The 144,179-nt window shown below is 39.1% G+C and overlaps 3 protein-coding genes across 13 annotated transcripts in view; 2 read left to right on the top strand and 1 right to left on the bottom strand.

The window, feature by feature from the left end:
- Positions 1-59,455, top strand: part of PPP6R3 (protein phosphatase 6 regulatory subunit 3) — a 64,203-nt gene extending 4,748 nt beyond the window's left edge. Inside the window, exons 2-27 of one of the 11 annotated variants that reach the window (XM_027810486.2) lie at positions 11,100-11,269; positions 11,640-11,752; positions 16,661-16,787; positions 18,915-19,147; positions 20,591-20,777; positions 21,660-21,797; positions 22,290-22,355; positions 22,795-22,907; positions 23,584-23,697; positions 24,368-24,497; positions 26,263-26,415; positions 28,377-28,526; positions 29,017-29,081; positions 31,614-31,729; positions 33,443-33,528; positions 38,751-38,837; positions 42,522-42,568; positions 44,640-44,694; positions 45,429-45,559; positions 46,729-46,847; positions 48,284-48,437; positions 49,611-49,717; positions 50,630-50,780; positions 53,839-53,856; positions 54,177-54,299; positions 57,979-59,455. In XM_027810486.2, coding sequence (XP_027666287.1) covers positions 16,776-16,787; positions 18,915-19,147; positions 20,591-20,777; positions 21,660-21,797; positions 22,290-22,355; positions 22,795-22,907; positions 23,584-23,697; positions 24,368-24,497; positions 26,263-26,415; positions 28,377-28,526; positions 29,017-29,081; positions 31,614-31,729; positions 33,443-33,528; positions 38,751-38,837; positions 42,522-42,568; positions 44,640-44,694; positions 45,429-45,559; positions 46,729-46,847; positions 48,284-48,437; positions 49,611-49,717; positions 50,630-50,780; positions 53,839-53,856; positions 54,177-54,299; positions 57,979-58,030 — 2,607 coding nt within the window. In that variant the 5' untranslated portion in view covers positions 11,100-11,269; positions 11,640-11,752; positions 16,661-16,775 and the 3' untranslated portion in view covers positions 58,031-59,455. Of the gene's footprint in view, positions 1-11,099; positions 11,270-11,639; positions 11,753-16,660; positions 16,788-18,914; positions 19,148-20,590; positions 20,778-21,659; positions 21,798-22,289; positions 22,356-22,794; positions 22,908-23,583; positions 23,698-24,367; positions 24,498-26,262; positions 26,416-28,376; positions 28,527-29,016; positions 29,082-31,613; positions 31,730-33,442; positions 33,529-38,750; positions 38,838-42,470; positions 42,569-44,639; positions 44,695-45,428; positions 45,560-46,728; positions 46,848-47,516; positions 47,641-48,283; positions 48,438-49,610; positions 49,718-50,629; positions 50,781-53,838; positions 53,857-54,176; positions 54,300-57,978 lie in introns of those variants that run through there. The other 10 variants (XM_027810478.2, XM_027810479.2, XM_027810481.2 and 7 more) reach the window with 10 other exon arrangements.
- A 29,594-nt stretch (positions 59,456-89,049) lies between these two features.
- Positions 89,050-96,975, top strand: GAL (galanin and GMAP prepropeptide). Its single transcript, XM_055722180.1, has 6 exons — positions 89,050-89,283; positions 89,363-89,443; positions 90,055-90,109; positions 91,529-91,615; positions 94,516-94,593; positions 96,838-96,975. Exons 2-6 carry the CDS (start codon positions 89,363-89,365, stop codon positions 96,888-96,890), a joined length of 354 nt encoding a protein of 117 aa, XP_055578155.1. The 5' UTR covers positions 89,050-89,283; the 3' UTR covers positions 96,891-96,975.
- On the bottom strand, positions 96,832-143,377 carry TESMIN (testis expressed metallothionein like protein). Its single transcript, XM_055722572.1, is given in 21 exon segments — positions 96,832-96,937; positions 99,778-99,847; positions 104,234-104,351; positions 110,816-110,932; positions 112,220-112,438; positions 112,748-115,422; positions 116,696-116,778; positions 125,068-125,185; positions 126,087-126,239; positions 127,958-129,470; positions 130,883-131,058; positions 131,578-131,715; positions 133,203-133,284; positions 133,890-133,961; positions 134,227-134,268; positions 134,615-134,706; positions 136,122-136,198; positions 137,961-138,069; positions 140,029-140,087; positions 140,907-140,937; positions 142,901-143,377. Coding segments are annotated over 12 exon segments (1,548 nt in total). The 3' UTR covers positions 96,832-96,937; positions 99,778-99,847; positions 104,234-104,351; positions 110,816-110,932; positions 112,220-112,438; positions 112,748-115,422; positions 116,696-116,778; positions 125,068-125,185; positions 126,087-126,239; positions 127,958-129,277.
- Positions 143,378-144,179: the final 802 nt, after the last annotated feature.

The raw sequence follows: 144,179 nt of genomic DNA, 5'->3' as shown, positions 1-144,179 counted from the left end.
GTGAAGAGTGAGACCCTAGTCCCCAGTTAGGTGATTGATGCACATTCCTCACTTGTAGTGCCCTAATTCATGGATAAATCAAAGCAAGTTAATAAAAATTTCAAGCAGTGCTTTATACAGTGGGTGTAGGAATGCTAGTACAGATGTGATTACATTTTTTTTCTTCATTTTACTGTAACTGGTTTGAGTTGGCTGAGTTGGAGCATAAAGCAAAGAGGTAATAGCCATTGCTAAAGGCTTGGTTTGTGACAAAGTGGTATTACTTCAATGTTACTTGCATTGTGAAAGGAGTATCAGCTGCTGTCTCCACAGGGCAGACTTTTTTCATCTTTAGGAGTGGTTATATAGTTAGTGTTTCCCATAGCATTGCATTTTTACTGTTTCTATTTGCTGTTATTTTGTGTAAGTGTAGTGGAAAAAGTCTTGTGGTTTTGTGTAGGGTTTTTTCAGTAGGGCAGAAATTATAGGTAAGGTCTTAAATGAAAAAAACTTTCTGTGAAACACACTGTAGCTTTACCTTTAAAGCAGACATAGGGCTCTCTTCATATTCTGTTCTTACTTACCATGTACAGTCTCCAATCTAAAGAGTTCAACTAGAAACTTTAGAACTGCTTTGAACTACACTAATTTGCATTACTACTTCTGTTACTGGTCTGACAGACTTGCTAGGTATCCACCTATACCTATGGAAGCTAACTCTATTAGAAAACAATTAGTAGATTACATCGTTTCAGAAGTTTAGCTGCTGTCACCAAACATCTTGGAAAAAGGATGGGAAGTCTAGGGACAGCTAAAACAAAGCTGTAGTGGTGGCAGGAACAGACCCACATCTGAGTGGGTGGGTTGCGTCTACAGGAAACCACCTTCCATGTCATGTTGATACTGGTCAGCATGCATTCCAGATGGAAGGTCAGTGTGAAAAATGCAACAGCATAGGGGTTTTGTTCCCATCTTCCATGTTAGCATTTGTGCTCTTTCTGGCTCTTACAAGGTTTGTTACTGCTCATGGCAATTCTGAGGGCTAACAGCATTTTGGTGAATGTTTGGGGTCCCGTCCCCCCCACCTGTGAGTGACAGCTGTAGAAGTTAGACTGAACTGGCTGTGAAGTCAGTTCTTCCTTTTGGCTGTGACAAGCAAGCATTCATCAAAGGACCCTTCTATGTGTGTACTTGATGCAGATAATGGGCTCTTTGTTACATTAAATGTAAGCATGTCACTGTAAAAAGGTATTGTACACTGAAACTGTATTTAGATGAAATTTGTCTGATGGAGGAGATGGTCAAGATAACATTTGTGAGGTCTGCATTTCTTAATGGTCAACATAAAAAACTTAGATGTGTCTCTTCATGCTGCTTGCCTTTCTTGTAGTGATTAGTGTGCTGGTTTTGTTTAAACAAGTGGTGCTTCAAAAAGGGGAATGGAGGAAGATTTAAAGGCAATGCAGGTAGAAATCCAGTAGTTGATGAAAGGTGGTGTAAGATCACTGCACAGCTTGTTGAGATCTGCAGGTTATAATTGCTGTCGTGGCTGTGAGTTGATAATAGCATTTGGTGCTTAATTTTAATTAACTGTTAGATACTTGCAAAACTTTACAATTCCTTCTGACATGACTGAGTCCTTCCTGTTGCTTTACTAGTGGTGTTACTGGATGCCCTTTCCTCATTTAAAAGGGATCTACTTTGCCATCAGGTTATGAAGCTGTGTCTGCAATTCTGTAGCTTTATTGGGTTTTTTTTGGGGGGGGAGGGGGGGGGCTAAGACTCTCTTCTAGAGTCACTTATAATCCAAAAGCTTAAAAAAATTTGCTGTGAAGACCAGTAATGTGTGATTGGGGACTGAACTTGCAACTTTGTCTCAACCCATTATAAGTGTTTGATTGCTTTTATTTCTCAGTGGCTGTGCCAGGTACGGTTGTCTTAATGATTTCAGTCGTAGATAGGCACACTGATGTGTTTTGTTTGTTTTTTTTTTTGTGGCTGGCTGTTCTAGTATCCTCTCCTGCTGTATTTCAGTATTCTTTAATTTGTTTTGAGAGCCAGAAAAACCCTAAATGAACCTTGCCATGGCTGCAGTGTACCAGCCACACTTGGATTGGATAGTCTGCTTCAAAAATGCAATTTATAAATACAAATTAGTCCCTAACTCTCCAGTTGCTGAATAGTTGCCTGGATTTGAGTTGAAAAGATAGGTGGGCTTTTTTTGTCTGCCTTCAATATCCTGAATCTCTTACATATATGTGTGTCTGTGAAAAAAGATTCAAAGTCTGAAAAAACGCACAGGTTGTTTGGTACCTTTTGTAATATAGGAAACACCTGTTGGATGTTTTGTCTTTTTTCATTATAGGAAACTGGCTTCCTTTTAGGGCATAACAGAAAGCAATGATGTTAATGCTTATAGAGTAGCTTTTTTAAATTTGCTGGTCCAATCCTTCTCTTATTTGGACATGGGAGTTCTGAAGTTTTGCTTGCATTCCTCAGAAGGATATGCTAGCCATAAAGCTGAAGACAAGAATGCAGTGGGGTTGCTTTTTTCCCTCCCATGTTGAAATCGTAGCCCCATGCAGTAAAGAACAACATTATTAATTAATAAAATAGAAACTTTTTAGCTATGATACTGGTCTCACCCGTATCAGAGGGAGGGATTAAAGATCATCTCAATGTCTATAATTTTTTTAAATTTATTGGAGACTGTAAAGATTATATGTGAACGTTAAGGTCTTCTCTGGAAATGTGAGTTGGTAACTCTGATATTACATAGTGGAAATACTAAGCAGAGGAATGAAAGTAGAAATGATAAATGTGTTTGACTGCTAAATGGATTCTTTTTTTAGAGAGAGAAAATGATCTCAAATTTTTTATTATAGAAAAAACTGCAAGCAGCAGACAGTGAATGCATCCCCCTCCAAACTAAAAGCAAACTGGCAGTTGAAGATAAAGAAGGGAAAGCTGGAGAAGGAAAGAGATCAAGCTATTTTTTTAATGGCAATTAAACCACCTGTGAAGTTTTGTTTCCAGACTTTCAAGCATTTCAAACTAATTTAATTTCTATGCCACTTGCCACAGCAGTGGCTTGACTCTATGGGCTGATAATAAGACTTGACAAAATTTGTGTGGAACCCTTAATATTACTTAAAAGGATAGAAGACTTTTAGTAAGCTGATCTCTACATGTCTGCTCTGCAGGGTATTGCTGTTTAGGGCTATATCATGTAAATGCTGTTAGAAATACTTCATAATTTTAAGTTCTGAGCTAGCATTTTAAATTACTTGCTTTCTTTGAAACTTTATTCTTCAGTTCCCTTGAGTAGACATACAGCACAGAAGTATCAATGTAGTTTTTAGTAACTAAGTATCAGTGCAGTTTTGGTAACTATTTGTCTTGCATTTGGAATAATTATAACATTATTACTTTAGCAGTTCCTAGTTAGTAAAGTAAAACTTCTTGGTGGGAGTTCAGACCCCTTGCAGTGGGAGAATACTGTTGGCAGATGTATTGATAGCTAGAGAAGAGACTTGTAGGAAGGAATGGATGCTAGAAGTATTTTGGTGTATTACTGTGATGTAGCCCTGTCTTGAAAGGGCGTGAAGAAATTGAGAGAGGAAGCATAGCCAGTTGAAATAATGGCTATTCCAAAATGACATTGGCATGTTGTTTGGCTTTTTAAAACTCTGTTTACATGTGTATATTGGTGCACTTACAATATTGCACAGCTGATGATCACTTCAGTGTAAAGACTTAGAATATGAAAGTAATCTCCCTTTGAAAACAGCATTTCTTAAGAAAACTACTGAATCTTTGAGGTAGATTTGCCCAGTAGTTTGTCACTTGCAACTATGATAGCTTTGGAAGAGGCTGTATAACAAATGTACTCCTTTTCTGATACTCCAGAGAGAAGCATTGAAGTAAACTTGAAAAAGATTATTTTGAAGATTACAGAGAAAACAGAGTAGGTTTGACGTTTCCATATAAAACTTTGGCTTTTCCTTCATAAGTAGGGCACATGTTGCATTTGGAAGAAGGCGGCTTACTCTGTAGGCAGTCTTGATTTTTCTAGTGTTGTCCATCAAAATAGAAGAGTTCTGTGGTGTAGGCATATTTCTGTTCAGTGGAGGCACCACAGGCAGCTCTGCCTTAAAAACACAGTATAACTGCAATATGCATGGCTTGTAAAAGTACGACATAGCAAAACTGATTACAGGCATGACTTGCTCCGTAACATACATTGCCTGGGGCATGGGGGAAGGAGGAAGAAAGATAATATTAACTTAATAGTCACTTCAGACTTTACCTGCAAAATGCCTTCTCAGTAATCTTTCATTATTTTGCTGGGTTTCTAATTTCTCTTCCAGAACTTTTTTGCACATAACAAAATTAAGATTTATAGTCATTTATTAAACTTATGTAGGTGAGACTTGGGTGAAATCTTCTCATTTAAAGCAATTTTTTCTTAGTTTTATAAGCAGAGTCTCTCAGAAAAGCTGGTCATTCCTCTATCTGTATTTTCACTATGTAATGCTAAGGTGCTCAGTGTTTAAATAATATGGGGCAGGGGGCTTTCTAGCACTTGATTACCAAAAATGGTGGGGAAATGCTTGTGGAGGATACTGAATCTCTATTCAGTTGTCTTAGCCCTTGATAAGGTAACCCAACTGTTTGGCATTCAGTTCTTAATTGACATTCCGTATGTATTAAAATATTGTTCTCTTTTAATTACTTAACTTCATCCTCAGGATATCTGCAGAGTTGGGGAAAAGTTGTATAGGTTATTGTCCCAAATATATGGGTTATGTTCTGTGAAGGAAAGGAGGGCTCAACTACAGCCGTAACATCACCACTAAACTAGGGAAGATTCCAGATGGCACTAAAGCGTTTGTCTAAATGCAGATACCAACATTTATGGTATAATAAGTATGGTAAAGTGGCATAATTTCCCTTGTGTCCAGGTGCTGCTGCTGTGTTTTATTTCTCTTGCTTGACATTGGAATAACTTTCCTACTTTTGTGCTAGGGCTTGCACTGATAAATGTGAAAATTAAGGGAATGTAGAAGTAAGTAGAGATGGGGTTTATGCTTTGTAGCAACTGAAGTCAGATTAATTATTTTTCCCCAAGAGTAAATCAAAATAAAAGATGAATTTTAACCTGCTTAAAGATTAAAATAAGAAATACCTTCATTTTTTCTTTTTGTGCTGGCAAGCCTGCACACTCTTTGAAGAGTGTTAGGGATTCCAACTTCTAGTTTGAAACACAAAATGTGTTTGTGATACTGTCATGTTAGGGGAGTATTCGTCTGTGTATGCATGCAGGGTGGGTTGATCAGTTCTGTCGGTTTTTTCAGGATACGGTAGCAGAGAAATCATGGGTAGTATACTTAGTGTCTCAGTTCTTGATATCCTAATTAAAAGGGCAGTCTCGCCTGACATATTGAAAGTGTGCAGCTGTCAAAACTTATTTTAATTGTTCTGTAAACCTGAGTTTGAAGAAAAGCAGGAAGATAACCTTGTCCACAGCCTTGAACCAGTGAAGTTCAGGCAACCCTCAATGAAGATGCAGGTTACCTGAATAAAAGGACCAGGGAACCTCTAATGAAAGTGAAGAGTCAAGCAAGAAGTGACCAACAGCTTTGAATTTAATTTTGGAGTTGCTATCTTAACACAAGTGGCCACTCTAATTCTGGCAGCAGCTATAGCTGAGTGGAGCTTCAGGAGGCAAAACATTGGCAGGCTCCTAGGGGCTGCTGGCTTCTGTTTCTGAACTGCTAATGTTCTTAAGTACTTCTTTTAACAAGAGTAAGGTTTTTGCATACAAAAGAAAGCTCATGACAGACATGAATGTACTGTCTATACAGAAAGAACACTCTGGTGTCCTGGTTAGAGGTTGCCAAAGTAAGCAGCTTTCTCCTACCTCCATATATTTTCATGCACACCAAAATTTGATATACAACCAACTTCCAAGGTCTAACCAGCTAGGTAAAAAGGAGGATGAACTTGTTCAGCTGAACAGTTAAAGGTTGATCAGAGAAAATGGATATGGTTACATGATAACTACAGTGCCTTTCTAGAAATGTCCAAGCCAGTTATGCCTATATGGTTTTGTTTAGTGTGCCATGCCAAGTAGAGATTTGCGTTCAAAATCCGTGTGGCCGGTTGGCTTGCTGTTGTACTCAGGTTAATTAAGGGAAGTGAGAGATGGGGCAGAGTAGCTGTGAACAGCAAAGTGTCCGATACAGCTGTGTTGCCTTCTAGTAGCACTGCTTCTGGTATGACCTTAGGGGACTCTATCATGCTATTACCAAATACTGGTAGGCGTGTTAAAAACGGTAGTCTTCTCACCTCTTGCCTGCTATTTTTCACTAGTGTCCAGTCTAGGTGGGCAGAGTGGGGCAGGTTGAGCGAAATGCTAAAAATTGAAGCTGTGGTTCAAGTCATGCAAAGCACCAGTGCAGCCATGGTAACTATATCTCTGATCTGATGGTAGTGTCTTGAAAAAAAATATTCAAACCCACACACTTTTTGAGAGTACTAACTGGAACAGAATAGAATATAAATGCTTAAGAAAAAGAAACCCCTGCTAAAATTCATACATCTAACCTTAAAGCTGTCATGTTAAGTTCAACTAGTTTTTCCTTAAATGTTCGGACACAAAAAGAAAACTGTACTGCTGAAGCAGTCAGCATTGCTGATTTATACATTTCCAGAGCAGTAGTACAGGAATTCAGGACTCATTTACACTTGCAGATTATCAGGTGGTTGAGCCAATTGTGGATTTGTCCAAATTCATCTTGTCTTGTTATTTATCATCGGATTCAGTAGAACTTTTACTCTGCATTTAGGCTTAAGGTGATGTGATTTGGGGCAAAGATGGAAGAGACAGATTCTGGTTGCCCTGTCCCTCTTGGTGTATTCCCTCGTCCTTGGCCACGCTGGCTGTGGTGATTGGCAGACCCTTTGAGCTGCTTCAGCATGGGGACTTGGCAGAAACTCCTTCCCCTCATCCACCAACTGCATGTCACTTCAAGTACATTTGTCACTAGGAAATGACTTGGCAGAAGTTTGACCAGTGTCAGGGAGCCAACAGGGGGAGACTGCACAGCAAGGGGTAGTGCAGAGCTGCTTTGCGTATAGCCTCCTATAGCACTCCTGTCAGACTGGATGGCATTTCAATCCTGGTTCTCATTCTGAGTGCAGATGGTGCTGTTTCAGGATACAAATGTGCCCTCTAAGCAAGGTGCTTGGAACAGATAGCCAGAGCATTCAGAGTTCAAGTCTTAGCGTAAGTGAGCCACTTCTACAGTGTGTAAAAGTTGACTTGGTTGTCACACGGATTTTATAATAAAATTCACTAGTTCACAAATTAGAATCCTGGACTGGATCTAGATCAGATGCATGGTTTTCTCTGCCCTTCAGCTGTCTCCACCCTACCAAATTAGTGGTGGTAGACAACATTTTAAGGCCAAGTTTCTTTTCTTTGAAGACCATCTCTTCAAGGGGTTGCTTAAATAAAAGTTTTTGGGAAGAGATGTTCCTCATTAACTTCTGTAGTTAAGCCCAGAGTGTTCTAAGAACATGTTATTATTTCTGTCTTTCCTACTAGACGTTTGGAGAGGTGCAGTAAGGACCAGTGATGAATCTTAAATCATTCCAGTGCTCTGCCTTGAGCCTTAACATTAAATGGTTATGTATTGCTAGACTGTAACTTCACTGGGGACTCTTTCTGGGCCATTAAGCCAGTAGAAAAAAAAAGTGTGTGTGTGTTTTTTTTGTTTTTTGTTTTTTTTTTTTTTACTTAAGCACAGTGTTGTATAAAAACACTTGTGCTTGTTTTGAGTACAGTATGGCCCAAAGAGGGAATAGAAGTAAACAATGTAGTGGCTTATATTTTCCATTATTAATTGCAGTCCAGGCACCTTTATTGTCCCTGAAGAGATGCTAGTGTTTTGCTAGTGGCTTTGTCAAACTGATTGCCCCCATGGTGGGGGTGTGTGGGCTACAAAGTGAAACTGGAATTTTTTCATGGAGGTTTTTTACATTGAAAAACCCCCTCATCTTGTGTAGCAGCTTTATTTCAGTTACATTAGTTCATATAACTTACTGTTTTGAATGCATTGAATGAATTACTGTATGAGCAGCGCTATTCAGTAGCTTGTAGCCCTTGTACTTTTTTTACCAGGATGCACAAATGTTGCATTGGTTTCTAAAAGGAGAGACACCTGTTTAGTTTCAGTGCTTAGGCCGGCCGATAGTGATGCATGGGAATGGTTTTAAAGCAGATGTGTCCCTGTCCATGCAGCATTAATAAAATTTGTTTAGTCCTGTTTATGGCAGCTGATCACATAGTGGTTAACTTTTCTATTAAAAAGAAGCGTGAATGAAGTTCATCAGGTAATACTTTAGAACCCGGTTTACCATGCTGTTGCACATCATGTGAAGATGGGTGCTGTGCTGTATAGTTGTGCCTTGCTTTATTTTTCTGGTATATTGGATAAACATGTGAACATGGATATGTTCTAGTGATGATGAGCTGTCACAGTTTTATATTTGAATGTAATGTGTGTACATGACAATACTTCCATCCTGCCTGGTCCCACTTTTCCTTGACAGGAGTACCATGTTGGTGTGGCTGATCTGTTGCTGGATATAAGCCATCCCTGGATGTAGGAAAGCCAGATTTAAATAGACTTGAATGTCATCCAGTCAGTTAATTCTTTTTTTTTATTATTTTAAGGAAAGAACTCCTGTTGGTGTGGTTCCCCCCCCCCCGCCTCCATTATCCATACTGCAGTCCCTTTCAGTACCTCATCTGTGCTGCAGAGAGGAACAGTCTGACCCAATATACCATCTGTACCACTGAGTGGAAGTCATTCTTCTTCTAGATTCTGAGGTAGACTGAAAAAGTCCTGATTGACCAGAGCAGGCTTCTGGTGGAACAGCCTTCCCAGGGTATGCTGTAATACTTGCTCTGTTAGTGTCTTGTTAATTTTGATTACACTGTAGTGTGTTTATTATCCTACTGTATTTAATTCAGAAGCTGGCTGTTCTGGTGCTAAACAATGGGATTTAGACACTGAAGTTTTCTTTTCAAAAAGAAAGAGGAATAGAAATGTCAGAAAGACATCCTTGTAAGGGGATGAATAATAGTGGCTTTCATTTGGGCAGTTTAACTGGCAATCAAAATATCTATGAACAGTATCTTTAAGAATTTGTAAACTCTTCTGAAAGTGCATTAAGCTAAGCAGGCTTCCTGTTTTGCTTCCGCATGACATCATTGAGGAAGTAATGTTCTCTCCCTTCTTGGAGCAATATTTCTGAACGTAGGTGTGCATTTGAAATGCAGAAATGATAACCGATGAAACTTCAGTAAACTAAACTAAGTCCAGGTCGAGTACACTTGTTTACTTTTTCAGCTCTAGTTAGTCACTTGACTCACAAAGGGTTGACACATCTACCAGACATGCAGACCTGAAGGTCTATGGATGAAAACACATGTGACCTTTGAAAGTACTACGGCCAATCAATGTATTACATTGACCTTCAGTTCACGTATATGTTGGTTATTAAAATAGCCTTAGAGAAAGTTGTATTTAGTGTTTGTGTGCATTAAGGCTTGAAGCCTTTGTGCCGTTGTGAGTAAAACGCAGATGTGGTGGCTTTTGGTTCCAGAACTGTTGGAGATAACATGATATTTCAAGCCACAAAAGTTACTAGCCCTAAGAAAGCTAAGAAAAAACACTTTCATTGAGTGATTGCTTAACTAGAATGCCAGAGTTGCTTTTCATCTGAGAGGTATTTATTTGTAGTATATATCTTTTGGTTGACAGAGGCATTAGGTTATCTGCAAAGATCAAGAAACAGCATTGAAGACACAGCTTATCTTTAACATGGGAGGTGTAAAGTTAAATTGTTCTTCTCTTTAGCAGAATACCTGAAATGCATTTGAGGTGCATGATTTGGCGGGTTTTTTTAGCTGACAATATGTTTGTGACATACTGATAGCAGAGCTTTTCAGCCAAATACTAGGTAGTCACTGTCATGAGTTAACATACTACTGTATTTGCAACCCTTCTTAGTTGCTAGTACTTCTACTTTTTTTTTCCATGAACAATATTACCCATGTTTCCAAATGAAACAAAAGTCTGGTCTTGCTTGAAATCTGTGTTACAAAGCAAACTAAAAAAGCCCTTTAACTGATGGAAAGGGAAGGTGAATTTTTTGTATTGGAAATTCATCTTAGAACTACTAGAAACAGCTACATCAGAAAGAAGCATCAATTGATAGGATGCTTTTTTCTTGCCTATTTGGTGTTGACCAAAGCACAGGCAGGTAAGTGTCACTTGGAAGTCAGTTATGGATACCTCATTAAACTCTTTAATGTTTCTTTGGTTTATACTGAAAGAATTACACTGTTGAAAGCAGAGGTTGTCTTAGCCATGAAATTTAGGTGACAGAATACAGTCTTAAAACAGCTGGTTGCTTTGTAAGTCTGTATGTGGACTGTGTCATTTTTTTCAAGTTAAACTGATTTCAGGTTGAAACTGGCTGAATTATTCATACAGACTTATGCCAAAATAACTGGCATTCTTAATGCTGTACATTTATTTCTGTGCAGGTTTGTGGATAAATCAGGTGTTAATACAATGAGAATAATTATGAGGATAGAAAAAGACTGCTGCAGAAAACTAGTAATGGATGTTTCAGGTCTTCTGGATCTGAAGGTGTTACTTCATATGACATTGCTAATAGTTTGTAAAAAAGAAGTCTGCATTTGTATTAAGTTCCACAGTCAAGTGCAGATTCTAAAGTCAGTTTTATTTCAGCGAGGCAAAGAAATTTCTTCCTTTATCTCCCAAAAGTAAAGGGGGGTGTTTGTTTAAAGTTGGTTTAAAAGTCTTTCAGATGACAAGCTGCTTTTGAATTTATTCTCAAGAGTATGCTGCACCCAGCAGACACTTTTCTTCCTAGCATGTTGTTTCCTTCTTCAGTTCGTATGTCTTATTCCTTGCAAAGCAATGCTTAGTATTTGTGCAGTTATTATAAATAGTTTAGCTATTTAGTAGAACGTGTTACCAGTATTAAATTATAAAATGTTTTTTTTGTCGTTGTAGGAAGAAATCTGCTTCATCTAATTCAATCCTAATTCAGTCCTGCTAATCTGCTAATACTGTAGATTGAAAGATTTTTTTGCTGTTGCCAGGATACCCTGTAATGGGCAAGAAGCCTGAGAAAATAGAAATCGTTCTGTTTTTTTAACTTTTAAAAAATTTTTGTTTAACAGGTAAGAAACTATTAAACTTCACCTACAGCAGTAGTTTTAGCTTCTGCATCTATAAAGCCTTATCTTAAGTGGTTCCTGAATGTGTTAAGTTTTTCATGTCCCTGATGTCCACTAAAGACTTATTTACCTGATTTCTGTAGGTTCAGATTTACCACCTTCTAAGCTGCTTTTCCTTCTGCAGTTCAGACTTTGTGTGGCCGTTTCTTCCCTTCTCTTGCAGCTTTTTTCTGACTGCTTTCTAGCTGGTTGTTTCTGTCTTTTAACCCACCCTGCTGTTGCACTATCTTCTTTCTCTGCCCCACTTTGTTCTTACAATGAGAATCAAGGGTCATCTAGACACACTGTTGTGGTTATTCTATTTGTTTTACAGGGAGCATGTTTTAAAGTGTTTTGGTTTTGTGCCAGGAGGTGTATCTGCTGCCCAGCCTCCAATTCTTTGGAAGAGTTTCAAAGCAAATGTGTTCATGAACTGACATATATTAGGTATGAATGATGTTTAGCATTATAGGTTATTACATTGAAATATGGTAATACTGCCTTCTGCAACTGAACCTTTGATACTAAACTGCATGCTTCCGTTTAAAATTCTCTTCTGGGTAGCTATGCATTGTTTACCTAAATTTTTTGTATTATTATGGAACAGTCTGCTTTTCTCAGTACATGGGATATCTTCTTTTCAGTTTTGAAGATAACTGAGAGAACTTAAAATATGAAGAATCTGTAGGAATTCTGTGACCAATTAATATTTTAAATGTGTAAATGTAAATCCACTTTAACAGCCAAAATAGAAAAGGATTTGTCTTTCCTACTTGAGCGGGGGAGATGAATGTCTAACTCCTAATTATTGTAGGTACTAGAGTTGTGTATTTATTAATACTTATTAACCTGTGGGTTGAGATAGAGTTTAGGAGTTTACAAGGATACACCTGTTGCTTGGTATAAAATTGCTCTTGTAACTTCATTGCAAACTAGATTTCAGCTGGTTTTTGTATGTTTGCTGGATGGTTATGACCTTGAATTTTGAGGGATTGGTGTCTTTCAGTAAACATTAATTAGTTTTGACTTGCGTACTTCAGTGTGTCAAAGCAATTGATCATTGGGGCATTCACTCATAATGAAGGGGGATTATATGTGCACATGATGGATATAATCTATATAATGTAAAAAAATGATGTATTTATAGTTCTGATGTAGGTAAAAGTGCAGCTAGTGTGTATAAATAAGGGAAGCTAGTGTGATAAGTAAAGGTCAAAGTGGTTTCACTTCTGTCTCAGTTGTCAGCTGTTCTGCAACCTGCTTCTTCCCTTGCCAGATAGGGGAGTGGAAGTCCCTATTTATTAGATAATTTCCTGCATTAGGAGGAGGTGGCAGTAGCTGTTAGAGGATGTTATGGAAACTCCTGTGTCCTCATACAGTTTTCTGACACCTTTCTCTCCCAGTCAAGAAAGGACTGCTACCTGGGGTCTTTTGCCTGCATTTCACTGGGGTATGTAGTTGCCCTCTGAAAGTATAGGAGTTAGCTGAGGTGAGTAGCGTATGTGCCGTAAATGAGTGTAACGGCTGGAAGGAATTGTATCTGTAGTACAAGCTTAAATTGTACAATAGGCCGTGAACATGCTGAATTGTTTGTCTTGTATTCAAAACATGTGGTTACCCAGGAATTCTTGGCATTTGGGAGAAGGTGCAGTGTTTTGGTTTTTTGGTATGTAAGTGAAATTTTACCTGCAAATAGTTCAAAACACTGAAATGTTGCTTAGGTTAATTATGAGGAGTGCTCCCCCACAGTTCTTGAATCTTACAAATTAATGATAATAAGCATCCAGATGCCCTGCTGGCGGAGAAGGAAGGTGAGGCTAGCCTGTGCAAGGTTTCCCAGCACTCTGTGAAAGAGTTGGTTGGTTTTGTTTCCCTTCCAGTATCTTTTCCAGTTTGCTGTGTCCTCTTGTAAATGGAATAGGACTGTGCGCAGTATTTGAAATATGGGTGCAATATGTATTGAATTGTTGAGGTAAAGGTGTTTGTAGTTTGTGTTCTGTTTTGTTCTTTCTAGTTTCAAAAGGTCTGTTGGCTCCCTCCTCCACAAAGTTTCTTGGAAACTTCACTAACTTATGAAAGTTTAAATGTTAGTCTAAGTAGTGGAGTATTTCTCAAAAAATGATTTCCACTAGGGTTCACATCTGAGGCCTAAGCAGTCTGTTCTGATACTGAAGAGACCACTACATTTTACTTGGTGTTCACATGAGATTTTTACCCTATATAAAGTGAACCTTGCATTTTGTTTAAGAAATGGAAACTGTGCCATGAAAACTCTCCTGTATTACTGTTTTTTTTAATTTGTGGTTACTGGCTTTAATGTAATGTATTTAAAGCTAGGGACTTGGAACAATAGCTTGTATCTTTCAAGCTAATAACAGAACAAACCTCACTGCTTTAGTTGAAAATATAGGTTATTGGGTAAGTATGGTCTTTATTGTACTCAAAGTATTTAGAAATAAAACTGAAGAATAGTTAAGAGCAGAGTTTTGAACGCTATTTAAAACCCATACTATTCTAATGGGATAGAAGACAAAGAATTCTGTAATGTTTTTTCTCCCTGAACTTTCAGTGTAGAAGCAGCAGTGTAAGTGCATTGCCATATAGGAGGGATTACTTCTTGCATTCTTAAAGTGGAGAATTCAGTTACGGCATAACTGTGTATTGCTATAAATTAACATTATTTTACAGCAAAGGACTGTTTTGGTCCAGATAAACAAGCTACAGGTTCAGTTGCTGTACTGTTTTTCTTCAAATTGCCCTTGATTCCAGACTAAATGCATAAATGCTCAATTTTCCCACTTAATAGGTTCTGGGATATCTAACGCCTTGAGGAATTGTGCCCCAGCCTGCAAAGGACAGGCAGTTGTAGACACCAGGTTTACAAGGAGTGATGCTCTGGCAGTGAAATAGGCTGTTTAAAAAGTAGCCACTGGAATATCTTTTCTGTCAGCTTGAGTGACTGGTAATTCTGTTTAGCACTAAAATTTTTTCAGATATGCACTCAGGCTTAGCTTTGTTTTCCATTATCAGTGTCAGAATAAGCACTTTTAAATGCTAGCATGGTGTCTAATTACTGTCCGTTGTTTGGAGAAAGGAGAGAAAAAAAACCCACCCCCAACCCCCAAACTGGAAACTAACTAAATGTGGCTAGGGACTAACTGCGGTTATGGGAAAGTGGTGGAGGGCATGCTTAGTGTTTTGAAGAAATCACTGAATGCATTTAAAGGTGTTAATGTTGGTAGATTCTCTTTTAATGATAAAAGCATAAGAATTTATCTTCATTACTTTGTCTTCTCCAAACCTACCTACCTACTTAGTTTTCAGAAGGCAATGGATTATTTGCTTTGGAAATGCTTTTATCGTTAAGAAATATGACCTTGAAAGCCTGTGGTGGCACCGTAGACTCCTTTGGTGGCTGCTCTCCTTGCATCCAATGACTAAGCTGTCTTTTGCTAGTTGCTATACAGGAATTGTAAAAACCTGTTTTGCTGAAGCAGTCTACATAATTTAGGATGTATTTCAATCATGGAAAAGTTGTTGGTGTACAAGTAACTTGTTTTTTTTTTTCATCTGTGCATTTGACCCCTATAGCGAGAAAACATGATGGTACATAACTTCCAATTTTCTTTTAGTTTATAATGCAGTTCTTGTTATAACTCTCTATGTAGCGTTTCTCACTTTCATATATTACAGAATCTTCAGCTTGACACTGTTAAACTTTTTAAAAAATTTCTCTTGCTTGAAAAATGAAACTGGGTATTGCTGTACAATCTGTGAAGTTCCTACTGGAAGCTCTGTGTGTATGTGCTTTGACCATCCAGTTGTCAGGTAACAGCCTTCAGCTGGTTCGCTGAGGCCCTTCCAGTTTGCTTTCTGCACTGGTCTGGATCCCTGTATCTGCTTGTAGCTACCAATACTCAACTGTTAGGAAGAAGTGTGAGGTACCAGGTTGAAAGTACCTCCTTGCAAAGTATGTTTCTCATGTTTTGCTGAAGCGTGATGCTTAGAAATTAAACTTAAATGAGCAGCTTATTTGTAATAGTTTTCATATTTATTAAAGGGACTTCTCGATGCTTGAATGTAACAACTGTTTTTTAAAAGGTTCAGTATAGGAGGCGTTGTCTGAAATGAAGCTTGTTTGACTGGAATTCACGTTTTTGTCCTGTAGCTTGAAAACATGAATGTCTCTTATCTGCTAAAGGTGTTTGACAGCTACATGTCCACTCAAAGCTACAGAGAAACTTACTGATACACTTGTTACCAATTTTTTTTTTGATGGAGATGGCAGTTAAGCATTTGGTCTTTAGAAAGAACCACATAGTAGTTACTGTTAAACAAAATACACAGTGTAGTTTTCTTCAGCTGCAGTAGGCAAATAGACTTCAGATGTTTTTCTGGTCTGAAAGGATAGCTTCACAGCTTTATTTCTTCCCTTTAGCAAACAATTTAAGTGAGGATTTCATTACCTGTATCTCAGAGCAGTTGATAGGCTTCTTTGTTTTGATGGACTGCTTGCTTTCCGTTCACATTTGCGTTAACATTCCATACAGTAAACTTTTATTTCAGCTTTCATTCAGAGAAGAATCTGTTAACAATATTAACCAAGAAGACAAAGCAATGTGTTTCTGAAAGCTAGGTGTTCCTTAGGATCTTGAATTGTCCTAACTTGTACATGAGCAAGCTGATGTAAACTTTCAGAAGTACTAAATTTACATGAATTGGTAGTCTTAGTCTTGCTTTCTGGGAACTTTCAGAGATTATGGAAAGCTAACTCAAGTTACAAAAGACAGTCAAATATCTGCAGCAGCTTTACCAACTTTAACACATTTTTTTCTTTCCATAGCTGAGTGTGTTCAGTATTATCTTGGATCATTCTGCTTCTTCTGGTATCTAATCTTGAGTGTGTCGTGTATTTGGCAGTCTTTTGCATTCAATCCAAATGTTGTGATTTTTCTGCCTATATTGGCAATGGAGTTGAACATTGGGACTAACACAACCCAGTTGACCTGCGGAATTTATCATAAATTTGCAGATAGTGAAATATTGGGAGGAGTACTCCTGATTTGTGGACGTAAAGTGTAATTCTGACAGTGTTAGTGGGACTGAAATGTGAAAAAAAAAAAAAGAAAATAATCCAAAATTTCAGAATGGGTAGGTTTTGGGAGGGAGGATAGAACAGTAGGCTGTGGGAAAAATAACAGTAACTTCTTGTTTTTAAACCTTCAATTCAGGACTATGGTAGGCTGATTCTAGATTATCACCAGTGATAAAGCCTAAGAAAATTCTCTTCTCTTCAGGGTTCCTGGACTTCCTCTTTGGCACGTTTTATGTTGTTTATTTTTCCTTACTTCAAAGGACCTGGGCTCCTGTTGAAAAGTGATGGAATAATCTCTGGCCGCCACCTGACATGTTGAGGGAGCACCCCTAAAAGAGCTTGCCTGGGCGACAGTTTGTGAAATAACACAGTAACATGTTTGCAGTAGTATGCCTTTTTTTTTTTTGATGCTATTTTCCGTTGTTGAATTTCTCTTGAAATAAGTAACTGAGAAATATGTTGAAGCTACTGAAATGAGCTTTAATCGCTGCAGAGGGATTTACATCTGGAATTAGCATTGATTGTGGTTACTTGCAACGATGCTCCTTTCACTAACTGGGGCAAGGGGAGGGATTTGATCTACTTTGTAGAGGCTTAAAAAAAAATAAATCCTTTGACTTTAACAATGCACTAGTTTCACTTGCTTACAGTAAGTCTGTTTGTAGCCTGAATACCCACAAGCTGGTATTTTCAATAACTTTGTATAAGCTAATTTGTGAGATCAAGTCTTTTGAACCCTGCTTGTAAGTTTACTAATACTTTTAGTATAAAAGATTGTTTTTCTGTTTAACCACTTAATCCTTGTATAGGATCTCAGATGATTATAAGTACTGATACCGCAATTAAAATTTTCTGTACCTTTTCTGATATGGGAGTCAAACAGAATCAGAAAGCTGTGTAATCTGGGGGCAGTTACGTATGCTTACAACTTCTGACAACTCCATAATGAGTATACCAGGCTTTTCGATATTTAGGCCAAATACTGGAAGTCTTGCTAATGGAGAGTCATAAGGGTTCTGCTGGATCCTTGGACTTGTATCTGTTTTCTAAAAACTGCTAAAGTACTAAATTTGACACTTCACCATTCTAAGTAGCTGTAGTTGCATGCTGAATCCATTTTAACTTGGAAATAAATGTTTAAAGCTGTCTACCACCTCAGTTTGCATAAGAATTAGATGTTTTGGTGATTTTAGGTCTTTATAAGAGTGTATGTCAAAAGCATAGTTTGATTATTGTCTTTAAGCTTGCTCCTGCATACAGCCTGCAGCTTACAGATATTTTCTTGCTAAAACGGTAAAATTCACCTACATTCTCTGCAGTAACTACATGTCCTCACAGCTGATGTTGCTAATGTACAGCAGTAATGTATTGAATTAATCCTTCACACTTGGAAGGCAGTTACTAAAGGAGCAAAAGGAGTGTTTCTTTCCTTATTTGAATGAGTACTGCTCAAACCGTGCTGCTTCCAATTGTAAGGAAGGAAAAGTTTCTTAATGTTCTCCACTATCTGTAGTATCTCTTTCAATCCACTTGAATTCTACATTGCTATAAGACCAGCTGATACTATGCCAGAGGTTAAATGTCATGTAAAAGCCCTGTTCTGGAGAGGGGGGAGTGGAGCAAATACCCGTATTGAGCTTAATGAGAGGTGAAAGCAGGAGTTTATTGGATCTATTGTAGGCTGAATCTTTTCTGCTGGCACAGTTGTCTCAGTAGCAGCTGCTTGCAAAGGTGTCTTGAGGCAACAGCGTTAACATGGAGGTGCTGTAGCATTTTGTAAGGGGAGATGAAGTTGCTCATCCTTACGCATTTGTTACGGCCTGTTACAGTATTTCAGTGGTTGGGGCCACTGCCCTTTCACATCTTAGTGTAAGATATTTTATTGTCCCTTGTTCTTCCTCCTGTGTTGAGTTTATGGAGGGAGGTACAGTGAGAGAGTAGGTCCAGTGTTGAAATTGGCTCCAGCACTTTGTTGCCTGCAAGTTAAAATTACTAAAATTCCTCTACCTTCATAGGCATTTTCTTCAATGGTAGAGGTGGTACTCTAGTGCATTAATGCAGTGCCCGTTTTATCTTCCCTAGCTCTTAATTGCTGAGCAAGTTGTTCTGAATCCAAGACACAGTGGATAGATTAAAAATAGAAGTTGGGAAGAGTGAATTCAGTAAATTGGAAATCAAAGTTACCCTTTTTCTTTAGTGGAGAGTAGCATGTTCCTTTCATGTAAGTAAAACCCTGGAGCTGCCTAACTTAATCTTTGGAAGATAGAATATTGGCTATTGCTAAAGGTACAAAAATTACTACATAGTATTCAGTCATCTTTAATCAAGCCTGATTTTGTAACTCTTTTGATCATCAGCATCTACTGTTGTCTCGTGAGTTCTAGAAAATGTCTGTGTGCAGATACTTCTGGGCTTAAAAGCTATGAAGTACTACTATGAAGTGATACTACAAATAATACTACTGCTTAAATAGATTTGTAAACTTAATGCTTTATGTGTATTCTTCTTATCCAGACCAGCATGTTTTGGAAATTTGATCTCCATTCGTCATCCCACATAGATACACTTCTAGAGAGAGAAGATGTAACACTGAAGGAATTGATGGATGAAGAAGATGTTCTGCAAGAGTGCAAGGCTCAGAATCGCAAACTTATAGAGTTTCTGCTGAAGTCAGAATGTTTGGAAGACTTAGTTTCATTTATAATTGAAGAGCCACCTCAAGACATGGATGAAAAAATTCGATATAAGTAGGAAAACTCTTGGGGGTGGGGGAAATTTGGGAAGGTGGAAAGAAGGGTAACTTCAGTTAATTTGATAGTGTGTTTTGAATCCCTGCATGCTGGTGTGTAGTACAATACTGGTATCTTTATAGAGTAAGTTTGTCGTCAGTGGGCTTTGTAGAACTTTTAAATAAATCGTTCTATGTATTTGCGTTTTTTCTAAACGAAAGCCTCTTACCTACAAATGCTTCCAAACCCCAGTTGCTGTTTAAAGGACGCTTAAAAAAAATAATCAGAACTCATATGAAGAATCTTGTAGTTGTGTTTCGTAAGAAAATAGTTGAATGAAAAACCTTATTTGGGTAGTAGAGTTAGTTAAGTGCTTAGCTTTTATTGATGACCGGTACGATGTTTTGAAGATGCTTATTCAAAAGCATATGTAGCACTCCTTGAAAGAATGTACTTAATGTCTTAATTGCTGGTGTTTTCCTTTGTAGACCTAGAACTGAAATAATTTGGTATGGCCATGAGTTCAGCTACCTTGCTGGGAAGGTTCAAACTCAAAAGTCAACCTAGCAATTCATATAAAAGCACTTCTGCCATTTTTGGCCTACTTCAGAGTTGCCCATGCAGAAGGCTGCTTTTTTTCTTAAAACAGTATGTTAAAAAAAAGTGAAATAAGCTATACTCTTAGTTGCAGCACTTAATTTCTGGTAAACCAAACCTCCTCCTGTAAGTGTTACTAGTAGAGTTTGTAATTGAAGCATCTTTCACTTGGAGTAAGCTGCTGATGCTGTCAGTTAACTTTAGTGTGAGTGTGTGAGAGTGCTGTCAAGTGCAGGAAATTACTGGTCTTGATGACACCTTGGTTTAATTACTCAGTGTTCTGAACTGTAGTACTGCTTCATGACACTGAGTCAGAAATAGCTAGTTTTGCAGGCTTTGTCAGACTTAGCTTACTGAGTTTCTGCATAATTGAGATATATATATAAAAATAATCCTAAAGCTATTCCTTTGACCTTTTTAATATAATCAGTGTTATGTTAGAAAGGGGCAAACACACTGCTCCTTCCCCAGTATTGGTGCAGTACTATCAGTCAGCTTAATTTCTTGGTAATTAACTTTTTTTCCCTTCAGAAAATGAAGTGGCTTCTGAAATGAGATCAGTATTTGAACAGATGGATTTAACAATAGATCTTAAAATAAAAGCATGCCCTTTCTTTTCCTCACTTCCCTAGTGTTGTCCCGTTGCTACTGAAGATCAGAGTAGGCCATTTCTTAAGTGAAGAAACAGAGCTTGTAGGCTAAATGTGCAATTATGTTACCTTGCAATAGTTTGCCACTTTAATTAGTGCAGACCAACCCTGCTTGAAAACTTGGTCAAAAGCCTTACCAGGTTTTGAATTCAGAGCTGGAAATATGACAGCTTTGAAGTATAAGTGGTGGATAATTTTATTTTCTTTTCCCCAGGTATCCAAACATATCCTGTGAGCTGCTTACATCGGATGTCTCACAGATCAACGATAGGCTGGGAGAAGAAGAATCCTTACTTATGAAACTGTACAGCTTCCTCTTAAATGAATCTCCTCTAAACCCTTTACTGGCCAGTTTCTTCAGCAAGGTGCTAAGTATTCTTATAAGCAGAAAACCAGAACAGGTAAATATTTACAAGCTTTCCAGTGTAACAAGTGTTCTAATAAAGTTGTACTACTTAGTAGTGCTGCTTTAAGACTGTGTGTTTGAGGGGTAGCAGCAGGGTCAAAAGTGTTCCAACTTCCATACTAGCTGAAGATGCTAACTTCTTTTACGGTATGCACATGATTAAGAAATAATCTGGATGAGTAACATGTATTTGGTTCAGATTTGCCTCTGAGCTATTTGTGCGATCAGTGTGTGTGTTTACTTTTTGGCTTAGCTTAGTTCAGTATGTTATGTGGCGATATTTGCATTAATTGCTGTTAGAGGTGAAGGTTGCTGAATTGAATCAGTGGGAGTGGGTCCGATTTGGTGTGAAGAATTCTTACTAAATAAGACCAGACATATTGAGTCCTTGTTCAGAAACATTGTTGTAGTCTCTTCATGTGGCCCAGTCCTGCCATCAGCTGCAATGACTGGTGCTCATACCTGGATGAATTAAGTTTTGACTGTTTTGTATCTTTAATAGAAACAAATACAGAGCTTGCTTGATTATGTTAAAAGTTTTGCTGTGTTGAGCTTTGCTCACTAAGCAGGAATGAGAGTAATTCATACCAAAAGGAAAACTGACTGTGCATTGGGGTATAAGTAGTTCATGGTCAGCAAGCTGGGTGTGGAAGGAGGACCAAGACATACCGCATATAGTATGAAAAGTGCCACTTTTGCTACTCTACACGTGTGTATTATTTTATCTCACCTTGTACTGCAGCTTTAAGTGGCAAAAGCATTTAAGATGTTCTCGTTTACTTTCTCAGTTTGGTAGGAGAGAGAATCAAAACTGGTTGGTGTGATTTACCATGTAAAATCCAGATAAGCAAATGTAAACTGGCTTCTTAATTTCTAGATTGTGGATTTTTTAAAGAGGAAGCATGATTTTGTAGACCTCATTATTAAGCACATAGGGACCTCTGCAATCATGGACTTGTTGCTCAGACTACTGACTTGCATAGAACCTCCACAGCCCCGGCAAGAAGTGTTAAATGTAAGTAAAATGTCTTGAAAGACTTTTGTTTGACGTGTGAACTGTAAAGTGGCTTATCTTCTGCTGGTTTTACAAAGCTTATTTCTTAGACGTGTGGGGTTCTTTCTGCTTCAAGCTGCCAATACTTTTGTAGTGGAGCCAGAGCATTTGTGGGGACAGTTTAGAACCCGAGTGGCTAGTCTCTTCCTCTCGTCTTCAGTATCTAATTTAACACTGCTAGATGCAGTTTTAAAAATGTTTTGGACCTTACTGAACACTTTTTGGCATCAGAAAGTTTATTTTAAAATTATACATAAGGCTTTCTTTCTTACAGTTGCTCAGAAACAGTGATTTTACTTTTTTCCTGTCTTCTGAAGTATTGTTAGTCCTTTTTTAGAAATATCAACAGTATGACTTGTGATAATTGTCAAACAACTAGTTTTGGTTAGTTTCTATCCATTTAGTTTGTTCACTTGGATGACATTGTTACTAACGCCCACAAAAACTTTTCAGTGGCTAAATGAGGAGAGAATTATCCAGCGGCTTGTGGAAATAGTACATCCATCTCAAGATGAAGATGTAAGTATTGGTCTGACACTGTTCTGGGTCTGTCTATTCAGCAAGTTGTACAACGTAATGTGAAAACTTCTTAGTTTCACTGTTTTCTGCTTGCTCATTTCAGCAGTTTAGGTGTGGATCATTTGAGGGAGGATGTATAGGGTTTTTTCACCCACTGCCCCCCGCCCCCATCAGATCCTGGTCAAAGCTTTATGCATGTGCAGTGCTGTTTGAAGATTAAACTCTAGTGTTTTGCTATCTTAATACTGGAAATAGATTCTTGCCCCATGCATCAAGGGTTTTTTGTCTTGTTGAGTCTTAATTATGGCATGAAGCTATTGCTTGAATATTTTGGGGTAGGAGAGACTCTTTCGGAGTTGAATCTTTCACAGTTTTTCATTGAAGAATTAGTCCAGTATGTTATTACTTTACAGTGAAAAGCTATGTTTTTCTGTTCCAGAGGCATTCAAATGCATCACAGTCACTCTGTGAAATTATTCGTCTAAGCAGAGATCAGATGTTACAAGTACAGAACAGTTCAGAACCAGATCCACTGCTTGCCAGTCTAGAGAAGTAAGTTGGTTTGAATTTCTGATTTTATTTTCAGTTCATAAAAATTATGGGGTTTAACTTTTGACCTTGAAAACCTTTAGAAATGGAGAGCCCCGCTTTTCAGGTGAATTTTCTTGGCTACCTGTCATCTGTGTGATTTAAAATAAATACTTTAAAAAAATATTAATAAAAATACTCTGCAAGTAAGGAGAGTCCACATGGAGGACTTCATGGGGGGGAGGGTGGGGATTGTCTCATTAAAATATTTCCTGCGCTGCCAAGTGGGATCAGATGTGTAGAGGTCAGTTTGATACTGTGCAGTGTACGCATGGGAGACTTTGGCTTTGATCACTTACTTGTTTTCAGTTAATCTAGGTGTGTGTTTCTGCCAGAGGAGGTGCTTCTGTATTCTCTTTTGGTTATAGGCTTTAGGCTTGTGTGGCTGTTCCGGCAAGCTGAATTGGGTTTTTGATCTGGCTTTTCCAACCTAAATGATTCTGTGATCTTAATAGGAGAATATCATTGTGGCAGTGAGGATGGGAGTGATTGTCCTAGCGGTACCTGCTAGCTTGAAATAGCTACTGGCTTTCCTTTTATTATCCCTTTATTAATTTTACATAGGTAAATGGTAGCTACTTCTGTTAACAGCTCTGTCTTGAAGTAGTGTTGTATCTGATACCAATGCTTTTCTTTTCAGACAAGAAATCATAGAGCAGCTGCTGTCTAATATTTTTCATAAAGAAAAAAATGAATCTGCAATAGTCAGTGCAATCCAAATACTCTTGACCTTACTTGAGACACGACGACAGACGTAAGTCTTTTATTTGGCTTAAATTATGCCTGTGTAATTTAATTAAACTACTGCTCAACATTACCAAGTGTCTTCCGTACGCTTATGACTGAACTACTTCTGTGGTCTGTCGTGTAAGTAGAAGGAAACTAAGTGATTGCAGTTGGCATTGCTACAATTTCACCAAGTGACTGGTCTTTTCTGCAGGCCAGTTAACTGTCATGTGACAGATCAGACTAACTGCACTTCATCAATTTGTTTCTGCATACAAGGAATAGAGTAAATATGTACAGTGCAACGAATGGGTTCTAGCTTTTTAAATTCAGAGTTTTATTACAACTTCATTTTGAGAAACCGCTGAACAGATCTCTGGTACATTCAACTTGTTTGTTCAGGATAGATGAATGAAGCTCTTGATCTGCTTCAAAAGAGGAAAAAACAGCTGTAGTGTTTAATCTCAAAACTATATCAGTGATTTCAAGCACAATAAACCAAAAAATACTAGAGATGGTGTTTAGAAAAGTCTTGTTCAACCATTAATTCACACTTAATTTGTATTTGTAACGTGATCTTTTTGCTGGCCTCCTCTTTTCACGTGCCTTCAGAACTGTGACACTCTCAAAATCATACCTTAAAGATGCTTTACAACTAGTTTTGATATTAATTATCAGATTTTGCTTGTGTGTGTTAGATTTGAAGGCCATATAGAGATCTGTCCTCCAGGCATGAGCAATTCAACATATTCGGTCAACAAAAGTGTTTTAGAAGCCATAAAAGCACGACTTTCATCCTTCCATGAACTCTTACTTGAGCCTCCAAAAGTAAGTGAAACCTAACTTTACCAAATTAATTGAAACAAGACTGTTGCTATATGGCTGTATTTTAGGCAGGTTATAACAACAGACAAAATGCAGTTTGACAACGTCTGGGCAAGTACCCAGCCTCCTTCCCAGCCTCTTGTGAGCTTTGCTGCTCATTAGTGTCCCTGAACCAGTGTGTTGTGCTACTTGATAGGGTTTTCCAGCTTAAACTTTGTTTAATTGGCAGAATAGCCTTGAAGCAATTCATACTTTTTGAAAGCAATGAAAAGGGATTTGCTAAATATTCTTAGGGTGGGTCCTCTCTCCCCCCACCCCCACCCCGCTTGGAAATCCTGGCAGAATAGGAAACACAGACTATGGATGCTTCAGTTGTGTGGAACTTCAGCATGGCCCACGTTTCTCTAGACTTGCCCAGGACACAAGTAGACCAGCTCCACAGCATGCACCTGGCACTCCAGGCATGTTAAATTCTTTGGGCTTTTCAACTGATTTAAGCAACTTACCTGTGTCAGGCTGTTGCAAAAAGATAAATAGAAGATGTATAAATAGGGGGGTTACCTATGATCCTTTCATATTTTTCCACTCAAATTTTCACTGGCAGAATTTCAGCTGGGGCGCTGCACCCTGAACAGAGTGCCATGGTCCATAAGAAAGAAGGACCTGTGGGCCAAAGTGGAAATAAAGACCTGAGGTGTATGAAATACCAGATGTGTAGGGAGTTAAGGTGGTGTTACACTGTATTTTATCTGGGAGAAGATGAGACCTCAGGATTTCCAAATGCAGAAAGATAATGCAAAGAAACTCTTTTGCTTATTGCAACAATGTGGCAAGGTACAGGTCTATATTACATTAAAAGCAGGGTCACAGAGGGTACTTGAGTATTTTCTGATGATTAGACATTTGAGTAAGTCATCTAGTGGAGTTAGAGTTACTGAATCTGATCGTTTTAAGCACTAGTTAAATGACCATCCTTAGATCATTGCTTTATGTAAGGAATGGAGAAATGAGCTAGCAGGTTGTCACTTATCTTTTCTGATGCAAGGGTGGTGCTGGTCAGGCAAAAGTGACATTCAGTGTTACAGAAGGCAGTAGTGGTCTCTTCATGAAAACCTGTTTGTGCCTTAAGGTTGGAAGACATTTTCATTATGAATTCTCCTGCTCCTAGCATATTTGCTACTAGATTTTTAGCTTTTACAGTAGCTAACACAAGATTTCTCTTATTGGCTGGCACTTAGTTACGTGACATCAGTTCCAATTTGTTAACCAGCTAAAATTAGAATAAGATACTAGAGAAGCCTGTTGCTTAATGAAGTTGTTTTCAGGTACGTGAAGGTCGGGTGGTTGAGGCATTAAATATTTAGAAACTGTCTACCTAGCTGTTTTGTGTATATTGGAACAATGTAGACTATGGCTGGCTTCACCAGGGAGAAGCACTTCCCAAGTAGTATCTCCTAATTAATTTCAAGATTGGGTAGAATGCGCATCTACTTTGAGGTCCTGTCTGTAGTTAACCATCGGTTTTTACAATGTCACTGGTTTCGTGTGGCTGTTTTTATTATTTCCTGTCTATGGAGTTAAAATAAGCTATAGTGTTCAGAACTGAAAATTGCTTTTTTGCACAGTGAAGGTAAGACTGCTGCTCAAGGATTGATTGTATTGTATTTTTAAGCACTGCTCTTACCATTGTGCATAGTAATGAGCTGGTTTTTAAAAGCTTATTTTATGTATTTTAATGGGGTCTGTTATATCCTTGTTTCATTTTCAGAAAGGTGTCATGAAGACAACTTGGGGTGTATTGGATCCACCTGTGGGAAACACGCGTTTAAACGTGATTAGATTAATATCTAGCCTTTTACAGACGAATACAAGCAGTGTGAATCAGGAGCTTATAGAGCTTAACAGCATAGGAGTAATACTGGTAAGAAGTTTATGCTGCTGCCTTTATTTTTAGGGATTGTTATTAAGATCTTGTCAGTTTTTTTCTGTCACTGCAGAAAATTTGTCGTGTATTTCCTACCTTAACTTTTTTGCCTATCTGTGGTGTGGCTTCTGTTGCACTGTTTAAGAACTTTTAGTATTGGGCTTTACTGTTAAATTGATAGTCTGAAGTCAACATTTTCTTCTGCTCGCTGGTTTCTTATTTACACCTCTAGAAATACATGAAGTGGTTTTCTGAACAAGCTTATTTTTTCATCTGTATGTTCTCAAGTATTCAGCTGTGTTCAAGGCTTTCCTGCTGTTTTCATTCTTTTCCCAAGTTGTTCCTTTAAAACCCCTTTGTCTCTCATGTGGTACACCAAATGGTATCTCGGTACTGGCCTATAAAGGGGCAGTTATTCTTGGTAGCTCGTGTGCCTTCAAACACCTGAAAGCAAAATGTTGCACAACAAACTTTCAGTTGACTCTCTGCTTTTTGCTAATGTGGAATGTATACTTCGAGTGTTTCCTACCTCGTATTTCAACTATAGTAGGACATATTCTTTGTGTTTAGCTTGACCAAAAAAAATTCAAGTATCGGTTAAAAAATAACTATCAAAACATGAGGGAACTTACACTGCAGTTTCCGAGTACAACACAAAGCTTCTGCTTCTAAGAAGGCGGTTGCAAACTTGAAGTATAAATATTTTCTCTGCCCTAAATTCTGTTAGTCTAAAAGCCCTTTTTCCTTGGACTAATCAATGCAGCTGCATTTGTAATATCTTCATCTCAGTTTCTCTGTACAACTTGGGTTTGCAGATAGCTGTTTTCATACAAGTTAGCACCTAACCTCACTGTAACTGACGTTTTTTCTAGATGTGTTGTCCAAGGGAACGTACATGCTATGAACACTGGCATATTCTTAAGTATATTGTTTTGTAAACTAAATCCCATGAATTTTGAACATGCTTTTCTGTTGCCGGTTTTACATACGGAAGAAAAGTTATTACAGCCGTATAAACTTACCGGTGCTTTGTGCTGTTTGCTGAAACAGCACATGCTTTACTGTGCGTACTTAACTTAGGAAAAGCAGCTGTCTAGTTCTGGTAGAGTATCTTTACGGGAGGATGTCATTAGAAGGAAAACTGAAGATCTTTAGCTGGTTTTTGAATGAGACTTAAATTATTTAATACTGTTCCAATCACTGCACTCATTTCCATAACTAATTTCATTTTACCAGTGACAGCAATCATTTGAATTTTGCAGTAAGTAGTCTAAAAACTCAACATAAAGCTTAAAAAAAAGTCTTTACTGTGTTTAAAAGGAAAAACGTGGAGAATTGGGAACATGACTAAATGACTAAACATATCCAAACTCATTATTTTTCTCTACTGTGTAAGGCATTTAATCTTAAACTGCAGCTAGATTATCTGGGGTAGCATGCTGTAATAGAATAAAATTAGTAGATGACTGGTTCAAAACAGGTCAATACGACTTTGTAAGGAATCTCACTGAAATGAGGAGCACAGTATAATGGTATTGTAGATGCTAGAAGGTAAAGTGGAAAAAGAAACATGTCAAGGGCTACTGAGGTCATAAATAACCCTTCTGACTCTGGGACCCTCTGGGCTGTAGCTGGCGGAAAGAGTGGAAGTGGGGAGTGTCGTTCCTCCCTTTGTCCTTTGAAAGTGTGTTATTGTTTACCCCCAGGATAAATCCAGTTACAGCTGAGTTCTTGTTCTGATCCAGTATGATAGTGTGGTGCTTGTGTTCAGGTAACAGCCAGCACAAGAATTAACTTTTTTGTAGGTCACAAATTTTGCTTGCACAGTAATACTTATTGTAAAACTCAAAGAATTTATTCTAGCGTGGTCATTAAGATAACTTGTTGGGGTGAGTCTACTGGTTATGTTTAATGAAACATCCTTGGTTTCTGTAAACCTTGTTGAATTTGTTTTTCAGGACATGTTCTTTAAGTATACGTGGAACAACTTCTTGCATACTCAAGTAGAAATCTGTATTGCATTGATTCTTGCAAGTCCTCTTGAAAGCACAGAAAATGGCACAATTACAGATCAGGATTCCACTGGGGACAATCTCTTACTGAAGCATGTAAGTTGTGGGGTTTTTGGGAATCTCCTGAGTTCTCCTGTGTTCAGGCTATCGTAGCAGTTACTCTTACATAAAGTATACCCCAATTTTACTTGAGTTATGTGTATGATGAACAAGAATATTTTTTTTTTAAGTTTTGTTGTCCCAAAGTGAGCACGCGTGCAGAGCTGCAAGTATTTAGTTTCCTTGAAGTTGTTCCTCTTAAGTATTAAAATTGCATAGTTAAGAATTAAAATTGCTATTTCAATAGCGTCATGCTACTACAACTCAGCAGCTATAAGGAGAAGTAGAATTAATACAGGTTTAGCTTTTAGGTTTCTGGTTGGGATCTGACTGCTGCTTCTGAACTTTAAACCCTTTAATAATGAAAGGACTTATCCTGAACCTGGAACTGGTTGTCTTGTAAGACTTTAGTATTTGTTAGAATCAATTGTAAAATGAGTAAGTGTTCCACTTTACTGCTGCTAAGCATGTTTTGCTTCTTTGACAGCTCTTCCTTAAGTGCCAATTAATAGAACGAATACTTGAAGCATGGGAGATGAATGAGAAGAAACAGTGAGTAACTAGTTTTCTCATTCCCTGCAATTACCTGCATAAGACTTGAATTGTGAAATGAATGTATGGCCAATTCGTAACTCATCTGACCAGTCCTAAAAACACATCTATGTTAATATTTGGATTAAAGTGCTCTCTTGTACTGCTTTTGGTAGCATTCTAATGCTTTTTCTCATGACTATTTGAGAATACAGTAGTTTGTCACTCTTGCCATGTATAAGATATTACTGTGATCTTTGAAGTCTACCCATCATCAAGTACAGAAACATACCCTAAGTTTTGAGAGGACAGGCAGTACTTCTCTCCAGTAAGCAACGGAAAACTTAGGAACACATCAAGGCACGTTACGTACTGGGGAGCAACAGACTCCTAAGTAGTAAAAGCCAAGTCCGCAGCACGGACTAACTTTTTAAAGTGTGTGTGTTTGTGAAAGGATGGAAATTTCAGAAGCTAACATTATCTGTATTCACAACAAGAGCAAAAAAAAGTCAGTCTTCACCTGGGGTGGTAAAACAGCTTTCAGAAAGCTCCTTTGGCTCAGGAGATACTGAACAGTAAATGTTAGCTCTGACCTGTCAAAATACTGAGTTAGGTGACTTGAGATAGTGTTGCTGGTTTGCTAGTGTGTTATTTGAGACAGTTCTACTCCCCAGAATACTCCTCTTCCTATTTGTTGTGAATCAGGTAGTAAATATGTGGCTAATGTAACTGACCTGAAAATAAGGGTGTTGAAGTAGGTGAAGAGGATGGTATGAAGCAAGGGAATGTGGCTTAATTTATTAACTATAGAAAACATGTGTTCCCAAATGTGTTCTATCATATTCTCCTGAGGTTAGAGAACTGCCAAGTTTAACAGGATCTAGACTCTCATAGGAGAGACGTATGGAAGGCTATTTCCGTAGATCCAACCTAAAACTATTCTTTGGTTGGATAAGAATGTTTTTGATCAAGTGCTTATTATATGGGTGAATTAGACATGTAGTGTCACATTTGCAAATACTAATATGGAAAATATTGTAGTAAACCTCAGATGGTGCTTTTATCTGGAAAGAATTGATTGGCGAGAAACAATCAGGCTAAGTAATTCACCCCTTAATCCAATTTTTTGTGGGTATGACTCCAAATATAAAAGATAAGTCTTTAAGATAAAAATACTTTTACCTTCGCTGCTTCAGGAAATGGAGTTTTCTAAAATGCTTTCTGCTGGTAAAAACCTGACATAGTAAAAAGCTGTTTGATGCAGTGGGATTAATAAGTGTTTGCTAACAGAGGATACAATCATATTCTAGACTTTCTGGCTAGGCAGTGACTATTCAATCCACTTTGTCAAATACAAATGTTCTTTATGGTATATCCTGTATTAGAAATAACCTTTGCCATCATCATGTGTTGCTTGTTTTGAATGGACTTGTTGCTTAAGCAGTCAAGGAAACAAGACTGGAATCTCTTTGTCAGTTTGCTCCTGTGAGCAATGTGATACTGTTTCATTCGTGACATCTAGCACTGATATAATTTTAGTTACCTCTGTGTGAGATGGTGATGATGGTGGTGGAAGATCAAGTAATGTGATTTTGTGTTTGCATAGCATAAGCTACTTGCTGAACTGCTGCCAATTTACAAAAAATTCAGTCATGGGGTTTTTGTCTAGCCAATTGAGTGGGTCTTACTTGATTTTTATCTTATTTTATATTAAAAGCACATAACCTTGAAAAGCTGACACGCAAATATCTGGTTAACTTGCAGCTAAATGCTAGAAATTCAGTCCAGGTTGGAGCTCTCACTTTAGCTCTTTGGTCAGATCTAGAACAGTTCCAGTTGATCATAGCAACTCCTAAGTACTCTAAAAACTGGTAGCTCCTGTTTCTACAAAGCAGTTCTGTTATATCTTTGTATGCAAGGGAAAAAAAAAAAAATCTTTGAATTGCCTTGTAATTGTATCTTTGGTGTTCACTTAAATGTCACTCCTAAACGTCAGGAAAGCAATGATCCTAACTTAAATTTCAGTTGTTCATGCCATTTCAGCTCTGTATGCTAAATGTAATGTTAAGAAACTCTGCAATAGTAGAGTGTGCTTAGGATTTAAGAATTTAACTTTTGATCATATGCTCAAAGCTCTGAGAGACCATTCAGTGTAATTTGAGTTTTGAGAAATGCTCTCAGCAACAGAAATTTCCTAAAAATTGTGGATCTGTTAATTTTGTCATTATCTTGGTAATGCTGTATGCTTTTCTTTCTACCCACACACACAAATGTGAAAGCAGAAATAACCTGTTCAGAAACTCTGCACTTCCTTCTTGGTAGTTTACATGCTTGTTAAGTCTTTGAAGCTGGCTCAATGTAGCCAAACCAGTTGGATTCTTAAATTCTTGAGTATTTTTGTGAACCTCTTGGTTTTAGGATGCAAGTGTTCTGCTTAAGAACACCTACTCTATTTGTCTTCTCTAACTTCTTGACTCTGGCAGGTTTTATAACGAAATATGATAGCACAGTTGCTCTGAGTGCAGGCAGTTAAATTCCTTTTGTTTCTTGCAGGGCTGAAGGAGGAAGACGGCATGGCTATATGGGTCATCTGACAAGGATAGCAAACTGTATTGTGCATAGTACAGATAAGGGGCCAAACAGTACACTAGTACAACAGCTCATTAAAGGTAATGTTAATGGTCTTAAGTTTGCCTAATGGCTTTCTTTACCAAATTCTGAGGAAATGAATTTGCAGAAAGTTCAGTAAAGGCCAGTGTGAGGTCTTGCACCTAGGGAGGAACAACCTTATGCAGTAAGACTAGGGCTGGTGACCTGCAGGAAGGCAGCTCTGCAGAGAAAGGCTGGGAGTTCTGGTGGGCAGCAAGTTGCCCATGGGCCAGCAGGGCATGTCCATGTGGCCAAGGTGGCCAGTGGGATCCTGAGGGGCAGCAGGAGCGTGGCCAGCAGGTCGAGGGGGGTGATCCTTCCCCTCTGCTCTCCCCTGGTGAGGCCACATCTGGGGTGCCACGTCCAGTGCTGGGCTCCCCAGTTCCAGAGGGACAGGGAACTGCTGGAGAGGGGCTGGCAGAGGATGCAGAGATGAGGGGATGGAGCATCTCCCTTATGGTGAAGGGCTGAGGGAGTGTCATGGTTTAACCCCGGCTGGCAACCAAGCACCACGCAGCCACTTGCTCACACCACCCCCGCCCCCACCCAGAGGGATGGGAAGGAGGATTGGAAAGCAATGTAAAACTCAGGGGTTGAGATAAGAACAATTTAATAGGTAGAGCAAAACCCGCACACACAAGCAAAGCAAGGAATTCGTTCCCTACCTCCCACGGGCAGGCAGGTGTTCAGCCATCCCCAGGGCAGCAGGGCTCCATGCGTAACGGTTACTCGGGAAGACAAAGGCCATAATGCCAGATGTCTCCCCCTTCCTCCTTCTTCCCCCAGTTTATATACTCAGCATGATGTCATATGGTGTGGAATATCCCTTTGGCTAGTCTGGGTCAGCTGTCCTGGCTGGGTCCCCTCCTGATTTCTTGTGCCCCCCAGCCCTCTGGCTGGCAGGGCCCAAGAAACTGGAAAGTCCTTCACTTAGTATAAACACCACCCAGCAACAACCAAAAACATCAGTGTGCTATCAGCGTTGTTCTCGCATCAAAGCCAAAACACGGCACTGCACCAGCTACTAAGAATAAAATAATCTCTGTCCCAGCTGAAAGCAGGACAGAGCGCCCAGAGCCTGGGGAAGGGAAGGCTGAGAGGGGGTCTCATCGATGCACACACATCTCTCCAGGGTGAGTGCTGAGAGGACAGGGCCAGGCTCTTTGCAGCGGTGCCCAGCAATAGGATGAGGGGCAGTGGGCACAGACTGAAACACGAGAAGTTCCTTCTGAATCAGAGGAAAGAATTCTTTACCTTGTGGGTGATGGAGCACTGAAACAGGCTGCCTGGAGAGGCTGTGGAGTCTCCTTCCCTGGAGACATTCAAAACCTGCCTAGATGTGACTCTGTAGCCTGCTCTAGGTGAACCTGCCTTAGCAGGGGGCTTGGGCTAGGCTATCTCCAGAGGTCCCTTCCAACCCTGACTATTTGTGGTTCTGTAAATCAAACTTAAATTAAAAGGTAGCTGTTGGATAAAAGAAGAAAATATTATTGATGTATTCAATTTAAAACCTACCATCCTTAAACCTTTGCTGAAGTCTCTCTGAAATAAATGTGAAAAGATACATACCTGCTTAATTTGGACTTGTTTGGTAGATGGAGTAATCATGGATTTAGGAGGGATGTGTATGCTCTTTGCAGTACTTCTGGTAGAGCAGAAGATTACAATTAAAAACTAAGTGATGCTCTGTTGTCAATAGTATCAAATTGGGATTTTTTTGTTTCCTGTGCTAGAGCTTCCTGAGGAGGTCAGAGAGCGATGGGAGACATTCTGCACAAGCTCGTTAGGAGAGACTAACAAGAGGAATACAGTGGACCTGGTAAGTAGCAATGGGTAAGGTAGCAAAATTGTTGCAGTTTACTTGGGCCCTTGTTTCTTGTCAGCAGCACAACCAGTCTTCCCAACTACGATGTTCTTGTGTTAGTAGGTGCGTCTAGCTGCTGAGCTGTGGAACTAGAAATTCTTTAGTTTACACTTCAGCTAAAGCCATATCATTAATATCTTGTACGGGAATCTTGCAGTAGTTCAGTTTGTATAGCTCATCCCAGATGATCATCAAGAAGGAAGATTTCTTTACAACCCCAAGTTGGTGTCTTTGAAAGCTCCTGTCTGCTTGAAAACTGCAAACTAAAACTGCAGGAGGTGGTGTTAGTTGCTCTATCTACTGCATGTAAATAAGCATATACGTTTAATGGGAGAATGCTACCTGCATCCCACTGCACGTGTTACTGACGTTGCCTAAGTAACTTTGTGGGCTTTGTAGTGCACATGTGCTATTTCTCCTGCACACAGCAGTAGTGGTAATAGTTATGGAAAAGAAGCTTTAAACTTAAGTAGAAGTATGAAGAGGTTTTGTGCAATCGTGAGCAACATGCAGTTTAAGAGTAATCACTGGGAGACTTTAATAAGCAGAGACTGTTTCCAATGTCAAGGACGGTTAATGAATTTGAATATACCTGTCTTCTCCAGGAATGCTTTGCACGTGGCTTCATTAGCTTCATTCCTATATTAATTGGGTTGTAAGGCTGATAGATGGTTAAATTTACTATTTCAACATAATATAGCAACTGGAACATAGTGCTAACATGATGTGTGTGGCAACAGAAGCGATAGGAGATTAATCTGGAACTGTGCAACTTGTGGGCAAGACCAAATCATGTACAAATAGTAGTTTTTCCAGGAGGCTCTGAATGCAAATTTGTTCATAGTGCTTGCACAATAGTGTGTTCCTCTTGTTAGAAACTACTTCTTGGTCAAGACCAAGAGAAGGGTCATCTAAAGAGGTGGAATTTTAAGGTGATTTTTAACTTTGTAAGATAATTAGCTCTCTAGATACACGGTCATTTACTTGGATGTACTTGATGTAACAACAGTAAAAACTTCATTTAAAACATCTCCAAACTCAACAATACTCAGATGAATAGAAATAAGGATTATTAAAACAAATTCTTATATCTAAAATGCCATCTGGAAAATACTGTGTCTTTGAATATCTAAACCTATAGACTTTGTTCCTGCTTGCATGATCAAGTCTCATGAGCCTTGGATTAGTAGAATGATAAACAGTAGTGGGTAGTACGGTGTGGCGTAGGAGATACTAAAAGACAGATCTCTTGGAAAACTCAGCTTGTTGTTTTACTGAGTCAAGTTTAAGTTATGGTTATTGTATGGATATGTCCTGAAAGCATAACCCCACAGTACTTGCAGTTATACTGTCCCGTATTTTCTTGCTTTTGATCTGTGCTTTGGTCTCCACAGACCCGTTCTCTCTATCTGAAAACCTGGACAGTTTGGTATGTTGGAGAGTTTGAGCTCTTCTGTAAGCTGATGAAAGCATCCTGGGTTAAAACAGCTTACCAGAACTAATGTTTATACCTGAAAAATTATATACCTTTTTTAAAGTGTGGGTGTTCGATATCCTAAGCACACCTTTCTTAATATATGGCTAATCTATAGAAAATTTATTGCTGGGTAGATGAGCAGACTTATTTACGTGGTTCATGGTTTTTCTGTCCTAAGCAAGCTGCTGTTGAGCAGGATCTAGTCATGGGTGACAAAATAGTTGAGCGCCCGGTTCCTGACCTGAATGACAGAACTGTGGTTTACTGTTACACTTTATCATCTTCAGTCAACTTACTGGATTTGCTAAGCTGAGATGATCTGGTCTTTATGTGTATGCATACTCTTAGGATGTGAAGGTCATTAAAAAAGATGTAAATAAGTTAGCTGTGTGAAGGCTGTGGAAATAACTGATCTTGTGAGTACTTCCAATGCTTCAGTCATTTGGTGCTCAGCAAAGCTCTTTTACTGTAACAGAGCAAGGTGTGGGTCCTGGGCTCTCATGTGTTATTGAACTGCTGCTGCTGCCATGAGACTATTCTTTATCAGTTTTACATCAGGGATGTTGATTGTAAATGTGTCAACACTCTATTCCTTTCATTCTTTTTCTCCTTTTCTGTCTTTCAAAAACGTTCTTGGTATGTTTTTGTAAAACAACATTCACGGCAGACTTGGAGGTAAGCATGTAGCAGAACTATCTCAGTTTCCCCAAAACACTTTAGAGACTTCACAGGAAGCTTATTTTTGTTTTTATACTGCTAATTGTCCTTTTGGTAGAAGGCAGGCAGTACTTGGCTAAGCTTTACCCGCTTACATTTACCTAGCTGAAGATTAAACAAGTGTGGAGTAATTGTTCATTTTCTCTTTAGACAGGGCGCATTAATGCTAGTACTGTGAAGAATGCTATACAATTTATGTTAGATTTGTACAGGAGACTTTATGACTTCAAATGTATCTTTGTGGCATCCTTCCAATACTAGTAATGATATTAAATGTTCATGAGGTATACTTAAAGACCAGGTGAGGATAATAAGCCACCACTAAGCCTAAAAGTAAGTCTAGAGGACTAATCATTCACGGTTGCCTTAAAAATCACCATGTAATTCCTTTCTCTTCAGAAGATTCTTCTCAGTGTTACCAGGAAATGAGGCAAAAAAGCCACGTATTAGATAGAATGAATTATTTGTGACAAGTGCCTGTGCCACGTGTGGGTGTTCGAAAGCAACTGTTCTCAATAGGGAGAGCTTTAAGTAAAGAACTAATTGCTGCAATTTTCAGTGGTCACTCCCACTCCCTTCCCTGGCACAACTCTGCTATTTATTAGGGAGGAGTAGTGCTAGTTCCTCCTTCCAGGTTTATGCTTTAACTACAGCGGCTGTCAGAAAACAAGAGCAGTTACTTGGGCCTTGTGTCCTGTTGGCTCCGAAACAGAGAGTTTGGGGCGGAAGATGCTATGTCTAGTTAAGAGTCCTGGGCTTGTTTCTGGTACAGCAGTAAGGGCAGGATTTCTACTGAGGATTAACCTGTTCATTAGTAGTAACCAAAGCTAAATAATTTTGGGTTTGGGTGTCCTTTTCACAACAAGTTGTAGTTGTAAATGATTAAGTATACTAACTTCTGTTGTTTCAAACTATGCCCACATGAAAGGGGGTGGTGTGTAGGGCTGCACGGGCTGTGATGCGGAGTGCGGAGTGCCTTGTAACTACGGCATGCCTTGTAGCTACGTCGAAGCATTGTTGTGGCTTAACCCCAGCCGGCGACCAAGCACCATGCAGCCACTTGCTCACACCACCCCCGCCCCCACCCAGAGGGATGGGAAGGAGGATTGGAAAGCAATGTAAAACTCAGGGGTTGAGATAAGAACAATTTAATAGGTAGAGCAAAACCCGCACACACAAGCAAAGCAAGGAATTCGTTCCCTACCTCCCACGGGCAGGCAGGTGTTCAGCCATCCCCAGGGCAGCAGGGCTCCATGCGTAACGGTTACTCGGGAAGACAAAGGCCATAATGCCAGATGTCTCCCCCTTCCTCCTTCTTCCCCCAGTTTATATACTCAGCATGATGTCATATGGTGTGGAATATCCCTTTGGCTAGTCTGGGTCAGCTGTCCTGGCTGGGTCCCCTCCTGATTTCTTGTGCCCCCCAGCCCTCTGGCTGGCAGGGCCCAAGAAACTGGAAAGTCCTTCACTTAGTATAAACACCACCCAGCAACAACCAAAAACATCAGTGTGCTATCAGCGTTGTTCTCGCATCAAAGCCAAAACACGGCACTGCACCAGCTACTAAGAATAAAATAATCTCTGTCCCAGCTGAAAGCAGGACAAGCATGCAGGCTTTGCGAGAATGTTTTCATAAATATACAGTGAGTTACAGTGAGCACACTAACCTTCAGTGGAGTTGGTCTGTCATTTGATATACATTATCTGATGTCTTCCATCAGTATGTCATTGGACTTCTCCAGACACAACAAGCCCAGAGAGAGAATTTGGTTTATTACTATTTTTCCCACTTGCTGACAGCTTTAGTGTTAATGGGTCAGGTTTCCTTCAGAAAGTCAATAACTTTAAGTCGGGGCACTTCTGGTATGCAAAGTGCAGTGCAGGACTGAATGGTAGATGTACAAGAATAAAGCAGTTCCAGTTTTTTTTTTTTAACTCTTACACCAACAGAAGAAAAAGCATAAAAGCACAACATACCTGAGGTAACGGCTTTAATTTCTCTTGCATATGCGTCCCGACTGTAGCACAGAAATGTGGCAGTCTTGTATGAAGCCTTATATGCGTTTCTGTACTCCTTTTGTATAGACTTTTTTTTTTAAGAAAACACAAGGAATTCACGAACTGCTTGACTTCACTTGAGAATATGTAACATGGAATTGTAGGAGTGTGTAGAATAATGCAATATATTATCGTACAGTAAAAATTGTCATTTGTAGGTTTGCTTTATACTAGTGATCCTTCATAGAATAGGTCTTAAGGGTCAGCTGTTGCTACTGTTATTTAGCTAATTGCTGTCTCAGCTAAAATTACTTTGGAGTGCTGTACCGATTGAAGATGAGTACTTCCAAGAGCACGTTGCTTAGATGGTAGTCACTGAACAAACTAGTGCCACTAGTTCTATGTCAGATAATAAAATAATAAAAAAAAAAAATCTTCTTTCAAGCTAATGTTTTAAACAGCAGTTGCTGTGGCAACAACTCCATGTTTGTTTCCGCAAGTACACGTTGGTTATGGATTTCTGAAGTTTAATTCTTTTGTCTTTTTGTAAATCCTGTAGATTTACTTAGACAGTTTTCCTTGAATTTTTTAATATATTTTATATATGGGAAAGGAGGAGGATCTCTGTAAATAACATAGTGTTTTGGTGACAACTGATTCGCTTGCTATTTGATATATTCCATGCAGTACAAAGACATGACATGAGTTTAGTCTCATGTTTGAGACAACTGTCAGCTGTAAGACTGGCTTTTCTGTGTTAAATAGTCATTCTGCAGTGGCCAAAAGCCTTGGCTTTTTTGGGGTATCTAATGCTCGTGCATATGTTAATGCTATTGAAATACTCCAGGGAATTTTATGTGGTATAGCAGTCGGGGAAATCTAAAAATAAATCAGTTTCTTGTTTTGATATGAAACTGAAGATCCAGGCAGATAATGCCAGTACACTCATCATATACTATGCAAATGACTGAATTCCTTTGTATAGGTTACTACCTGCCACATTCATTCTTCCAGTGATGATGAAATTGACTTTAAAGAAACTGGCTTCTCACAGGATTCTTCTTTGCAGCAGGTGAGTTGAATTCTTTAAACAGCATAATTTACTTTTTCTGTACATATAAATACAATTTTTTTAAAAAAAAGCAGCAGAGCTTGTATTTCTGTGACAAGCAAATACAAACCTAGAAATTTTAGAATAAAACTTAGGCGTGTGCATGCACACAACTGCCTTATCAAACCCACAGGTATGGCTTTTTAACGAGTCATGATATCTTGGTGTGCCTTCCAGTTTTTGGTCTTTGATCATTCTGTGTATGTCACTATACCCAAGAGCATGTTTTATGTGCCAGATGTCTGACTAAGTTGAACGCAGTTTCTGTGTTAACTTTAGTTCTTACTAGATACTGCGTTTGAAATGGTGGCTTCTAATTGTGTTCTCTGGCAAGTGTGAATTGCTATGAAAGCAAATAAGAGTTTGTTTGGTTTTGCTAATAGACTTTTTTTTTAATGTTGACCCTTATTTTGATGAGGAAACAAGGATGATTCGTTACTTATAGTTTTTGGCAAAATATCAAATTCTACGGCTGTCACAACAATACATAGAGCTAAGTATGGCCCTGTGACAGGTTGTACCCAGCAGTTCAAATGTTTTTAACTTTATAGACCCTTAATACCTGACAAGTGTGCATAGCCAGATCTTCCTGAAATAAATTTCCAATGAACTTGGTCACTTATTTTTAAATTCAGTGTATGCTTTTGACAACTCATTTGTGAGTGTTTCGAAGATAGTTATCAATTGGTTTAATGAGAGAAAAAAAAGGTGAATGTCTAGAGAATTTTCAGATCAACCAGACTGAAACCTTCAGTCAAAGCTGTGTCCACCTTGACATTTCAATGCTTTCATAGCTGACTAATTGATAACGATACAGTGTTTAAATCGCTATGGCATTAGAATATTTTTGCAGTGACTGATTATGGCGAACGTTGGTGCCATTTTAAAGAACAGTGACAGCATCTCTGTAATAGTACTGTCCTACCTGCAATATGTGTATCTTCTAGTTCTTTCACTGGTGGTGGAAGTGGGAGCCATGCAGCGCAAGACTGCCAGTAGATCCCTTATACAGAACACATTATTTACCTGGGTTATTAAAACCCTGATAAATCTTCCAGCTCACACACTAGATAATCTTAAGACTGGCTTTGTTACTTTATGCATCTTCTATAGCTCTTACTTATGGTAATTGTTTGTTGAAGTTGAAAATGTGGGTGGTGGCTTAAGTTCTAAGAATATGATGCATTTCTATCTGATTCAGTGATTTTGTGCATGTAAAGTACACCTGAATACAAACTCTAAGTAAGCTGGGTGCTATCTAGTAGCAGCTCTAGTGAGAAAGTAAGATCTTTAAATATCTCTGCTCTTCTAATGCATCCCCCCCTTAGTGACCTGCTGTGCTTAGGCGATCCCTGGGTACTTGATCTGTAGAAATGTGGTTTAGTGCTGTTTCTTTCAAGTTTGTCACAATTTTCTTAATCTTTTTGTTATTTCACTAGCTTAGCTTGGGGAGAAAATACCTTTTAAAGTAATCTTGTGAGGAAAGCATACTAGACAAGATAAATCACTTGGAGGGAATGCTTTGAAGTTACTCAAAGCATTCTCCAGCTGCACACTTTTAATTCATAAAGGTGTCTCTGGCTTCAGCTAGAATACCCTGTTCTAGATCAATAGTTAAAGAAGGGAACAAAGTTATTTTCCAAAAGTAGAGGGTGGACCCATTAGGAATTCGGAGGAGGGAGGAAAATACTAAGGAACCTATTCCTCTTTGATTTATTTTTGCCAAATTTAATTCTGCTTGCGCTATGACTTCTTTCTTCTGGCACCCAAATACAGTTCAATACTATGTTCTTCTAATGAAGACCCTTTGTTCCAGAAGGGAAAATTTCTTTTCCCCCACCAGCCTTTTTCACAGAAATGCTTTTTTATGAAAGTTTGAGTAACACTTCAAAACTGAAACGTTTTGAAAAAGTGTTCTGTCACCTGGGCCTGGGTTGTAAGGTTTCTTGTGCCAGCAGTACTTAATCTGCTCTCTTGCTGTGGCTCTGGAAACTTTCCCTTCGGGAAGGCATTGTTTCATTCTCTGCCAGCTTAGTACCACTTTTTGTCTCTTTAAGCATACTGGAAGTACTAGAGACTGGCATAAAACTGTCTAGGGTCTGAGAGATGCTAGCAATTTAACTGCATTTTATATACTTTTTGCAGAAAATTTTGAGGTAGAGATAAGATTTCACACTAGTTTCATAACTAGCTGATGTCACAAACCTCCTGTCTTTTCTGTTTATTTTGGCAAGTGGTGTTCTTAATGGTTGCACCTTTTGTAAAACAGGAGGAGTCTGTTTACTTCAGTTTTTTTTCTTTTCATGAAGTTAATTCACTAATGTCTTTCAGTCACATCTGCATTTTAATATCTGTAATAGTGGAAATACTTTACAGGAAAGGAGAGCTCGGTAGCCGTTGTAAAGCAGAGTTAATTGTTTCATAGGGAGGACAGTCAGTACTTGATTGTCTACCTGTGTAATGTTGATATACTAATTGTGTTGGTATCAAATCCTAAAGTTTCTCAGAACTATCTATCAGATTTTAGAACTTAGGATCAAAATGCAAAACAGTTTTTGCTTTGGCCTGGCTTAGCGTAGTGACCGTATCAGTCAGAGGGTTTTTTAGACCCATTTCCAGCCCTGATAATGTCTTGTCATATACCTCATCCTTCTGCATCTCCTTTTTTCTCCAGTTTTCATAATGCCTTAATCCAGACTTGCTGCTTTGACCATTCTCTTGTTTGCTTTCCATATTCACTTGTTCAGCTTTATCACCTTCCTCAAAGGTTTTGTCTGTATAGTGTTTCCCTTTAGCTACTTGGGCAAGAAACCAAGGGAGTTGACATGACAGCTGTTTCCTGGAGTATCTTGGCTTTTTTTTGATTTTACACAGGGAAATGACACTATCAAAAGTCCCTAGAGAATGTGTGGTAGTTTAATTATAGTCCCAGGAAATAAGAGACAAAACCTGTTTTTATGGATGGAAGAATGTGTATATATTAATATGTATGTATTAGTGTGTATATACCCATCTGCTGGCAGTTGACACTGGCATGTTCATTTAAAAATCAAAAAAAAAAAAAGCACAGTTGAGTCAGTGACACTGCATTGAGATGGAATATGTTGAATAGTTCCTTCTTCTAGATGTTGAATACATGCTGCTGGTATGTGTGCCTGAGACTAGTATTTCTAGTGATAACTACATGATAAATATGCAACTGTGCTTCAGTATCTATATATAACGTACTTTTCTGGTTCTTATAACTTATAATTTCCTGTTAGTTTGTATAAAGACAGCTTTTTCTTTTAATTAGTATACTGTGGTGTTTCACCGTTTCTGTGGGGTGCATTTGGAAGGGTGCTGATTAACACGTGCTTAAACTAGAGGTTTAACTTTCTTATTGAGAGCTGCTATTAAACTGGCTTTCAGGTCAGTACATGTAAACAGGTGTGCAGTCAGTGTTACCATTTAAAAGTCAGAGGCTAAGACAAATCCTTTCGCTGTCCTTTATGTTTAAATTAGTCTTTTGTTTCTTTGGAGCAAAATGGGCAAATAGGATTTAGAGTATTATTAGAATCATTATATCACTGTCGTTGGTCCTGGGGTTGCCAGGCCTTTTCTGATTATCAGATGCAACAAATGACGTCCAATTTTATTGACCAGTTTGGCTTCAACGATGAGAAGTTTGCTGATCAAGATGACATCGGCAAGTGAGTATAACATTATACTGGCTTTGAATATAATCTCAGGCATTTCCTTATTGTGCATTTCACTGTGGTTTTGCTGATGCCTTTACTGATGTGAGGCAGTTGCCAGTCACGTGTCTTTTTGTACCATCTATGTGCATTGATAGAAACCTCCCTTTACAGTTCCTAGGGGAAAGCAACAGCTTATCTTCCATTTCTAACGTCCTGGTTGTGCCAACATGAGAACGCAGTGCTTGGAATAAATAACTAAATTGTAACTCTGCTTTTGAAAGCTGTGTCTGTCCAATGACATGGCATTGCTGGGAGTGCTTTCACTTTCCCTGTGCCTCAAAGTGATTTCCTCCCCCGCCCCTCACTGAATCTATGTACCAGACCAGATGAATAGCCCTATTTTTAAGTTTTCCTGGAAAAGATGACAGGAACAACATGTCTGTGACTGTACTTTTCTGTAGGGCACAGTAAAAGGAAGGGCATCGTAAATCTACCTTTGTTTTCAAGGTTAAGGTAGTTAAGATGCATTTCAACAAATAGGGTAAGTGATGAGGAAATGAGAACAGTCTCGGTCAGATTTTAAAAAAAAAAAAAAAAACACAAAAAAAAACCCACACCACTGAAAAAAACCCACCCCAAACACAACAAAAACACTCCATGCACCATACCCAAACTGATCGCTTCAGTTTGAAGTAAACTGATGCCATAATGGAAAAGGGAACAATGGGAGTTCTTGCTAAGAATCAATTTGATCTTGATTTTTGTAAGAATTCATGGCTTGGGATGTGGAACCATGCAGATAAAGTAATGAGTGTTACTTGAAGATGGTTTCTAGAAGGGCAAAAGACAGTAAAACGTGTTGGTGCTCTTCTGTAAGATGTTAAGTGATAGTTGATCGAAGCTTGACTGAAGCTGCCTTTTTACCCCACGTAATCTGCTGAGATTATAGATTAAGGTAGGAGAGAGGAAGCAACTGAGGTTACTCGCTAACTTTGTTAGAAGCAAGTGGATTTTGGCAAGGATAGATGTTGAAATTCCTTTAAAAATCATGCCTTTGGTAGTGTACAGTCTTGGTGGAAAGATGACTACTTGTGTAAGCAGATCTCTTGAGATTTGTGATAGATATACTGATAAATTGAATTAAGATGTAGACAAAATTACTTTGAAGCTATGGCTTTTGTGTAAGAATCAGTTGCAGTTTAAATTACCTGCTTACTGTTGTGCAGTAATACGGTCACACTTAGAACTAATGTTCCGGTAGACCACTTACCTTGCTCCCTGCTTCGAAATGCAGTGAGGGTTAGAGGAAAAGTAGTACATGCTCTGCTGAATGCACTGCTATATGTGGCTAGAGAAAGAATGTATTAACTCTTCTGAAAGTCTGGTAGAATTTCCCATCTTTTCCTCCCCTCTCTTTTTGCTTCCCCTGGAGATTTAGTTTGCCTAATGCTATTTTTAGTCTTAAGACATGTTTGTAATTACTTCAATGAAACTGCTTGATAGCTTAATATGTGAAGATGTGTAAAGCCTAATTAGCGTATAGTTTGGGAAAAAACCTTCAGTGACTGGTTTAAAAAAAAAGATTACTTTTTTCTTTAGGAAGCAGAAGTTGATATTATGCTTTTTGCTTTCTCTTTTCCTGTTGAGAAGGTCTTTGTGTAGAGTGGTGAAATCAGAAGGTGTAAGAATTGCTAACACAGATCTCTGCAGGATTTTGAGCTGCATCATGGTACACCAGTCAGATTAGGCGTTGTTTAGGCCTAGGTTTTTTTCCTACAGTATTTGAGGTTTGCGTATATCTGCTCAGTTATGCTTCCTTAGGCTTGATGCATCTTCACAGTTAACTATGGAGTAGAGACAATATTGTTCTGTATTTTCATTGAAAATATTTCACAGTAAGAAAAATCACGTGAATGCCAGGCCTCCTTAATGTGGAATTTGACTGTTTTATGCTGGAAACTACTTTGTTTTTTAATCTTACGTTTTTGAATTACTGGAAAATGAGAAACATAAGAGAAATGAAATGTCTTCATGACACAATACAACATCTTGTTTTATTGCATACATCTGTATTTTGTTGTAGTGTTTCTTTTGATCGGGTCTCAGACATCAACTTTACCCTCAATACGAATGAAAGTGTAAGTATGTGTTCTTGTACCATCGGAAAAATTGCTGTCTTTGAAACTTCGGCATGATCTCAGAGTTTTGGTGGTGGTTGTTACATCTACTCCTCTGATGTGTAATCTTTAGAGAAGAACTACTCTACCTTGTTCCTGTATCATGAGATTTTTTTTCTAATTGGAAGACACCGTTGTTCTTTGACCAGTATTAAACAGAATTGCTTCTAATTTATATGGCCAGGTTCAAGAACAGGTTTGGATCTGACCTGTGTGTATTGCACACTTGTGTTTTATGGGTAGAAACTATTTCAGTCTTGCAACGAGATTGTGGTGACAGGGAAGTAAGGACAGTCTTTAACCCTAGATGTTACTTGTCAGTTGAGCTGAAACGAACCTCACTAAGGAAAATAAAGCTGGAGCACTTGGTGGTCTGAAAAGCTCTTCAGTGTCATTCCTGCATGCCATCCTTAAACGTGATGGAAACTCCTAGCCGTTCTTTGTCAGCCCACTTGGCTTGTTAGCAGCTGAGGAAAACAAGCACTGAGTAAAACAAGAACTGAGTATTTCCTTGATAAGCTTTAAGTTGTTAAGATATTATGGTTTTCTGCTGCTTTTAGAGAATTATTTCCCCACACACACACACATGCTGGTTTAAGATTCTATTCAGAATAGTCATGTATTTCCAAAATGTTTACTGATGTAACTAGGACGATTAATCATAAATACAGATTTTATACTTTTGCTGTGTTTAGGGCAATATAGCCTTGTTTGAGGCATGCTGTAAGGAGCGGATACAGCAGTTTGATGATGGTGGCTCTGATGAAGAAGACATTTGGGAAGAAAAACATATTGCCTTTACACCAGAGTCCCAGAGGCGTTCCAGGTAGGAAATGCGGTTTTCATCCAAGTAGCGGTATAGTGAGCCCGCAGTACTGAGCCCATGTCTTCTGCTTCAGGCTGACTGTTAGTACAGGCTGTCCAGCATAACTGGCAATTTCCATTCTGTGGAGAAATGAGTAGGGGCATGGCTGTAGTGTCTGTCATCCCATAATCTGCAGAAGATGGCAACAGCTCTCCTGCCTACTCGGCTTTTTCTGCACTTGAGCTTTTGTAGCTTACTCTTTTCCTGATGCTTACTCTTTTCCTCTGCTTTTAAACCTGCTCAGCCATTCTTCCCTTGGGCAAGGCAGTCTGGCTCCACACCTCTGTAGGCCTTGTTGTGCTCTCTACAGTACCAGTGTGGCTGTGGGGAAAACTGCACAGGGAGCTGCTCTGAGGGGAAGGGCCATCTGGTCCCCAAAACTCTCAGGGCTGTGCTTGGTGCTGAACTTTGTCCCAGGGTAGTCTTGGTTTCTCTGACCTTCTTGTGGCTTGAGTCACAAACTTGATCGCTTCTTCCCTTCCAACCTTCAAAATGCTTGTTGCTAATACCTTCTGTACAAACAATTATTTTGCCTGATGGTGTTGTGGTTACTTAATGGGATGCGTTTCAGGGATAGCCTTACCTTCTTACAACACCTTGGGTTTTTTTGTTAGTTGCACTTACCAGGAAGGGAGAGGTGCCCATAGGGTTTAAAGCGTGTATGTAGTTAGAAGATGGACTGGAATACTGTTGGGGAGATTACTTTAAAATAGGCTTGTTGCTGGGGTTTAATATAAATCAAGTTCTGTCTTGTTAAATCAGTGTTGAAGAGTTTGTATTTCAGCACTTCCGTTTAGTGTGAAGAGACCAAATAGGCCAGCAATCTCTGTACGCAAATCTGATTCCTTACTTTCCTTTTTTGCTCCCTTTTGCATGTCAAGAATAAAACTAATTTTTGTCTCTTGCCTGCAGATGGGAGGGAAGAGATAGCCTCTTTACATGATCAAGTGAGAAACCTTAAACCTTGGGGTTTTGAGAGCAATGAGAATACTAACAGCCAACAAATTATACCTCAGTTAATCCAACAGAAATGATAGCTGTTGTAATTCTCTGTAGCCTCAAACTCTCCAGTATTGTGCCCAGGGTCTGACACTGAACACAGAATGTAAACTATCTCTTTGTATTTTAAGTTCGGGCAGTACAGACAGTGAAGAAAGCACGGATTCTGAAGAAGAGGATGGAACAAAACAAGACTTGTTTGAATCTCACACCAATACAGAGGACAAAATGGAAGTAGACTTAAGTGAACGTACGTAGCATCTTTCCAGCTGCTTTGAGTTATAGGAAGGCGTTAGATCTAGCAGTCTTATTTTGTAGGAGTTCTCTTCATTTACTATTTTTATTCCAACTGTCTTAATAAAGTAGTCTTTCTCACTGTAAAGACTGCTTGCCACAGAGCATGCAAATAAATGTTGGGAAGTTAGAATTCCTTACGTGTCTTGAGTTAAGTTACTTAATCTCTCTAAAATTCATGTTTCTACTTTTCAAGAGGAAAAAAAAGGAAGAGGAATCAGAAAGGGAAGGATGCAATGTAATAATATATACATCTTGAATGCCTGCAAAAGTAATAGGTGGTTAATCTCCGAATCTAAAATATGGTTATTTTTACTGGAAGCCTTTCAGACCACATTTTCAACTAACAATGCTCTTGTTTTAAAAGAAGAAAGCAAAGAAGCCAGGTGAATTTGCATTGGTCTGGTTTCATGTGTGAATAAAAGATGTGCATCAGTAGACTCTTTACGTGGAGGCGTAACTGATGTAATTGGTTTAAAAATTTTCACGTTCAAGTCACAGTAGACTAAACTGGCTTTAGTTAAACTAAAGTGGCAATATCTGTAGGTAAAAGCCCTGTGTTATCTAGACTGTAAGGAATTACATTAAAATAGAAGAAGTTAAGGGTTTTCTTTTCTTTTGTCAGATTGGTGTCGTTGGCATCTGTGTGTCAAACAAGTTTTGATCCATGTGGGTCTCCTCCCATATCTGCCTGGGTTGGAATTTCTAATTGCTAGTCAGAGCTTCCTTTTCAGCCTGTTTTTTTGTATGTAAGTGTTAATGAAAAACGTATTTCCCTTGGGTAGGTGAAGTATTTTGAATTGACCTATCCTAAATTAGATGCTGTTAAGTCACAGTTGCTCTAAAATTTAAAATCCTGATAAATATTTTAAGTTGTAAAAAGCCTTAAACTTTTCTGAAACTTAGCAGTGGTGTTAGTGCATGAGAACTTTAGACTGCCCATACCTTAGTTGACATGCTCATTTTCTGTGTTCAGAAAAATGTGCATAGGAAACTGAAAAAGGATTAAAATTCTTTTAAGTTTTTTTACTATTGTAGAAATTAGTCTTGAAAAAATAAAAACATTATGTTTGTTTAAAGAATGAAGCGGGATTGTGCTTGTGATGTAGTATGGTTTGTTGTTTTTGTTCTTCAGATATTTTTTTTTTTATTAGCAGGATACTTGAGTTACTGTTTTTAAAATTCTGCTTTACTAGCAGAATTTCTGGTTTAGGGAATGCTTTTGTTTTTTTAACAGTTTATAGAGGATTCTTCCGCATGTGCTTTAAAGTCTAGTTATGAATTTTTATACTTTTTGGAATGTACATGTAGAGAATCAGTGCGTTAGGCATATGTGCACTTGTGTTCTTTTATTTAGATTTGTTCCTAATGAACTTGTTGATGGTTTTTCAGCACCGAACTGGTCAGCTAACTTTGATGTACCCATGGAGACGGCACATGGTGCCAATCTGGATTCTGTTGGGTCTGATGTGTGGAGTACGGAAGAACCTATGCCGGCAAAAGAAACTGGCTGGGCTTCCTTTTCTGAGTTCACGTCCTCTTTGAGGTAAGAATGTTGCGATTCAGGACAACCTTTGTTTCCTTTACCCAAGACTGTTGGTATTGTTCTGATGGAATAAAAAGTGTAGTGTCAAAAGGGCCCCCCCCCCCCCAGTGTTTTATAACAGCATGTCTGTATGATCTATGTCATAGCAGGCTTCTGTAGGATGGATGGACCCTAGTGTGTCGTTGGCTTAGAGGGTGTTTGAAGAATAATTGCATTTTTTAATATTGTCGTGACCAGGATTTGGGCAGTGATTTTTCTTATTTTTGTAGTGTAGACTGAACCTAGCGAAGAGTTGAACATCAACTGTTGAATTTAAAGGTCGTAATGTCTATGACGTTTCTGTTTCATGGATGTTATAAAACAAGTGGGTTTGGCGCTTTGTGAGTTTTTTGAAAACTCACATGGTTATGTAGCTGTGATATCTAGGTTAGGTAGTTCTGTGCTATTTTGAGAATGCCAGAAATACAGCTCCCTTTCTTGGCTTGAATGCTACACGAAAAAATAGCTGAAGTCTTCTGTGTAAGTACCTAATTGTATAGATGTAAATTCTGAGTTGCCAAATACTAGCAGTCAAGAACTGATTCATTCTTCAGTCAGACTCTTCCTTTTATACATCTGGCTTTCAGTTGTCTGTCTGGCGCTAAACAGCTTGGGTATAAAGTACAGTTTTTCCAACACAAACCAGCATATTGTTTCATGCTTGAGGCAGATAAGTTGATGATGATTACGGGTTTAGAAAATGAAGACTTGGAGTTGCCACATTAGTGGGTAGAAAATTCTGTAGTCGATGGTGAGGACTGCATTGGCGGTCTCAGCAGGGAACCATTTTTCAAGTTGCAAAGAGTGCATTTACAAAGTCAGTTAATGTCGGAAGCGGAAGGAGCCAGGGGTACTCGTATGCCTGATTTACGAGGGACATGTCCACTACTACTTGTAATCAAACCAAATAAAACAAGTAAATATAAACCCACCACCAACAGTTCTGGTGGATTTTGCATCACTAAACTGTTTAGCGTGTCTTCCAAGACTCCTACAAATAAGCCTGCTGTCATTCAGGTTTCAGTAGACTTCTAGGCCATTTAGCTTTGCTACAGAACTAAAAATCCTGTTGTAAGAACATTTCATTCTGCTATTCAGAAACGTTACTGAAGCTTTTTTACTTTGTATTTGAAGCTCAAAAGATTCCTTAAGAAGTAACTCTCCTGTGGAAATGGAAACAAACACAGACCCAGTTGATCCCTTGAGTGCAAATGTAACTGCTCTTGCAACACAGCTGGAGAGTAAGTACGCTGCATTCAGAAATGCAAACAAATGACTTTTAATAGTTTTACCTGAGAAAGATCTCCCTGAACTTGAAAATTCAGGTTTCCAGAGACCTCATCTGGCTTGCTCTGTTCTGCCAGGTAATGAAAATGATTTGTCAAAAGAATGTGTGCACTACTATAGTTTTCTATTTAAAACAGGGGGCAGCATTATCATTAGCTCTGAAAAGCGGGCGCATCGTGAAGAGAAAAGCATTATAAGGAAGCCAAGTGTGTTCTGTTAGAGGAGCCACACCTGTGGCAGCACTTTGCTGAGCTGGTTTAGCCTCCAGCCTCTTCTGATGCGGCCATAGGCCAGTAGCCTCAACATGTTCAGCTTTTCCCCTTCTGCTCATTCCTTTCCAAGTCACCTTCACTATGCATGCGCTAATTCTTCTACATGTATGAACTGAATAAATGCCAAAGGTGCTAATTAGCTCTTTGTATATACAATTAACAGACAGAACAAGAAGTGCGGAGAAGTCCAGGGAGAATGGACTTCCCAAAGGCTTGTCTGTACTTGGAAACTTACTGTCAAGTTTGTGCTCTGTGGGCTTGTGTTATAAACTTGACTGTACAGAAAAAGCAATATGTGACAGTAATCGGACTGAAGTCTTGTTCAGGCAAGCCTGATGCAGTAACCATTGTCAATCTAAACCACCGTGTGGCTTGCAAATGGGAAAAAAAAATTGGAGAACGTGACCTTTCCTTAAGCCATCTGTAAGAAGCGGTTACGCTCTATATATATGTATAGTGGGCATCGCGGCAAGGTGTCTTTGCAAAAGTGTGCGCAAAACTGCGGCAATAGCGTGGTGGTTGTATTGGCTGGTATGCTTGCTCATGGAGTTCAAATGTAAGCAGCCGTGTGCTCACTCTCTTCTGTATATCTAGCCCCAGGTAGCGTTGCTATGGAGGCCAGCTCCGATGGGGAGGACGATGCAGAAAATGCGGACAAGGTAACGGAAACAGTGATGAACGGCAGCATGAAGGAGACGCTGAGCCTTACCGTAGATGCTAAAACTGAAACGGCTGTGTTCAAAAGGTGAGAATACCAGTTGTCTTCCCACCCTTGTAAAATAAGCACTGTTGATGGAACACTGTCGTCAGAGTTCTTTGCAAGTGACAGTTCCTGGGAACTTAAACTAGAAACCTTCTTCCAAAGTCATTGTTTCGAAATTTTACTTCCAGTTAGTTACCGTGACATACAACTTCGCATATGAGCCTGCCTTTCAGCAGAGGATTATTAGTGGAAGACTGGCGTGATAACTTTTGACCCCGATGCGCATTATCATGTATTTTTAATGTACAGTTATTCTTTACTGTACAGTTAATAGCATGTCAAAGCTAAGCTTTTTAGATTTTGCACAGAATTGTTAGATTCGGGTTGGAATTCCATCCCTCATCCAGGATGGTGGAGGACAGGAGGTGAGGGCCAGCCAGGCACTGCTCTTGGGAATAATTCGTCCGACACTTGGGGTGATCACTCTTGGTGGTATGAATGAGGGAGTCGGATCTGTTCTGGACTACAGGTGGCACACAGCATCCTAGAATAGCCAGAAGAACAAACTCCTTAATGTTGTTACCTTCTGATACAGTGTGTTTGACTGGGGAATAGCTGTCTTTCAGTATGGTTACGTTCCGTATTGCATACATCAACACCGTAACCCTTTTATAGGGATAAAGCACACTTCCATTTCATCTACTTCAGATCTCGTCTACTGAGATCTTGGTGTACTGTATTTAGTATCAAGTATTTACGTAGGGAAGTTAAGGGCTACAAACAGTCTGACCTGCAAAAATAATTCTGGGTTTATTAACGGAAGCTGGTGTGTGTTCTCTTTCCCCCACCCCCCTCCCCCACCATCTTGACAAAGCAGAACATCCTAAACATCGTACTGGCATTTTGACATGCAACTCTCTTATTATTCTTTTAGAAGAATTTTCTAGTGTCTGTCACTGTTCTAACTTTGAATATTGAAAAGAATTGGCCGTGTATCTTGGAAATTGCTTAAAAAAAAAAAATCCCCGTCCATTTCAGTAGGAAAAGCTTTCCTGTGTTAGTCCTTACGCTGCTCTTTTAAATTCGTTCTGCTTTGTCCTGTTAGTGGTAGAGTAGGTAAGTGCTCTTCGTTTTGGATGGTTTGGAAATTGAAACGTAACAGCTTTCAGTCACTCTTGCTTCCATCCTTTTGGGTATCGAAGCAATAATTAACAACTCTGATCGCTTTTGGCACCTGACCTCTGATGTTCAGTAGGGAGGAGGGAGCATTTGTGACTGCACAGCACTTGTGAATCAAGCGGCACGGTTAGAGGAACTGAGCCAAAGCAGCGCAGAGCAGGATTGGGACTCGGTGCAGACTGGTGTGGCGTGGAAACCACAGTGCCTTGCTGACCCAGGAAGTGATGCAGCTCCTCTCCAGTTTATTCTGTATTTTGGGGAACGCTTTTACATGGTCTGTGCTCCTGTTGTGTTAACGTTTACAGTTGGATTTAGTTATCCACAGTGGTCTTACATTTCTCCTTACACTGCTGTAGTTCACATGTGCTTGAAAATTCTGTGACTTCTGATACCGGTACGAAAGCTAGTAAGAGGCAGCAGCATGTGGCGGAGGTTCCTGCCCGCCTTCAGGGAGTTACCTGCTTGAGCTGTGGAGTAAGTACCTCAGTTCTTGTAGTTAAAAGGGCACAGAGGTGCGAAGGGACACAGTATCGTAGAATCACCCAGGTCAGAAGGGTCTTCAGAGATCATCTGGTCCAGGTTTTTGTGGGAATGAGGTTACCTAGCACTCTGGCCAGTCACATCTTAGAAACCGCTTAGCAGTGGGGGTGCTGGGATCTCGATTTAGACGGGGGAGATTAAGGAAGTAGAGGAGGAGGCTGAAAGGTGAGGTCTGTAATGCAGAGGCTGTTCTACTCTGATAAAGGTGTGTGGCCTCATACTGAGTCACTGCTCACGCTGGCGTCTTAAAGCCAATTCTTAAATGTGCCAAATCAACAAATGGGAGAGTAAAGTAGTAATTCCTTTGGAATAAATACCTAAAGCAATGCTGGGGAAAAAAAAGGTCTGGATTAAGGGACATTTAGAGTAGTGAGAGGAGGTCCTACTCTGCCCTGTATACCTGGCGAAGTGGATTCTTCCAGACCTAAGTTTCATATAGTCTGCTGCCAGTGGAAAACCGACGGTGGCGGAGTCGGCGTTGAGGGGAGGAAGACCATCAGAAGCGCAGTGTTGAATTTTTGAAGAACTGTGAAGGACAAAAATGTGGTTTCTGAACTTAGTTCAAAACTGAGAATGAGAAGGGAAGAATGACAGCAGAGACTGCCCCTTTTACACATTTAAAACATTAGAAGACCAGTTCTGATTGCGATGGTGACTATTTTATTTTGAACTAATACAGAGAGCATCAAGGCAAATGAGATGTGGAGATCAGGTGAGGAAAACTGGATCTTGGTGAGAGATGGCAATGCAAAAGCCATTATTTTTAGAGGCTCTGCAGATATAAGGAGGCATGGGGCGAAAGAGAAGGATTTGTTGAAATGTAACGGATCCATTGAAAGATGGACTGTAAAAATGGGAAGAAAAATCAGCAGTGGCTTTAAAATGTTCCTGACTTCTTGGATAGATTTGTTGCCAAAGAGGTGCAAGATGTTTGTCTACTTCAAAGCTACCTTATAACTATCTCTTGCAGGTATATGGTCAAATTTGTATTCCGGTGCACTCATGGTGGTGTGGCTGAGGTGGGAGAGGGTGGAATAGAGAGGCAGAAAAGCTTTAATTTGGAGGCAAACAAGTATTTGTTCACCAATGACTTTTGAGGCTGCCTAGTTATGTGGTAATGTCTTACGCAGTGAGTGTACTGCTCTTCCACCAACCTATGGTTTTGTCTGAGACGAAGTTCATGAAGTAGATTGGGCTGCAGTCTTAGTCCTGCGGAACCCACACATTGTATTTCACTGTGGAGTTATGAGGGAGTTCAATAAAAACGGTGGTGAGTTTATGATTCTGCTGATGTTTCATGGACAGACTATTAATGCCAGTTTCTGAGGAATCTTGAACTTCTCTTATACTTTCTTCCATTTTTGCATACTTCTGGCTTCAGAGTGTTGAAATCCTATCGGTATGTATAGTCAAGGATCATGACTGTGATTGTTACCACTCCAGGCATCACACGCATTCCTTATTTCCTTTCTGATCTTATTTGTAACCACTGTGTTTCCTGCTCTTTTATCCAGTTGAGTTTTATGGGATGTAACCACCGGTGCATTATTAGGCATTTGTGAAGTCTAGAGCCATGTGCTTGATCTTCATGTTGCAATCATAACTTAAAATCCATTTGCATGTGAAATATGGACCCATCCCCGTTTTCTCCTGTTGCTTGAAATTTCACTGTAAGTAAGCTTAAGAATTAAATAACTTCTTTGCTTTTTTCTTTTCAAGTGAGGAAGGAAAACTGTCTACCTCACAGGATGCTTCTTGTAAATATGTAGTAGAAGAGAATGCAGAGGTTGCAGAAGAGGCTCCTTCAGCTCTGCAGCCTGCTAACAGCAGTCCAGAACAGAGGTAACTGCGTTCAAGGATGCTTTCAATCCTCTAAATAGCAGTTTGCGTGTTTTCCTAATTGGATTGATCTGAAGAGATTAATGAATTCCAGTTATCGGGTCTGCGTTCAGATCAATCAAAACATGTGCTTGCATCTGTTTTTTAAAATTCAAACAAGTTATGGTTTCTGTTGATTCTAAGACCGAGTTGTCAAAAACTTATTTGCCTTTACTACTTGTCTTGCCAGGTGTTGTAAATACTCTCTTGGTTTTGTGATATGTCATCAAGCTAGAGTAGTGAATTGATACGCTTACAAAAACGATGATTAAAAAAAAAAGTTAGGGGAATAAGTTTGTCCTGCACACTTACGTAAGTTGGGTCTACCAGTTTTTCATTCTGTACTGCAGAACTGTTCGTAGGGCGTCCGCTAGTGCAGTTGTACAGAAGGGAAATGGTGTCTTAAGTCACGCTGGATTGATTGTGAATCTGTTACTACTTGCACTCTTGTCGTCATCTGGTATTAATCTGAATGCTTGCAGATTTGGAGATCTTTTCGAAGTACATAAATAATTCGCTTCAAATAAAACTTGCCTGAAATACGGAGCAGCCTGGATTGCTCAGCATGCTTACTGGAGGAAATGAGGCATTTTTCCTTAGCAGCTTGGCTACTAGCGCAGTGTTGGAGACTAGTAATTCAAGATTCAGTTGAGGGAAGAGCTACTAAAGCAAGCTGCTTTTGCATAAATTTGTTTCTTTTAAATTGTCAGGTAGTGCTGCTTTCTCCAAAAAAAAAAAAAAAAAAAGGCATTTCGACAGTATTTCTCCTGTTTCATTTCCTGCTAAAGTACTTGTTTGGGGCTTTTTTTTTTTTGCCTCCCAAGTTACATTGGTGTAGCAACATGCACAATCAACTCTTGTCTAGTATGGCTTCACCGGAATGAAATGCATGTAGGGTGACATAAATCACCAAATGTTAGAAATGCTTAATGCAGATGTCTCCCATCAGCTGGGTTCCAGACTTGAATCGGAGGATTCTTCTTGATCTTAAAAGCCCAAAAACAATGAAGAGCTTAAAGTAGGTGAGAAGATTTCCACCTTTGAAGGCAGTAGTCAGTGAAGCCCTTGTCTAGAACTGAAGCGTTCGTAAGTGCTTTGAGATCAATGCCTAGGCAAGAGTTCACTGGTTTCCTAGCAGAACCAATGGCTTGTTGAACATCAGGTCCAACCTCCCCGGCTCGCTTCTCCGTGTGACAGCTAAGGGTGGGTTGCTGCCATTCCCTTTTCCAGACTTAATTCAAGGGTGCCCAGAAGAACTATGCTGTCTCAAAAGAAAATTCCTGTAAAAGGACAACCTAAGTCCGTATTTACTAAACACTGAGTTAATCAGTAGGGTCTGCTCCCCTTCTTGCAGAGCAGGGCTTGGGTGGGCAGTGCTGTGTATGCTGCCTTCCTGTGTGGGGAGCAGAGTATGTTCCGAATGGGAGCATGTTCTGAAGAGGGCGAGAGGATTTTGCTTAATTAAAAGGAATTCCAGGAGTCACTTTTGCCTTGCAGTATAAACAGGGCTCTGATTCTGAAAACCAGAATTCAGACTGTGTACACACACACACATACTTTCTGAATCTGTATTAAACTAGTTTTAATAGTTTAAAAGCTGTTGGGTTTCTTGACTTTAATAGATTTTAAACTATAATTGGAGAAAGGTGGTATTCCTCACACGAATCCTGTGGAAAAAGTAATAATTCTTACTTTTTATAAGAATTTATATATATATTTTTATAAGCTATAATACATTAATAAACCACTTTGTGGGTGCTATTGAAGACAAAACTGAAATGCTTTTCCAAGGAAAGACTGAGTATAGCTCTGCGCCCAGCACCCAGCGCTGCCGCTGCGTGTCCTGATCGCAGCGTATGCAGACTAAGAAGGATGCAAGCACGTTTGATAAATTTAGATTCTGGTTTTCAGACTTGTTTGAGCTAGAATGTCTTAACCTCTGTGGTACTGGGTGCTACGCTAAAGCACGGCTGCCTTTTCCTGTAAGCCAGAACCTTCTGCTCTGCATAAATCCCATGAATTTCATCAAGAAGTGGCTTCTCATCGGGAAAAACCCAATCGTCTATGCTGTAGTTCCTGGGTTTCCCCCTTTAAGTGTCTTTCACAGCCTCTTCTTTCCCTGGAGGTACCGGGTTTTATCCCAACAGTGTTTTTAATGCTGGTAAGCGTTGAACTGCAGGGAAGGCTCTGGGTACCAGGCGGTTGCCTGTTCGGTAAAGATGCTTGTCAAAGCCAACAGAGGGCTCCGGCAGCTCGCCGTTGGTGGTCCGGGACATCGGAGGAGCTCCTTCCACTGCCTCCGGCTGGCTTCAGCCAAGCTCGGCACTTTCTCTAAAGGTGGCTGTCACAGCAGATCCTCGTATAAGCGCAGTGTAAATGTCAAGATAAACCTAATTGTGCTTCTGGGGCTCCATGCATGTATGACTAGTGGGAGGAGTCCCCTAGGTAGGTCTTTGGCTGGTGGCCAGCAGCAGTCATCTCTGCCAGGAGCCCTCTTCTGTCACAGATTTTTATTTTTTTTTTTCCCACTTAATAAGTGACTTACTGCCGTGTGACCTGTCAGGCTTGCTCTCCAATGCAGCGCTTGTTTCTTACCTTCCAGGCTGCTCTAAAAAGTGTTTGATTTAGTCTAGTCGTGTCTGTCTTTTGTCTAATGTGTACGTATTTTTTTTAAAAAGTGTTTTTAGAGCTTAGCAGCCAAAGCCTTAGCTAGGGGACTCCTGCTGGTCATGTGCATGTAGAGCACGGACCCAAGAGTGGCTTCTCTGTGATGTACACCATCAGAGAACAGGAGTTACAGGTAACGTTTCTCATGTGTAGTTCCAAACAGTGTTTATATTCTTTAAGGGAATCTTCAAATGTGCTCAGACTCGCACTGAATGGAAGTTGAGATATTTTTTTTTTTGTCACTTGCAATTCTTAACGTTCTCGTGCTCCACTGATTTGATCTCTACATGTGTTAGTCCTGAGCAATTGAGCCTGTGTTTACTCTAAAGTTCTTACCTAGAAATGTATATACGTTGCTGTTTTCACTTTTGCAGGTTTGCTCCTTATTTCCCTCCATGCTTCCAGACCTTTTCATGCTAATGGACTGACATCAAAGTATTGGTGAAATGGCAGTTTGTAATTAGATTAGTAACTAAAGTAGTTTTTTTAAGACACTGCTGTTTTTTCCTGTTGCGTCTTAGCTGATGCACCCTTAAATACTCCTGGCATCACATTTTGCCTCACAGAGTGAGATTTGGAGAGGCATCAGAAATGCACTTCTTATTGGTGATTCTCCTGGGGTGATACCACATCTCTCTGGATCGCTTAGTAGCTCACTTAATACAGATCAAACACTCCTCGGCTGTGTGGTCAGTTAAAGTGCCATGCTTGATTAGACAATAAGGACTCCAGAAAATAAATGGGATGAGCCTGTTACAGCTTGTATCTCCTCTCTTGGACTCTGGGGTCGTGCTGTACAGGACCTGGGGTTGTTGGTTTTCTGGGTGTGTGTTGTGGTGGTGTGTGGGTTTTTGTTTGGGTGTGTGGTTTTTTGTTGGTGGTTTGTTTTTTTTTTTTTTTTTTTTGCACCTACCCGAATTTGGGTTTTACCCTTTGTGTTTCTTGTCTCCTTACGTGTCTCTTTTTGGCCTCTTAGGACTGATCAACACACCCATTTAGGAGAGGCGTCTGTTAATGGCCCTGTATGATATGTGATGTCTGCTACCTTGGCTGAAGAAAATGAACTGATATCCAGGTGTTTGAGTGTTTCTTGAGGATTTCATCTAGACCCTGTTGAAGCCAGTCACTGCTGCACTAATTTCGCAAGGGATCAGGACCAGCAACATTTATATTCTAGATTTTAAGACATTGTACAGAAATTCATAAGTGTAAAAATATTGCACATTGAGAAATACCAATAATTTTTGCGTATGTTTATATTGTATTGTTCTAAATAATGGGTGGCCTGTGAAATAAGATCCTGCTACCCATGTAATGATGATAGTAGTGTTACTATAGTTAAAATGGCTGTAAGAATAGTTTTATAAAAAAGTGAATACACAAATCTAATGTATTTGAGACATAACTATTTGATGATTAGTGTGACCAAAGTATTTAGCAGTTTTCATACATTTTTCACCTTGTAAAAAGAAAAGAAAATGAATTCATGTTTCTTCTGAAACTGAAATGCCCTATAAATGTTATTTTGGTTGGTTTAGCTTACAAAAGTGATTTAAATAAGAATTTTTTGGTGTTCAACATTTTACAACAGGTTTTTTAATTGGTAATTGTTTTTTCTGTATTGTTCAAAACGGATCAAAAAATGTAAGTCTATTGGTAGAGATTTTAAGTATTTATTGCTACAACTTAGTTGACAAATTGATGTTCCTGTAAAGCCATATGTTCTGTTAAGTCTTGTTTGCTTGAAACAATACCTTCCAGGTGAAACACTAGACTATTTGAAGTGCACATGGCTTGTTGTGTTTAAGTGATTCACCTGCCTTTTAACCCATTCACCAAGATTTAGCTTAATACCGAGCATTATACAATGGAACATTTCAGAACAATCTGCGTATTTAAAACGCTATAATCCTTTTAGACAAGTCAAGTAAATGAAATGCCCGTGCTGCTAATGTAATTACAGTACCTGCATTTTAAAAGTATATAGTGTTTTTAATACAAACTTTGGCAGCAGAGCATGTTAATTGTTACTTTCACTGTACTGATCTGTGTGAGGCTTTCATTTGTATGTTCGAAACCAGTTTTTTCACAGCTGGTTTGTGTATATATATATAGTGATTATGGAAACTAATTCTGTGTAATTTATAATTTTCTATGTCAGTGTAAAATTCCAACAGCCTTCTCAAACAAACAGAAGCAATATACTGTATATTGCCACAGCGTCTGGTGAAAGGGTTAAAGTACTTCACCTCCTGCACTTCTAGGTGCATATCCATTTTTGTTTCTGTAATAGTTACACTCATTTATTTTTTACATCCTATGTTTTCCTGACCAGTATTTAAAGCCAAAAGGATACTCTAAACAATGGCCAATGATTTATTTTAGAAGGCGTCCCAAGCAACGTGCCTAAACATTACATTGCATACAGAAATAAAAAAACCCGACACGTACAATGGCATTGCCCTTATTGCTTCCTCTCTTGCATCTTCTGCAGCAAATCTCAGTGGCGTTCATCATTGCGAATTGTTACGGACTGATCTGTGGTCTTGAAAACTGAGGGAGGGGAAAAACCACAGTATTGTAGCTGGAGTTGGTAGCTACTCTTGCCCTTTTATTTGTACTTTGTAAATGCTGGAATCCAGGGGGTTTCTAGGTTGTTCAGTTCAACATTGCTTCTGAATCAGCTTGACCAAAAAGAGTTTGCATATTAGCTTTAAGGTTGGCGGCTGTCCTCTTCCCATGTTCTGATCTGTTAATGAACAAGCAGCTGGGGAAAGAAACCCACATGCTTCAATACATGAATTGCAATCCAAGTAGAAATGCCAAATACAGGAGAGCAGCGTGCTGGCTTACATTAGTTTGATGTTTCTAAGGAATAAAACTTTTGTCCTTTCCAGCAGAGCTTTGTCCCTTGCTGACAAGTTGAATTAACAAGCTACGTAGCCGTGAAGGAGATACTGGCAGCAAAGCAGTTGAAACTACTTCAGCCCTGTTGCCGGCAGTTTGGCAAAGTCCTCTAGCAGTTGCCCTTCCTTCTGTTAATGACCTGTCGCATCGGTCCCCAGCCCCTTCACACCGAGCTCAAAACTGAAGAGGAGTGTTTTGTCTCCCCTCCATCCCTGATGGGTGGGATCAGTTGAGTGGAGGTATGAGAGGTGATCAGCAGAATTAACCCCTCGGTGTAGTTTGCCGTTTAATTAAAGGGGGGTGGTAGAGCTAAGCTAGGCTGGCTTACCTAATGCTGACGCTGGATTTAAGGGCTCTTCCCTGTTGCTGTGTTTAGTGTTAACAGCTTGTCTGGGAGGCGAGTTAAGCCTGGCATTTGACGGAGACGTGATGTAGTGTCAGCTTGTGCTGGGGAGGCGTAGGGTTTGTTTTACCCATGAACTGTAATACGTGTCCAAGGAATCCTGAACTTGAAGGGAAGGCTTCGGAGGTGTGTTGCTGGGGGGAGCGTATGGGCGCGTGTACACACCCACACACCTTTAGCTGTATTTTCCCAGCGCTGCTCACATAGGCTTACGAAGGTTTGAACACACTAGGAGAGTTCCTCTGAGTGGCTGCGTTGCCCAACCTGTTTAATCAAATTTAATTGTCATGAAGTGGAGTTTGTCACCTCTGTTAAGAGATGGACTGAACTAATATCCTTGTACAGCTTTGACTTCCTGCAGTGCATTTAGCAGCAGTGAGGATGAAATAAGCGTGCTTTGAATGTCCTGCGCTATCTGCGTTGCCACGTTTCACAGAGCTCTTTCAAAGGGCTAAAGGCTCAGTCACTTGAAACTGAGGAATAGTGATGTCAGTTGATAGCAAAGGGCAATGGATGTAACCCTCCGGACTGCTCTGGTAAAGGATTTTTACTCGAGCAACGGTGTGTTGCACAAGTGGCTGGACCAGCAGGATGTGCAGTAGCTTGCTGCCTCGTCAGGCCTCTGCGTTACCTGGCAGAGTGGATGAATCGCGCCTTCTCGGCTAGTTAAACCCATTATTTTTAAGTGTAAGCCTTGTACTAGATTTTCTAGGAAGACTAAGTTAAATTATAAGCTGTGGTCTTGACTGTTTTTAAGAAAGCCTTCCCTCTGTTCAGTGAGTTGTCAGGTGCTTGCTGAGAAGAACGCAGGATAGTTGAAACAATCTCCTAAGCGTTGTAACTGCAACCCTGTGTGACCGTGCTCTTGACTGGAACCTCCCTTTGTGCTCCTGGTCAGCCTCCTCGCTACCTCTGGGAAACAGTGCGTTCGTGCTGATGCCTGCATACTCCTGTGGGAACTTGCTATGATACTAATTCTGCGCGTGAAATCCACTGAGGAGTTATGAAAGACTTACAAGGAAGATAAATCAGGTCGTTACTATTGTTCATTATGAACCTATTTTTCTGTTGTAATTAGCTTTAAATTTGTTTTCAGACATGCATCTTACACAGTTATATCAGGAAGTATTTATTGTATATAACTGATGGCTCTATTAATATACTTGAACAATCACTTCTGACTGTCTCAGAATAAATAGTGCTTTCTCCGGTGTAGTAGAAGTGCTTCAAGTTTCGTTATGAAAGTGTCTGTGTTGTTTCCCAAACCAGGATGGAGAACGGCAGTTACTGCAGCAGCAAGCCTTTTTTGGTTTTAACCTCTGTCTTTCTGCAGCTTACTTCCTAACAGGTAAGGATTTGGCATCCTTCTGTTCCATTATTATTTGAATATGTAAGGTTACAGCGTGGAGGAAGACTAAGGCAATAAAATAAAAAAATTAAAATACTCTTAGCATAAATACAGAGGCATCTTCCTACCTGCTTTTCATGAAATCTTTTGGACTTGCCCAGACCTGGCTTGGCTTTCTGGTTCAGATTGTTCCCAGCCTGTGATTTGCCCTGTGCTTAGCCTTGGCTAATGACTCGTGTGTAATTACGCTTCTCTTAACGATACCTCAGGGAAGTCGGCGTATGCTTCTTACTCTTCTGCTATAAGCTGAAGCAGTAATGACAAGTGAACTTTACGCTGTGTTTTGCTAGTAGTGTCTTTCAGAATTTCTCTCTCGTAGACGAATCTGGCCTTAGTGTTTGATGCATCTTTTTTCCTTGGAGAGGAGAACTTTTTCTGCATTTTTCTTCTGTAAATCGGTAAGTACCTTGCAAAATGCAGTAGGATTCCCTTCAGTGCATCTTTCTGGCTGTAGCTGAAGTACTGTAATTCTGATTCTAGGCCCTTCTGTAGCAGTGTTTTCCTTTCTCCCTCTGGATCTATGGTGTGGGTGTTCTCTGTGTCCCAAAACATGGATTCTGAAGGCTGTAACTGGGATCGTCTGTTGGCGTAGGGTCATCCAGAGAGCCAGATCTTGCCTAGTTGAATAGTTCTGTCACTCGTCTCTCACGAGATTCACCTTGAGTTTTTGCTCAGGTAAAGTTTATCTGGTTGACTTACTGCTTCAGCCTGTGGATGATAATTAGGTAGGTTGGTGATTGATTCTCAAGGCACAACACTTATTTTTTTTCCCATGGAGCCTGGACCTGTTCCAGATCTGTTGCAACTGCTTTTGAGCTCCGCTATGTGCTGTCCTTCCCGTCTGTCTGAACTGGGGGAGGGTTCTTCCCCTCTTACCTACGCCAGCGTATGTCAGATGTTGTCACTTTTGTCTTGGGGCATAGACTAACCTGGTTCTTTTGTCAGGGCACCAAGGCTGAATGTGTACACCGCAAATAAAACATGTGTTTCCTTACACCAAACAGAATTAAGTGTTTAGAAAATCCCTCTGCTTTCATTTTTAAATGAAAGACAGGAGCTGCTGACTGCCTTTTACTGGTTCTTCTATCAGACAGTGGCATCAGATGGCTAAGATAAACCTAGAGACTGCTAAAGCTCAGGTGACATTGTTTCTGTCTTTGCTCTCCAGGGCACCTTTCCTGCTGCACCTTTACAGAAGCGCTTGTTAACGCCGTGTCGGTTAAAAAGGCTTGTGCTGTCGGCGGTGCTAAACCCTTGTTCCGACGCGTGCTTTGGGCTTTGCAGCGAGCCGTGGTGGACTGTGCACGTTCACCAGCCAGCACTCCGATGAGAAGAGGTAGTAGCTGGGGCTTGGTGGGGCCTGGCCCTTCGCCGCGCTCCCTTCAGAATTAAGCGGCTTGGGAAGATAACGGGGCTGAGGAAGGTTTTGTTGTGCCGGTACTGTGCGTGTCGAGTTTGAAGTACTAGTCTTGAAGACAAGTCTTTGAACTCGGGAACCGGTGGGTGGCTTCCTTGTAACCACATTGTTTTAAAGTGTTATTTACGTGATTCCTACGTAATGCACATTGATTGCTATATGTAGGCGCCCAAGACAATTTTTAACTAAGCCGTATAAATATATAGGTAGCTCCACACTTGCGTGCACGCACATCAGTGGGTAGGGAATGTTCTTTTAACATAGCTAGCTGCAGCGTATGTGGTGCATTTCCTAAACGCGCTGAACTGTAGAATAGTAAGAAGAAAGAGGTACCTGGGCATATGGTACAGCCCATTCTGAAACACTTCAGTAAACAGAAAATGTTTTTAAGCTCCCGGCTCTGCGCGCGTAGACACGATCAGTGGTCTCCATCCAGCTGAGCGGAGTTTGGTGAGATTGGTGAAGGCCAACTTCAGCTTGTGTCAAAGATTCCTCTGCGTCTTGTCGCAGTCCAGCTACTTGAGGCATTTGAGCCTTTTTGCTGACAGGTTTATAGCTTCCCAGAAACCGAGGCAAGAATTCGTATTTGTGATCGTTGAATCGGCGCTCTCTGCTTCCTCCAAAAGTGGTTCATCCGTGAACTTGCACTGATGCTGTTAATCTGTTATATATATATGATAAAAATATATTAATTTATATATATATATTTATATATATATAACTGCTGTGGTTCTCCTAACAAAAAGGCTTTGTTAACCTCAGAGTGGAAAGGGTAATGGGGAAAGAACTTTTTTTTTTTTTTTTTTTTTATAAACAATGTATGGCTTCGTGTGCTACAAACCTCTAAGAATGTTTCAGAAACTCAACAATAAGCATAAGCTTTTCTGTTAGCTACAGCTTTTCTGCTGAGGAGGAATGAAGGTAATGATGTTTACTACTAAGCTGACACGCATCTATTAGGTCTTCAGCTTACTGTCTGTGAGGATTGCTCACTGCTTTTCTGCGAGGGAATTGATGAAACACCACAGTAACTATACCGCATGTATAGTACCTGGACTCTGAAACAGCTCTTACTCCAAGAAGTGAAGGAGCGAGCAGAATCTGTGTCCTTTAATACCCTTTAATAATAAGGGAGTTGTATCCCCTTTGCGTTAACAGCTTCATCATCAGGGTAATTTCTTGCAGAACTTAAGCAAAAGGAACAGTGCTAGAGATGAAGGGCGGGGGGGGGGGGGGGTTGTACGCTCAAAACCCGGCAGTTACAAATGAGGTGACAGAGAAATTATTCCAATTTTGAACTCTTTTTACAGTACAAGTAGCCCTTGCTTTCTGTGCATTCTATACGCAAGAATCGCGGCAGCATTGTATTTGGCATTCTCTTTTGCCAGATGTCTCATGGAAGATTTCACAGAAGTGAGATCTGGGGCCATGCAAAGTTAGAACTGCAAAAATCACATACTCGAGACAGGTATTTATGAAGTAAATGTTCCCTTTTCATAGCTGGTAGAAGCTCAACAGAGCTGAAAGCTGACAAGTACAAGCATGTGTGTCTGAAGCAGGAGGACGCGATTCAGAACATCTCTTCTGCAGCTCTGTGTGACAATAAAGAAGGAAAAGCTGGACAATTTAATATAAGAAAAGTTTTTAAAACTCTTTACAAAGAAGTATGCCAGAATTATCTTACTAGTGTATTAAAAAAAAAACCCTCAAAACCAATAAAAATTGCCAGTCTTGGCTGTAGTACTGGAATTCTGTCAGGGAATTCGTAATGTTCCCCATGCCCTTAAAATAAATCTCTAACAAGTCACTAAACTGAGATTTAGCCAGAACTGGTCACTTTTGCAAACACTTTTACAGCAAACGTTTCACCAACACGTTTGAATTGAAGACCAAGATAACACTTTTTTTGTCAATTACTGGTGGTGTGTTGTTGGCCTAAGACTAGCGTTACTAGTTGGTGTAAGACTAGGTTGCGTTTTTAGCATCTAAAACTTAATTAGCTGTACCCATCTATTAATACCTTCTCATATTTCTTTAGTCTGAAAGAAGTGACTTGTTTTTTGTATTTGAGAAGGCAGCATTCCTGAGCTGCAATAGGTAGATCCAGAGTGTTCCTCTAGAGGAGCCTGCCCCTCCAGTGATTGTCGGGAAAGCCCAGGGAAATAGCTGCCTCATTTAGCCATATAGTTAATTAACTAAAACTGAATGGTACAGGTAGGCCTTTATCATAAACAGTTTGGGTCTTCTTTCCCTAAAATACCCCTTACTCCCACTGCATCAGCCTTTTATGATAGACTGACTTGGTATCTGTGTTGGGGAAGGGGAAAGAGACCAGCTTCACAGTTACACTTGCAAATTTCTTGCTTACTAGTCAGAAGAATAAATAGAAATAAAATTTACGTGATGTTCTTTGACATTAGACAGCAGTCACATAGGCAGCAGTGTATTGTGTTTCTTAGGCAGGTCAACTTGCCGCTTACTGGTTGACTTACCTGGCAGAGCAGTAAATGATGTAAAATCCAAAGTGAAGACAAGAACCATAAAGCTTTTGAATGACAAAAAGACAAATCTTCAAACCGAGAAGGGTACCGTGAAGAAGCAGTGACAAGAAAAATGCTAAGGAATTAAGTAACTTGTGACTTCAAGTGGCACCATACAAATCAAGTGCCTCAGATGCGCATAAATTCTGATCAGTAATTTTAAAAACGTGAATTTAAAAGTGTGTTCCATTGCTATCGTCGGGACTAGCTCTCTAGGGTGCAACCCCATTTGTAACACTGTCTCACAGACTTGTGAGGCATGGCTTCCCTGTAACTGTCCATGTTTGCCAAAAAGATCGTATTTATTGACTTATTTTCTAATTTTATTCCTTTCTACAATCCACGTTTGCTTGTTACTAGCTTGGTCTCTTTAAAAACACCTAAAAATAGGCCTTACATTTTTAATTTTCTACTTCTCTAGTACAAAGCAGCATTTATCATCTAGTACCAAGAACAGTTATTCTCTATCCTGCCCTGGATTGGCAGCACTGATGTCAGGACTTCTCCCTTGCGTGAGCCTCTGGGAGGCGAGCACAACGATGTGAGCATCGCTGTACTGGCCGCTGCAGAGCCTCCACCCAAAATCCCCGAGGGCAAACACAAGAAACTTATTTTATTGCTGTCCCTCCTTTGGTTGCAAGCTAAAATGGTTTCTCCTCAGAAGCAGCTCATGAGGTCTCAGTATCTTTTTTTGTGGTTGCATCATACTTCATCATACCCACTCACTCCATCTCTTTTCAGAAGCATTTTGTGACTCACGTGGCAGGACACAACCCCCCTGTTGCTGCACCGGCCATGTGTGGTGGTCTGCTGCTGTGACCGAGGTGGCCCAGCACCGACACTTGGGTTCTGAAGCCTTCGGTTATGGAACTTTCTTGCCACGCTGCTGCACCCAGTCATCCACACGCTAGGAGTCCTGACGGTGCGCCCTGGGCAGAGTCTGTCGGTAGCTGGGTTCTCTGTATTGGATAGAAAGGATGAACCATTTTTTATTGGTGGTGATGACCTCTAAAATCAGACACATAGTACTCCTGGGTATACACACGTAAAAGCTTGGGGCTTTTTTTTAGCGATTTCACAGACGTGGGTTAGTGATTTCATGTGCACAAGCAGACAGGGTGACTGTTTCTTACAAACGCACGTGCTGCTGCCATTACAAAGGAGTTGGGTACTTGTAAAGCTATCTCAGCTGTCCAAAATTAAACATCTCCAGAGTCTGTTTGGGCCACTTTGGCTGCTCAGAAACGGGAACGTTTTGCCAACTAAGCTATCTAAAAGTTAAAGAAAATTTTCTGAAATTACAAGTTAAGAAAAAAGCATACGTAAAAGAGAGCCAATATGGTAACGGTTCTCCAAGCTCACAAACGAGTTGCTCAGATCGTTTAGATGACACCGCAAAGTGTGTGTTGCCAGCCGATGCAGTGAAAGTGAATACCTGCAGCTCTAGGTACGATTTCAGATTTGTATCTTTGATTCTTACTGGATCGCTCTCAAAAAAACAACAAGCCAAAACCATTTGTGGTCTATGTATGCAAAAACAATCAAAGAAATTGAATCGTATTAAGAATTTGATGCTTTGATATGAGCAAGGATCAGGCTTTTTATATCTTTACAATTAAGTTATTTTGTGAAACGTAAGACTATTCTGTGAAAGAGTGAGGGTACTGACATTAATGTCACATTAGCCACAGAGGTGGGTCATAGTGATGTATGTCATTCATATGAGTGCTTTCATGGCAAATTCCAAAATGACGAGGATTTTAATGAGCTGATTTGGAACTTAGTCTTAGAAAATGAAGAATGATGAAAAAAAAGTCATGATGTGATCAGACTCTGAAATGGCCTAATAAAAAATTGTGAGCAACCAGGTAATTTTTTGAGTGATAGACACATACCTGAAACACAATGTGGGAAAAGCTAAATTGCTGTAAAACAAAAAGGGGTCACCAGAGTTGTTGAAAGCAGATGTTCCCTTTATTTTTATCTGTGCATCTCTGTGTGTAAGTTGGGATCAGTCGGTTTGCCTTTACTGATCTTGAGATGATACGATAGCTTTGTGCTTTCACGTAGTCAGCGAAGCTGTGAGGCATAAGGCCAAACATCAGCTGAATATAAATCAGTAATTCCAAATGTCTGGATAAAAGCAAACTGAGTGGTGTAGTAAACAGAGTAACACATGAAATAGTTACTCCGTCCAGCATGGGCAAAAAGCCTCAGCGGGAGAACTTGGGAACACCTTTTATGCTTCTAGAAGAATGTACCCATTTAGACAGAGAACACAGACACGTGAACCAGAGAGGTCTAGTAAATGTAACTTACGTAAAATACTTGTAGAGATTATTGGTTAGCTGTTAGAAAAGTGAAGGGAGGAGGAAATCTTCAAATAGGAAAGAAAACAAAGTAGTAAAATGTGGTCTTTAAAGCTGCGTTTTCAGCCACTTGATTCTTGATAATTTAACGTCTGCCCTTTTGGACTGACACAGCAAATAACTGTTGCTCTACTTACAGCTAAGAAATTGGCTATAATAAATGGTGCAAAAGCCTGGATAGTTTATCTTCCTGATAATAATTTCTTGCAAATTCCCAAAACAAATACAAAATGGATCTTCTGACTCATCTGTTTTACTGTGAAATACAACTTGCAGTCAGTCTAAATTGATTAGATGAATGTTCTGTTGCAAATAATCTACATCCTGTTGAAGGGGCTATTGGACTATATGCAAAAGCAATGCGGATTTATTAATTTAGCAGAAATCAAACACTTATTTCAGAATAAGTGACTTGGAAATGCTTCATTACTTCAAGAGGGATGTAGAGGTGCTGTAGAGGTCCAGAGAAGGGCAATGGAGCCGGGGAAGGGGCTGGAGCACAGCTAGTGTGAAGAGCAGCTGAGGGCACTGGGGGTGTTGAGTCTGGAGGAGACTGGGGGGGGACACACACACCTTACTGCTTTCTACAACTACCTGGAAGGTTGCAGGCAGGTGGGGGTCGGTCTCTTCTCCCAGGTAACAAGTGACAGGACAAGAGGAAACAGCCTCAAGCTATGCCAGGGGAGATTTAGATTGGATATTGGGAGAAATTCCTTTACTGAAGGGTTGGTCAAGCCCTGGCCCAGGCTGCCCGGGGAGGTGGTGGAGTCACCATCCCTGGAGGGGTTTAAAAACTGCGTAGCCATGGTGCCTTGGGACGTGGTTTAGGGATGGACTTGGCAGCCCTGGGTTAACAGGTGGACTTGGTGATCTCAGAGGTCTTTTCCAACCTAAATGATTCTGTGATATCTTGTTCTCTATTGTGCAGTTCTTTGTTTGAAAAAGAAAATCAACTTTTCTATTATCTATTGTAGTAAAAGAATCTCTGATATAATAATATAGGAAAGAACACCAATGCAGACAACAGACAAGTGATTCAAAACAGATGTGAAATTCCCTCCATGTAGAAAATTATAGGCACTGGTGATGACATTAGATGCATATGACTAATCACAGTTAATGCTTGCTGTTGCCAATTAGCTTTATTAGCACAAGCAATTTGAGCACAGGATGACATTACTTTAATTACTGTAAGCAGCTTGTTCATTTATTGAGTAGTATGCATTTAGAAAAGGGTTATTCTATCTGCAAATTAATCATAACCCTTTTATCATTAGAATTCAGGAACACTGAGGAACAAAGACTTTACCATGCAAATAGAAAAAAATGGGTGATGAAAGTCTGGCAGTAATTTTAGTATTTTACTATTTTATTTTTTGATAAAAAAAGACAAAAGCTATTGTATGATTCCTGTCTGAAAGCTGTACATGAGTGAGACAAAATTGCTACCATTAGAGTTCAGGCGCAAGACATTATGACCATTAGGTGGTAGCAATGCAAAAAAAAAGTAATCTTGTGAAGGTGTACAGTAAAAAGAAGGCTAAAGGTATCTAGAAAAATCAACAACCCACACTCCAAGCTGCACAGGAAACAGAACTTATTTTTCCTTCTTTATCATATGAAGATATGTTTGTTGGTCTGTGGCACAGGTATCAATTTTTCACACAAATTCACATATGAGAATACAATCTTCGAAGAGTTAAATACGCATAATTTCATTAGCAAAATGCAGAAAGAGTCATTGTGCCAGTATGTTTACTCAGAATGCTATAGCAAATGAAACAGAGCTGCAACTGTGAGCTTATTTCATTTGCACCACCATGCTGGCTCACAAAACTATTGCTGCAGAAATGTCAGATACATGTTGATGTTTTGGAAACAAGAATTCAAAATAAGGTTTTCTTTTCTTTGTGGGTTTCTCCTAAGTCTTTGTTACATACCAGAAATTGTTAGTTCATAATTCAAAAGATCAAACTTATTTTTTCTATATTTTAAGTCTGTAGATAATTTGGGCTTGAATCAGGCATCGTATTCTCCTGATATATTTTACAATAGCTATTTGCAATTTTTCTTTTCAGCCATCTGTTGCAAATCTTGTTTTGAACAAGATATCCACTGTTCAAAACCGAATGTTTGTCTTTATAAAAAAGTGACAGTCTTTAGCAGTTGTTGACTTCTGCGCTATTGTTATTCTTCTCTTTTGTTCATCCAGAATTCCTGTAGAAGCCACAGTGCTAGAAAAAGTAGCCCGTCTGTGGCTTGTCTTACGTGGGCTCCTGTGGCAAGGCTGTGGACTCTGCTGTACGCAGGCTTTTAGGGAGTGTGAATCCCTGCTGTGGGGTAAAAATAGTTCGTAAAGGCCAGCAAGGCTGGTAACGCTGGCTTGCCCTTGGCAGCACAACCAGCTAAGGCTGCTGAGACGCTGGACAAAGTTGCACAGAGATGTGGAAGTGTCAGGTTGGACAGAGGAAGGTGTCCCTGCCCGGGGCAGGGGTGGTTGGAGCTAGGTGTTCTTGAAAGGTCCTCTCGAACCCAAACCACTCTGTGATTTGATGAATCAAAGGTTCATCCCTGTCTCCTTTTGCATGTAAGCTGTTTCTGGAAGTCTCCTTCTCCTTAAGGTAATACATGTGCCTTGCAGGCGTCTAAGCAACTTCAATGTTAAATGATTTTACTAAGCACAATGTTGGCTAAGGCAGGTTGGGTGACTTAACGCTTCGGTTTCCCTGTTGCCTGCGGCCACGAACGTTCCGTGAACTGTCCTTAAAATGAAGGCATACACAGGCCACACCACCGTTGTGTGCTGCATCAGCTGTGTTCAGTGTCCTGTCTCCATCTTGCAGTCCCAGGACATCTGCAGCTGGCTTCTGACAAAACTGGGTTTGCCAGCCTAAGTTTCTTTTCAGTAGCGTAGACGGCTTTCTTATACTGGGATGAGAGTTTAACTCTCCTGATGTACCTCTGTCCACAGAAGAAGAATTTTGCTGGTAGAGCGTACTGGTAGTGTGTACTGCTGCCCTTTGCTGTAAGCCGTTACACTAAGCAGGCTGATCAATCATCGCCCGAAGGATCTAGCCTTCAAGCCTACCTTTGACAACAGTCATCAATGACAGAACATGAATTGTTTAAAATACACTTAATTTTTTTCAAACTTACCATAGTTGAAAAATATCTTCTTTCTCCATAATCTTAGTATCATTTTCCATGTGTGATTCAATTCAAGTCTGCAGCGTGCACAAACTCCTATAAAGTATCTCCCTGAAAAACAACAAACCCTTAATTCTCTTCTAGCTTTACATCCATTTTCTACTTCCCTGGATGCATTCAGCATTCAAAAGCTTTGTAAATACAGAGGTTGCATCCGAGTTCTTTGGGCAGCATGCTCTGCACTTCCAGAACGCCAAAGGTGTCGATACTGAAACTGCTGAAGGCAGGGGGGGCAGTAGGTTTGAAGCGTGCAGGCTTCATGGCAAGCACCTTAGTAGCCCCAGCATCTGAATCAACCGAAGAAGATACACTTCAAGTAGAATTCAGATATGCTGCCCCAAAATAAACACAATAAAAGAATTTAAATTATTAAATGGCTGTATGAATGTTCAGCTTTGTGATGTTTTTGATCTCATACTGTATTTTGTTTGTTGTCTTCTTGGCATGGAATGAACTTTTTTTCTTCTTTCTGGAGCAACAGTTGTCCATGGCAGACTGTCACAGCTTATTCCCCGGATGACGACAGTTCTGTTCAGAATGGAGCTCCCTTCTGACTCCTGTGCTGATGGTGATGCTGCGGAGCTCTCTAGCAATACACACACACGTATGAAAGGGCAGAGGTATGTATATACGCAGCAATGGTCCAAGGGAAAGCTTAGGACTTCAGAAAATGAGAGCATTTGGCAACTTGTGTCTGGCTTGTGTGGTGCTTCCTGATTTTTTTATGTTTGTTTTAGGGGGGAGGATTTTTTTTGGTTGTTGTTCATTAAGGTTACAATTTGAAAGTTTCTTTCCTTTGGGTGCAATATTGGCTGAAAAGTTATGGTGCTTGTCAAAGACTGGGATTACAGCATCATTCTGTAAGAACGTCATTAAAATAGTTGGGAGACAGGGATGAGATTATCCCTTTAGCGTGCAAATACCTACATTTTCATTCAACAAAAAAAATTACTATCAATAATACTTTTCACATTTCCATCTATGTGATACAACCACTACAGAAGTAATATATGTTGATGTGCAATTGACATGTAATATTTCTTTATTATTATGATATACTAAATTGCCAGGCATTGTTACGGAGAGTACCCTGCTGTAATTAATATTTACCTACATCCTAGGAATAACTATAGTTTATGAAGATAAACCCACAGAGTGGAAGGCATTGCCAGAAGTTTTATTTAAGTACTCTATCCCTTTTTCTAGAAGCTGTTTCCGGGGAGCAGGAAGTATCTGTGAGGGCTGAGGACCAGGCAGCAGGCCTAGTTCTTCGACATCCATCCTGCATTCAGGACAATACAAAGATTAACGTTCTTGTTAATTAAATTATTGGCCGCCTTTTTTTTGTTGCATCTATATATGCTGTGTAACTTTGAGTAAGTGAAAGTGTAGCCGTAAAAAATGTTTCTGGGAAACTTGGCATCATTCATTGAAATGTCTGTAAGTCTTTAGGACATAACTACGGAATAAAAGGAAAATTTACAGCTACGGCAGAATAGGAAATTGGGTATCCAGAGCACGTTTGTCACAGATGACAGCGAAACAAAAAGGCAGGCTAGGTCAGGATATGACCTGCAGTCTGGAAAGTGCTGGAATCAGCTGAGGAAAAAGGCAGGCAGGCAGGCAGGAAAGAGGGAAGGGAGGAAGAGAGGAATGCAGGAAGCCACTTGTATCATCTTAAAGTCAAGGATGGCAATCCGCTGGATTCTGGCAATCGCTTTTAAAAAAAGGAGTACCACTAGGATCCCTTTTTTTTTTGTCTTCTTAAGAATTACCTGAGCCCAAAATACTGTGATTTCATCCTTAAGCCAGGTGATGGAAGTACACTCATTTGATAAACTATTTAAAGAAATACATATTTAGTATTGACTGAAAGGCAACAGACACAACAGAACCTATTTACCAGTTTTACAGAACCTCAACAGAGGTAGCCAGGCCCTTTGGTCTTTAAGCGATCATCACCTAAAGGGGCTGACAAGGCTGGAGAGGGACCTTTTACAAGGGCAGGTAGTGACAGGACAAGGGGTAACAGTTTTAAACTGAAAGAGGGCGGATTTACATTAGATATTAGGAAGAAATAGTTCCCTGTGAGGGTGACAAGACACTGGCCCAGGCTGCCCAGAGCTGCTGTGGGTGCCCCATCCCTGGCAGTGCCCAAAGCCAGGCTGGACGGGGCTGGGGGCAACCTGGGCTGGTGGGAGGGGGCCCTGCCCGTGGTGGGGGGGTGGGACTGGGTGATCTTTAAGGTCCCTTCCGACCTAAATTGTTCTGTGATTTTGTGATCACACACAGAAGAATCATTGCCTGGTTCTGTGGACGCAGTTCTGCTAGAAGAGGTGAATTGTAAATGCTAGCAAAAAGCTGTAGCAGCAGTTGGGTTGCTAAGCATTTAAGAACTGTCCTGGGGGGTGGGGGTGGTACTAAAAATCAGATACACATCACATAGGGTCACGAACTGGAGGAAAGAGTCTTACCAGCCTACAAAAAAAAAAAAAAAAAAATCAGGTTTGGAGAGGGAATAATGACCAACTAGCAGCCATCAATAGCATGGAACTGGTCACTGGACAACTGCTCATCACGAGCTGCAAGAAGTAGCTCAGGATCAGAGCCACAACATTTTCTCTAATTGCATAAGCCGTCCAACAGGCATGCCATGAAATGGAGGATACTGAGGCTGGAATAATTGCATTTCCAGATTTCTGCGTGAACAGATCTGGGACTAGGCACAACAGTGTTGGGGATGGGCGTTAGCAGAGCTGAGCCTTAAAGCTGTCGTCTGTTACTTTTTCTGTACCTGAATGGCAGACATACGTCATGGAACAGTACCAACGCTGTAGATTTTTCTCTCTGCTGAAGCTCACTCATGGAAAACGGAGATCAAGCTAAGCCATCACCTTGGTCAGTAGTATTTCTTACAGGCTAATGTGGATGGACAATATTGCCTCTTAGAACTGATAGCAGCGAGGAGTCAGCCTGGTTTGTGTTACAAATTGCAGGAATTCAGATGAAGACAAAGGAGAGTTCAGTACTGGTGCCAAGGATTGCTCACTTTTACGTCCCAAGATATTTCTCAAAAATGTATTGCTGGATGTATACCAAAGCCATTTTAATTATTTCCTGGGATTTACAGCACCTGAAGGGCATCTGAATCCAAATCCTTACTTATACAACACAAAGAGTGAAAACGAACCTCTGTGATAGGAATATGCCCGTAACAGAATGGGCAAAGCTTGAAGACGTGTATAGGAAACGGGAAAGTCACCAAGCAAAAGACAAAATTAAAAATTAAAACTGGGAAAGAAATTACATCTAGCAAAAAATTATAGAGTAGGAGAAAACTGGCATGGGAGACAAGCTAGAGGCTTGCTGTCAATTTTGTAGGAGAAAAGATGGTAAAAACAAAAGGTGAAGGCAGTTTTAAGGGAAAGTCTGGAATGCAGCCGAATGCCTGACTCAGGACCCTACAGCCTGCACAATGGCTGTTATTCGGAGCACGTGGAGAGGCACAGCTTCACACCTAACCCCCACCGCTAAGGTAAAAAAGCTACTGCTCTGCCTGCTGGAGAGCGGATACGCATCCAGCAGGCACGTGAAAGGGGCAGCTCATGCAGGTGTGCTCCTGAACGAGCTGTTCTGTGTGCCTGCACTCATCGCACAAATACACCATCCACGTCTGTGTTGTGCTCAAGGGCCAGTCTGAGTAATTAGCGTCTATCCCACTTTTTCTGCACAGTTTCTACTCAGATATAGTTGTTGATAGTATAATTGAGAGTATGAAACGATGTGCATTTATGCATGTGCTGCATCGAAGTGAAGGGCGTGGTTGAAAAAGTGAATACAATTTATAACATGTAACTACATGGGGAACTGGATCCCCACCGGGTTTGCCACCTTAAAAAGCTCTGCAGCGGGGAAAAGTGAGGAAGAACGGGAGGATCTCACCACCGCCTTCCTTCCAAAGCCCTGCTTAGGGAAGGAACAGCAATCACTTGGTTTTGCTTAGACCTGACTGTAATAGTTGTAAATTACATGAACTATAAATGCTGATCAGTGTTACAAGGTAAAACTGCTTGGAGAGGTTTCCTAAATAAGGTTGGATATATGTTGAAGGTTTGGATTTTTTTCAGTCTCACCCTGACTAATTACAGAACCACAAACAATAAGCACCACAAATTTATGTAGACATAACAGTACAGGCAAATGGAGACAGAAGAGGCTAAATTAGAATTTACAGGTAATCACATATTAAGGTATCCAAATACAGAGTTAGAACCCGAAATTTAGGGTGTGGGTTTGTTTTTTGGGTTGGTTTTTTTTTTTTTTTGGTTTTTTTTGGTTTTTTTGTTTTTAGTTTCAGATTTAAACACTGCTTAATAAATAAGGAAGCTTGGCAGTTAACACCTCCACATACTGCATTTTGTATAAGGGCGATGCTTATTTAAAAAGAACTGCTGTATGACTGGGACAACGGTTCCACACCCCCCCACCCCTAACCAGCGTTAATACAGTCTTGGTCCAAGTCCTGCTGAATTCCCTCGAGCTTTATGAACAGTTTCATTGGCAGGGCGGGGTTGAGGGGTGGAAAGGGAAAAGTTCAAAACAAATACAAGATGGAAAAAAAAAAAAAAAAAAAAAAAAAGCGAGGAACCGGAACTCTTTCAGCAAAATTCAATATGGAGAATATCCAAGGAACCTGACTAAGCAACAAAACAGTGTCTGGAAAACAGAACAATAAGGATACGTGGAAGTGCACACAAACAAATGTAATTCACATTGCTTACAGTGGAATTATTTTGCTGATGAGAAGACTGTTTTACTATTTAATATTTTTCTGAATAGTTTATGAATTAGTACTTTCTTTAAAAATGCTATCTTGAGAAAAGATGAGTCTGCTTCTTTATAGCCCTGAATGACTCACAAGGCTTCATGGCTGACACCAATTGCATTTTAAAGGTCTTCATTTACAGAAGCTAATAAAAAATATTTTGGACACCTCTAAATATTGAAATGGCTTTCAAAGCATTAAAATTTCCCTAAATATCACATACATTATTCAAATATGAGTTAATGCAGGAATAAAATGCAAATAAAATAAGCAAGCTAACCATAAATATACACAAAATGAGTAAATTTCATTTATATAAACTATGAATGTCATTTCTAACTGTAGGCCATACAGTGATAGCTGACAGAAAAAATGTGATGCTCTTTAGAGATATGGTAACAATTTCTGAAACCAAGAGCAAGATCTCAGTGGTGACAGAAAGCATGGAAAAGAAATTATCTAGCCATGTCTAATTCTTGAGGTTCAGATCAGAAAAAAGCAGAACTTCCACTTCAAAGGGTTTTTTTCTCAATCTTCAAAAACTGCAGTCGTTACTAGTACTACGCACACAGGATCTATAGGACCTTTGCAATAAAAGAAACTTAACTATAATACATAGCAAGTTATGCTGGTTTATGCAGTCAACGATTCTTCCAGCATTTTCTGTTTCATTAGCTGACTTGTTTATACCTGGGTTACAAGTGAAAAAGGGAAACATCGTATTTAGCAAGCACAGTTTGAAATTTGAAACCAAGTTCATAAACAATTAATTGAAACCTTAGGACAAGACAAAATCAGGTTTTTCTACATCATGGTTAGTTTATTTTGTTAACAAGCCGATTTTGTTCATGTTGAAAAATTAGGATTTAATCAAGAGTGACATTCTTCAGAATTAGTTTGCAAAGGTGTTACTTCTTGTTGCAGTTTCAGTTAACTTGCATGGTAAATCAATAAAATAAGGAAAAAATAATCAGTTATAATGTCAAATCAAAGACATACAAGCCATTCAACAGACAGGACTGATCATTCTTTCCTTCTGTTCCTCTTCTTGAGGTGTTTCGATTTTTCCCTGTGAAAACCTGGCACGTCGGTTTATCTGAAGAGGTGCAAACGAAAAGCATGGCTCATTTTTACTTTGCAGCTAGGTCAAAGAAAGTTCTCCGACACATTCAGATGTCTGCTGCTAAAGGCGGCAGCAAAAGCATTTGCATCATTTCCCCACATTATACAATGAAATCTTCCAACCACTTAGCTCCAAGTTCAGCTCTTAAAATGCCAAGGATTTCAGCAAGCCTTTACCCGCCGTTTGCCAGTGGGACTCTAGGTACTGTTTTAATGTTAATACCTAAAACTTGAAAGATCATAACCTGAACTGTGAAAATACCCTTTGCAGATTTCTTACTTCGTTCCACTCATCATCTTTTTCCCCATTAAGCTGAGGTCCAATTTCATCAGTGAGAACAAATGCCTACTTACAAAACATACAGTCTACTTCCTACAGCAGTTGACTGCTGTACTAATTATTATTTACATATATATATATATATAAAATTCTATGTATTACCAACAGGGTAATATACAGGACCAGAACGTCAATTCCCAGCAGAAATTTCTGAAAGCAGGCCACATTTACGTGAACTAAACAAACTTTCTGACCAAGTCATTTCGGAAGCCTGTGCAGACAGTCTGCCGCACCAGTCAGATATTAAGAATAAATGAACATATTGAAAATATATTGAAGTTGGGGACAGCTGTCCCTGCTGTGTCCCCTCACAACTTCTTGTACACCCCCATGGGGCACCGTGAGAAATAAAGCCTTGATGCTGTGCAAACGCTGTTTAGCAAGAGCTGAAACATTGGTGTGTTACCAACCCTATGAACCGCTGCAAAGAAAATTAAATCTATGCCAGCCAAAACCAGGACACTGATAAAGGTGAAACAAGTCACAGCAGGCTACTGAACGCTGGTGGAGCACTGAAATCCTCCCCTTATAAACAAGCACTGTATTCTCATTTTCCTTCGAGTAACGAGATTTGGCATGTTGGAAGACAGAATTTTGACCATTTGGTAAATAACTTCCCATGCCCACAGTGTAGGTGTTTACACAACAACTAGTTGTTCCAAGTTGCCATTATAGTTGAAAGACAGCTCATCAATGGAGTCCAGAAAACGACCTATCTCACCTTAAAATTAGCTACAGGTAGCCGTAGTTGCGCTCTTAAGTTCCAACAGCCCACGCTGTCTCTTGACTCTAACGGAGCTAATATAACTGACTAGCTCACGTGCAGCCGCCTAAAAGTAAGGAAGCAAAATAAATCCTACCCCCATTTTTTTCCACATATTTTGACAAAGGAAATTTTAAAATGTATTTTGCTTTAGCCTAGAAAGACGTTTACAAGTAAAAAGAGATTTTTTTTCATTCCCCCCCCCCCATGAATCCACCTTTCTCAGTTAGCTGTTGTTTCTAATGAAAATACTCTATAAAATCTTTTAAATCCCCAGTAATTTAAAACTTCCTTTTGGGAGAACACTCCCCTTCCCATAGAATAACATCTTGTAACTCGGGCATCTGTCAAAGTGTGTAGTTTTTCAGTATTGTACTGGGGCTTTGATTATGAAACACTTCCTTTTCGCCTTCACCAGGGTCTGCATTTACGACTTTCAAGGACTAGAATAAGGTAAGACATTTTGATTAGCACATGCCAGACGGGGAAGCAAGGCTCTATTTTTATGCATGTGTGCGTATCTTTACCCGGTAGTGGAGGCAGTCCTTTTGGCTACCCACGCTATTTCCTCTGTTTGTTAAATTGTAACACAAGGGTCATGCCAGATTCTTCAGCTACTGGTATCAATTCTTTTTACAAAGATTTATTCATGATACCCAGGACATATAGAGAAAAATAAACTGGAAACAGTGTAATTATCCCTATTGTCATCATGCTAGCAAAATCTGCCTTAACACAAGTGTTTACTACAGAAACGTTTATGAAAGTGCTTGTTTTCTTCTTGAAGTGCTAAATGCACACAGTTTACTTTTTCAAGACAGTAGATACCTAATGAAAAACAGGCATAAGCATTTTAACAGTCTATAATGTTTCTTTGTTTTTTCAGTATATACAAAGCTTATTTGATAAATATTATTCAATTATACAAGAAAACTAGTAAACTAGCTGTCTGCCAGGCATATTTCTGCTTTTTTTCTGGCTTATTTAATTTGCTTTATTTGATTATTTAGGGAAAATGGAGCCTGTAAATTTTCAGTAATAATTGAACTGCTGTGGTGTAAGAAAGAAAGAGAAAGAAGGAATAAACACACAGAGAAGTATCTCACCACTGAATTAATCTGAAGGAAAACTACCGATTTGTTTTACCTCAGCATTTGTACATTTAGAGGATTAAAATTTCAGATGAAGGATGATTTTTTTGTATTCTATATAAAAAGAAAAAAGTACAATGAGGTACTAGTTAAAAAGTACAGGCAGAAGTTAAAGAAAGTAAGAGAACATACTTACATGAACATAGGAAATTCAGTCTGGACTGATCTATAGACTTAATGCAAGCATTACAGATCTTTAGTGCTGAAGATTTTGCAAGTAGATTAGAAAAAAAGATAACATTAGCAATTGCATTGTGTATGATACCTTTAGTATCACATGTATACGCATATAGTGTAGTTTTCAACCACACATGAGAAAATACGCATACTTAGGTGTATCATAATAGATCTAAAAAAGGTAAATGCAGGCAACGTTTGCAACATGCAGCTATTAAAACCAAGGAAGGGCATAATAAGGATTTCCTTCAGTTTCTTGTATGCCTCTGAATTATCCGTACTGTCAGTTGGTTTGAAAACTAAGCCGATAATGTTAAAAGCTGAATGAATATTCACTGTATATCTGACTGGATCAGTAGGACTTAATTGCTGCTTGTAAGTGACAGCAGTGACCACCCTTCCCAAAGAAGGAAATGGGGTGCTCTCATTAAAAATATCCCTTAAAACAACCTGAGTCTGCTTCCTTGGGTTTTGCTTTGTGGAATCTTCTCATACTGAAGCAAGGATTGATTGGCAAGAAAACAACATTTCTCAGAACAAAATACTACATAGGAAATCTTTTTGTCTTAAACAATTAGTTGGATTAGTGTTGTAAGTACAAGAAACTGTAAATACTCTGTGTTGAAGAGAAGGACAGATGGACTCCAGTGAGGAAAGTTTAGAGAACAGATTGGGGAAGAGCTAGAAACATAACTTCTTCCCATTAAATATATCATTAGCAAAGGTTTAAACTATACCTCCTGCAATTTTATTAGTAATGATAAGCAAACTAAAATAATGATAGAAACTAATAGATCTAAAATGGAGAGATCATGTAGTTGAAGTGCTACTCTTCTGGAGTATTAAGTGTACCTGCATTATTCCTGGCATGTTCACTGAACCCGTTCTCTAGAGAAGCCGCCACATTAATCCTCTACCATTGTATTTCTTATTACATTCTTTTTCTAACCATATAGTTAGAAAGTTTTTCCGAACAACTAACCTCAACACATTTTCTTGCATATTAATCCAGCTCTATCTTCTTCTACCCCCATTAGGTATGGATAACAACTGATCACCATTTTCTAACTTTTTTTATTGTTTGACAAATTGTCATCACGGCTGGAATTATTTGCCAGTAATGTAGGTCCCTACAGGTGAGCTACATGTTAAAGGTTCTGTAACAATCAATGGACAGGTAGCCAAAAGAGTCACTGGAATCTAGACCGCCACTCAACTAACAACATGTAGGTACTTAATTATCTAAAGTGGAGTCATTCTTGACCATATCGATTCCCTCTCCACCGACTATCACGGGAGCTTGACACCTTACACATAACTTGCTAGAGCCAAGAAGCTGAATCCCATCCCATGTGTCCCTCTTCTTCATTCTCAAGCTTTTTCTTGTGGGGTGGGGATTACCTCAACCCTGTATTTATTTTCTGTAAATAGGAAACCTGGGGGCCAAGAAGCACTGCTAAGGAACCAAAAGGAGTTTGGTAGGAAGTAGCGCCCCTCCACAGCCGTGCACACCTGCCAGAGAGAATGCTGTTCTCTGACCACCCCGATTTATTTCCATTTTGCCAGGACTATTGAGGGATTCTTGGGGATTTTTTTCATTTGCTTGTTTTTAAAGCTAGTATTTCAGCAGGTTGTGTGAGCCCTCTCTGCACCTTAATGGCCTTTCATTTGTGGTTTTAGCTTGCCAAGAAACCTTCAGCCTTCTCTTATTGCCCCAAAATGCAAATAGCCTGGCTATTTGCATATTCTAAATCCCAGTCTAAATTAAGAGCATGAACTCCCTCTGTAGACAGTGGAAACAACAGGCAGTTTACAGGGCAAAAAATCTGCACACAAACAGCATGTAAACTGTTTTTGTTATACTGAATTCATAAATACTCGTTTTCCAGCAATACACCACCATTGCACAGGCATCTTATTTAGCTTATCTTGTGCATGACGTCATTGGCATTTTTGTTCTGCAAAGCTGTGGAAAAGGTCAGATACAGCACAGACATACCGACTTTTCTCCCCCTTATTCCAACGAAAATACTAAAACACATTAACGAAAGATTTTCAAATAAAAAAAATGCCAATACACCCACATTTGTATGTCAGAAAATATTGATGGAAAGTAGGATCTTGAGAGATGTTAAGCACTTCTAATTCCACTGAGAATCAGAAATGTTGTGAATGTTCAGCACACATCAGGATCTCGCTATATATCCGTCCAAATACAACAGAAGTTTTGCCTTCATATGAATCACAGGTGTGAGCAAAGATAACTTTAATTTTTAGCTTCACGCAATCTCTTCCGAACTGTATGTCTCAACATGTCATAACATTCTTGTTTTCTATCAGAGCTGAAATTCCACATTGGAAAGCTGGACCACTGAGAATTGTTTTTAGCCTGAGATCAAATTATTTTGGTCTTGGAGGGGGTTTTTTTGCTTGTTTTGGTTTTTGGAATGTTGTTTTTTTTTTTCTTGGGGAGAACAACTTCTGCCTCATAGTTACTACTAGTGTATTCTTATCACCAGGGCATCAGGTGAAAAAGACTTCTAGAGAAGAACAAAAGAAAGGTTTTTCCCTATTTATTCTTCTGTTGGGAAGATGTGGGAGAAAGTCTGTTCAGCTAGCACTGCCCGTCTGCCTTGCAAGAGATCAAATGTGCTCAAGCCATTCCATTTCTGGAATACAGTGCAAAACACCACATTTTCCCTAACCTGTTTTCAAATTACAGTGAGCCTGTAAGATGGAATGGGTTATTTCTTATCAAAGCAGAAAAAGACTAATTGGGTGCATTTACAGTAGGATAATGAAGGCTGTGTAATATCATCCTCTTAATGCCATTTTGTGTTTTAACAAAATAAAAACCAGTAACAGCAAAGATACAAAATTGTATTTTGTAACCGAGTATCTATCTTTTAACATTCCGCCTAATTGTCTTATACTTTAATGAACTTAATATAAAAATATTTTTGGAAAGTATTTGATGTATTATTCTGTAGCTCCTTTCTGCATTACTACGGATGTATTTTATGTCTGAAATGCCTACTTGTGAGGCTTTTTGTGTTACAATATTGCAACATACTTGTTAATGAAGCAATTGGCATTGTGTCCCGTTAAAAAATAAAAGCCATGAAAGCACTGACCTCTTTTCCTATGGGTCCCCTTATTTTAGTACACATAATTTGATGACTCACTTATTGTAATTTAGAAATAAGATTTTAAGTGGATAATAGAACATAGAACAGCCCAGGTTGGAAGGGACCTTCAAAAATCATCTGGTTCAACCTGTTATCTAGCACCCCGTCCACTCGAGACTTCAAAACCTCAGTGATGGGGACTCCACTAAGTCCCTGGGAGACTGACCGTTTCACTGCCGAATATTTCTTTTATCAAGATGAAACCTCTCCCAGTGCAGCTTGTACCCTTTGCCCCTTGTCCTCTCCACGTGGCTCCTTGTGAAGAGACAGCCTCCACCCTCTTTGTAGCTGCCTTTTAGGTACTGGAAAGCTGTGATGAGATCCCCCCCAGCCTTCTCTTCTCCAGGGTGAAAAGACCTAACTCCTTCAGTCCCTCCTCACAGAACAGGTTCTCCAGCTCTTCGATCCTCTTTGTGGCCCTCCTTTGGACCCTCTCCAGCCTGTGTCTTTTTTGAATTGCACAGACTAGGACTGGGTACAGTACTCCAGGTGTGACCTGACAAACGCTGGCTAGACCAGGATGATCACAACTCTGTTTCTGCTAGTAGAATGCATCTGTAGTAGATGCATCTGTGTAGAGTTATTAACACATGTACCCTCAGTAATAAAAATAAGAAACAATATAATAGGCATCATTTCACACTAGGCAGGAGGTTGAGGCAAAATACTTCAGATCTCTGTTGCCTATAAATAAGAAAAGCTTCTCAGCTTTTGGCAACGTTAGAAGTTGCTCACCAGGAGACAGGTAACTGTCATCAGCAGCTCCTCACATCATTTCTCATCAGTGGGTAAGCAGTAATTCCTCCTGAGATCTTGCAGGAGCAGAAACAGCTCCCTTGCATTTGGTAGGTGTGAGCTTCCACTGAGCTGACCGTTCAAAAGAGGAGGTAATTGGTGACTTAGGAATTAAATGGAAACATAAGCCAAGAACCAACCTCCTTCAGGCAAGCATCAGAACTTGGGAAAAGAGCCTCTGCATTTACAAGTCCTGGACCTGCCCTCTGAGTCAGAGGTTCCCAGCTGTGCAGGACTCTGCCAGAGTTGCTGCTTCCCAAAAAGCTGAGCTCTAACCTCATCAGGAGCTGAAAGCCAAGCTCTGTTGCCTCTTACAGAGCTGAGGTACGTATTTGCTTCTGAGAGAGGCGGCGGCTGCAAAGCCATCCTCCTCCTTGGCCCACGGAAAAAAATTGCTGGAGCCGTGGGTCTCCTGGAATTTCAATGAGGCTTTGGCGTGTAGCCACTCTGCCCGAAGAGCCGTGGACTGGGGAGGCGTAAGACTAGAAATGGCAGTAGGGTGTGCAGTCTGTATTGATCCACTACTAGCAGAACTGGACACCCTTGCAAATGGTATTTCTTAGATTATTTCAAATCCTCAGTGCTTTTCTCAGATAAACCCTCATCAAGAGGACCTCTGCTTTAACCAGACTTGTTTTGGATATGAAGCTGATCTGATTGTACTGGCTAGCAACCTGTCCTTGATACAATTAGCCATTAGGTTAACATCTAACCAAATAGCACAGATACATTATTCTCCTGTCAGTTTTACAAAGCAAGAATCAAAACAAAGTGTTCTTTATAATTTCTCACAATTCTGATGGGTATATTAATCAACTTTCAGAATTTTTCTCTGAAGATTTTACTCTGTTTTTTCCTTTTTTATACACAACTAGTCTAAAAAATCAATGTGCTGCTTGAACCAAAAAACATTTTTAAAAGATATAAGATGATCTAACATGTGGTAGTCACAGTTTTGTTACAGTGTTATATGTTGTGTGAATAATAGCTCTGGCAGCAGACATTGATGTAATAACAGGAAATTATTAGTTGATATCAGTGTAATTCAGAACAGAAAACAGCCCTTCATTCAGAAGGTATCTATAATATTTAGCTCTGTTTGATACTGAGCTGCAGGTGGTAAAAATGGCCGAAAGATTCACTCAGTGAAAATTGCCTACATTGTACAGAAATTACAAAATGGGAAAATGATAGAGAACAATAGCAAAGAATTTTGAAGGATGAAGAAAATGACTCTTCTCTTACTACTTTTATTAAAAGGAAAAAAAAATGTTCTCTGTTCTACATCCATTAAAGAAGAAACAAGTTCTACATATATAAGGGAAAAAATAATCAAGAGGTTTCTCGAAGACTTAAAGAGCAAACTACTTTCAAAATTCTAGTTGCATGTTAAAGTTCTGTCATCTTCAGATAAATGCAGTGTCATCTTCAAATGATCTCTGCTTACCTTAACACTGAGCAGCTGACATGCAAGTATTTAAGGGTGGGGTGATAATGTTGAACAGAAAGAAAAACCCTAAGTAACTTTTCAACTCTGTGACAGTGTACTCATGTAAATATCACCAAAACAGCATTAAATCTTTAGATCAGTGAAGCAATTCACAGCCTTGTTAGCAACTGGAACGTCTCATTGCTTCTGGATACTCAGATCTGTCCCTGTCCATACTCTGTTCCAAAGAAGTTTGTGCCTTTCCCACCCAGAATTAGGTTTAGCCACAGAAAACCTTGCATTTTGTCATCTCCATGCTCAATTATGGTAAATCTCCATATTCGAGGTTAAAACACTGATCTCAAAAATCTAAAATTGTTTCCAGTGCAGGAAAAACAGAAACACGTTACTGGTGTCACTGATAAATACTGAATCAGACTCAAAGATGGACATCTTCAACTAGTTAGCTGGATGATAACAGTCCCCCAATAAAGCATTTGCTTTCTGTAACGTCGGTGTTTCAGTGGAATTACTCCAATGTACAGGAGACAAATTTTCCTGGTAACTTATATCTCAAGCCTAGAATTCACTGCCGTTGCTCATATAATATCCAAAGATTTTCTGTATGTACTTGAGGATGGTCTTAAACAACATATGCATAGTGATTTTAACTGGGAAGCAGGAACAAACCCCACTTATTTTTCATGCAGATGGACATGACTCTGTGAATGGAGTGGGGTTTAATATTCGATTTTAATATTCATTGGTAAGTTGCTGAAACCAAACCCGGCTATGCAACTTCAACACAGAAATTGCAGAAACACCTTTTCCTGCTTTATTCATTACCTCTCAGTAAGCTTGATCGTGAAGGGAGCCACTGTACCTCCAGACCCTTCCAAAATATACTGCAAAATCCACTTTAATTCATTTTTTTTCCCTGAATATTATACAAAGTAGCCATTCTTGGTGGTTTGTGGCTTTTGTTAAATAAAAATAAAATAGGCTATCCTATCTCATTAATTGTATATAATGGAAATTTCTACCATTAAACACGTAGTAGAATCCTTAGGATTTACTACTTGTTCTCAGAATTAAATCTCCAGTGACAAAAATGCAATTAATTTTCCCTCCAAGCCCAATGTTCTTATTTGTTTAGTCCACATTATCATTTCCTTAAAAACTCAAAACTTTTTACTCTGGCTGAAAATGGTATTCTCTCTTGTGCTTTCATTTTATTATTATGAAATGCAGTTACAATTACAGACCAGAGTACATGCTGTTGTGTGAGACAGCCAATGATAATCTTGTCATGTATCAATTTAGAGGCATTAGAGACAGTTTTGTTATAAATGCTTATTGTTCTTTTGACTTGAGCAAATTTCAGATGAACTTCACTGTGAGTTTGTCTGATGGTGAACCTCTCGTGAGCACTAGGCATAACCTAACAGCCACTGCAAATTGCGTTAAGCCTTGACAATTAGCCAAACAACAAATGAATCAATGGAGGAATGAGTACATTGAAGGGTCACCTCAATAAGAAAATAAACCATGTAGTCACAGAGATGGCCATTTTTCAAGCTAAGCTAGAAAAGGCAGCTTCAGACTAATTCTAATTCTTCTGTCTGAGCAGTGCGATTTAAAATTCCTATGGAATAAAAAACGAGTAATAGCATTCTTGACAAGGAAAATTGAGGGAATGAGAGCATCAATTGTAAGAATGACTGATAAAATTATTTAATTGACACTAACCTAAAGATAGATTTAGGCACAAAGTATGATGGGCAAGTGATGGATTAAGCCTTTGAGTATAGAAAGAGGCTTTATTTTGCATCTGACTCTAGCTGAGATGAAGAGATCATTTTACTAGTCATTTGACAAGGAGATGCAAGTATTGTGGGGAAAAATTGGAAGAGAGATTGCAGGTTAAAATACACCTTTTCAAACACTTTTAACAAGAACCTGAAGAACAAACTGCAGTCAAAGATAACAGAACTTACACATTTTTGTAATATTGCTTGAATACAAATTTTGACATCTCTTGATATAACTTCAGTGGTTTTGAGTAACACAAAAAAAACCCATTTTGTGTCACAGAGAAGCTTCAAGTTTCAAAAATGACTTTTGGGGAGCTATCAGTTGAAAGCTAGGATATTTCAGCCAGAAATGCATTTTTGGTAAGGTAAAGGGAAACAACACTTTGCAAAAATCATATTGCTATTTTCCAGATCTGTCTGGTCTGAATTGTGAGGATCATGCAGTGGCTGACAGAACATCCTCAGCAAATGACACAAAGCATCAGATGAAATCTGCAAAGTTGAGCTTCCCGTTTGTGCACATTAGCATTTAAGAACTGTATAAAATAAACTTCATTCAAGCAGTTTTAGATCAGAGAACCTACAACACGTCCAGACACCCTACTGCTCCTGACAAAAGGGGGTAGGAAAGAGACCTACAAGACAGAGCCCCTGCTTCTAGCCTGGATTAAGAACCTTACGCTACATTAAAGAAAAAAAAAAATCGTTTGCTTTTAAACTGGTGAATGATATGTGTATTGCATCGATCCATAGCCATGTCGGCTCTCCATTCAAGCTCACATACACACTGTGTGAAAGTTTGCAGACAACCTTAAGCAGCTTCAGAAAATGGAGCTGGAAGCACAGCTTAGTCTGTGCAACTTCTGTGATGTTTTTCCTACTGAAAGGTGGATCTGAGGGACTTGTAGTGAATAAACTCAGAGAAAATACAATTTGGTGGGGAATCTCTGCCTTGTAATTCAATGTTGCACATCCCAATGCCAGCTGTAACCACAGCTAAGGTAAGTAAATAAGTGAAACTTCACGGCTGTAAATTAACAAACAGGTAGTTTGAAAAAGGGGCTTGTCTAATCGCTGGGGAGAGGTACATCCCTAGCCTTTCACACATAACCTTAAAAAAAGAAAGGCCAATAAAGAAAAGAAAAGAAAGCGCAAAAAAAATAAGGGGGGAAGCGCAGGAAAGGAAGGGCAAAAAAAAGAGAGAGAGAGAGAAAGGAAGGGCAAAAAAAAAGAGAGAGAGAGAAAGGAAGGGCAAAAAAAAAGAGAGAGAGAGAAAGGAAGGGCAAAAAAAAAGAGAGAGAGAGAAAGGAAGGGCAAAAAAAAAGAGAGAGAGAGAAAGGAAGGGCAAAAAAAAAGAGAGAGAGAGAAAGGAAGGGCAAAAAAAAAGAGAGAGAGAAAGGAAGGGCAAAAAAAAGAGAGAGAGAGAAAGGAAGGGCAAAAAAAAGAGAGAGAGAGAAAGGAAGGGCAAAAAAAAAGAGAGAGAAAGGAAGGGGAGAAAAAAGAGAAAGAGAAAGGAAGGGGGAAAAAAGAGAGAAAGAGAAAGGAAGGGGGAAAAAAGAGAGAAAGGAAGGGGGAAAAAAGAGAGAAAGAGAAAGGAAGGGGGGGAAAAGAGAGAGAGAGAAAGGAAGGGGGGGAAAAGAGAGAGAGAGAAAGGAAGGGGGGGAAAAGAGAGAGAGAGAAAGGAAGGGGGGGAAAAGAGAGAGAGAGAAAGGAAAAAAAAGGAGAAAGGAAGGGAAAAAAGTGCTATCTCGGATAGAAAGCAGCAGGGGAGTACAGTAACAGGGGTTTAACTCGGCTCCTTCGGCTGCGGTGCTGGAGCGAAGGGCACGGCTCCAAGGGACTGCAAGGGGGGCTCCAGGGCCGGCAGGCACAGCGGGGGTCTCAGTCCTCACCGTTCCCAAACACAAAGCCCGCACCACACCAGCCGCACTTGGCTCCGCTCCCGTACCTGAGTGCCTGAAGTGACGCGTGTCCGCCTCAGGGCGCTTTATCCCGGCCGAGACCCTGCAGGCGCAGGGGGAGGCACCGCCAGCACCCCCCGCGGCACGGCACGGCACGGCGCGGCACGGCCCCGGCCATTACCGGTGCGCCCGCGGCGGCCCCCCCGTACCTCTAATTGAATCGCTGGAAGTTCACCCCTCCTCACGCGGCGGGCCGGCGGGGGGGAGCTGCCCGCCCCCGGCCCCTCCCGCGCGGTGGTGCCGCAGCCCATAAAGAGCGGAGCGCAGGGCGGCCGGGCAGCTCTGCCTCGCGGCCATGCACTGAGGGACGGGCCGCCCGCCGCCGTGGGACCGGACCGGACCTCAGAGCGCAGGCTCCTCACAGCGCCGCGGGGCGCGCGCGTCTCCTCACGGCGCCTCCCGCGTCCCGCCGCCTCCCGCGTCCCGCCGCCGGCCCCGCGCGCGGCAGTGGCGCCCCGGCTGAAGGTACGGCCCGGTGGCGGGGGCCGGGGGCTGCCGGCGGAGGGCAGCGCGGTAACGGAGGCCGTTTGCCGTCTCTTTGCAGATGCAGAGGTGCGCTGGCTTCCTCCTGCTGTCTGCCGTCTGCTGCGCCGCCCTGTCGGAAACGCTGGGGCTGGTTCTCTCGGTGAGTAGCGGGCTGACCCCGGCCCCCTGCGGCGAGCCCCGGGCGGTGAGGGGGGGGGGGTTTAGTTACAAACCTGGGGGGCTGTCACAAGCTGCCCCGGGCGGTGAGGGGGGGGGTTAGTTACAAACCTGGGGGGCTGTCACAAGCTGCCCGGTCACAAATAAGGTGGCCGAGGGGGGAAGAAGAGCGTCTCGCTCATAGACCCAAAGCTGGCGCGGGAAAGGGACGCGTGGGCTCTTGTAGGGAGGTGGGTAGGTAAGTGCAAGCAATTAAAAGAAAACACTGCTCTTTAATAAGGTGGTGGTCAGGTTGTGATAGTAACGTGGAGTGTAAAGCCAACATCTCTGCCTCCAAAGTGCGATTTGCAGTTTCCCTTATATATGAACTCTTCAGATAGAAGGGATGTCAGCAGCGGAACTACTGGCTTAGGCAGAGAGAATTCCCCATTAATATTTGCTTCAATATTACTGGCTTTCATTTTTTACAATATTGCTTCATTTCAAGCCTTTAGAAGATGCTTTCTGCTAAGAGAAAGTATGTTTGGGTGCTGTTAGCTTGGGCTTCAGAAAGCACAGTGTAGTTTGTGCAATAACACACTTGCATTATTTAAGGCAAAAGAAAAAAGGGGCTGGACTTTGAACAGTGCTGGTTACCTACTTGGGCCACGTAAGTCAAGCACTTTTTTAAATTTCTCATTATTTCAAAATGCAGAAAGCTTTTTTTCTTTTCTTGTAAACCAGTCTGCTGTAGTGTGCTAGGCACTTCTCTGATGTAATTCTGTCTAAACCTGCAAGACTGAACATTCTCCCAAACGAGTTTCTTTAGCTATTTGTTACATGCCTACTATATAATTGCGTTGTCTTAGACTGCAACTGTTATTTTCTAAAGCAGAATCGTGGTGAGGCTTTATATCCGCAAGCACATCTGGTCATGTTCTGCTTTCAAACTGTAACTTTCATATGACAAATACTTTCCCCCCCTCTGGTAGTGTTACAAAATGTTATAATGCCTTAGATACCAAGAGAAGAATAATGTAATGTGACGTTTTGGCACTTCTCAATGTATTTCAGGTTACACCTTTAAATCTATTTGAAAATGGCTTTGCTCCCTGGCTTTATTGTAGTACTTTTTTTTTTTTTTTTCCGAATAAAACAAAACCAATTAAAATAATAACATGCAAACTAATGACTGTAAACATTAATGGTTCACTGTGTGAAAAGTATTTAATGTACAGGTGTTCAAAGTATAGGAACACACTGGTTTACAAAGTGGAAAATCACAAATGTAGATTATAAGAAAAGTGAAATGCAGTGATAAGCTGTCTGTTGTCTGTACTCTTACTACTATTTCTTGTTAACATAATAATACTCATTATCAATGTTTCTTTGTTTTCAGTCTTGGTAATAGATGACAAATACTACAGATGCTTACTGTAATTCTATTTAACCTTAAGGATACCTAAATAAAAAATAATGCATCTTAAATGTATTAACTGGTTCTGTAAATGTCTGGAAGTATATTTGCCCTGAAGCATAGCGAACCAAATTGGTGAAGATACTGTGGGGAAATGTACTTGTGCCATTTTATCTAAGACTGGATAATAGGAATCATCCTTTGCTGCAGGTTGTATTACCAGCTTTTACTGATAAAGGAATAGCCCTTTGCAAGGGGGACAGAAGAGGCAGCAGGGGTATGTAAGATAGTTTACACGAATAGTTTTTTGGAGGCTGTTTGCGGTTTTCCTTTAAGCAAACTAATTGGCAACATTTTCTAAAACCAGAAAAAAAATAGTAGTAAAAACAGCTTCCCAAATTATAAGCGGATGTACAAACTTACATTTTCTTTGACTTCCTCTGAATTCAGTAAAAGCTTCAGCAAGTATGTTGTACAGGACTGGATCTGTAAATGCTGTAAATCCTAAGTGCAAATTCAGAAGAAAAGTTATTTAGCAACACGTTAGTTGCTTCTCTGTCATTTTGTATATCAAAAGTGCCCTTCATGGTCTTATCTTTGAAAACTATGAAAAGCAAGCAATATACAAAGGTTAAGTCGATTAACTCCTCTGATTTTTAATTTATTTATCAGATGCAGTAGATAACCACAGATCTTTTAATGAGAAACATGGTTTCACTGGTAAACGTGAAATACAGCCTGATGAGGATATTAAAGCAGGTAATGAAATTCTGAAAGCCGGTGTTGTTGGTCTGAGGGCTTATTATAGCAAATAATTTAGCAATTTATTTTGTTATTGAGTTAATTACCTAGATACAAGGCTATTCCTGCACTTCAACAGAAATCCTAGTAAACATATGAAAGGAAGAAGAATTCAATTTGGCCATTCAGTGTACTCTGTATACACAGTCATAAAGTTTAAAACATCTTGGTGCCTCGGGAAGAGTACCATAATTATGTTGTTTTAAAAGTATAATAGATCATATTGCTTTGAATAAACCTAGCTTTTTTTTTTTTCCATAGGGCATATATGTATTTCAAATGTCGCCCTAGACAATCAAGAGTTCCTTCTTTGCAGCAAAGAAGTGAGCCCCTAAAGGAATCTTTCAGTAGGGAAAGCTATAGAAATTGGCAAATATTTTTTTTTTTCTATTCGGATACTCCAGAGCTGAAACTAGACCTCAGAAGTTTATGGCACTGTTTGTAAGAGTCTTTAGTATTAAAAAAATAATGAAATTCCATGTTAAGTCTTGCAGTATTTCCCATATTTAAGCAAGATAGATTATCTTCATTAAAAGTCTCAGCCCCAGAGCTCTCACAGGCTATTGTAAATCCACCCAGCACCATGCAAATGTAACTAACACTAAATAAGTTCATAAATAAAGGAAATGTGGTTAATTACAATTTCATGGACATAATTACTTTGTGAATAGAACAGTAACGTTAATACATTTCTTAGTTGTTACATTCTCAGAAAGGCTGCCAGTTTAGTCCTGATGGTGTAGTTACATAGTGAGGTTTTGTGTGGGTGGTTGTTTTTTGGGGGGCTTGTTGAGTTTTTGTTTGTGGGGCTTTTTTGTGGTTGGTGTGGTGGTCCCCCTGCCCCTTTCTTTAAAATAACCTACCTCCTCAAACAGTGGTGTAGAAACAGTATTTTGCTAGTTAGAAACAATGTGAAATTAAGACTTTTGTAATCTAACAATGAGGCTCACATTGTATCAAATGCATTGCCGGTTGTGGGTATAACACTGGGTCATCTACAGGAATATGATTTTTAAGAGTTATGGAACTCTTTTGTCTGGTAATGCTGCACCTTCACCATTACAAGTAAACCCAACCAAACCCCTCTGGAGGGGGTCTGAAAATTATGTAACTGCCTCTGTTCCAAACCTAATCTTAGAAGCTCTTCTTTCATCAAAAGTTATTTATAGAGTTTATAATAACTTATTTATAAAGTTTCTAATAAAGTTCCTATCCAAAGGAGATCTGATTATAGAAAATGAAGAAGGTAGTCAGAATTCTTATTTTAATTGAAAATGAAGGAATCTTTTAAGTTCTGATTATTTACAGAAGTATCTTAAAATGGCAATATACCTACGTATTATTGTGAGAATTCATGCAAAGGACTGCTTTCTCTCCTTGAAGGAATGCTGCAAAATTCACAAGCTCTCTAGATAACTAGATGAACTTGTAAGCTGTATTAGTTACATAACACTGGGTCCAGGAGGATAAAAACCCAAACCAACCCATGAGCATAATTAGGAAAATCTGTAGAGTCTGCAAGTAATTGGCTATACAGATTTAAGGTCAACATATCAGAGTATATAGAAATATACATGTATGGTATGCTCAGGTCACTAAAGAAAAATATTTATCTAATAAATATAACATTTGTAATAAAATCTGGATCAATAAACTACTAATATAATAATGATTAATCATAACAAATCTGTAACAGGTTAGGTGGGAATAAAATTTTATGTTTTCATTAATTTAATTAACACAAGTATTACTAATCTAAGTAATAACAGCATCTTTGCTGGAAGACAGGATTTTTAGATGTAAATTTCTTAAATGCTGACACTAAATACCGGAAACCTCTGTGTCCCTTACAACTCCTCATCAATATTCTTTTAATTTGTGCTACAGAGCTCAGTCTGCCGCCTTACCTGTATGCCACTAGAGGCATAAATATTCTCTTTGATCGTGGAAGAAGTCCCCCCAAACACCTGCTGCAAAGTCAGTCTTCAAGGCTGTGTTCTGAGATTAAATGTCCCTATGATAACATTAAGGGACAGTGTTTTCAATGATGTAATAATGGGTTGCTAGTCAGATACTGGTGCTTATCTGTTCTGGATGCAGAGAACTGAAAATCTTAGGGAAATTGCCTACCACTCTCCATCCTGTTGATAAAAAGCAAGATATGTCTGTGGGGCTTTTCTTTTTTTATGTATTTATTTTTATTTAAAAAAGACACACAAAGTGTACTTCTCAGCCTCCTAAAGTGCAATAACAAGCTCCCGGGGAGCTTGATAAATTGGGCCGCTTAAAAAGCATCAAAAGGCCTACTTCCACAAGATCAGATCAGTATGTTTTATTAGAGATACAGGCAAAAACATACCTTTCTGAGCTTTTAGTGAAGTCCCAGGCCTAGCTTTTAGGCAACGTATCACTTCTGTATCACTTGAGTGCTTTATTTGGAACAAAGTCAGGCCACTTGAAGAATTTTTAACTGTTTTGCAAAGCTGTTGAACTTATTTGCCAAATTTGCCTTTGCCTTCAACCTCAGGCTAGTGGATACAAAGCAGAGAGCTGAGAACAGAGGATAACTCATCTGCAGCAGAACTGTGACCATTAAGGTGTCAAAGCAGCTCCTATGCAGCAATAGCTACGCAGCTGGGCCACTTTGATCCTGAGAACTGGACTTGCCTACCTTACACCGGCTTTGCTCTTCCATGAAAAAAGATTTTCCATTAATGATTTTAAAGAAAAAGTTCAAATAGCTTTGAGTACTCTCTACTACATAAGCTCTACTCTATACATATACTCTACTACATACGCTACATGCAATAGATTTTTATACCTCATTAATATTAAGTAACAACCAACTTGTTTTATAGGGGATCTTGGAAGACCGCTGGCTGATGAAAACATTGTGCGCACAGTAATTGAATTTTTGACTTACTTGCATCTTAAAGGTTAGTGAACACCTTTTCATCTGTCACTTTCTGGTGTGAAATTTACTGAGAAGATAGGACTATCCTTGAAGGTACAAGTCAGTGACAGATTTGAGCATGCAAGACTTTGAACAATATCTCTGGTGGGGGGAAGGAACTGTCAATTCCATTTTAGTGCGCTTGGGGAATAGGCCTGATTTAGAGACTGCAGGTAGTCCTGCCAAACTGCAGATGATGGATGTCCAACACAGCAGGGTTCTAATACCATTGGATTACTCCAGGCACTGTGAAAATAATAACAGCTGCTACTAGAATTGTATGGATCCAGCTTTTAGAAGAATTGAAAACAAACTATATACAGTCTGATTACATGGGAGTTCATTTAAACCAATTCAATAACAAATAAGACCTCAGTTTAATAACAAGAACTGTTGGTTGAAATTCTGAGACACTTGTTAGCGCCAAAGAACTACATCTCCCTTTCTGCATACCTTCAACAATAAAGTCACATCATAAATTGCAACACTAAGCTGAATGTTGGCAAATAGCTCAAAATGCTGCTAGTAAAAACTCTGCAGTCTCAAAATTGTGACAAGAACTGTAAAACTGAGCTTACAGCTGATTCTGTAAGAACGGTAATTTTATTATAGCATTAGGTAAAGAAGAAATCTGGCTGCTTCTGAGTTTGGCTTTTTAAAAAAACCAACCACTACCACAATTCCAAGTTTTTATAAACCTCTTCAGCCCTTCTAAACTGTCTACAAAGTGGTCAAAACCGTAATATGTACCTGAGAAGAAAACAACAGAAGGAAGACGGTTATTTTTACTGCAAACGTTTGAGGAATCCTCTGTCTCAGAAAGCAGACAACTCAACAAATCTATATTCATACCTTTGTATACATCAAATTATAAGCAATTTTGTGGCAAGTGTATGCTGTGGAATAGTAACAAAGAACTGTGTGTGACATTTGTATTTTGATTTAATTATTAAAAGAGACTTTCAAGAGATCTATTCATTTTCTGCATATCTAGGAAACAAAATTTAAAATCCCTTTGGCATCATCTTCTGAATGGTTTGTATCCACTCAAGCAAAATAATTCTCACCACTGAAAATAGCAACCCAGAGCTTATTGAGTCAACTTTGCGTTTGAAACAAATTCTTTATGGTTAGTACTAAGGTGCAGAGATAAATATATATTTAAAGTAGATTATTAGCATGTGTATTTACTCTGGCCAAAGTAGTAGCTTGCTGCTTGTGCCACTGTGAAGAAGGAGCCCTGAACACTCCTTTACCCTAGGAACCAATAACTGGGTGCAACAGAAAGGGTGTGAAACACGCTGAGCTCAAGCATGATGAGTAGACTAAGAGCTGCTAAGTTAGGCAAGAAAATTAAAATGCATCTTGTAGAAATATAAGTTACTGCTTCCCTGGGACAAATGAGCAAAAAAGGCTGTATTGTAACACTATGTAACAAGTCCTTGTTTAGGACAGTGATGGTATCATTTGTTATTATAAAAAGGAATCTCTAGATCATATAAAATGTTTTTTCCCTGAGATTGATGTACTCCCAGGTTTCAAAAGACATCTAGATCATACTATCCCTTAACAATATTTATTGGCAAGGCCTAATACAAGCTCTTAGACAAAATCAGAGCTGTAGATTTAGATGGGGGAAAAACATACTTTATGGTAGGAATGTTTAACGTTTTTGCCACATTAAAGATATTGGTTTAGGTATGTTCCTGACTCCTGCTCATAGGATTCAGATTCAGGGAATGGCTATTCAGGTTAGACATACATGTCAATCTGCAAGATAAAGTGAATATTTTAACTGTTCAGTAATATCTTGGCAATAACTAAAAGTGGCCTTCAGCTCTTTCTCTTGAAAAGTGTTTCCTCCAACTTTAAAGGCTTTTCATATAGAGCAGGCTGTAGCGTGGCAGCCATAATTGCATAATATTAAAATTTTTGAGATGCTGGGTTCTAGTAAAGTTAATTGACATAATAAAATTGATATAATTTCACTGTCATTCTGTCACTGCTGTTTCTAAAGTGGTGAAATTATAGTAGGGTGGTATTAACATTCACAAGAAAAAACCAATAGTTCATAAAATAGCATATGAAAAGTTCAAGGATTTGATCTCACAGTTAAGAGAAGAAAAATATGAAAATGTATACTACTGAAATTGGATTTCATTATTTGCTACGAATAATATGCATAATGACACATGTGTTAATTCTCTTGGTTTTTACCTTTTTGCAGAGGTGGGAGCACTTGACAAACTACCTTCACCAGACGAAATGAACCAGTCTTGAAGAAGAATGCATTTTTATTTGGTTGTAGTGTAGATTTAGATTGAATTCTAAACAAAAGATCCAAATGGGCTGAAGATGAGAAGGATTGTTTGCATTAATCTGATAAATGGTAAACAGCATTCTGCCCTCTATTGGTTGTTTTTTGTTTGTTTGTTTGGGGTTTTTTTTGTTTGGGGTTTTTTTTTTCCCTCTCCTGTGATGTTACAGTGTAAAGCTTTGCCTTGGTAAAACTTTTCTGTAGGTATATGATAAAATAAAAATAAAGAGCAACTACATTGTTTCATTTTAAAATTAAATACATACCAGCACACAATACATCCTATACAAACCCAGGTTAAATTGTCAGATTTCACTGTATCTGTACTCTGCACAAGTGCAGTAAAATAAAACATAAATGCTACATATTAGGTACTTCAGCTAACTGAGAAAAAGCACAGTGACTTCAAACTGCTGCCATACTTTTTAGTCTTTTTAGGTCACAGATCTGTCTGTACTGCTGCACTTCATGAAAGCCTTGCCTCCTGTTCATATTTTCACAGACATGAAATAAACTCATGTTCATTTTAAATTTTGTATGCTTTACCTGTAATACAGCTGCCCACTGAGTGAAGCATACCTTCATGCGCTACACATTTAACTGTTCTGTACAAGCGGTAGGTTTACACAAATCCTCTGTGTAGAGTTCCTACTCCTATGTTGTCAAGAATACTGGATCTGTATTCTTTAATGAAGAAACTCTCCTGTCTGCTCCAAGATTTAAAAAGTATTTTATGAGATGCTTTAGTGAGAGTCTGGCAAAATGCTTGGATATATGCTTAATCCCTAGGGAAAAGCTTTAATGCACTGGGACCAGAATGAGGAGAATGAGGAAAGGTTTAAGAGGAAAATCCTAGAGTGAGGAAAGGTTTGAGCCTTTCCTTTTTGGAAAGGCTTCTCATATTCAGATAACTTTCACTCTCTGCATAGTGCAATGAACTACCATCCTTTCAAAATGATGCTGTGCACTAGTGCACACAAATTGACAGGTTATTACGCAGCCTGTTTCTCACTTTTAGCATGGCAGTGTACATGCTAGGTGCCAAGCCACTAGTGTCTGGTTTGAACCCCCAGGGCTATCTCACCTTGTCAATCAGCCTGTGCTCTTCCTCTGGTCATAACTCAGCCTCTGATCTAATAATGCCTGATGTTCACTTTCCAAAGCATACAAAATATACTTTTTGTCAGACCCAATGAACTTTTGAGCAAGCCCTTCAGACAACGTTTTATCGTTCTTTTCTCTTTTTTTTTGAGTAATAAAAAAGTATACACTGCTAATATACATGCTGCTAGTTCAACATTATTTCGTAAATTTATGGGCTTCCAAAAATGTGAAAGAAAAAAAAAAAAAGACTGAAATTTAACTTCTGTATGTTAGTATAGTTCAGTAATTCCAAACTCTCATTTTCACTAGTAATGCCTGTATTTCCCATCACAAACTTGAAGCAGAGCTCTAAAATTAAGAGGCATTCTTTCACTGAATTCCATGGGCTTTGGTTCCTTGACTGCTAAGAACTACTACCCATCTGCAGAGCTCAGTAACAAGCCATCTGCCTAGGGCAAAACAGCTGAATCTATGATCAAATAAAAAGAATGTAAACTTAGCATTGATTTTTTTTCTTTTGAAATAGGATAAGAAATTGACTTCAAAATTAGAAAACAGTTATTACTTAGATCAAATTAGCACATTGTCAGCTCATTAAAGTTGAAATGGCCTTCCTAGACTGTTTATTTGAAATTCTGAAATTTGAGATTATTTGAAATACTGAAAACCTCACAGGATCAAGTTCCCTGGAAGATTTATATCTCTGTCTAAGCAGGGAGGCCCACAAGTTTTTATTGTGCTGCACTTCTGTATGCATATATTATCAAAAACACAAAGGGTCATTATAATCTAATTACCAAAAGCAGTCCACATACTTTCACTTGATAATTACTGCATTCAAACACGTACTGGTAATATTTCAAAATATAGAGAGGTAAAATTTTTGGACTGTTTCTTCACCCTCTACAGCTCTTACCTTTGCAAAAACAAAGGGGCAAAACAAAATAAAGGGGCATTCTCCTGGATCAATTTCAGTAACGTTCTTACTTTATTTAAAGCATGTGTGACATCTCAGACATAAATTCTGCAAATATTTGGAATGACATCTCCATAATCAGCCCCTCAGACAAATACCTGATAAAAGACGGCCTTTAAGCCACAATGTGAAAGCAATCCGTTTCAACGGGGCAAAGAGACAATAAAAAGATGTGACAAGTTTCAGTAGAAAATTTTTAAAAATCCCTATTTCCTCCTCATCGTTTCGTTTATTTGTTAATTTGCATACATTGTATCCCACTTTTGTGTAAGATTAGATCAAATATATATCTGCACTAAAGACAAAATCCAAAGTCTATTAAAAAAAACTTTTTTGCAAAGTTTGCCAGTGATATGAAATTACCCAGCATACAAGTTTAACTCTGACAATGGAGAGAAGGCTTGCATGATGCTGAACGACTGGACAATAAAATGGCAGATGAAATTAAATGCTGATGCAAGCAAAGTAATATACACAGCAAAAACCAACTCTAATTTTGCGTACACATAATGATGGTCTTAAATTATCTATGGAAAAATAGCTTAGACTCATTGCACACAGTCCTCTAAAAAACATCATTTTAAACCTCAGCAGCAGTTAGAAAGGCAAATGGAGTGTTAGGAATTATAATAAAAGTAGCCAAAACCAAACCAGAAAACATCATTATGCCACCATACACCCAACTTTGAACCAGCTGCAGTCCTGGTCAGCTCATTGTAAAAACTAAGCACTGTAGAACCAGAAAAGTTATAGAGAAAAGTGACAAATACCTTCAGCAACAGGGAACGAATTCTATACACAGAGAGACTAAGCAGATTGTGACTTAGCTAGGGAAAGAGGCTAGGAAGGAGAGAGATGACAGTCTTAAATGTCGTGGCAAAAGTGCTTAGTGAATTCACTTCTTGTAACCCAGGATTTAATGATTACCCAATAAAATGATCAAGTAATATATTTAAACCCCACCCCCAGAAAAAGTCCTTTTCCATACATCTCATGATGAAATTGTGGCACTGACAGGCACAGGACATTATGGAGGCTATAGGTGCCAAAGGGGAACAGTTATATTCACAGAAGAAAAGTCCTTCAAGGTCCAGATGAAACCACTACCTCAAAAAGTCCAATTAAATTGTTTCTTAGAACAGATTACGGACATGCGTGCACAGAGCTATAAAGCAACCCTTACAACCTGATCCATAATTCAGCAATTAATTAAGACAGGGCTTCCTCACCTGCACAGCACCTGATGCCAATTTACAAAAGAAAGTTGGAAATGACACATTTTTGGCTAAAATTTGCAGCAATTAATACTACCCACAACCAAAAAGGTATAATTTTATACAGTGCTTCACCTGCCAGGTAATCTCACTACGACTTTTTTAAATGCAGATCAATTCAGCACAAAAGAGGGAGTTTCTGGTGGCACGGCTGACATAAAGCAGTCTAACCAATTTAGGAAGTCATTAGCCAGCTGACAGGATACAAGTAGCTTCCCACCTGTCTACTTACGTAAAGGTCAACCTCCAAAATTAACATAAAAGAATTGGGTACAACTCAGAATACTGATGACATTTGAGGGGGGTTGATATAATTCTGCTTTCAAATTTAATGTTATCATAGCTAAAACCACTACAGCCCTTCTTGCTGAACTAGTGCACTCCCTAAGGTAACAGAGGAGCTTGGTGTGAGTTAGTTTACAAAAGATTCTGACAATTTCTTAGCTTTTCAAGAGGCATGATATGAGATAGTATATGAAGCGACACATGAATAACTCACAGAAAAAGTGATGAAAATTTTATACATGATTAAAGAAAAAGCAACAAGTTAGAAATGGATACCAGAAATACTTTGTAATTGGTCCAGGATACAAATTACCTCAGAAGATCTCTAAGGCATATATAGGATTAAAAGAAAGTTTAGAACTGAGTTTTATTAGCAGAACAAATGATTTTTCACCTATTAACAAAGTACATTAACACTGCAGTGCTTCTGTTACTACTTTGTGTTCTATGATTTATTTTTAAATAAACACAAATAATGATTCTGATCCTTAATTTTGTGAGGACTGAGCATGACATGGGCCAGCCATAGGAAACTGCAACTCACAGATCACTCTAGTACTTACATTCGGTAGTTGGGGGTATACAAATGCCAGTTGCTAAGATTTTTAATACCTGATAGCACAGGGTATTTGTCAATTCATGTGCCACACAGCATCTCCCAGAAACAAGCTTTAAAAAGCCAGAGTTGAGCTGTAGATGAGAATTATCTCCTTGCTTCTAAGGCACTACATTATTCCCAAATACTTGATCAAATCCCCTTGACATTCGACTCCCATATGTTCCATTATCTGTGGTATTTCTAATTGAATTGATCTCCACAGATTTTCCACTAATTAAGTACATATAAATCATACAAACTTTCTGTGTGCGGGGAGACGAGTCTCATATGGAAGGGCTGTCCAAGGGGAAATTCTAAAATACCAGAATACAATCTCTCTCAAACCAGAATAAAATGTTACCATTCAGTTTGCAATTTTTTTTCCTTTGATACATTTTCTAATATAAATTTTGACTATTTATGATTTTAAAATGCTTAAATAACTCATATATATATATAAACAACTCATATAAATATATAAAAAAATAACTTAAGTCATTCAGAATGAATTGCTTCCATAATTTCCCCTTCAGAATGTTTATAATGTCTTATGTTTCCTTGAAATCATTTATGGCATTAAACGTCACTCTATCAGAAAATAATTGATCTGATCTGATGAATGTTATGGCTATTATTTACATTTATCAATATTAAAGGTGGTATTTCTTGACCAGATTTTAAACTGAGGCTCTGATTATTTCCATCAACATAAGTTCCTATGTCATATTTGTAGAATGTGTATTCTTTGCTTACTATTTATTCAGATGTCAGTGCAGGGGAAATCACACCCTGCTTCCCCAAGCCCTTCCTGCAATTTCATAGGGTTTCCTATCCTTCTTGAACTCCTAATTTAAAAGATCATAGATTTAGGAATCATTAGCTTTCTGGTGGTTTTCACATCTACTATTCTCTGCAGCTATTAAAACTCTACTCAAAGTAGTCTGCAAAGATTGGTGTGAGAATTTGAAGCATCTCTTCAAAACAGTTTGGGGACACTTCTGTTGGGTAACTTCTTTTAGGAGTCTTCACAGAAGCCTTAGGTACTTGAACTAAAGAGGGCAGCTCTCTAAGTGAAGGTCTGAATCATCTTCTGCTCTCTGCTAGCTAGAGAGCAAGCCCCAGCTCTGAACCTGGAGTAACCTTTCAAATTAGGTATTTTGGTTTGCTGCTTCAAATCAAGCAGAATGAACACAGGCCCTAAGACTTTGAGAACGTGGGAGCAGACAGGAAAAATAACCATGTTTTTACAGCTGTTACATTTTTGCACCACTTTTCAGATCACAGTTTTACGAATTCCGCCTGCTTGGCTTTCATGCTGGTTACATATTTAGTCACTGTTTCAAGATACAGGTCTTCAAAGACAACGTGAGGGCCAAATCCTGACCTATGAAACACAGTATAGTGGTACTGATGACCTTGAAAGTAAGTTTCTTTGTATCAGTTAAGATCTGACCTTCTCCAGTGGGACAACATTATAAAAAAACCCTCATTTTAATAATATCAGCTTTTATGCTAAATAGAATTTCAGAAATAAAAGCTACAGTCACCCTTATTCCATAAAAAATACTCCTCCTTCCCACCTGCTGCAAAGTACATTGTTCATTAAATCCTTCTGTCGCTTTGCTTTTTTTCCCCAAAATATTTACATTTTTCACTGCCTTTTTGTCCATTTTTGTTGAATTCCTTTTTCAGTGCACAGTACAGACACTATTTTACCTCTCACCACAGTCCTGAAACATCCATTTCCAAATCTCAGTTTGATTAAACATAATAGTTTTGTTGTGTTAATCATTACTCTGGTATTCCTCTCCCCACTCTAGCTATCTATTAGCATAAAACACAGTAATTACCAATAATTCATATTTGTAACAGTGTTGACAAGCCAGATATTCTTGGCTGGGTAAAGGGAAACAGATGTAACACATTTTTTTCCCTTCTACGATCTGTAGTAGGTATTGTGCATATGCATTATTTTTTGCCTCAGCCAGACTGAAAGGATGCTTTCCTTTTGGGGGAAAAAATATCCTTTTTACCACACTACCTTTTGTGAATTCAGAGTGGAATCGCATCTGTGGACAGACTTGAGATATATTTTTCAGAAGAATCAAAGCAATAACAGATTCTAATCCCCTATTTTCAAAAGTGATTTAGGGACAGGTTTTTGGAGGCATTAATTTATTTCGAGATGCAGAAACACACTTTGCTGGATTTATGGGAGCATGCAAGGATGTCAGATGTTGAACTACCAACAAGATTTGAAATTTTAATTATTTCCAATATCTGAACCATTATTAAAGCAAGAACTTGTGTACACTTACAAAACCAATGCAATACTCATCTGAATCTTAGGATGCCAAAATACATTCGAAGCCCTGGCCACTTATAGGTGAAAGCCTGGAGAACACTACTAACTTGTGCTAGCAAAAATTGGTCTTTGTTAATACTAGTTTACATATTCCTAAGCACAAATGTGATGTTAGCCAGCAAATAAAACAATGTCACCAACATCTCAAGGTCAAAAAACTGCTAGAAAAATGTAAAGGTAAATACATAGCTACGTTGTAAGTACAGGCTCTGGAGCCACGTGTAACATGGGTTATATCCTTTGCTTAGACGACACAGAACACCCTGCACCAGCAAATACCGCCTGTCAAGCGTGCGCAAGCTATGACAGTGTCTGGGTCCCTGCAGCTGAAACCTGACAGAGGCTTGGCTGGATGGATTTTATGATGCAGACATCACCTAAATTCCCTCTGAAAGATTATAAGACTTTGGCACCATAATGCTTAAAATTGTGCTAGAAAATGGGACTTGTACCTCCTTCTGAAAACTGTACGCTTATGCTATGCAATCTCGGAAAAAATTCTGCAAAACTTCCAAATCAGTTTAGAATTAGTAATAATAAAAACACATAAAACTTTAAAACTATGGCTTGCAGCAGGAAAGGCCTTTCTTTACAAGAAGGAACAGATAAATAAAAACATGAACACTGAATATACGTTCATGTTATGACAAAAGCCAGAAAGCCCTGAATGCACAGCCCTGTATATGCAAACCCTTCATCCTTACCTGTTATCATGGCACTTCCCTTCTGAGCTCCCTAATGAAACTTCCAGGCAAAATCACAACCAGAGGGGCCACGTCCTGTATGTTCTCCAGGATCATTTTCTGTTCGGTTGCACCAGCCCTGAAGCAGTAACAGCAGTTAGGGTTCTAACTCAGCCGCAAGTTGCTCACACATCTTAACACCATTGCAGGTACAAAGCTTTAAAAGTTTCGAAGGCTGCATGATTTTTGTTGACTTGCTAAATTAGGAAATCTTAATTGTAAAAGACCTTGGTAGAATTGGAATTATAGCCTCATAGAATATTTTGAGTTGGAAGGGATCCATAAGGATCACCAAGTCCAACTCCCTGCTCCTCACAGGACTAACTAAAACTAAACCGTATGACTAAGAGCATCAAACAGACACTCCTGGAACTCAGACGGGCTCGGTGCCCTGACCACCTCCCTGGAGAGCCTGTTCCAGTGGCCAGCCACATTTTCAGTGAAGAACTTTTTCCTAATGTCCAGCCTGAACCTCCCCTGGCACAGCTTCGTTCCATTCCCTCCATTCCTATCACGGGTCACCAGAGAGGGGAGACCAGCACCTCCCACCCCCCTGCGCCCGCCCGAACAAGTTGTAGACTGCAATGAGAGGAGGCCACCCCTCGGCCTTCCCCTCTCCAAGCTGAACGAACCAAATGCCCTCAGCTGCTCCTTACAAGTCGTGCCCTCGCTGGGGCTGCTCTCCAGCCTCTCGTCCCCTGGGTTGTATGGACAGCCAGGGTTCCCCATCCCAGCTGCAGAACCTGGCACTTGCTCCTGTTACGTTCTGTACGGCTGGTGCCTGCCCAGCTCTCTGTCTATCCAGGTCTCTCTGTAGGCCTCTCTACCCTTGAGGGAGTCCACAGCTCCTCCTCATTTAGGATCATCAGCAAAGTTACTTCAGGTACGTTTGACTCCTGCGTCCAGGTCCTCCACAAAAACATTCCAGAGCGCTGGCTCCAAAATGGGCCCTGGGAGCCTCGCTGGTGACTGGCTGCCAGGCCGGTGTAACCCCATCTGTTAATGACCCTTGGAACCTGACCCGTCAGCCACTTGCTCCCCCAGCACATTATGGACTTGTCCAGCCGTGTGCTGGGCAGTTTGTCCAGAAGGATGCTGTGAAGACCCTTGGAAGCTTTGCTAAACCCCCAAACCCCACATCTACTGGCTTCTCTTCATCAGCCAGGTGGGTGACCTTGTCATAAAAGGAAATCAAGGTAGTTTAAACAGGATTTTCCCCTCATGAACCGGTGCTGGCCGTGACCAGTGACTGAATTGCCTCTCAATTGTTTTTCAATAACTCCCAGAATAACCTTCTCCATGATTTTGTCAGGCACTGACGTGAGACTGACAGGCCTGTAGTTACCAGGGTCTCCCTTCTTGCCCTTCTTGAAAACTGGGATAACATTTGCCAGCTTCCGGTTGACCGGGACCTCCCCAGATTCCCCAGACCACTGAGAAGTAACGGAGAGGTGTTCCATGATAACATCTGCCATCTCTTTTAGTATCCTGGGGTGAATCCCACCGGGCCCCGTAGCAGCATAGCGTACCTCCAGCAGCAGCAGCAAGCCTCAAACCAGTTCAGAGTCAGCTGGGAGTTTATCATCCCCCCAGTCAGAGCCTTCCAGCGCAGGGCTCTGGGGGTCCCAGGGCCATTTATCGGTGTTAAAGACAGAGGTGAAGGCGGCATTGAACGTCCCTGCTTTGTCTTTGTCCCTGTTTGTGAGGAGCCCTTTTTGCTGTCCTTCAGTGCTGGCTAGCTTGAACTGCAAAACACCATCTCTGTAGTCCTCCCATGTCACTCGTCCTTGCTTCCAATGTCCATACACTTTCCTTTTCTACCTCAGTTCTAGAAGAAGATCCCTGCTCAGCCAAACCAGCCTTCTGCCCACTTGCTTGGTAGCTTAACTATTGCTGAGCTAGAATGCCACTGCCTGGCACGGTACAAACTGAAATCATTCGTTGGATTCTGGGAAACAACATGGACTTCTAGTAGTTGAAACACCAGCCTGAAGTGGTAATATAAGAGCAGATGTTCGAACAACTGTTAAATAGGATGACTTCATGTTGCTATTTGGATTATTTGTTTCTTTGGGGGTTCCTCAACAGAGGCAGGCCACTTTTGGGAACTGGTTGATTTGGGGGAATCAACAGCAGTAGGTGGTCATGCATATAGTTTCTGGATGTTTTTTTCAATGACAAAGTTACATATAGTTTTTAAATGGCAAGATTTGTGAGTAAGTGTATATCAGCAGGGACTCAACCTTGTGCTAACCTCAGGGCTGACAATTTTTTTTAAGTGAGCAAAGGAGAAATCTTGAAGATTGATGCTGGTGTTGGAGAGATACATAGTGAGTGCAGCTACTAAACATGTGTCAAGAGATGGTTTCTATGGCTCTAACAAGCAAGAAGATGGGCTCTGATAACTCTTTCTTGTAGCTTTGGTAGTTGCAGCTTTATTAATTTATACAAGAAAAAAGAAGAAATCTAAGGATAAATTCTAGAAAAGACATTTTTATTCAGAAGCCAGTTCTTACATGACAAGAAGTTATTCTGTCATTGTATCCTTTCCTAACATAAATAATCAAGCCACCCAATCTACCCAGGAAATACCAGAAATTCCTGACAGAGGGACTTCTTTTCCCACTTGCAAGTCCAATAATTCTTCAGTTCATAGAGTTGTTGGACAGGAAAAAAATGCAAGAGGTCATCTAAATCATTCTCTGGTTCACAGCCAGGCCAGCTGCTCACAAACCGTACCTGAAGAGTGCTTGTGTTTAAGACCTCCAGGTCTCCATGATCCCTCCAACCAACTAGTCAGTGAGCACTTCACTGTCCTCTACTGTTAGAAAGCATTTCCTGATAGAGAATTGAAAATTTCTTTCTGCCTTTTCTGCCAAGCACTTACTCTATTGACCATGGACACAGGAATAATTTATCCTTTTGCTGTTATTAAACCAGTATGTTTCAAGACAGAGACACTACACCCTCTCTTACAACCCTTTCGGATTCTTTTCCTGAAGGTAAACTACCCACAACTTGCTAAGCTTTGAGGGAAACATGGTAAGGGTTTCCAGAAGAAAAGATTCAAGTATTTGCAGGATCAAGGTTTATAGCTATTTTTTCTGTTAAAGAAATGGTTTTGATTTTAAAATAATATGCAGAACATATTAGGGTTGTTTGTTCTTAATGCTTCAGTTCTTTAATTCTTGTGCATCCAGGTGAAAGCAAAGGACACCATAAAGCAGAGAAGGCTGCCCATTTAGAAGACTGCTGTATACGCAAGTCCTATTCTTCTGAGCGTAATGATAGACAGCCTAAATGGCCACAAGGTGGTAATAGTGCTCTATATGAAAGAAAAAGCACGAGTACATTTAACAAATTTAAATCCATACAAATGTCTGATTTACCTAGACTCACAATTACAACAAAAAGTAGAGCCTTCAGAAATGAGGAAGCGAAAACAACTAATAAAACACTGTGTGCTGGCTAAAAGAGAGAAATGCAGTGGCTAAATGATACATACAGTAAAATGTTATTTTAAAAATGTCCTTGTATTAGCATGACAAAAATCAAGAACATCATTGGAGTAAAGCCAGGTAATAAAACACACAAGAGTCTTGTGGAGTGGTTGTCTGGATGCTTTACCAACGTTTTAGTGAGAGGTAACAGGGAAAAAACACTCATGAGTTTTACACTATGAATAGGGAAGATTACAGTACAGTCCTCTCTTTGGAAATCAATCTTGTCAAGAAGTAATAGGACAGCTTCCAAAGTATGTCTTTCCATTAGTGCAAATTTCACATTGCAAAGAAGTTTTCCTGTAAATCTGTCATCAAATGACTGCATAAGAATATTTCCTTTATCTTAGTTATCTGAGGGAGCTACACTATCTTGCTAGTCAGAGCACCAGCTTAAATACAGAAAAAGGAATCACACAGAGAAAATAAAAATTATTCCTTTTCTGGATCTGACAAGTGTCACACTAAGTGACTGTGATCATTATTAATGTCGAGATAGTTGCAACAGCTTGGAGCTGTAAATGCCAATATCACTTTGGAGGCAACTGCCCATTTAGAGGTGGGCTCCTTTGCAAGGTCAACGTAAAATCTTATATGTGGAACTTCGGGGGTCACTGTCACAGATGCTACAAGGGAAGAAATAACTGCTCAGGAATGTACAATTTCCAGGACCGTGCTGAAACAAGATTTCAACAGAGACATTCCAATACTGAAAATGCATTTGTATTTCATTAAAACAACAACAAAAAAAAGTGTAGTACATGGCAGAGAACAGTCACAAGCCTCCAAAGTGGTAAGTGAGCATGGTCTGGGAAGGAAAGGGAAAACATGCATCTGCTTTCTACCCCTGTGTTTCTCATTACTTAGCTACTTGCAACCAAATCTTATTCAGAGCCAAACAGCATCCCATAAGCTACTGTGCTAGCTCACCTGAACTGCTCTGGGGTTCCCCTCTCTCTGAAAACGTCGTGAGTGCAGCCAACAACCCCAGGCTGCATCTGAACAGGGCAGTCTATTGGCAGCTGAATGTGGGGCTGGTGATTGGGATCAGACAGAGCACCTCTGCATTTAGGCAACATTTTTATGACAGTCAGACCCTTGGCACTTGTTCTCTGGATTCTGTGGCTTACTGTTCTCCATACTAAGGATTGCCAGACTTGCTTTCGTGGACTGACACCACAGATACTGACCAAGGTTCACAGCTGAGTGTTTGCAGTAAAAGGCTTGTTTCAGGGACCCAGTCTGCACGCACTGCTCTCTGGTAACCACTGATCTGCAAGAAGATTTGGGGTTGCGGATAGGTTTCAAAAGGGAATTACTATATCAATGCTTAGAGCATACAGAGCTATATAAAACAAGGTGGTTTTGAAGATATGAAAACCAGGGATGTCTGCAAGAGAGGATATCCCAGTGTGGACAGACCTGGCCTGTATTGCTCTGGGGTGTTAGGAGTTCCAGAGCAGGACTGACGCATGATGAAATAAGGAGACAGGATAGATGTGATACTGCTGCAGACAGACACACTACAGCTCTGTCCCAGCTGAATCTAGCATTATTTTCCTATCTGCAGAAAGTGGGTTTGACACATTATCGAGGAAAAAGGAGGGATGAAAGAGTTTGGTCTCTAAAAGTGCCTTTAAATGCTTTCTCAAAAAAATTAGTTACGAATAACAGTAACATGACACTTGTAATCACACAGCATGAACATCACTTTCAGTATGGTAGGTAACTGTACTTAAAAAGAAATTATGAGCTTTGAAAACAAAGACAGAGAAATAACATGGGCCACTGTACCATTAACTTACATAACTAGTGAAAATAAGCAGAAAACATGCCACCTGAAATTTCATTCAAGCTATGGATCGTTGATCTCTTAAGTGCAAACCTAGACCTAAATCTACCCACTAGCCAGAAGCACAAACTACTGTTTGACTTAGAGATCTTTCTTAACAACCCTTTCTCTAGTACCCCACTGATTGCAGTGGGCTGTTTGATGTCTGCAAAGAAAGTTAGGACTACTCATTGAATGTGAAGAATCATAGTCACTACTGTTATAGGTACAGGTCTCAGAAAAGGCAATCTCAGCACAGAGTCCAAAGAAGAAGCAGGGATCAAGAGGTCCTCGCTCATTTTAACAGGTGATCCTGCAGGTCTCATTTATGAATCTGGAAGCTGCATGATTGCAGTCAGTGCCAGGAAACTATAAGGCAAAGATGCCAGGCTTTAGCTTTTGTGTTTTGGTCTGACCTTTTCTGGCTGTGTCTCAAGGCTTCATAAATCCTCTAATTTAGTGATTAAGACATGATGTGACTGTAGCATTCAGACAGCACACAGGTCATAACCAAACAGAGCCAAGAGATAAAGATCATCCTGCTTGCTTACTCACGACAGCCTAATGCCTTAAAGACATACTGGTGACTCCGAGTTACCTGACCTGGAACAAGTACACTCTCACTTTTAGAGGCCTCAAACCTGAAATACATGATATCAGACACTGGTTGTACAAAAACCTGATGGAGCTAAAGGAGGGAAAGGCTTCTGAAGAGTAATTTTTCTGTACTTCAAATCACAGAAGGATACTGACCCCCAAAACTGTGGTAGAAGAGTGGAGGGAATGACAATCAGAAATTCATCAAGAGCGAATTAAGTCAATCACAATCAGAGATACTGGTAAAAGAGACAGACAGGTTTATATACTGTGATTTGTTATATGTAAGAAAAGAACTATCTAAAGCAAATCCTGACTATGAGATTTCATCCTAGTTGCTTAGTGCAACTTTCATCCAAAGAAAAGAAAAATTAATGACTCATCATTGAGTGAGATCATAAACACAGAGTTACTTTCTCTCACCTGAGAGAAAAGAAACCCATCAGTTTTATGTCGCTATATTTACCTATCCTAGCAAGGCAATATTAAGTAGCAGCCTTTGATTCAAGGCTGCTGCTTATGTCACCCGCCAAGTGAAACTGCAAAGGAAAGCAAAGCCTGCATAGACATTTCATTCCAAAAATATAGTCAGTCTTTGGAACTGTATCGCCATACCTTGAGGGGACACCAGTTTTTCCAAATCTTTGGGATGCTATCATTAGTTTTGTTGTTTCTAGCATGCTGTTTAAAGTTCTGGGTACTGAAGTCATATGACAGTGTGAGAATTTCATCCTGTAATAATAAATAATGCAAAATCTTTGTAATCTTAGTGGTCACAAGAAAAAAAAAAGCATACTTTCAGTGCTCAAGAGCACTAGAAAATATTCCAATATATATATATTATTTTAAGATAAATGTATTAATTTAGAGAGCTTGAAATATGCATACTTGGATTTGGAGACTGTATCAGTCCTGGGAATAAGTCAATTGTCTGATCATTCAGATAAATCAGCAGAAACATGTTTTTAAAAAATTGTGTGTGTCTATGGACTCCAAAGAACACATTGGTGTTAAAGCTGTGTGGGAATTTCCAGAAGATGGAGGCGTGTTATATTTATGCAGAATAAAGGCTATGAAACACATAAAATGACACTTCAATTCCAATCATGCAGCTCAGCAATTATTCTGCAGGGAAACACTTTTATTACTAGGTTTACTGACCATAAGCTGATACTTGAAAAAACAGTATTGCAATTTAAAATTTATTTCAGATCAATGGAGACAACCATGTGGGAATTTGGATCTGTAATTCTCCCATTCCACTCAAAAACCGCTATCCATGGCAGATTTTGCAGCCTACAGTGTTCTACACGGGCTGTTCTGTGTGAAAAATGGAAAATAATGAATTTAAATTTTATCAGAGTGAATCATTCATCACTTCTGAGTCCAGACTTGGAAATCATCCCTGTAAAGTCAAGGCACTATTTGCACAATTAGAGATGAGCCCCACTAAAAGTATCAGAATCAGGCCTTTTGTCCTTGACCAAGTGAAGCAGAATGATTGCATCAATTGTCTGTGATAATTAGATGATTGAATCATGTGAACAATAGTTCACTCGTCTTCTAGCTATCTAATTCATGGTTAATGAGTGCTCTTCATGCACTGTTCACCATAAGGACTCAAGTCATAAATCACTCCCTATTCATGCAGGAGTTCAGTCTGAAGAAACAGACTATGTAATGATGTGATTTTGATGCTTGTCATCTCTTCAGAAGGTAGCAGGTCAGTGGAAAAAAAAATCATACTACCTTGCTCCACAGCAATTTCCTTTTGTCTTGGTACCAAGAGATTCCCACTTCAGTGTAAAACAGGAGAACGCCTAGTCCACATTTCCAGAAGACTTTCTGGTATTTTCCCCTCCTCTCCTTAAAAAGAGTTCACATATATTTTTTTATCTTCAATCATATTTTTCTCTTTTAAGATTTAATCATCATTCTGTAACTTCATTGTTTCCCTTCTCCTGACCTCACTGACCCATTTAACGATCTTAGTTGGAACCACTCTAAGGTTTACCGTACCCCTCTCTGTAAAAGAGGTAACGATGCAGTAGACTTCATGCAGGTGAACAGGGAGAAACTAGATTACCTATGGGGTGCCCAACACTTGGATTTAGACTTCATGACTGATTCTCAGAACAACCTCCCCTCATTCTCACCAGAGCCATTGCAGCATGTACAAGAACCCATCATTTCTCACAGATCCCAGGATATGTAATATCAAGTATTCAGAGTAACGCACTGTAAAAAAATAAACAATAAAACAGCTTTTAGAATAAAGAATAAAACGGCTTTTAGATAGGCCAAGGCCAAGTCAGACATGGGCAATGAGCATGCAGAATTGCACAGCAAGGTTAAAGGGTTTGCTTTCGGGGATGGTAGAAATGGGCCCACCACATTCAGTTCTTTGCTATCACTGTTAACCAGTTTATATAAACCCTTTCCTACACAGCAAAGTATCAGGTGCTTGTTAATAAGATGGATTTTTTCCTAGTGTATGGAGACACTGTTGGGGTAAGTAAAATCTTGTCATGTTGCAAAATTACTCACTTTCCAACAGCTCTGTGATGGAGAAGCAAGGGCAGGCCAAGCCTCAGGGGAATCCAGCTGGGAGCTGAGGGTGATGAGGCAGCAGGCAGCAGCAGTGTCCACACTGAAAACAGCACAGTCCCGCAGTACCTGAGCAAGAAAGGCAGGGAAGGTACAGTGAAGGCAACCAGGTTCAGCCAACAGTCCACACTGCCAGGCAAGCTCAGAGCAATGAAGCAGGTCTGAGATCAAGCCAGGAAGTCAGGATCATGTGTCAAAATCAGGGCCTGTATCAGCCAGGCATAGGAATGGCTCGAACAGAGATTACGCAAAGATGATGCATGAGAGCCTCAGCTGAAAAGCTACTACAGAGCAAAGAGTACCTGCCCCACATTTAGGCTGCTTTCAGCCCAAACAGCCAAATCCACAGGGTAAGGGGTGTGCGCTTTGAACCCTGACACTCTGAAAGCATCTTGACCTCCTGTTGTACTCCAGTTTGTCTGCACTATACAGTGAAGTGCTGTGCAGAGACACCTGCTCCTCACAGGTGAATTGGCCCTGCTGCTCAGCCCGAGGGGTTCAGTGTGCTAAGCAGCACGAAGTAGAATGAGCATGCCCCAGGAAGCAGTGCTGTACACAGATGAACGCAGAATCTAGATGGATAGAGCTGCCTACATATTATTCCTCACTATGGCTATACATACTCAGGATAGGTTACCTGGGAAAGGTTAAATCAAACAACAGCTCTGCAGAGTTCAGTCCAGACGTGACATTTCTGACAGACACCAAAGGGGATGTGGGTGCCCTCAGCTCTTTCTTTATAAAAGCATATGCTGCATAGGCAAAAGCTGTGCCTTTCTTCTGCACAGTGAATACATTTGTTATTGTGTTACATTATGCTATTAGAGTTTTTATATAGTCCCTCAATTGTCATCACAGTACAGATGTTCTGAAGTAGCTAGTTCACAGAAACCAACCTAAAAAGTTACATCTTCCTTTGTCATAACTCATCTGATGTTCCTTTTTGGATTCATCATAGAAAGATAATCAAAATCCTTTCAATCCAGCATTAAGAGTATCAAAAGAGGACTAACCTGAACAAGGCAGAAAAGAATTTATGAGTGGATACCGGGGAAAATCCTGCCAATTTCCTTTAACAATTAGGCTACTATTAGTGTGTGGGGTGCATGGATGTGAATAGGATTCAATTTTTAATAAATTATCAAAGCTTTGACTAAAATGATATTAAGGGAGCTTGCTTGGGCAAATTGTTACAGATTGCTACAGTTTGTTTAGAAAAAGATGGGGGAAAAAAAGAGGTTTTGGACTGTTTGTAACAGCAGTGTATTTATTCTGTCCTGAACCGCGTGAGGAGGTGAGTGGAAAACTTGTTTAAAACATGCATAGGAAGATAAAAGGAGCAGTGATATGACAGGATACTTATTCAAAAACTCTTGCTCAGGGAGAGGGGGCTTTCTGCAGTACCACACTGTGGTGGGTTGACCTTGGCTGGCTGCCAGGTGCCCACCAAGTTGCTCTATCCTTTCCCCTTCTCATAAGGCTGGAAGAGAAAAACAGGATGAAAAGCTTGTGGGTCGATAAGGATAGGGACACCACTCCCCCGTTATCATCACAGGTAAAACAGACTTGGCTTAGAGAAAGTAACTTATTGCCAACCAATCAGAGTAGGATAATGAGAAATACGAATAAATCTAAAATCCCCTTCACCCACCCCTCCCTTCTTCCCAGGTCCTACTTCACTCTCAGCTCTTCTGCCTCCTCCCCCCAACAGCAGTGCAGGGGTGGGGAGTGGGGGTTGTGGACAGCTCGTAATGCTTTGCCTCTGCACCTCCTTCCTCCTCATACTCTTCAGCATGGGGGTTCCTCCGTGTCAAGTGGGGGAGCCCAAGCTCCCCATGCCAAGGAGGCATTCCTTCAGGAATGGACTGCTCAGCAAGGGTCCCCCATGGGGTCATATCTTTCCTGTTGGCCCCTTTAGGTACCGGGAGGCTGCAGTAAGGTCTCCCCAGAGCCTTCTCTGCTCCAGGCTGAACAGCCCCAGCTCTCCCAGCTGCCCTCACAGAGCGGGGCTCCAGCCTCTGCCCATCTCTGTGGCCCCTCTGGACTTGCTCCAGCAGTTCCATGTCCTCCTTGTGCTGGGGGGAGCCCAGAGCTGGACGCAGCACTGCGGGAGGGGAGGGGGGGGGGATGTCTTATGGGAGTGGAGGGGCAGCATCCCCCCCTCGCCCTGCTGCCCACGCTGCTGGTGACGCAGCCCAGGGCACGGTTGGCTTCCTGGGCTGTGAGCGCACGTTGCTGAGCCCTGTTGAGCTTCTCATCCACCAGCACCCCCAAGTCCTTCTCCTCAGGCTGCTCTCCATCCATACTCTGCCTAGTTTGTATGGATACCAGGGGCTGCCCCATCCCAGGTGCAGGACCTTGCACTTGGCCTTGTTGAATTTCACGACTTTTGCTCAGGCCCACCTCTCAAGCCTGTCAAGGTCCCTCTGGATGGCATCCCTTCCCTCCAGTGGGGGTTCAATGGTACTTCAAGTGTTTACTCTTTGTTTGAAGGGATAAGTTGAAAGTTCCATACTTGTTGGGGTTTTTTCCTTGCACAGTTTTCCATAAATACCTGCAACTAGCCATTGTAAAAGACATCTTGCGTGCAAGATGGATGACTCAGAATTGCTGCCCTGAGAATACAAGAGTCAAAGTTTTGCATGAAATATAAAAGCAACTCTGATTTAAGTTCAGCAATTTGCGTATGTTTAAGGTAGTACTTGTAGTTGCAAAGAAAACACCTTAATCTACATAACTTTAAAATTTTAAGGTAAGAGGTGAAGCCATAAAGCAATCAGATATTTTCAAATTAAATCATTGGTTTGAAGCAGTAAATAGTTGTACATTTGTTGTACAACTCTACACATTCGTCTTGGAACAGTTTCAGTAAGTTATTTATCACACAGTGGATAATAACTCTGAGACTATAATTGAGCACATGTAATAAAGAAAATGATTTGGTTAAAGCTAAAAAGCACTATAATTACTGGAACACAAAATTAACATCAGCTGTAATTTGCTAAAATACTACCAGTTTGAGAATGAAAGAACACATGTATCGATACATTTAGTCTTTGAACAGATACAGATTTGAAAATAACACTCCCCTGCCTCACAAGAAATTATATTTAAACCGTCTTTCTGCTGCATAGGGATATATCCGCCCGTAATTTCTGGACCTGGAGAACAGATGAGAGAGCCAGCAAAAGAAAAGGAACAGACAGCTAGCTCAAGTCGACATTTCAAGAGTCTCTATGTGGAAGTTCAAGAAACCTGTTGGTTGCTAAACACAAACTCTGGGGCAGTTCACTGAGTTCTATCCAGGTCATGTGGACACAAAAGCCACTGACTCAGCCGCAGAGTAGGGGCACAGGTGCTACTGAAGTTTCTGGGTTGGCACCCCTCTGCTTGCAGCTGCAGTGAACTCTACTTGCTGAATCTGCTTACCTCATCTCTCTCTCTCCTTCATTGTCCTGAACAATGGGATCCAATACAGGCAAAAGACAGTGCTGAGCAGAGAAATGCCTAAATACCAAGCACATCGAGACTTCATGTAGTTTCTCTATCTGTATCTAGTCACAAACACACTGAATCTCTAAGTTCATTGTTGATGAGCTACTGCTTGGTAACACAGCTTCTGAGATCCTAGGGCTCTATCTCAGCATTGGTTTCCCAAAGGCACAGAACGGGTTACTTCAATACTGTGTGCAACTCAAAATTTAGACCAAAAATTGGCCTGTCTTCCCTTTAATCTTTCTGACCTTTCCTAAATTCCATTTAACTACAACAGGAACTTGCAACTCTGAAAAAGGAACACAAAACCAGATTATATCTTCTTATAATAAAAACAGGTCTTCAAACAATTTTGGTACCACAAAAAGTTAAAAAGAGGGAATTGAAACTTACATCCATCGGGAAGCCCTTTGTAAGGTCAGAAAGTGCCCTTCCTGTAAATGAGGCATAGGCAATGGTGTTTAACATCTGGAGAACTGGAGAAAAAAGATGTTCATGCAGTCATAAACAAATCTTATTCTTTCAGGCTGTGCTTCTAAATACACTGAACAGCAAAGCAGAAATCTTGGAGATACTATAGCTTCCTTGTCCCTTAGTTGTATTTTACTCTGGACGAAATATTTTGCTATAAATTTTAGCTTCATTTTCATATATGTGTGTACAAAAAAAGGACCTTTTCTTCTGTGGTTGAAACACATTTTAATTTTGGAGTGTTCTGTAAGAGTAAGATGTTAAATAACGTTTTGCTTTTTTTTCATCTCATTGTTATTAAATCTAGAAATCATAACAATAACAGTGCAGTTACCATTATTGATCCTATGTGATCAGTGGGGCCACTTTTAACAGGAACAAGCTACTTTCCTAATGAATTCTACCATCATAATAGTCACTGAAATATATACAGTCATTGCTTTTGCAATGAAATTATTAAAGGCCTGAAACAGGAATATTAAAAAAGTGACCTAAGAATGTATTTTTATATAACAAGCCAGGGAGTAATATAAACATAAATAATGGCTGCAATGAATGCATGGAAAAATACTTGAAAGTAAAATAAATTCTTTACAGATACATGAACGCTATGACACTGCGTAACTTACAGAAACTGAAAATAAGAACATGACAGAAAAACACACACATAATAAATGGAGTCAGTTAAGAAAGGAGACTTTTTTCAAAAAATCTTCTTATAGTCTGTTGTTTGTTTTTGTAGAAGACAGGACTGATGATGAAGATTACATGTGTGCACCTCCTACTAAGAATGCCTGACATTTAGTCAACTTCTGTGTTGTGGGTTTTTTCTTTCAGGTACAGGTTGTTTCCAGATCTCCTGGGGCCAACTACCATTAACTACTCTGATATAAAAGAGCCTGACACATAATTTTCTAGCTTTAATCACAAAAGAAAGTGAATACTTTATACGTAATTCTCACAAACTAATCTGCATGCAAACATTGTTGGCTATAAGACAGATGCCTGGAAAGGACCACGATCAACTGAACCAAGATTTGTATTATTTCATGATCTTCAGCTACCTGAAACTTTTACTTGCAAAGAGCTGAAAGCAAATCTTTGACGGTATTTTGATGATAGATGGGAGTAACAGCAGATGTGACAGAATGGTAAAGACTACAGTGTATGCATGCAGCTGTTTATCATATCACTGCTCCTTTGTGCTAAGTGTATCAGGAAAAAAATATAATTACTGTTTTTTTCTTTCAGAAAACTAACATTGCTGTGCTTTATGGCTGTGCCATCTTCATGGGTTTTGTTATAGTTGAAACCAGGCGCGCTCCAAAGGTAAACATTGTGTTAAAAATGTCATTATCATATGAAAGCGTTCATTTCTGGTGAAATAATACCTACTTTCTCTCTGTAACTCACAGAGTAAAGCCATACTGAGAAGCTGGGGCCCACAATCAATGCTATACCTCAAAAGATGTTGTAAGTTATATTAAAAAACTTCTCCTATAAACAAGGAAGATCTATACTTATTTGGACTAAGATGTTAAAAACATTAATAGATATTTAAACTACACAGAAAAACAAAGCATGTTAATAAAATTGGTTATGATATGACAGCTGTGCTAAATGAAGTAATGCAAATCAATAAATTATATCAGGAAATAGCCATAAGAAAGTCCTGTTAAGCATATTTGTATTATGTATAATATCTTTTAGCAAATTTTTTTTTATGTTTATGGCATAATACTTTATTCAGGTACACATTTATTTCACATGTGTTTCTCACAGAGAAACTGTCCAGCAGTATTTGCACGATTACAGGTTTCTTAATTCATGCGGTAGTTTGATGGCACATGGTTAAAACATACCTTTTATCTTATATTTCTGCTTGTATTCAAGCTTTCAAAAATCAACAAACATAATGACCTGTCCTTCTACCTGCAAACTGAACTATGCATCTTATTGCAGGGTTTTAAACTCCAGTTCTGATGATTTTTAGGGCTGGCTAGTAAATAGGTGGTTTACTTTTTGCTGATACTAGAGGAATCTACATGGTATGCAATCACCTTATTAGATTAAATAACTGGAAAAAGACAAGCGCTTGTGAGTAATGATTGTGGAACGTGAAGTTTGCTTCTGTTTAACAACAGAATGTCACTGAGTAGGCAGCCCCTCTACAAGTATCTTTGAAAACAAGACATTTGAATTAATAAGGTACTTAACAGAGAAGGGTACACCTACTCAGTGTCTTCAGATATTTTTTAGGTGGCATTTGCTCTAGAGGTTGTGGAGTACATCTGGCCTACTCCTGCCTTAAAGATTTAGGTGCAGTATCTCAGGAACAATTTAAAAGAGTGATTGATGAGCCATGAGTCATTGCTATAATCCTATATGCCCTCTGGTATCTAATTTCTGAAGTCAGTCTTGCCCAAGAAGTTTTATTGTAGGTTGAGACATTACTAGAATGATCTTGGAGGGGTTCAACTTGAAATCAAAATATTCTGGAGGTGCATACACAACAGGCCTGAGGTGAATTTAACCAGTCACAGGTTTATTCTTCAAAATAGGATAAACTTTGGCTAGCACTGAGATGTCATTATTGCTGTATTTCAGTTGCCCCTCTCTCATTGAAACAGTGAAAGGCAAGATGAGTAGCAAATGATTCTTCCACAGTTATTCCAGGTGCCAGAGTGGCTTTACGGAATTGCAGCAAGTTATATCTTCTCCACACTTTCGAATCTATGCTGGTAGAAAACTAGTGCAGGCCAACAGCAGCGAGTCCATACTCAAAGGAAGAAGAAGACAGACTAAAAACTACTTTTGCTTTTCTAGTCTATCTAGTTTGCATTAGATTTGCTGCTGAACCCCAGCATTGGGCCCACTGAAACAAAACAGTGAAGGCCCTGATGTAAAATCTTGTCACACTCATGTCTTGGAATAAAAGGACCATGCTTGAAGAAGTACAACCATATAGACTTCTCCAGCAATATTAGTACTTCTTTCCTAGTGTAAGTAGTTCTAACTCCATGGGATTATTTAAACTACAGAGGATCCATTCCTTAGTTTGGCACACCAACTGACATCTAACAGAAAACAGGTGGAGGACAGGACTTTCCTCTCTCTTTTGAGGACTGCCTGTTACTGCTTTTGACAGTATGTACATCTTAATAGGCTTCTTAACAAGACACAAGAAAAAAGATAGGCAATGAAATGAGGCTGGATTAATCATATGAAAATGTGAAAAAAATACAAATTTGGACAGCTTCCTACTGAAGTTGCTTTCCATTGTCTTCAGTCCTGTTGGTATGTAGCAGAAAAATAAGTATTTTCTTCCTTAATTTCTCTTCTTGCAAAATAGATATTTTTAAAGTTGTTACTCTGATCCCATAAGATTTCTCATTTCTAGACATTTTAAAGGAACTGCTTTGCTCACCATAAATATTGTTAACAAATGGAAGCTATACACAACATTTACTTAGGCCCTTGCATCAAAGGGACTTAGCTTAACCTGACACTTGACTTTCTCATACTCTGCTATGTTAATTGAACAATCCATACTCAGTTCCTGGGTTTTGCCTTTGTAATTAAAGCAATTTGGAGCACCATATTATCCTTATCAGTTTTATATATCATCTATTGCAAGAAATATACCACAAGTGAACATTTCTTTCCTCCTCCAGGGCCATCAGCTTGCACTCAGCAATTCAAACATGGCACATTAATGCAACACATTTTCATCAGCCCACACTCAAACACTAACTGCCACTCTGACATGACCTATTAGCACCCTCTGGCTATGAATTTTGACAATCCATAATACCTGTGAAGACACTGGCTTTTCAGTATCCCTTCTAGACTATCTAGTATTGAACTACTTGCTGAGATTACAGCCTGTCTGTTCTTCCTCAGCTGTTCTATTAAACATCTAACATTGTATTAAAGAAAATGAAATGTCAGTTTTCCCTCAAAGACACAACGAAAGGTGAAAATTTGAACACAAATCAAATTATATAGCATGCAGACTAATTAGAAGCCGACCCTGGTATTCAGGAGGTTTGCCATATGAACAAAGGCATACTTATTTACTTCAGTATAAAAATAAATCCATACCAGCATCTCCAGACAATTCAATTCAAAGAAAAGTGCACCTTCTGCATAATAATTCTACTTCAAAGACAAACATCTACTACTTTCAAAACACAGAACACAATCTCATTCACCTATTTCAAATACATTTCCTCTATACTTGTTAAGGGATCTAAATGCAAAAGACCTTTTTTTCCCCTTTATGGACTAGGAATTTGTAGCTTCAAACTATGATTTTGTTTCCATGCTCCTTTTTTCAGATATGAAAACTTCTCCTATGCCATACAGAATCATAGCATGGTTTGGGTTGGAAGGGACCTTAAAGATCACCCAGTTACACCCCCCTGCCACGGGCAGGGCCCCCTCCCACCAGCCCAGGTTGCCCCCAGCCCCGTCCAGCCTGGCTTTGGGCACTGCCAGGGATGGGGCACCCACAGCTGCTCTGGGCAGCCTGGGCCAGCACCTTGCCGCCCTCATGGGGAAGAATTTCTTCCTAATACCTGATGTAAATCCGCCCTCTTTCAGTTTAAAGCCATCCCCCTTGTCCCGTCGCTACCTGCCCTTGTAAAAAGCCCCTCTCCAGCTTTCCTGTCGGCCCCTTTAGGTGCTGGAAGGCGGCTGTCAGGTCTCCCCGGAGCCTTCTCCGCTCCAGGCTGAACAGCCCCAGCTCTCCCAGCTGCCCTCACAGAGCGGGGCTCCAGCCCTCTGACCATCTTCATGGCCTCCTCTGGACTTGCTCCAACAAGTCCATGTTCTTCTTATGTTCAATAATATAATTATACCTTAATGTTTCTCTTGTTACAAAGAATTGAGGCATTACATTGCCTTTTACCAGCTTTCTAGCTAGGATAGAATACAGAGGGATGTGTTTCTAGCTACAGTAATTACCTTAATTTCGTAGGAACATAAGATTGCTGTGTAATCGGCTATTACTAATGCAATTACTCTGAAGAAATGGCTCACAAAGAGACGTGTCAGGGGTGCTTCTACATCAGCACAGATTGAAGTAATTTAATAATGAGTCATATTTGGTCTCTGAAGTGGGTAATACTGAATGCCAAATATCCACACTATAATGAAGATTTATGAAAGCATTATTTGTGATATTCTTATAGGATGGCTACTGGATTTTGCAAATTTACCATATACCTCTTCTTTTCCCAAGCATGTTAGCAGTATTTCTTAGTTTATGTTATAGTCGAGGACCCAGCTGGGATCAGAGGCCCGTTCTATTAGGTACCTGCTCAGGGTCTGATACTCCTTATGCTTTCTAAAGGCCTGACTCAGAGCTTGCTGAAGTAAATGGAGAGTCTTTGGATGGGTTATGGACTGAGCACTAAATAACTGGCAGACTAAAGGAAAACAGGGGAGAAGGAGGTGTCTGTCATCCCACTTCCAAGAGTCCTAATACAAAAAGGTCTTTGACAACATGCATGACTTTATTATGCAGTATTCACTCAAATATTTTCCTGAATCACGACCATGGAAATTCAGTGAATCTCTCAGCCAGGAAGCATGTAGCAGAGCTAAGATATGAATGAACTCAGGCCTCTGAAGTCCCCCTTTAGTTCCTTAGCTACAAACTACATAATTTCTGTAAACAGGGCATTGACTATGACTGTAAAAAAAAAAAAGAACTATAATGAGTAAACAACGTAAAGTATGCCACAGCAGGCTGCCATACTGCATCAGTTGGAATGAAGACCATTTGTCTACAGTTCCCTATGTGCTCTGTTAATTGATCACAGGTAGCTCTACCAAATGAGCTGGCTTACCATTGCTTTACACCAGAAGCAGAAATACCAACATGCCCAAAGCACCGAACATACGGAGATCTGTCACTACCTCAGGTATAGTAATTTTTTTTCTATTCTATTTTTTATCCCTGCAACTGAAAAATGTAAACCAAAATCACCTAAACACAGGGTTTAAATGATGACAGTAGAGTTTTCTCATCCAATAAGAAATGACTGCTACCACTATCAATCAGTGCAGTAAAACAGAACGCAATGGATATATAATAATTTTATGTCAGTACAAAGTTCATCACTTTCAGTAATACTCATTAATTGTTAAGGTATGCATACAGAAAGCCAGACCTGGCCAGGGTTAATCCAACCCAATGGAAAGGAATAAATCAGCTGGCCAAACTTAATCTGGGGCTAAATTAATATGACAGTTAACAGGAGAAATTTCTAGATATAAAATACTGAAAAGGCAGTACCCAGAACTCCCTTTGGGTGAAGACTGTAAAGACAGTGAAAAAGGCATGTGTTGACTTACTGGGGTCACTGACAAAGGCTGAAACTACCAAACAAGGATGCACCTCTCTGCTCCTCAAACAAAAAAACAAAACTCAAACCCCAAAGCCTAATAGAACTGGGAACAATGGTAAAAGTGTAAAATGGGGACGAGCTGTTTATCTAAGAGGGAGAAAAAGGGGTACCTGCTTTACAGGTCTCTGCCTAATGAACAGAACCTGGAGCAGCCCAGTAAACCTGTTGTTCTGACCCTACGCTCAGGACCCCAAGGCACCAACAGATTCTGCAACCTCTTCCTCTGCCTGTAGGGGTCTGGCTGCCTGGGCTGGAGGCCAGCTCTGATACAGCGCAGCTGTAGCCTTGGATCAGACTTGTGTGAGAAGGAGCTGCAAGAAGCCTTGTTGAGGACCTCCCCCCTTCACTCATGAGCTGCATTTAAGCTTAGGCCTTGCTCCCTGCTGAGCTACTTCCTAGGTATATCTGCGCCTGGTTATACACCCTGCTGATCCTCACTGATTTCAGTTCTTGGTTTGACGTTGTATTTAACTTGTCATTATGGACTTGTCTGGCAACAAGCAGACTGTAGGGTGATTTCATTACAATCAGCCGAGCTCTTCTGTTCTTCTTGCTCAGGCACCATGCACTTCATTGACGTGGAATTTAGGCACACAGGGTCGGATCTTCAAACCCAGTCCTTTGTTGATGATAAGCAACATCTGTGTCCAGTTCAGAAGGGACTACAGAACATCTACTTCACATGCCCCAAACACTTCCCACCACTTTCTTGTATATTTCACACATGACTCAAGAGATTCAAAACAATACTGTGCTACAGAAAGAATCGGAAACTAAGAGCATCAACATCAAGGAGATCTTTCAGTTGGCAGAACATTAAAAACCATAGATGATGCTTATAGAGGATCCTAAAAAAATTCTCTACCTCATGTAGTTGAAAATTCTTTCATGATCCCAAAGTAAGTTTGATCATTTCACACCTGAGCATTGAAACAGGGCAACTGAATATCTCTGGGAAGACAGACACACACTGCCTGCATTTTGCCTCAGCATCTGTTGCTGTTCAGTACTTCGGGGTTCTCAGAATGACATATCAAGGAGAAGAAATATTTTTCTGGGTACCAATAGGTGACTAGCAAAAGCCCTGAAGTATGAGATTCATGAAAGGAAAATATGGTATAATCTACTGTCTTTCCTTTCAAAATCCCTTGAATATGACAATATATAGGCACCCAAAGCCTTGTACCACAGACCTTGTACCTTGATGTCTCCAGGAAATCTGTTTTCTTTACGTAATTTTTGAAGTTCCATTTTTAAATAGGTTCCTTGCTCACACTATCCTATCTGGAAGAACATTTCAGAACCTTACTCTTTGAATGGCTAGGAAAAGTTACTTTCCATTCCAGATTTAAGTGATAGGTATACTTTAACAGCTTCTATCCCTCTTCGATATATATTCCCTGAATTTATTTAATAAAGAGGAATTTTATTTCCTTTTAGCCTAGACTAAATCAAACTCCTTTGTTCTCTCCATCTGAAGACATTCCATTCTCTCATTCATCCCAGGAGCCTTTCTGAGAACTGCATCTGTTCCAAATTAAGGTTATATTTCTTGAACACAGATGACCAGAACTGTACACAATATTCTAAATGAAGATTTAGCAGCATTGTATGAAATAATATAAATATTTCCCTCTCTCTACTAAAAATATCTTTTCCAATATTCACTAGAACAGTATTAACATTAGCATTTCATAGCTATATGAAATGAATAAATACTGGTAGCTTAGAGTCATCTTTTGATTCACCATATAATTCTCATCTTTCTTTTTTCCTCCCCTAGCCTCAAACTGATGCAAAACAAACTGAGAATTAGAAGCTATTTCTTACACCTTGCTACTTTGCTCCAGCTGACATTCTTTCAAAGGTGTGTCATACCTCCATTTGCTTTCATGTTCCTCTGCATCCTGCTCTCTATTAAATTTGGGGCTCTTTTGACATTTACCCCTTTCTTGTTCTGTCCATATATGTCAGCTTCTCAAATGGACCAAGTAGTCTAAAAAAGAGAAGGGGTCTCCAGTCAGAATGTTTTACAAATTTTTATATCTGTACATTGAAAGGGAAACATTTAATTCCCAAGAACAGCTGACTAAATTTGATGACAACTGCTTTAATCAAACAGGGACAGACTCCAAACCTAACTAACAGGGAACGCATCGGATAGCAACTTTCAATTTTTATGTAAAGATTGTGTTTCGCTTCTCTCATCCAACATGTGAGAAACTGAATTTCTCATATACATATATATATATATATATTACAAAAGAAATATTCTGTACCAATCCATACCTCTAAATAAGATCTCACACACTACATTACAATATCCTTCAGCTGAACAACATGATTATGAGCCAAGAGAGTCCTCTTAGAAGTGTCTGGACTGCTAAATTTCAGAGACCTTTCTGAAATATTTTAATGTGTTGACCCCTGGTCTCTGTGCTGAAGATCTTGACAGTTTACCAAGCCTTCAGAGTACTGTCTGATATACCCGTAGGTAAAAAATGAAACAAATAAATAAAAAAGACATTTTATGAGAAAGTTTGCTTTAAGTCACTTTGCAATTGTACCCATCAAAATAATCTCTACCTTCACCTATTTTTAAAAGATGACTATTGTTATTTTCAGATGAGACTGACACACTGCCAGTTTCAAAAAGGTCTTCGTGTTTTATCGGCAAGATTAAATTTTAAATAGTTCACGCAGTTATGAATCCATGGGTTTGCTTGTTTTTTTATTCCTGCTTGTTTCGTCAGAAACATGTATATTGTGCATTTCTGATATATAATTTCATATTTAGAAATCGAACAAATTATAAAATACTATAAAAAAAAGAGATACATTACCAAGAACATCACAACAGGTGATACAAGGAGAGCTATCCATGCTTCATCTCTTACCTGTCTCTTCCTTTTTATTCATTTATTTGCTGGGGCCAAAGTTTCTTTTGTTAGATGAAGCAGCAGTGACTGAAGGCAAATCAACTTAGTTCTTCTCGTTCATGTAAAGCCATTTGAAGAAGTTCCATGCATTACTATCTAATTTCTAAGATCCTTATATGAAACAAAAAGGCAAATTATCAACTTATTTGAAAAGCTGTTTTCCCTCTAATACAGTACCCACGTGTTCTGATTCTGTTCAGTTGAATTTTTTCTTCCCAGTCTTTCCTGTACAGCTGTCAACCCCTTGACCTACTCAGGACTGGATTTCTGGTGCCCTTTCCCCCCAGTTTTCACCTTTGCTATAAAAGCAAACCTTTCTCTGGTACAAAAAGGACTACTTAGTTAAGAAAACCGATACGTATTTCCTACTTAAATGTTTCAGGAAGAAATCTGTGGCTGTGTCCATGCTGTTCTCAAATAATTCCATCACTGACTGCAAAAAGCATTACTTGTAAGACCACAAAGCTAGTTTTAGCTTTCTTTATTGAATACATAACCCTCTTTGACAGTTTTTCTGTTTGTTAACAATTATAGAAATTGCTTCTGCTAGGCTTGTCTATTACATTACATATAACCAGCTACTGCTTTGTATTTATTTTTTGTTTTCAGAATATAATTACAATCCTAGTCATCACAGAGGCTGGGAGTGTTTTTACAGACTGATTTTATAGCATCTGTAATATAAAAAAATATTAACTCAAACCAGGTTTACCTCTCTATAATTAAAAAGATAATTATATTTCAGCTCTTTGCATCTAGTAATTGCTTTTTTGTTGGTTCTGTGTAAACTCTTACTGATTCTAGTGCCTTGTATTTTTTTTCAATTGATATTAATCTCATTCATGCCCATCTCATTTATACGGTGACTTAAAAATTTTATGCAGAACAAGCAGAAACCTTCCCTCAAGGTTTCTTAGCTAGCAACCTGGGTGAAAGTCTTAGCATTTTATACATCATTTTTATCAGAGGCAAAAGCCTGGGCATGTTACTCAAAGCCGTAGTTCACATCTTCATTTATTTCCCTTCTTATGCTATTTGTATCTCTCCCCTGTACTCCTACCCTTTACTTTTGATGGTAGAATTTTCTTATCTTTCCCACTCTAATTCCATTTTAAGTGTCTGTATTATTTCTTTAAAATTTTCCCTGTTAATTTTTTCCTTTTTCTTTATTATTTTTCAACCTCTTGACTAGTCAAAATGTTATGATTTTTCCTCCTGATGTTTTTTTCCCCATCATTTGAGCTCACCCCTCTTTTACGCTTAATAACTTGTCATTTTATATTATGGCATTGCCTCCCTGTTGTGTATATTCAAATTAAGATCCATCTGAAGATGCGACTCTATTACACTACATTAAGTTTTTCAAGGATTCTAATAGTTCCTCTTACAATGTATTTAACTTTTTCTACTCCTCTCCATAATTTTTAATTTTATTTTGCATTTCTATTCCTAATTGCTATTTTTAATCTATACTTTCATCACTGGTCCTAACCCAAGTTTCTTGTTTATTAGGGTTAATCATACTGAACCTCACTTCCACTGGGAATTTTAGTGAGTTTATTTCTGAGATCTGATTTCAAGGCATGATTTAGCAATAAAGACTGGTTTCTTATCTTCTTCAAGCTTTGCTTCCTTATGGAGTGTCTACTGACTCTACAGCCCTTGTGTGCTCTTCTGATTTATGACCTCACAGTAACTCTATCTGGGGACAAATACTTTTTAAGATAAAGCCTTTATGTTGGTATTAATTCCAAATCCAAGAGAAATCATCTTAGCAATTGAAGGACCCAAAAGGGGTGAAATGTACCGATGGTGCCATTATCACTTACAGAGCACTTTGAGAATCCATTTTCTCCTGTGACCTTCAGCAGTCTCCAGCAGCAGTTGTTAAAAACAAAGATGTAAAATGCAATACTTTCACAGATCAACCACCACTAAAAAAAACGCCCTCCCTCTTATTAAAGAAAATTTTTAAATAGCATGCAGTCTTACCTACTGTTCTGGCAAGAATTTTTCATGAATCAACAGGACATAGAGAATATTTTTTTAAAATATAAATGCCAAAAACATCTAAGCACATATTATTAACTTAGCATAAATTTTTTCCAGAATCTACATGACATGGAGAATATCTTTATTTTTTTTAAGCATAAGCGCCAAAAATATCTAAGCATGTATTATTAACTTGGCACAAAATGTCTAAAAACAAAGACCATTTTTATATAATCTGTCAATTCATTTAGATGACAATTAAAAAAAAAATTTCTTTCCCAGAAACATGGCAGCAAATAGGTTACTTCTGTTACAGAAAATGAAATCTACTATCCCAACAGTGAGAATGAGAAGAGAAAAAAATGTCACGGAGAAAACGTCCACATAAGAAAAACGAATAATTAAACAAATGCTACACCAGGCTTTAAAGGAAACTGGATTGCAAATGTAGGATTCAGCAAATTTCAATCCTAAACCCTACGTACATAAAAGATTTTCCCATCACAAACTCTAGCACTTTACAATAGGAGTAAAAAGGAGGTCATCTTCCTCCTACTCTTTATGAGGCTCATCTGCCTAACAAATCTGACGTTGAACAAAGTCTAGTGTGGGTTTTTTTCCCCAAAGTAAATACCAAACCTACTGACAACACTGCTCTGTTTTCCAAAAATGGTAGACCTGCAGACACAAAAAATAAGTTACCAAAACAGAGAAGAATCAAAGCTAAACTTAGTCACCTTGCCTACTACCACTGAAAATAGAACTGTTTCACAATTCATAAAATAACCAAACTAAGATAGCAAATTCTTACTGCATCTCAACTCACATAAACATCCAATAAAGTAATTTAAAGATAAATTTACTTTTTATAAGAGTGTAGGTAAAGACTGAGAACCAGCTCAGAAAGCCCTAACTACAGAGAAAACCTGTTCTAGTAGAAAACTTACTTAGCAGCTTACTACAGTATTAAGTTACTTGGAAAAATGCTGGATGTGGTGCTAGTTTCACTTACACCAGCATAATTCAGAAGGAATTCAGCTGAACTGAATGAAATTATTCCTATGAAAGATCAAAGAAAGATCATTAAGCAGCAAAATTGTGGAGACTATGGCAACATATCAATATTAATAGTTATTGGCTTTATATTACATTGAATATTATTCAAATTTCAGTCCTTTAGATTTTAATTATGTACGTAGGATCTGGGATAAGCATCTCCCAAATTCCTCCATGATCACACGCTCAGCTAGACAGACAGAATAATTTCTATTTTCTGCCTCTTCAGCTTGCACCAGGAGACAAGAACATACTGCTTTCACTTCTTCCCAAGATATACGTACAGCTGGTTGCCTGACCGGGGGAAAAGAAAGGAAATACCTCCATTTTAAATACAGAAAATAATTTAAAAGACAAATTGTGAAACTCAGTTAAGAGCTGGAATGCACAAAGCTGAATCCAAGTAGCTGCACTGTTACTGTAAGATACATCCTTTTAGGAATTTCATTCTTCTACACTGAATAGCTTGTGCTTGTAACAGATTGCTTCTGAGATTTTCTATTTTATCACACAGGAGACTGTTCACACAATGTAATCGATCTATGAAAATGCTGCCCAACAGGTGCAGACAGAGAAAGTTTATACAAGTCTCTTCCTGCCTCAAGTACAAGGAAATGTGTTAAAAAGGCTTAGCCAAGGTCGAGGAAGTATGAAATGTAAATTCAGTTTACTCCTGTTGAAGGAAACAGCACCAAGTCCCTCAAGGATCCCTGAATGGCACCTTAGCAGCTTTGCATTGAACAAACTCTTGAAACTACTAGCTGTTAACATCATAACTCATTCTACTATATTAATAATGTAACTCAACCTCCTGTGTGATTCAAGCAAAAGCATAACTTGGCATGATCTACCCCATCAATACACTACCAAGACCAGAGATTACTAAAATATTTTTTAAATAGATCATCAGAAAGTATTTTAAAAACAAAATTAAGATAAGAATTTCAAGGTTGATGCAAAGGAGCGAAGAAATGATGTATGCAAACTCTAAGTTTTAGAGCCTAGAGTAAAGCTCCCTAAAATCAACTAAGAGGTGGTTTAATGAATTTTAATTATTAACAGCTGTTTCTATTTAGTAGGCAAATGACTATAAACCAACCAAAACCAAAGGTTAGGCTACTACTATATTAGAAATTATTACAACATCAGGATAGTACAACCACCTTAGACTATTTCACAATCCAAATTGCTAACACAACTAAAATTGAGAGGAGGTGGATCAAAGGAAGAAGAGATGGGAAAGAAGCAGTGATGCAAACATGCTTATTAATTGAATATCACAAACATATCAACAACATAATTTTCTTATCAGTTCTTTGGTCAAGGTTTTATTAGAAATGAATGCTTGAACATAGAAAAATTTAAGAACAGAGAAACTGAAGGAACAAGATAAAGTAGCTAAGGGGAAAAATGTTGAGAGAATGAAATATATCATCGATACATGAATAACTGCTGTTTTGTAAGTAGAACTAATACATATATCCTTAAACTCTGTACACTACATCCTTAATGGATAGTTATAGGCCATCCTTTGGATATTTTTTCATTTATAGAAACAGGATGGCAAATGCTATGTGAAGTGATGCCTTGTATACAAGCCATCTGTCATTCTAGTCATTATTTCTTAAATAACTATGATAATGGTAACATGAAAAATGAATGAAGTCAGACCAATGAATTATGCATTTCTATTTCCAAATATTCACCTGTCTGTCTTCAATTTTGGTAACGTTTTGAATGTTGATGTTAAAACTGGGCTGTTTCCTTCATTATATCTAATGTCCACGTAGTTTAGCATATTCAGCTGGGGTTTCTCATCTGGACTTTCTTCATAATTTTTGCAACCAATGCATTTGCAAATAGAGGAACACATAATTTTAGCCTGAAAATATAGAATATTTAGAATAAAAATTGTATAAATCTTAAATTAAACATACATTTGAGCAACCATTCCAACTATATCACTAGGGACTTATTCTAGCTGTGCTGATCTTGGCTAGTTCCCGAGTGAGACCATCAGTATGAAAAGAGTAAGGAAGCAGGAGGTTGATGCTCTGTACATCGACAAATCACTTCTCCCCTCAATTTGTGGATAACTTGGCAAGATAAAAAAATACCACAGATGCAAAGAAACTACCAGGATTAGAAGAAAACCATTCCTCATTTCTTGTGGAGCAAGGCATTGGCCAAGAGCTCCTGATGCTGAAATTTAGCTGACCAACTTCAGACAAATTCAGTTCTTTAAAGACATTACAACAAAGAGACTGTGCTCCTATGCTGAAAATTTATGGTGAAAAATGCAAAGAAAAAGTGACTATTTTTAGAAACTACCAGTTGCAGAATATACTCAACATTAAGGTAGTAACTGATAAGAGGAAAGTTCAAAGTTCACCTGACTCACCTCAAAGCACTCACAATAATTCTTGAGGCATTCTGAGCGCTTGCAATTACATCCTCTGTTATGGTGAAGTTTCATTTCTCCTAGTTTACTTTTCCCAATCTTTGGTAAGAAAGCTTCTGGGTTTCTACCAAGACAGGCCTAAAACAAGAATTGCTAGATTATGACAAGTTCAAAGAAGTGGTTTTAAACACCTGAATGACTGTGACCCAATGTTTAACAAAGAAGTTCTTACTTCCCACTCTCATTATTGGTGGTATGAAGCCCAAGGATAAAGGAGTCTTTCATGACATATGAGAGCAGGAATTTAAAGATTCCAGAACATTAAGCTGACTTGGCTCTACCACAGAAAGCAATTTACATTGTTTCTATGGAATAACATAAATAACCCATCAGCTATTCTCTTGGAGCTTGTTTTCTTTCACTGCTGATACTACTTTCACCAGAAATAAAAAATTACCAGTGAAGAAAAAACCCTTGCATACATAGTTACATACATCTCAGAATTTTGAAACTTGTTTTATTAGTGGCCCAATAGAAAGTCCATTCACTGAAATCAGCATTGGATTGCAACAGCAGATTTTCATTAGGTCCCAAGACCTCGCAATGCCACAGACTACTAAAAGGCAGGTTAAAGGGGTTATATATGCCCTTTATGTACAATATTATGGATAGCACAGGTATGCTTTCATCAGTGACAAACAAGATCTATCACGCTCTACCAGGTGCTATCTACAGCAGTGAAAGGAGTGCTTAGACATCAACAACCCCATCAGCTGAACCACAGACAAGCATCTGATTTTAAAACTGGCTGTTGCATATTGACAGCAAAAAATGCTGTGGCTTGACCGGTTGGATGTGGCAAAGCTCTAACTTTAATTAGATCAATGTCTTGTACAAGACAATTTTATTATTATTATGTGAATGATACAAAAAGAGTTCTGGAGAGTTGTATACAAGCAGCAGAAAGCCATTAATATATATCCTTAGAGCATCAGCAGTAGAATAAGACTTTTCACTATCACTTTAAAACTTAGATAACATAACATGCATATGAGATCAAATTATTGCTCAGATTGTGCAGTTTGATATACACACAAAAATTAGGCCACATGTTGTTCTCTATTCTACTAATAAAATCAGTCTCCAAATGTAGAAGCAACCTGCTTCTCACTAGTGCAGGGTTCAGTGTCACTGTCATGAGAGCCAACTTGGCATCGCTGCATGGGTCAGCCAGAAAGACTAACACAGACAACTGCAGAAGATCTGTCAATGAGAGTAATAATTTAGATAGTAATAATTTGTTTTCCTTTAACTACTGTCTGACTTTGGGATACAAAAAATTTTCCTTCAAGTGAAAAAGTCTTCCAAAATTAAATTCAGGTTTGAATACTTCTTTCTAAGAATAAGAGTTATCATTCAGTTAACCCATCGCTGGTTTTAATTCAAAGTATCAGAAGGTACATAAAAGGAAGGAAAGAAGAATAATACAGAAGCAACACTTAGCTTTATTTAGATTAAAAAAAACATATTCCAAATACTATAACTAGTGGAAAAAAACAATACTGCTGTATTTTCATACGTGAAGCTGATACTAATGTGTACTATACTTTTTTTTCTTTTTTTACCTTAATGGCTTTCGATCGCTCAGTTTCATGAAGTTGATTGTTGTAACAATTATTGCAGTTGCAGTTGTTGCAAAAATCACTACTGGCAAAGCAATCACAATATCTATGATTAACACGTAAAATAACATAAGAAATGAAAAGAGTAACTGGTTTAAGAGTAAATTTTTTAATTAAATCCTACTTCTAGGCAGAATTTCCTGTTTCTACTCATAAATGTTTCTTCCTTTGTAATTTAATCACATCCTAACCTAGACAAAGAGCTTCTCTCTCTTTCTTACATTTTGTAAAATACATCCAGTCCATCAATGACTCAAATCAAAAATGTGTATACATCTCTGTGCATATTGATTATATATGTAAGCAGCAGCAAGACAGAGAAATTATATTTTAGTATACAGCATTTGCATTCTACATAGGATTTTCCAGATAGGATCTGAACAATTCTTCTAGCTTCTTTTTATTTTTCATACTTCGGATTATATTCAGTCATCTACACCTCTGCATCAAAATTCCAGCTTGTGTGACACTAGTTTACAACAACTGTGGATCTTTTTAACTCCATAACAGACGAGCAATTTTTGACATGTATGTGCGGTTCATTTTAAAGCACAAATTTCTTGTATGTTTGTCTTTTCATCTATACACTGTTATTAGCATTTTATTAAATATTGATAAATGATTACTTACAATTTAAGACACTGAGATTTTGCACAGTTACACGGTTTCTTAGGCTTTATAATCCCTGAACCAAAAGGCAAGCTACACAGGTTGAAAAAAGAAAAAAAATCAGAAGAAAATATGCAAATACAACTAAAATGAAAACTAATTTTTCTATAGTTTTGAAACGATAAATACTGATTTTAATTTTTTGCGCTACTTAATAAGTGTTGCCTTACAGCATGCATGAGAAAAAGGATAAGCAATGTGTAACCTCCCTCTACCCACCAGCTGTCACCTACTTGGGACAGGTCTGCCCTTAGTCATATAACCTGTGCAGGGCTGTGCAGCTACAAAGCACTCTCACCTTTCACACCGGGGTTGCAGCTGCCTCTTCCTTAAAAATGATCTACAATTAAATATAATTAAAATAATTCCATTAGTGTTAGAAATACAGGCTAAACACCTACTAATTTGATTTGGAAATATATCAATTAACTCCGAAAATTAAATGCTTTTTCAGGCAAACTGACAGCACCGTTGCATTGATCCTAAGAAAACCTGAAACCACACTACGTAGTTTTGACTACCAGCAACTGGCATCATGATACCAAGATACATACACAATGTGTTCTTACCGAACAGCATTTTTGTTACAAGAGAGAAGCAGCTATGCAACACGAAAATGTCTAGGAGTCATTGCCAGTTTAAAATTCAGAAGTCATCATGGATGTAAGATATTCCACGCATCTTACCCCTCTGAGGTCATTCTCACTGGCCTGTGCAGATTTGATTGTAGATGGAACGTGGCAGTGCTAGCTGCTGGTTGTAACGGTCCACTTTCACACTGTCCAAGACAAAATGGATATGTCCTGTTTATGTTAACTTCTAAAAAATACGCTTGTAAGTTAACAGATAAAAAGTAACAAAGAAAATGTTTCAGGATAATTTAATTACTAAGGTTACTGATAAAAACTCACGGAAGTAGAAAGTGAGAAATGAAAATGGCATGCATCTTTTCTCGGAAACCGTTCAGTATGTCAGGAATCTCATTTCTCCCAGTACAAAGAACCAAGAACAGCTTTCAGTGTTGCAGTGTTGGCACACTATTTTCAATTTACGGATCATTCCAGATTCAGTTGCTTTTAATTCCAGTAGTCAGTAGAAACTGGTTAGTGACTTCATGATTTAAATATCTGCAATATCACATCTAATTTGTTGAAGTCTAAGCAAAATTTTAGAAAAAGAATCAGTCCACAGGCCAAGAAAACACACTGCAGATCTGTTGTCTCTTCAGACACATGATTAATAAGGGCCTGGTTTTCGAGAGAGACAAGGGAATAACAATTAGGATTACACTGATATTACCAGTAACGGAAGGACAGTGAATAATTGTAAACCACTGTTATTGTAACAGGTGATGAATCTAGGTGACCATAAAGAAGAGGAAAATGAACATATTTAAAGCAAGAGAAGAAATCTAGGAAACAACTAATTTGGGATAAAGTTAGAGAAGAATTACAAGCCTGTCTGCCTCACTGCTCCAGAACGTTTAGGCACCAATTTGCAGATACACTGCCTCTAGAGATGAAAGACTCCCTAGGTTGTTGTTTGATCTCACCCTTGGGTATTTTCTTCCTTTTTTTATCACAGTGGCTGCTATCCACAAACCATTTGCTGTGTTTGTACCCACATGACATATGCACTTCACACAAATCAGAAGTTAACTATAAAAAATTTGCAGTGATTTTTACTACCAACTCTGTTGGAAGTAACACATAAGACAACAAGCATCTTCAGATTTTTAGTCTTCTGTTCAATTTTCATCCAAAAAAGAAAAAATCAACAACATTTATAAAGACTTAATGACTGTTAAATCCTAATCAAGAGAAAAAGGTGAAAAAAAAATCCTACTGGGGGAAAATATACCGCTTCTTATGGTAAAAATCAGTGTGCTCTCCTTCACCCCAGAAAAATCTTAAAATGGTTCTCACAATAGCATAATCTATATATTACCAAATTCAAGGTTTCAAAACTGGAATATATTTTTCTTATGGAAATCTGTATCTTTAATTTTGGTATTACTTCTAGAAGATGTTGAAATCAGAAACCTTTATATGCATAAAGTATACTAAGTGCAGAACTAATCTGTCCAAACTAGCTAAATTGTTACTTCCCCGCATAGAATTAACAGCCCATTTTAAGAAAAGGAAAAAGAGCGTATATTGTACTTAACAAGTTTAAAGGCTAAAGCTTCTTTACCTCTTGTTCATTCAGAACCGGTTCACCTGGAACAGGCAAAAACTGCTCCAGTACAGCTGTTACAGGGTTGTCCACATCTGAAAAGGCAACATTTACCTGAAGACAGCAGAACTACTCACAATGTATAAAGTTTAATTTATCCATAAGTATTTATTGAATTAAGCATACAGGCAAACTGGTATCTTAATTTGTTAATAAAAAAAATCACCTGGGGCTGGCTGTCCTCTGTCAGCACTTTCTCCTACAATTCAGTTTTTAATTCAGGCTTACTCTGCAGTAAATAGTGTCAATGAAGTACCTAGAAGTTTTCTCTCTAGAAATGTTTTTCTCATTGCAAAATAAGAATAAAAACCTGAATACACAAAAATACCCATGAGAGAAGAACCCACCACCAATTTGTCAGCTAGGAATTTGAACATAGATTGTTTACTCTAAGACATCAAGGACAGTCAAATTCAAATGCCATAGACTTAAAATATTTTGCTAAAATATGAAAACTGTGAGAAACAACTAAATCTATTTGTCCCGAGTTCTTAGTTTACAAATTTCCAGAGTTCTGAGAGCACATTTGGAACGGAAGTCTTTAGCTTATGAAAAAAGTTACTAAAAACCATGGAGAAAACAATAGGTGTAAGAGTAAGCGTAAGTCCTGGTGAAGAACTGCATATAAATACATGAGCATCCTAGCCTACGTAAAAAAAAGTAAACATCAGTCACAGTAAGATTACAAGATAAATCTTATACCTGTACTTACTTACTTCACATCTAAAAAAAAGGAAAAAAGAAAAAAAGAAAAGAAAAAAAAAAGGGAGCCAACAGACAGCTTAATTAAAAAGTGGAAGAGATTAGTCCCTACAAACTTTTAGATGTAATTTCTGGACCTAATTCTTTTACTTCCTATGAAAGACAAGTAAACCAGAAAAAAGCTCAAGCAAATAACTAAAAAAGATATGTTAGCACACTTTTCCTCAGCCTTTTTTCCCCCTGCTATTACAGTGAAGGAATGAGAATTTGAATTCTATAAAGGAACATGGCCTTTAACTTGAATGTGCCTGGTTTACTCTTCTGATGGCTTCTGACAAATACAAGTAAACAGGTTCCATAGCTGGAGCACCTGCTGAGAGATGCTCACACTCAGCACCTATTGGTATTGAGAGCAATACCTGTGTTTGCATGGTGCCTAATATTAAAAGGCTTTGCTTTCACATTGCCATCAAAATTCACCACTGTAATAAAATTATAATAATAAATAACAAAAAAAAAGTTAGTAACGTTTTTGAGGAAGCTATAGTTAGGTAAAGATTTATTTAAATTAAACTACACTTGAATACTTAGTTGCTGCTCAGATGAAAATGTTTTGCTCCATCTAAATAGCATTAACTTTAGGGCCTCAGAAACCACTTTAAAAACTGATGACATTTCAAGTTCACATAATAATGTAAGTACTCGTGAGACATTCTGAATCCCAAGGCTAAAGCACACCCATTGCCCTCACGGCTGCTCTTCATTTCTAGAGACACAGTGACACCTGGTGGCAAGCTGGGGTAAATGCAAATGGATGCGGGTGCTTAAGCTAAATGTGCTTTAAATATATGGAAATTAATCTGTGTATAGAGTTTCAATAAATTCATCATATCCATTACATCATTCTTATTATACCGAAGCGCCTAGCAATTTTTCAGTTATAAAATAAAGTAAAATGATAACTGGTATTAGCTACATCAGCTTCGGCTCATCTCCCCGCGTTGCTGCTTAAGAACGTAAACACGTGGAGTTGCACGTTAACAATCTGTGATACACTATCTGACAGACTAGAGACAATTTTCGGTTTTATTGTACCTGATTGAAGATAATTACGTTGGTCATGGTGATGAACAGGTTTTAGTTCTTGTGTACCACAACTATTTACATGGAGTATTTTAGTACCTCCTTCCAACTGACAGATAACCTGCAATGAAAACTAACGATTACCTTTCATCTAAGAAATTGTAATTCTAAGCACATAGATATAAAGGTTTTCATAAGAGTACCACCTGTCTTATAAAGCGTTATAATCACAGACTGGAATCTCTCAAACAAATGGATCATTACGCATTAAGATGTTTGCTTTTTGACCCTTAATTTTAATAAATTTTGGAAGCAGCTATTGAGATCTAAAAAAAGTAGCTCCTCAGCCTAGGTGATGTGGATTCCTGATTCTCTAAATTGCTCCATGGGGCTTTGTAGAGCATATACTAGCTATTTACTAGTGTGCTGGCTTCAGATTCAGTTCCCTAACCAGAATATGTCATTGTACATGTTTCATTTTATTTATTTAGCTGTGATTTTAAATCAAGACTTCTCCTCTGGATGAAGAAAGGGACTGACTTATTATTCTTGATACACCACTTACTAAGTGGGACTTCCTGCTGCTAGTGTGGTACAAATAATTTAATTTTCTCTAGCATATAATTTTGCTGTCAATTACAGGATATAATTACCATAGGATTGGAATCATTTCTCTGTGAACATCTGGATTCCTCTGCTACATTGTGCAACGCCACTACCTTGCAGCCAGACTCACCAACATTTGGACTCTGAAAAATTGCTCTGTCTTGGTGATTCTCGATAACATTACTAACTGCCTCTCTTACCTCAGCCTGAAATACAAGTTTTAAATCTTAACAGGCATGCTTTAAAATCTACTTTAAATTCCAAGCAAATGCAACAAATTAAAATATTCATCTGCATAAATCATATATTCTAAAGCAAGCATTGTTTTCAAATGTAATACTGAGAACAGTTAATTTACTTCACAATAGCAGCAAGATTTTTGCTTATATATCAAGTAAAAATATTCCTGAAGAATAACAATGAACAGTAACATACTTCACAGTAACAATGGTGTTCAGTGTCTCCAACATCATGAAGCATCAACTCATTTCTAAATTGCCTTGGAGAAGTTAGGCAACAGTCACAGCAAATTATGCGAACCAAGAATTAATCCTGAAATGTATAAATTGGCTGGGGATCATTGGGATTTAATCTAAGTAAGAAGTACTCATCTGAGACCAGACTGCAAATCCAGTTATAACTATAAATCAGATTGTTCCAAAATAAATTTTTGTTATGGTGATCAACTAGTGTGTGTCATGGCACTCCATCACAGATGTGGTGCTGCTTGCATTTGTTGAAAACCGATTTACCACCTGTCTTGCTGATCCTTTAACTTATTACAGTGTCATCTTCGCATAAGTCACACTTCCAGATGAAGCTTTGCCCTCTCAGTACACACTTTAAAACACCGAATGGATAACCTTGAAAAACCTGGCTACAAAATCCCAGTAATTTTCAGACATCTCCCTTTCATGAAATACCTGAATTTCTATAGTTAGTCTAGTACATATCTAGGAAATTATATTTGAAAAATTGAAGCATTTTAAGAGAATCATTAAGTTGCAAAAAACATCTCTCCATAGAAGGAAGGCTAATGTTAAAGCCAGATTTTCAGCCTCAGCTCTGTTCCTGCACGTGGGTAACAGCTAAAATACATAACTGCTGTTTGAGGGTATGTGGCAGAGTCCCACTGGGCAGTTTGTGTTCAGGTGGCCTTAGGAGAAGCTCCCTCCCTAACTGGCCTGAAATGGAACCAGAATGTGCAGGTGGCAAACAGGAGCCACCTAGACTTGAGCCAATAGGAACAGAAACAGGAGAAAAATCCAGATGCTAATCTTCCTTCCTCCACAATGTAGCAGCGTAGGAAATCTACAAAGCAACACTTTTCTTTCCCTCTTTTTTGGAGCAGATCAGATAGGACAGTGTTTGAAGGAACCTTTCACCCTCTAGCACTCAGAATAAATCTCATTTTAGACATTCAACACTCACACAGATTCTTCCAATAATAATAAAATCTTGTATGCATACTTACTATTTTGTCATAGACAGAAGCACTAGTCTGAGGTAGGCCACAGGCACCACTGGAAGATTCTAGTACATAAAATAAAGCATGTTTTATTTACAAAAGATCAAGTGTTCTATATCAAGAACTCCTTTACAGCATCATTAGAAGAGATTTTGATGTCACTACAGCATTACATTCTGGTGAAAAAAATGTTTCATATTCTTTTCTAACAGACTTGCTGGAAAAAACAAACTTCAGTTTGCGCCTTTTTGATATCTTTAAAAGGTTTATTGTGCCCATTTGGTAAAATTCATTTAGCTTCAAAATAAACTGCCTTGTAATATCAAATCCAGCAGTCAGGGTAACCCTGAGCAGGACTGTGAACAGGTTATGGGCAGAACACAACTGTTCACGTGCTTACTGTCATCAGCAGTACCAGTGCTAACCACCTAACTTTCATAACCTGTGGTCAAACTTTGAAGTGAAATAAAAACATGGTTAAACTCAAAAAAAAAAATTTTAAAAAAATTTAATTGTGCTGCAAGGAGTATCTTCTTCACAGTCCCCTGAAGGAATCTGGAGATGATATGAGAGGAAAGGAAACTCAAAAGTAAGACTGAACTGTGACTGAAGCAACATGAACATACCTGAACAGAGGTCCATTCTCCTTTCAAACATTCTTAGTTACATTAACATTATCAAAAAAGGTTCAGACTGCAATTTGCCAAATCCAGAATATTTTTTTTTTAGCTATTTAACACCTTCCCTTATAAGAGGAGACAAAAAAAAAGATCCCCCTCAATTATTTGGGGCGCTTACATTTAAGCAATTCGTCACATTTTGTAACTGTATAGTACTGTTTTGGATTCCTTTAAATCGATCATAACAAATAGATTCATTCTCACCTGCAACTGGAAGTGGGAATGACCTGAATACCTGAAGAAAGAATGTTTTATTTACAACTATTTTATGCATTAAACTATTCACTTTTAAAAAGCCAAATAAATAAACAAAAAACTGACCTAAAGTAACCTTAAAAATTGGGTTATTTACAGTTTCATACAATGACATAATTAAGCACAGAAATGCTGCAGCCTATTCAGCATTACCAGACGCTGTTATCTACCTTGAACAATATTTCTGCTTTTTCTGCTCAACATGTACCTGTTGTTCAGATCTAATGCATTTACAACTGTAACGGCATCATATTTAATACCTACATTTATATTTTCAAAACCAAACCAAATGAATGGAAAATGGAGCAAAACCAAAAACCAATGAATTTGTAGTTTCAAATGAGAATTAAGTTTGATTTAGCTAGACAACCTGCTCACACTGTGCACTGTTCTTCCTCTTAATATAGACAGCAGTTTAGGAGGGTAAACAACAATCCACTTTACTTCAATATAACCTGATTGGAATTTTGTTCTAATACCTTCAAGAAACAGGGTAGATTAAAGAAACATGCAAATTTAGTGCAATAAACTGTAAGGACACTAGGAAGAGAGCTGGTCAGCAATATTTTTTTCTAAATCTCATTTTTATCTCCCTGTACAGAGACTAACAAATTTTCATTATCTTCAACTGCACTTTGAATAAAGCAATTGTTACACCTTAATCACATCTTTATCTTCTAGAGCCTTTTGCATCTTATTAATGGTTCAAAAGACTGACAGTTAAAATTCTTAAAGAACTACTGGTAATACTGAACATGTGTGTAAACAACTTTCCAAGCCAGAGATACTTTTAAACTATAACCGTAACCTGAAATCAGAAAGAAAACCAAAACACCTAAGGTAATTGTCACAGTAGACCTCAAGCATTTCAGGATGAGATGCCAGTGGGAAACACACTGGGCTGGGTAGTGTCAGCAGTGATTTCTGTGACAGAAGGTTTCCTGCGCAGACAGCCCCCCAGCTGCCCCCTGGCTTCAGCCTGGCACCTCAGTGGGATACCACAAAGGGAAATCAGACCTTGTTTTCAAGCAAGCGATTTTTTGTGAGTTCTGGGGGCTTTAAAAAAATTATTTTAATTTTTGTATCTGAGAATAGCATGGTTTATCAAAAAATTCAACTGTTATGCTTACTTACTTCAACATAGCTTCTCAAAGGAAACCTCAGTGCCCATCTAGAAACAGCCACAGTGTAAACTTAAAATTTCAAGATTTCTTCCCTGATATTCTACATCCATAAACAAAGACGCAAGGACACATAAGTATTCTACATATGAATAGTCTGCATTAAGCAGATGGATTTGGTCCTGTGAGCATCACAAGAAATGTTATGCTGTGTACTTTTCTAGATAGTAATTGATCCAACACAGAAAACATAACTTCAAACTGTACAGAAAAAGCTGCCAAACGTACTAAGCAATAGGAAACCCTTCTCTCCTACACAACTACTTTTGCCATGGAGATTTAACAATACAGGCTACAGTTTACTGCTGTGAATAAATAACTTTTTAACTCCTTTTGACTAAAAAAAAATATGATTACAAGTATGTCACCTGTGGAACTAAAGAACAAAACTTAACATCCTATTTTTATGTACTTTGCACAATTATCTAATAGTTGCTAATACAAATGGTAGTATTTAAAAACATAGTGGGTATATTTTTGACATGGTAAGATTTTTGTTAATGATCAAAATAACTACCCAGCTATTTATAAATATGACTTATAACATGGACAAAAAAGAACAGCAGTCAGAACCGTATGTTCACACTGCATGCTATTTCTGGCAATGTACAACATTTATTTCTCTGTTTGCTACTAAGTTTTTTCTAGTATAAAATTTATGACATAACTTTAAATGTTAAGTGAATCCCATGGAAATGTTATGTGGCAATTCCCCACATTTATGTCACAATATATAAAAATTTCTGTTTCACTTAATCTTACTGGTACTGTTCTGACATTTTGATTGACTGTTCCTTCTGGAGAGAAAACGCTTGACGTTGGACCACTGCAATTTTTAAGCTGCATTGCTACAGAAGAAAGGAGGTGGACACCATCTGAAGGCAGATAAGGTGAATGCATGTGATAAGCTTCTTCTGGAAAACCTAATTCCTTGTATTGTTCAAAATCTTCACCATTGCAGCTGTTGTTTCCATGTGGGTGGGGTTCCAGTTTTACTATGGTATTTTGCTTGTCAATGGTAAATGGATACTTGAAGTGATCTAACGAAGTCTCCTCTGCTTTTACAGTGCATAAACGATTGTCTTGCCTAGAGAGCAATCCTCCTTCATTGGGATTATTAATTACTGCAGTTTCCAGATTGAAGTTTTCAGAACAAACAGGTCTATTTTGATTAAATGTTTCAGTTACAAGACCGCTATCAATTACTGATCCTGTATCAAGCAATATCTGATTCTCCATAGTCGTGGACTGTCAGCTGCTTCGTATTTACTTTTTTCATTGAAGACAAATAAATTTTCTGTTTCGCTATTCTTCCGAACAGTTTCTCTATCTAGAAGTGAATGAAATAGTCTTAGCCAAACACGTATCTATAATACTGAAGTTTAACCCAACTAACATGTAACTATGAAACTTAAAAACATAATGCTGGAAGAGGTTGCTGGGGTTCTGAATCTAGCTTATAGAAAACACAGGCCACCATGCCAACACAAAACTAGCTGCTTTTACCTTAAGAACACATTATTTGTTAACTCTTAATAATGTTAACAGCATCCAGACTTCCGAAGTTTTGCTACTCAGCCTTAGTAGTCAAAAAAAGCAATCAAATTTGACGTAGTACACTTATTAGGCAGCTATAATTACACTGTTTGAAGTTTGTGTCAGCAAGTAGCACGTTAAGACTGAACCTTATCTGTACTTTCCACATCGCTGCTGCCAGTTACCAACCACACAAGCCAAAGCACCTCTACCCACATGATCGCCAGGCCAGCATTGAAAAGACATAAGCCAAGATGCACCTGCGCTGCCATCACTATTATTTCTGCACTTAGAGTAAGGCAATGTGGGGAGGGCCAAGCGACCCGTGTCCCCCTGACTGGACTGGGAACCGTTAAGGGCCGAGCACCCCTCATCCGCCTGACTGGACTGGAAGCCATCGAGGGCCGAGCACCCCTCATCCCCCTGAGTGGACTGGAAACCATCGAGGGCCGAGCAACCCGCGTCCCCCTGACTTGTCTGGGAACTGTTACCGGCTCTGAGGCGC

Source organism: Falco cherrug, chromosome 10 (assembly GCF_023634085.1).
Source record: "Falco cherrug isolate bFalChe1 chromosome 10, bFalChe1.pri, whole genome shotgun sequence".
Lineage (NCBI taxonomy): Eukaryota > Metazoa > Chordata > Aves > Falconiformes > Falconidae > Falco > Falco cherrug.
This window is presented reverse-complemented; position numbering and strand designations above follow the sequence as displayed.

What these genes read in the sequence shown, in the direction of transcription:
- GAL (XM_055722180.1), top strand. Translation starts at nt 89,363, where the DNA reads ATGCAGAGGTGCGCTGGCTTCCTCCTGCTGTCTGCCGTCTGCTGCGCC. An exon ending in TGGTTACCTACTTGGGCCAC is followed by an intron (nt 90,110 to 91,528) that starts GTAAGTCAAGCA and finishes TTTATTTATCAG; the next exon opens with ATGCAGTAGATAACCACAGA. An exon ending in GACTTACTTGCATCTTAAAG is followed by an intron (nt 94,594 to 96,837) that starts GTTAGTGAACAC and finishes ACCTTTTTGCAG; the next exon opens with AGGTGGGAGCACTTGACAAA.